Source organism: Salvia miltiorrhiza, chromosome 1 (assembly GCF_028751815.1).
Source record: "Salvia miltiorrhiza cultivar Shanhuang (shh) chromosome 1, IMPLAD_Smil_shh, whole genome shotgun sequence".
Lineage (NCBI taxonomy): Eukaryota > Viridiplantae > Streptophyta > Magnoliopsida > Lamiales > Lamiaceae > Salvia > Salvia miltiorrhiza.
Window position 1 is genome coordinate 57907812 of NC_080387.1, and position 133800 is coordinate 58041611.

Genomic DNA, 133800 nt, shown 5'->3' on the forward strand with positions numbered 1-133800 from the left:
ATATTAACAACACATCTACTTTTATTTTCAAGAGAGGACTCATGGCAAGTTCTAGAGATCAACACACATGCTCAAATGATTTACACTCAAGAACAAAATGAGATTGTAAATGTATGACAATCAAAGGCTCAATTCTCACAAGCTCATTTTCTTTTTCAAGTTCTTGGAGGTACAACATTTAGCTCACTTGTCACAAGTTCAAACTTTTCATGCATAATCCACAAGTGATACACACAATTTTTCCAAAAACAAAATTCATATCATAAGCCCAACACACATTTCATCCAACTCATGTTTTTCAACAATCAAGCTCAAACTCAAGAGACATGGAAAAGCTCAAGAAAATAGACAAAATCTCATTATTCGAAAACTAAACTAACTAAATAAATAAACAACGGAATAAATGAGATAAGTAACCCATCTTCACCCTCCCCCCAAACTTATTTCACACAAAGGAGAAATAAGTCTGGATGAAGGAGAAAATGGTCACTTGTCTCGTACTCACAAGTGAGGTGGAGGCTTAGGCGGTGGCCATTTCTCATCAAATTTGCAAGCTCCATCCGCCGCGATCCAAAAATATGGTGGCTTTGCAATTCTTGAGACATCCCGGGCGTCATGGTAATCTCGTTCACCATCTAGAGTATCACCACACTCAAACAATTCCTTATTAGGCAAATCAAAATAAAAATCAAAAGATGAACATAAATAAAAGTGAAAGAAGCAAGCCTTCGTAGAATCGCCCGTGTCGAGGTAAGGATCGACAAAATTTATGACTTTGCATTCTTTGAAGCTTGTGCAGTCTTCATCTTTTTGGAATTGTAGAGGTTGCATTGGAAAAGTTGGGCTCTCGACTTCAAGGGATTTGGAGAATTGATCCTCATCTTCTTCAACTTCTTGAGGCTCTTCACTTAGCATTGGCATTGGTTCCTCATACAAGGTTCCATTTTGTAGGCTAATGGCCATGCACACATCATCAATTCGCTTTTGATTTTCCATAGTGGTAGCCAAAGACTTTCTTTGCTCTTCTAGCATAACATCCGAGTTTGCTATACTTTTTTCTATCCAAGCTTGTGTAGCTATGAAGCATTGTAGAAGATCGTCTCTAACATTCGGTTTCTCCTCTTGATAGTACCGATTTCCCCCTTGAAAGCTTTCTTTAGTGAAATAAGAATTTTCATAATTCCAACTATTGAAATGGTCCTCATACTCCAATGGTGATTGCCACTCCATGGCATTGCACCCCATGTCATAATACTCGCCATAAGAAGGTGTGGGTTGGAAGGCTTCTTGAATAAATGGTTGCCTACAATTTCTTTTTGCTTCTAAAACTCGCAACTTAAGTTGCATCATCGCCAATTGTAGTTCGAGTTGCTCAACCAACTCATTCCTTCCATCATCCATTTAATATTTTTGGTGTTGTGTAACAATTTTCTTTTTCATCACCCTACCAACCAACAAAACAACGAGTCAAAACAAACATCTTAAGATAGAAAACAAAAATAAATCAAGTAAAATGTCTAAAGTAGTTAAGCACAATGATTCAAAATATCACAAACAATCAAACTAAACTAATCCCCGGCAACGGCGCCAAAAACTTGTTCGCTAATATTTTCACCACGCCGCAAGTATACGGGTAGTTGTAATATATGGAAGCAAGGTCGTATCCCACAAGGATTAGTAGTTCAATCTAGTGATTATCCTAATTCATTATGCTAGAGCTATTTAGACTAAACAAGGAGGTGAGTGGTTTGATTAACTAACAAATTCAAAGACAAAATAAGAACAATCAAACAAAGTGGATTAATTAAGTGATGAAGGTGGTTTAGGGATTAGGCATCAATGGATTAGCAATGGACTTCAAATTAGCTCAATATTAGTCTTGATATTCCTATTTATCTAGAGTGATCTCCCCACTAGTTCTAGCCCCCTCCCGGACGACTAAAACGGTAGATTACGGGTCATAGTTGCCGTCCCCGGTCAACTTCTAACCTATAACTCCCAAAAGCACAAAGGATCGGTAAACTCTCACCCAACTCTCAACCTCCCGGTTTATTGAGTCAATATGTTTCAAGCTCCTAATCTATTATGATTATCCTCTCCCGATTCAAATCACAAATGAGAAATGCATAGAAAGTGGCCAACAATCCATACAAGAAAGAATACTAGGGCTTGCAAAGATAATGACAAGGAAGTAATCAAGACATATATTAAGCATAATAATCAATCTATTACATCATCCATGAGCCTAATCCCCAAACTAATGGGGGATTTTATCCAAACATGTTCACAAACAACAAACCAAAATCAAAGAAATACATAAATGAAAGAGAGAGTAAGAAGTGACAAATCCTATTAATGAGCTTTCTTCAATCTTCTCTCCTCTTCAATGCCTTCAATCTTGGTAAAAAGATGTGGTAATGGAGGCTAGGGTTTGGTGTGAATGAATTGGGGAAGATGGAAATGGGTGAGTATGAGGTTGGGGAAGATGAATAATGTGAGGAAAAGGGGGAGAAAGGGGTTTAAGGGGTGAAAAACCCGACTGGGGCCCACTTGGGGAGGCTCCGCCCTTTTCCCGCGGTCCTGGCCCGCGCCCGCGGCCGGCAAACGTGGGGGAGAGTCAGGGGACCCGCGGTCCCGCCCCGCGGCCGCGGGTGGTGACCGCGGGTGTGTCCTGGAGTCGGGGGCAGCTGACCCGCGGTCCCACCCCGTGGCCGCGGGTGGTGACCGCGGGGTACTGGGCGTTTTGTGCAGCCCGCTCGTTTTGCTCCGTTCTCCCTCGTCCGGACTCGGATTTGGTCGCCGTTTGCGCCCACGGATTCCTCTCGAGACGTACTTCAATCTCATATCTTCAAAATCCTCCAATTAATCCTTGATTTTTCCTGAAATTACTCCAAAACTACACCAAGACATCAAATCTTCATAAAACTAAATATTCGGGCACAAACAAGCATTCACAAGCAAAACATGAAGGGAAATGACAAACAAAACATGTGGAATTGAGGTACGAAAACCTTGTTTGTCAAGAGCTCACAATCATTCTCTATCCTATGTGACACTCTAGAATGCTTATATTTCTAATTTTCTAAATCCTTCATATTTCATGCCTCTTAAATCCAAAAAATCCAAAAAAAAAAATATAAACAAAATATAATCATAACCGTTACTTTTTATACATTTAATATCAATAACTATTTTCTTCAAATTTTATCATAGAAAGTCAAATGTTTATATAATGCAATACGTTTTATACATTTAATATCAATAACTATTTTCTTCAAATTTATCATAGAAAGTCAAATGTTTACATAATGCAATGTAATTAATGGTTGGAATAAAAAGTAAACTACACCATATACTATTTTCAAAAATCTCTATTCTCCTTCATTCTCACTTTTTCATAAGTCATAGTATCTCTTATCCACATTAATTTTTAATCAAACTCCATCATGACTAAAGACTATATAAATACTTGTGTAATATCTCATCCTTTATATATTTGCACCATCAATTTAATTTGATCAATTAGACAAATTAGATTAAAATTTTGATTAAAAAAAAACTATTTATTTGGCCAACTAATTAATTAATTAGTCAAATTGTCTTATTGTAAAGAAGATGTTTAGTTGGCCAATAAATAGTTATATTTAAAATAGATCAAATAATTAAGTATTGTTATTTATTATACAATCAAATCAACCAACTACAATACGAATTAATTATTATTACTTTTTTTTAGATCTAAATATGTTACTTTGTTTAACTAGATTAACCAATAACCGGATTGAAAAATTCAATTATTTGAAGTAGGTTCGAGTGAAATTTAGTTTGACTTAAATGTGAAACTCTAAATGTTAGTTATCTAATTCAATTTTAAAAGAATGACAAGTTTACCACAGTACTAGCATTGAGAAACCTGAAAATTCTAATCTATTTAATATATTAAAGGATTACACGTTGAAGAGCTCACAATCATTCTCTATCCTAGGTGGCACTCTAGAATGCTTATATTTCTAATTTTCTAAATCCTTCATATTTCATGCCTCTTAAATCCAAAAAATCCAAAAAAAAATATAAACAAAATATAATCATAACCGTTACTTTTTATACATTTTTAATATCAATAACTATTTTCTTCAAATTTATCATAGAAAGTCAAATGTTTATATAATGCAATACTTTTTATACATTTAATATCAATAACTATCTTCTTCAAATTTATCATAGAAAGTCAAATGTTTATATAATGCAATGTAATTAATGGTTGGAATAAAAAGTAAACTACACCATATACTATTTTCAAAAATCTCTATTCTCCTTCATTCTCACTTTTTCATAAGTCATAGTATCTCTTATCCACATTAATTTTTAATCAAACTCCATCATGACTAAAGACTATATAAATACTTGTGTAATATCTCATCCTTTATATATTTGCACCATCAATTTAATTTGATCAATTAGTCAAATTAGATTAAAATTTTGATTAAAAAAACTATTTATTTGGCCAACTAATTAATTAATTAGTCAAATTATCTTATTGTAAAGAAGATGTTTAGTTGGCCAATAAATAGTTATATTTAAAATAGATCAAATAATTAAGTTTTGTTATTTATTATACAAATCAAATCAACCAACTACAATACGAATTAATTATTATTACTTTTTTTAGATCTAAATATGTTACTTTGTTTAACTAGATTAACCAATAACCGGATTGAAAAATTCAATTATTTGAAGTAGGTTCGAGTGAAATTTAGTTTGACTTAAATGTGAAAACTCTAGATGTTAGTTATCTAATTCAATTTTAAAAGAATGACAAGTTTACCACAGTACTAGCATTGAGAAACCTGAAAATTCTAATCTATCTATTTAATATATATAAGGATTACAAGTTGAAGAGCTCACAATCATTCTCTATCCTAGGTGGCACTTTAGAATGCTTATATTTCTAATTTTCTAAATCCTTCATATTTCATGCCTCTTAAATCCAAAAAATCCAAAAAAAATATAAACAAAATATAATCATAACCGTTACTTTTATACATTTAATATCAATAACTATTTTCTTCAAATTTATCATAGAAAGTCAAATGTTTATATAATGCAATACTTTTTATACATTTAATATCAATAACTATCTTCTTCAAATTTATCATAGAAAGTCAAATGTTTATATAATGCAATGTAATTAATGGTTGGAATAAAAAGTAAACTACACCATATACTATTTTCAAAAATCTCTATTCTCCTTCATTCTCACTTTTTCATAAGTTATAGTATCTCTTATCCACATTAATTTTTAATCAAACTCCATCATGACTAAAGACTATATAAATACTTGTGTAATATCTCATCCTTTATATATTTGCACCATCAATTTAATTTGATCAATTAGTCAAATTAGATTAAAATTTTGATTAAAAAAACTATTTATTTGGCCAACTAATTAATTAATTAGTCAAATTGTCTTATTGTAAAGAAGATGTTTAGTTGGCCAATAAATAGTTATATTTAAAATAGATCAAATAATTAAGTTTTGTTATTTATTATACAATCAAATCAACCAACTACAATACGAATTAATTATTATTACTTTTTTTAGATCTAAATATGTTACTTTGTTTAACTAGATTAACCAATAACCGGATTGAAAAATTCAATTATTTGAAGTAGGTTCGAGTGAAATTTAGTTTGAAAACTCTAAATGTTACTCCCTCCTATTCATTTTATTAGTCGTTTTAGGTTTTTTAATTGTTTACATTTTATAAGTCGTTTTGACTTTCTAAACCAAATTTGCCCCTATTTATTTAACTCTTTCATTAATTGTTCAGTGTAAATTGATTTCTATATTATCCTTTATTGTCATTAACTGAGGTTAATTTGGGTAAATTTTTTATTTATTAATATTTGTGCCCAAGCTTAGGATGACCTATAATTTGAATAGGAGGGAGTAGTTATCTAATTCAATTTTAAAAGAATGACAAGTTTACCACAGTACTAGCATTGAGAAACCTGAAAATTCTAATCTATTTAATATATTAAAGGATTACACGTTGAAGAGCTCACAATCATTCTATATCCTAGGTGGCACTTTAGAATGCTTATATTTCTAATTTTCTAAATCCTTCATATTTCATGCCTCTTAAATCCAAAAAATCCAAAAAAAATATAAACAAAATATAATCATAACCGTTACTTTTATACATTTAATATCAATAACTATTTTCTTCAAATTTATCATAGAAAGTCAAATGTTTATATAATGCAATACTTTTTATACATTTAATATCAATAACTATCTTCTTCAAATTTATCATAGAAAGTCAAATGTTTATATAATGCAATGTAATTAATGGTTGGAATAAAAAGTAAACTACACCATATACTATTTTCAAAAATCTCTATTCTCCTTCATTCTCACTTTTTCATAAGTCATAGTATCTCTTATCCACATTAATTTTTAATCAAACTCCATCATGACTAAAGACTATATAAATACTTGTGTAATATCTCATCCTTTATATATTTGCACCATCAATTTAATTTGATCAATTAGTCAAATTAGATTAAAATTTTGATTAAAAAAACTATTTATTTGGCCAACTAATTAATTAATTAGTCAAATTGTCTTATTGTAAAGAAGATGTTTAGTTGGCCAATAAATAGTTATATTTAAAATAGATCAAATAATTAAGTTTTGTTATTTATTATACAATCAAATCAACCAACTACAATACGAATTAATTATTATTACTTTTTTTAGATCTAAATATGTTACTTTGTTTAACTAGATTAACCAATAACCGGATTGAAAAATTCAATTATTTGAAGTAGGTTCGAGTGAAATTTAGTTTGAAAACTCTAAATGTTACTCCCTCCTATTCATTTTATTAGTCGTTTTAGGTTTTTTAATTGTTTACATTTTATAAGTCGTTTTGACTTTCTAAACCAAATTTGCCCCTATTTATTTAACTCTTTCATTAATTGTTCAGTGTAAATTGATTTCTATATTATCCTTTATTGTCATTAACTGAGGTTAATTTGGGTAAATTTTTTATTTATTAATATTTGTGCCCAAGCTTAGGATGACCTATAATTTGAATAGGAGGGAGTAGTTATCTAATTCAATTTTAAAAGAATGACAAGTTTACCACAGTACTAGCATTGAGAAACCTGAAAATTCTAATCTATTTAATATATTAAAGGATTACACGTTGAAGAGCTCACAATCATTCTATATCCTAGGTGGCACTTTAGAATGCTTATATTTCTAATTTTCTAAATCCTTCATATTTCATGCCTCTTAAATCCAAAAAATCCAAAAAAAATATAAACAAAATATAATCATAACCGTTACTTTTATACATTTAATATCAATAACTATTTTCTTCAAATTTATCATAGAAAGTCAAATGTTTATATAATGCAATACTTTTTATACATTTAATATCAATAACTATTTTCTTCAAATTTATCATAGAAAGTCAAATGTTTATATAATGCAATGTAATTAATGGTTGGAATAAAAAGTAAACTACACCATATACTATTTTCAAAAATCTCTATTCTCCTTCATTCTCATTTTTTCATAAGTCATAGTATCTCTTATTTACATTAATTTTTAATCAAACTCCATCATGACTAAAGACTATATAAATACTTGTGTAATATCTCATCCTTTATATATTTGCACCATCAATTTAATTTGATCAATTAATCAAATTAGATTAAAATTTTGATTAAAAAAAACTATTTATTTGGCCAACTAATTAATTAATTGGTCAAATTGTCTTATTGTAAAGAAGATGTTTAGTTGGCCAATAAATAGTTATATTTAAAATAGATCAAATAATTAAGTTTTGTTATTTATTATAAAATCAAATCAACCAACTACAATACGAATTAATTATTATTACTTTTTTTAGATCTAAATATGTTACTTTGTTTAACTAGATTAACCAATAACCAGATTGAAAAATTCAATTATTTGAAGTAGGTTCGAGTGAAATTTAGTTTGACTTAAATGTGAAAACTCTAAATGTTAGTTATCTAATTCAATTTTAAAAGAATGACAAGTTTGCCACAGTACCAGCATTGAGAAACCTAAAAATTCTAATTGTCTGTTAAACATAAGATGATTTTCTACATACTAATATTAATATATAAAATAAATTAAAATATAGTAAAATTTTTCTTAATATATTTAAAACTAATTTATCTTAATATGCCTGCATAAGTTTTTTATTTATTCAACGTTGCAAAATTATCTTTTGTATTAAATTAATGACAATATAAATTGACCAATTGATTTGTAAGCATTTCCGCTAGGTATATAATTTTTTATAGCTCTAGACGAGATGAGTCTCAAAATTAACTTTTCATCTTTCAAACTCTAGATGAGATAATCTTAAAAATTCATAGGTGATCTATCAAACTTCATACGAGATGTACTTATAAGTCGATTTTGCTCCAAACAATGTGATGCTCATAAGTTAGAAGTGGTTCGCGAAACTCCAAACGAGATAATACTTATAACTAAATTTCGATCATTTAAGCTTCAAATGAGATACACAACTACGGTCTTCAAACTCCAAATGAGTGATGCTTATAACTCAATTCCGATCTATCAAACTATAGACAAGATGATGGTTACAAGTCTGTTATAGTTTTTCAAGCTCCACACGAGATGATGCTCACAAGTCAGGTTTTATCTTTCAAGTTGAAGATGAGATGATACTCATAAGACAAATCTCATATAACAAGCTTCAGATAAGATAATAATTATAAGTTCAACGTACAAAAGTCAAATGCGATATTTCAAGTTACAGACAAGATAATGCTCAAAAGTTTTGTAAGGTTCGAATGAGACGATGTTCGTATATAAGATGGGTTTTCCTATATCCGATTAACAATAAATAGATGTGTCAATCCTTCATCATATTCTATGTTAAATTTACCTAAATATTTTCTTATTTTTCTAAAATCTCCAACCTCAATTTTTATGTTATTTCATCACATAAAAATTTATATAAAAAGACAATCTGTTTTAATTCTCAACAAAAAATTAACATATAACTGACAAAAATTGTTAAGATTATTATAGTTTAATTGAACAGTACTAACAATTTATTTTAGTTAAATAAAAATAAAATTTAAAAATAATTAATATAAAGACCATTTTATATGCTATAATGAAAAATAATGTACAAAGTTTCCCGTCGAAATTCGACGGGTTACGCACTAGTATACATAATAGTACATCTGTATATAATAAAAAAAATTAATTCAAATTTTTTAAATATGAACGATAACAAATCCTCCGCCCCTCTCATTTATGTAATATTACTTGCATGGGTTAAATTTTGATAATGGTAAATTTATGAACTGAAAAACTAATCATGAAATTACTCACTCCATTATCAGCTAAATTAAAGCTTATAAAAAATGAAAGGACGACAAAAAAAATTGAAGAGAAAAACAAGAATAATTAAAAAAATGATATTGTAACAGGCCATGACCTCGTTATGAACGTATATAAAGGAAGGCCGACCGATTCTCATTATATAGGAAAAAAAAGATATAGGTTTCCATGGATTGATTGATCACCATATTTTCACTAGGATGCCGCTGCGCCACCAACGCACACTCACCTTCATTATCTGACCTACCAAAAAGTTACAGAAAACAAAGAAGAAAATAAAATTGAGTAATTAAAAGCATGAACGCCGCCGACAAAGAATCGCAGCTCCCGTCCCCGCCGCCGTACCACGGGCACGGGCACAGCCGGCAGCGGAACCAGTTCCGTAAGCTGGCATCAGTGGCCTACAACACGCTGTCGCAGCCGCGCGCGTACATCACCCTCCTGGTGCTGTCCTTCACGGCGGGCTACCTCTCCCACTCGCAGGTGGTGCAGCCGCTCCTGTCGGAGGAAATCGGCGACCTGGCGGAGCACAACACGTTCCCGAGCCGGTGCTCGGAGGCGGTGGCGACGTCGGCGACCAGGCAGACGATCCTGGAGCACGTGCACGGGGGGGTGTCGCCGTGGGAGGGGTTCCCGCCCCCGCAGGTGCGGCCCCTGCTGTGGAAGGACTGGAACAAGGGATGGGACTCGAACGCGGGCGTGTTCGAGCACCTGATCGAGCAGGTGCAGCCGAAGGTGATCATCGAGGTGGGGACGTTCCTGGGCGCGTCGGCGACGCACATGGCGCGGCTGACGCGGCGCATGGGGCTGAAGAGCCTGATCTTGTGCATCGACGACTTCCGCGGGTGGCCCGGATACTACGATCAGGAGAAGAGCGCCAAGATGCTCAACGGCGACAGCATGCTGCTCTACCAGTTCATGTACAACGTGCAGAAGGCCAACGCCACCGACTCCATCCTCTTCCTGCCCTTCTCCACCAACACCGCCCTCAGCGGCCTCTGCAACTGGGGGGTCTACGCCGATCTCATCGAGATCGACGCCGCACACGACTTCCACTCCGCCTGGCAGGATATCAACAACGCCTATAAGCTCTTGAGGCCCGGGGGAGTGCTCTTCGGCCATGACTATGCATGGGATGGCGTGCGCAGAGCCGTCCACTCCTTCGCCAAGCTCAACGCCTTGCGGGTCAAGCTCGACGGCAAGCACTGGGTGCTCTACTGACTCCTTTTCATCATCTTTTCTTTTTTCTTTTTCTTTCACCTACCTAATGCAACTTTTACTTGTCTGCAAAATCCTTCCCGTAATTTTGTTTCCATTTATTTTTAATTAATTTGACCGCCTCTGCTATATGAACAACAATGACATATATATGATTTTATTCATTTCAAACTATTCATGATTTGATTAGGATAGGGCATCAAAATATACAAGACTGCACCAATGAATGTGAAAATGCCAATAATATACTTTCTAGATTACCAAGCCTTGCGTTATACAAAGTCTCGAGAGAATGTGTACATATAAATTTTGCTTGTGTAGCTGGAGGATTGGTAAAGTATGATTAATCAAATAATAAAACGTATATTTAATTAAATGAGTTAGGGTAATTTAATTCATAAAGTATATAAATGTAAATTACTGCGCGTTGATTAGGGTAATAAATTAGAGGATTCGCGAAACGTTCCATTAATTAATATGGGTAATTGTTGAGTAATGGGCCAGTCAATTTGAAACAACTATTTCTAACCCAATCATTTAATTTATTGGTCTAGAAAAAGGGTGATTCTATTCATAGCTAGGGCTGTAAACGAGCCGAGCCAAGCCGAATACAAGCAGGCTCGAGCTAGGCTCGTTTAAATATTCGGGTGTTCGAGCTCGGCTCATAATCCACTTACCAAGCTCGAGCTCAGTTCGAACTCGGCTCGGATGATGCTCGATAATGTCGAATTCGAGCTTGAGTTCGAGCTCGGCTCGTTAGATGTTTGTATATGTGATATTTGAGCTCGAATTTCTTATGAATTTGGGAAAAGCTTCTTAATTAATGTTACTCGAGCTCGAGTTCGATTCGTTTAAGGCTCGTACAATAGCTCGATTGAAGGCTCGACTGAAGGTTCGTGAACAGGCTCGCAAACATGTTCGCAAACAATCGAGTCCGAACATGTTCGCGAGCTCAACGAGCCGAGTACTATCAGGCTCGAACTCGGCTCGATAAAAATTTTGAGCTCGAAATCAGGCTCGAGCTCGGCTCGTTTACTATCGAATCGAGCTCCGAACGAGCTTTTTTCGAGCCGAATCTCGAATAGCTTGCGAGTAGCTAACTCTGTTCATTTACAGCCCTATTCATAGCCTCATTTTACGGGATAAGATTCAGTGTCCCACAATCTTATGTGTGCCACTGTGTTCCATGCTTATATCTATTATTTTAAAAATATTTTTTATAAAAATAAAATTTATTATAATACTATGAATTATATTTAATTTTTATTTCAAAAAATTAAATTTTTAAAAAAGTATATACCATGACTTTGAATTTATCAACCTATTATTAACTAATAAAAATGAAATTAAATGATAAAAAATAATTATATATCCTAAATTGATGGAATAAACCCTAGTTAATAATCACAAAATTAAACTAAAGCATATAAAGTTTAAATTGAAGAAAATATATATAAGAAATTAAATAAAATTGAAAATGGGACACAAAGTGGGACATAAAGTGTGGTTCACCCTATATTGTATAGCCTCCAAATTTTATTAAATTTTAAATTAATTCATCACTTTAATTTGATAGCCCCCATTTGAAATTGAATAAATTTCATAGGCCCCATTCCCCCATTTGCGTATTGTTCATAGCCCCCATAAACTTCAATTCCATAAACTTAATATTGTGTGTTAGGTCAGAGACCATAGCATTCCCTCATTTGCGTTCCTCAACCATCTGCTTATAATATTCTTCAACATTAGTTCTTTCATCATTGTCGAAACTCCTAAAACCAGAGGCATCGAGTCCAAGCCCCATGGCGAGATGTAACGTAGGGCTAGACGGCCTGCCTCATTTCTTCTGTATAATCTCCTCCAGATAAATCCACCAATAGCAGGATTCTCATCAACCTGCTGTTTCTGTTCAAACATCATGACTCATGAGTTTAAGCTCTCAAAATTTATCTAAACTTCAAACAAATACAAATGACAACAACCTGAGCATCATCATACGTAGGTTCTCTGCCCCCTCGCTTTCATCTACATCCCACAAAAAAACTTGCATATGCAGCAAGGACATTACTGTAAAGACAAACCAAAGCCTCCAACTCATGTTTGAATTCATTCACCAATGCTAGTTTTTCACAACACTATGAGACAGTTTCAGACTATAAGAAAATATAAGGAATCAGACTTGATGTTTGTATTAATTATTTCATACTATGATTCTCAGAATTTTGAATTGGGGACTGTACAATTCTTTCTAGGGTTTATATATAAGAGGCTATAAATATTTTCAGATTACGATAGAGGCTATACGTGTTTATTCTTTCAGATTTCACTACAACAAAAATTCTAATAGAAACCGCTAAATAGAAACCGGTTTTTGCTAAAAACCGGTTTCATAGCTCCAAAAACCGGTTTCTTAAATATAACCGGTTTCTATTCTAAAAAAATCCGCTGATAGAAACTGGTTTTTAACTACCGGTTTCTATCATGTGGTGTCATAGATACATTATGAAACCGGTATTAGTTTAAATATTTTAAACCGGTTCAAAACCGGTTTTAAAACATATTAAAAAATGAAAAACTTAAAAGAAAAGAAGTAAAAAATGATTCAGGAAAAGTAAGTCCAAAAACATAATGTCACAGTGCCCTAATTCTTCTCATCGCTACAGAAAGCTTCTCCGCCACCATCTCTGCACGCCACCATCTCCGCCACCTTCCCGTGGCGTCGCCTCTATCCCTCGCCGCACTCGTTACTTCCCCCGGCCGCTGCCGTGGAGTCCGATTTCAAAAAATGAATTCAGGAAAAGAAGTCAAAAAACGTAATGTAACAGTGCCCTAACTTCTTCTCACTGCACAAAGCTTCTCCGCTACCATCTCTGCGCGCCACCATCTCCGCCACCTTCTAGCGGCGTCGCCTTCATCCCTCTCCGCACTCATTACTTCCCCCGCTGCCGTGAGGTCAGATTTCGTAGGAAAGATTTCAAAGTCATATTCGTCGCCCTTTTTAGTTCCACAGGTATTTATTTGTACTTCCTGCTCTTAATGTTGTGCCTTGGATTTTCTTTCTTTAGTGAATGCCTCGCCCTGTAACTGTACTGCATTTTCCAATCTTTACTTGTCAAGTTTGAATATTTTGCCTTCCTCTAATTCGCCCTATGGTAGCATTAGGTTTGTTGAGGGAAGTTTTGAATAGTGTAAATAGGTTTTAAGATTGATGAAAACTCATAGCAGGTATCCACGAAACAGAACAATCGGCCTTGCTCTGCTGTGTTTCGCCGCTGCTCTGGGTTTTCGGTCTGCCGTGCTTTGTTTGCAGCTCTCTCAGTCTTTCTCTGGTCTGCCGTGCTTCGTCGCCTCTGAGTCTAAGGTTAGTTTTGCTACTCTTGAAGTATGTTGTTGTTGCTGCCCTTTCTATCTAAGCGAGTGGATATGATGTTGCTGCTTTGTAATTGTTCTACCATTTGATGTTTCAATTTCATATTCATGATAAGTCACCTGCTAATTGTGAAGTGTAAGTGTGACAGATTATTAGCATCATAGTTTTGGCCTCAAAAGTAGAAGTGTTATCTTTTATTTTGTTTCTGTCCTCCCAGTTAACATTATCATTGGTACAACTTTGTCACGCAATAGGATAAACACTGACCAAACTTCATTATAAAATGTGAACTACCATATGCAGGAGTGATTGACTGATAGAAAGACTCTAATAGAAATCGCTAAATAGAAACCGGTTTTTTCAAGTATAAAAAAATTAGCAAAGGAATCTAGCAGAGATGTGCTACTGCTGCTCCTATCTAACACAGAAATATACTGTTACATAAAAGAATGTTAAAAGGTACTTTAAAATCCTCTTAAAGTGAGTTATGAATATTTCGGTGAAAATTAAAATTAAATCAAGTAATGCTATATGTAGGAAGTAAGAATGCTACAGTCAATTTTTAGCTATTAATTAGTCAAATACTATATCTCTTTTCTAGCTATTAATTAGTCAAATAGTAGTAACTTGTATATGTTGTTGTTTTTTCACCAATTTTTAACTCTCTTAACACTAACTTTTATAGTTTGTTTGGCTTTATTACTTTGGTGTTAACTCTGCATGCAGCTACTGTTTTGTGCTTGCTACTATCAATGTTGCTTTAACTAAATGTGGTCGTTAGTACAATCTAAGTATGGAAAGGCAAAACAAAAATCGACTACTTATCCTTGTGCGTGTGATAAGCCAAATTGACATAATGTTGTATGTGGTTGTGTGGTTCACTTGCAAATGAAGCCTAATGGAATTAGTGATTTCTGTTTCTGATATGAAACTGGAAAATCTCATTCTATGGTAACATGTTGCATTTAATTTTCTATTTCAAAACAATTCAAGTTAAAGAGTACACATACAATAATTTATGAAACAAAAGCTCTTATTGATGGAATACGTTTTGCTTTGGAGTGTCTCTTAAGTAATTAGAAATGCTCGATATGTCCAACATTCTTGCTTCTGATACGATAATTATCTTCATTTGTATCTTGGAAGATCATCAATAGCAGCGTGGTTTCTTCAAGTAATAAAGATAGTGTATTTGTTTAGTATCTAAGGTCTACAATGGTAAATGGGAGGTCACGGTTGGTGATTTTACTCTGCTCATAATATTTTTCTGATACATATGTACATGGAGCTGAAGCATTAAATTTCTCCATCTGTAAGAACATGCTTGCTTTGTTTGTGTTTTGCAGGTAACTTGGATGCAAAGCTAACTTGGATGCAAAGAGGAAAGAAGACCATATTTAGTTATTGAAAAATTGAGGCTTCAAGAACATTTGATTTTGAAAGTTGATATTAGATTTTGTCTTCCTAGAAACTTGATATTAGACTTTCTTTTGTTATATTGATAGTTGAAACTTAGTGCGAGACATTGGAGATGATTGTAACGTACATTGGTGCTAATTGATTGTGTAATTCGATATTTGTTGTTATTAGTTATATATAATTTTATTTAAAAAACTGTTTTTATAGGGCCTACAAAATGTATTTAAAAAATATTTTTTTCCCTTTAATTTAGCTACGAAACCGGTTATAAACCGGTTTCTATCAGTTATAAATCGGTTTCTAATCTATCTACGAAACCGGTTTATAACCGGTTTCTATCAGCGCCCACTTATAGCGGTGTCTATTACCGCAAAAGACACCGCTAATTAAAAGTCATGCTAATAGAAACCGATTTTAAACCGGTGTCGTAAGTACTTACGAAACCGGTTTATAACCGGTTTCTATTAGCGCCTTTTTTAAGACACTTATAACACCGGTACCTACGAAACCGGTCAATTTAGTACATAGAAACCGGTAGTGTTTATTTAAAATTAGTTTAATTTGGGGGCTATAAAATATAGGGTAAAATAGTAAATTCTTAATTAATTATTATTAATATTTTAAAAAGGGGCTATAAGGAGTAAAATGGGGGCTATGAATAAAATCACCCCTAGAAAAAATGTGTCAACCATGACTAGATCAAGAAATACGTACTAAAGAACCAGCACTGTAAAACAATTGTCTAAATGTTTAATAGCGACATAATTTTAGTGATACGAGGTATATAATGTCATAAAATTTAAGTTTATTATATTTTGAGTGTAATAAGATTTAGTATGTAGCTATATACTTTTTTTTGAAATGATGAATCTATATACTTTAATTACACATAAAAATATAAGTAAATTTTGCTATATTAAACAATCACAAAATATTTTTGTTACATACAAGTATCGCAATGTTTATGTGTGTGTGTGCGCGCACACGTGCACACACACAAATATTATTATGTTACTTTAATTATTAATAAAATTAAAATTTTTAAAGAATTAATTATAAAATATATTGTTATAAATAATAGCTACACTTTCACATGTCACATAAATAATTACATTTTTACACATCACAAAAATAATTACACATTCAAATATCACTAAATTTAATTAGGAACATTTTGTTGTAGTGAATATGGAGGCATATAAATTAGGGTAATGAATTAGGAGAATTGTAATACTATAATTCTATCATTTGTGAATTATAAAAAAAATAAAAAATGAGTTGCATCGTGTTGTGATTCAAAGTGTTACATACACACACTTAAGTATATGGCACTACTAGAACTTGGCCCAACATACATATATTATTTGATTTGTATTGCTTTATAGTTATTCAGTTGCAGCCTAACTGCGGGACAATTTACTTCAACTTCCTTTTATCTTCAATTTTAGTTAGATTTCCAATTGTGACAATAATCAAAATTGAATAAATCAGTGACATCTATCAATGTGTGTAATTACAAATTAAAGCCCAATACCTAGGAATGGGCCAGTACCAATCATTCTGTTATCATGTGTCACTTACTGTTGTTATGGACCATTCAAGTGAAGCCCAACACCGAGGCATTGGCCACTACCAATCATTTCTCTTATTGATGATCATTCAGTTTTGATCAGTCTTTACTTTTGTGTTGCCGTAGAATTGTTACTCGTTCTTTTCTACAACACGCAATAAAAATTGTCAAGAAAATGCCAAGAAGAACTATAAAGCAATAGTGGTCCGTATATATCACTCAAGAAGAATCCTATTTAGAGAGGAAGATTTGTGAATCATAAAATAGAAAGAGTATAGGATATGAAGATAAACTTACTTTTTTTTAGCTTACATTGGAGCTTACTTTCATAACTTATAAGCTCTTTAAAAATTTATTTTACTAAAAACTTTTTAAGAGCTTAATTATAAGCTCCTAAACAATCAGCTAAACACCCTTTTAGTAGTTAGATCATATATTATCGAGCTAATTTTATAAAGATGACCTATAATTTTGTCATAGATGATAATTATTTTCTAAATCTTTTGAAAATCTACCATATACCAAGAATCTTTGACGTTACTTTCTAAGCCCACGTTTGATTGAGTATTTTTAAAGATTGGAAATGGATTCAATTAATTTAATCCATTATTTGTTGTTTGGTTTGAGTAATGAGTTAACCATTACTCTTATTTGAGGGTAACCAAATCACTCAATTTGTTACCCCTCAAAATAGAGGGGAAACAAAAGAAAGGGAATTCCTTATTAATGATTCTTTTCCATTGTTTAACCAAATACTCAATAAAAGTAATGGTTATTGTTACTATTCCACTCATTTATTTGATTTCATTCTCTTTTCATTCATCTACTTGAACCAAACGAGCACTAAATTTATGGGTATAATCGATTCCCGAAAACTAGAAATACCCTAAGCACTATTTCCATTTCCAGTGAAATACGTAAATGCCAATTGTATATAACTGTATGATCTTCTATAGCATGATGCTTAAAGTCAAAACGAAGGAAATTTGAAGAGGGGTTTCAATCTTGATGCATCTGTTGAAAATTGCTATTTTGAGATGATGGGTCAACAAATATGACCTCATTCGTAACAGAAGAAATCAAGCATTAGCATGCACGCATTATCTTCTTTCTCTATTCAATCCACACAAAAAAGCATCACATAGATGGAGTGAAATATGGGCAAACGCTTTTCAAACATACATGTATGTTTTTTTCTAATCAATCAGCAAAATTCTACCTTGTTTTTTGGTGTGCCTAAATATCTGAAATAAAGACGATGATAATATTATAAATTCCAACATTCTAGAAATTTGTTGAACAAGCTTCAGAATAGAATAAAATGAAATTGATGACTAGATTTCTTATCCAACTATATGATCAATCTTAATTGATTTGCTTAATTAAATCCAGCTCACTAATGGGGACCTGGCATCTTATAATTCATTCCTAACTTTACACCAGATTCAGCCGAATTAACCTGAAATCAAGTTCTAATCACTATTAACAGAAAAAAATGAAACTAGCAAACATTGGGTATCATTGATTTATTTTTGATGAGGTATGATTGATTGATACACGTAGCAAGTTGACAAATCAATATTTTCATAATCAATAATTTAAAATGGCAGACCCCAAACAATATCAGACACACACATTATCTTCTCTTTAATGTAAAAAATGCGAGTGAAAAAAAAAGTTAAAGTCAAAAGAAGCTTCAAAATTGGAGAACAAAACAAGAATTCATTATTTTCCAAAAAAAAAAAAAAAAGAATCCCTTTTTTCTGAAGTCTAAAAAAAAAGAATCCCTTGTGACAGGGTAACCCTTCCTTGTACCTTTCTCCCTTCAATTTGAAAACTTACAAAAAAAGATATAAAAGCAAAATAGTATCCGGTTTCCGGTAAAGCCAGAAGATCATGGGTCCCAATCCTCAACCCCTTCAGATGGACTTTTGTATTTAAAGCTGTTAAAAGGTCAACTCTACCTCACTGGCTGTAGCCGTATTCCCGATTTTGCCCTTCTCGCTAATCCAACGGCTCATTACTACCCTTTTGACTTTTGCAGCCCACTATCATCAATTCCACCACTGGTTCATCCGTTAACCCGTGCCCCACCACCATAAATTAAGGTTGGTCAATGCCTCGCTCAGTTTCTCTCTCTTGATGACTACGTGGAACGCCATGATTGGCACTTACCTTTGACGGCAAGCAGGCCACAATCGACAATACATGCACTGCATTAAAGATAGAGAAAGAGCATTATCACTTTGACTCTCTCCTCTATTTTATCCCTTTCACCTCGTTTCAACTTCTTTTCTTTTCTCAAATCTCTCCTTCTCTATCTCTCTCTCTCTCTCTCTCTAGTTTGTGGGAGATGGCAGTAGAGTTGATGCCGGGCTACAATTTCACGTCGAAGATGGAAGTGAGCGCAGCCCAGGAAGCGGCGGCGGCCGGTCTTCAGAGCGTGGAGAAGCTGATGAGATTACTCTCTCACCAACAAAATTTCCAAGAAATCCAGGCCGCCGACGATTATAAGGCTGTGGCCGATGTCGCCGTCTACAAATTCAAGAAATTCATCTCTCTACTCGACCGGACTCCGCGGACCGGCCACGCTCGGTTCCGCCGCGGACCGGTCCCAAATTCCCCTCCCCCGCCGCAGAAGACCGAACCGGCCGGCCCTTCGGCCCAAACCCCCAAAACCGAGGAGAGCGCACCCGGTTCAATAATCTACTGCCCTACGCCGATTCAGCGGCTGCCGCCGCTGCCGGTGCCGCACAACCACCAGCAGCAGGTGAAGAACGTTCCGAATCCGATCGAGCGGAAGGAGTCGTCGACCACCATTAATTTCGCGTCGCCGGCGACCTCGTTCATGTCCTCTCTGACCGGCGACACCGACAGCCTGCAGCCGTCGATGTCGATGTCGTCGGGGTTCCAGATCACGAATCTGTCCCAAGTCTCCTCCGCCGGGCGGCCGCCGCTGTCGACGTCGTCGTTTAAGAGGAAGTGCAGCTCCATGGATGACGCCACCGCCAAGTGCGGCAGCGGGTCGTCACGTTGCCACTGCCCCAAGAAAAGGTGAGCAAAAATATAAAGTCAACTGCCACGAATTAAACGTAGCGTAAAATCATATCGTACTAGGAAAAGAATTTTAAAAAAAGAATCAAATTCCGAATTCAATTAATTAATACTCCTACAGCTACTAAGTAATTATCGATTTGATTAATTTGAACAGGAAATCGAGATTGAAGAGAGTCGTGAGAGTTCCGGCAATAAGTATGAAGATGGCTGATATTCCACCAGATGACTACTCTTGGAGAAAATATGGTCAAAAGCCCATCAAGGGTTCCCCTCATCCTAGGTAACTCATTTATTCTTTTATTTTAATACTCTCACTTAAATTTCTTTGTCTTGAATTAAACTCATGACTTAGTATACGAGATGGAGTATATAATTTTCGATTAGTAAAAATGCTAGGATTTTGGACTTGTTTCTTTCATTGTTTTGGTGAATATATTTGGATGAATTGCTCTAAAAATTGTAGTAATGTTGGTGCATGATATATATTGGAATGATGAAATTTCAGGGGGTATTACAAATGTAGCAGCGTAAGAGGGTGCCCGGCCCGAAAGCATGTGGAGCGGGCCTTGGACGACCCGACGATGCTGATCGTAACGTATGAAGGAGAGCACAATCACGCCCTTTCAAATATGGAAACGCCTGCGCTAGTTCTTGAATCATCTTGATCTCCCATCATCCAACGGCCTAGGATTCGCAATCGCATAGTAGCAAAAAGGATTTCTCAATCACCGCCGTCCAACGCGTGCAAAGAGACGGTCAACGGTGGATGCGAGCTGCCTACATGGGAACAAAAAATTGGGGTCCCATTTTCTTTGATTTTTCGACTCTCTTTTTTCTTTTCATTTCTTTATCACACCCGTTGAAAAATCTCTTCATTCTGTGTAGAAAATAATTAAAAATGGAATGAAAATGAAAAAAAGTAAAAGAAAAGGAGAGCGAATTGTGGATTTGGTGGGAATTGAATCACGCAAGTTGAAGTAGTGGGTTTTCTTCTCGTTCTTGCAAATTGCCAAATATAAAATGTTTTTTTGATGATGATGATTTTTCTATCGTGTATTTGGTACTTGTTTTAATTTTTTTAATCGGTGGTGGGTTCTTTATTAGATGCCTAATTTTGCTTGTTTAGAGTAATTTTATTTTTTCACAGAAGACTAATGTTTGAAAACAATTCTTAGCATTAGTTAGTCAATGGGAGAAATGAGTAATTAGACAAGTGGTGGAATTATTAAAATGGGAACGTGTCGTGTATGGGACGGTTGACAAATTGAGCCATATATTTAAAAGCGTATGTGATAATGGTGGGTAGAGGTGGAGCCTATTGAGTTTGATTAATTATCCAACTTGGACTTTTTTGGGTGATTAAAGTTATTAAATGCAACAGTTGGTCGCGCTTCATTTTCCACTCAAGACTCAATATAATCTTATTATGATGAGATAATAACTCCAAATATCTTAAATTATTCATCTTCGATTAAAATATCTCATATTAATAATATATAGTAGTAGTAGAAGAAGAGGGAGTGGAACGACGCCGTAGCGCGGCTGGAGGTTGGCTAAGAACTAAGAAGGTTCCGTATTACACTAAATCTATTTTTATTTATTTGTTTGAATTTTAATAATTAAAACGATATTGTTTTAATTATTTTAAAATGTTAAAATAATTTTGATTTTTCATATATATTCGAGTCATTGGAATTTTATCATTTTTGGTCAGAGTGATGCCAATTCAACATTACGGTTTTATTGTTCAAATTTTAGCAGGAGGTACATAATAATAGTAATAAAAGTTTTACACAATTTTATTTGATGATGAAGCGTAATTTATTAGTAAGACGTTTCTCATCCAATCAAAACTTTGGAGACTCAAGATCACCTAGAGAACTAGAATATGAGTGTATTTGGAGACTCAAGTCACCTAGAGTTGATCAAATGAGACATTATAGACAAAACAATACTTCATCCATCCACAAAAAATAGTATCGTTTGAAGGTGGACACATATTTTAATAAAAGTGTTATAAGTAGAATAAATGTACAATTTGTATGGGTTGTGTAGTACAAAAAAGTATAATAAAAATACATTATTAGTTAAATGTGAAATAAAAGTACAATTTAAAGTTATATATGAGAGAAGGTATGATGTGATGATAATTCCAAAAGTGAAATCATACTATTTTTCGTAGAAAAAAAAATGAGAGAGGTAATAACAGTTTTTTTTCAGAGAGAGTAATTTGGATATGTAGAATATCATGCATTCGATATGCATATGATATAAATCTTATCTTTCTCTTATAAAATTTATTTTGTGGTGTGCATAATTTTCAGTTGTTTCTTATAATCCACAACCCTATGTGAAAATTAGGCTTCATCAACTCTCAATTATTTTTTATAAATTTTAATATGACATTTTAACGAAGTTTACATGCTCAAATCGAAAATATATGGATTTTGTACTCTTCAAAATATAGTACTTCATTCGTTTTTCAAATAATTTTTTTATGAGGGAGGGGTATAAATTTTAAGTTGGAAAGATAAAAAATAAGGGTAAATGAAGTATTATTAGTAGTGTCGTATAGTTCAAAAAAAAAATTAAATTAATAAAAAAAATTAAAAAATAATTTGAGGGACATGGGTTAATCAAAATTTTCGTGTGCTATTCTTCAATCACACGAGATGCCGACAAAGTGTGCAAATTTAAATATCCGATCGACTATTTCCAATGTATAAATTGTAATTGAGTCAAGATTAACTAGTAGAATATTATGTTAATTTCTGAAGAGTGATGAATGAGATTAAACTTGGACAGCATAAAATGAAGGGGCGTTGAGATGAGTTGTTAAAGCAGAAGTAGGGGTTGACCAATCAGCGCTTATGGCGCAGGTGGGATGCCAAATAAAAGTCAGAAATCACAAGTAAATGTTTTGTTTGATTCGAGTGCAAGATGACTAATTAAGCATCCTATATTCTAATTTTTCTTCTTTCTATTATTTTATTCAAGATTGTGAAAGATTTATATTCCTTGTTTGTTGTATTTTTTATAAAATTGATGTGACCTTGACCTTATTAAAATATGAACATTTTCTAGATGTTGGAGCTGCCTCACATGGGCCAACCCTCCTCAAGAAAATAACATTTATCTAATCTTGAAATTGTAGATGTGGTCAAAAGATAGGTAATGCCTCTTTTGATGGTATCCTATGCATATGTGTAAGCTTATGCAAAATCGGCCCTTTTCACTAAACAAATTGTTTGGCATCATATTTTGATCTAAAAGTTACTAGTGGGAATACATGAGAGGTTTCGCCACTCACATAGATGAGCAGATATAATGAAAGATGTAAATGCCATTTTAAATATTTGGACCTATAGAATCTCTATAAAATAAAAATCTTATTTTTATATGAGAATAATATATATATATATATATATATATATATATATATATTATATAAAATAAGCACGGAGAAGCATTTTAAGTCTTTCGATCATCAAGCTACGGTGGATGCATCATATTGGTGGATGAATGAAGAACTTGGGTTTGAGTCCTGAAATGAGCAAAAAATTTATTTTTTTCGAATGCAGTAAATTTAATAACGGATGCATTAATTTATACAGTAGGTACAATAATTTTAATGATTCTCATATTCTTACGAAAATTATGGTTCACACTAGAACAACACCCTATATATATTGTCCAGTGGACTCAACTCAACATTATAAATTGTGATTAGAGTATATTCTTGTAAAAGAGCAAATGAAAGATAACTTAGTAAGACCGTTTCACATGTGGTGTACTGTACACCACAAATGAAAGCTATCATAGTAAACAAGTATTGTACTATATTTAATTAATTTCGGGTGGGATGTTTAAATAGAACTAATAATGATTAACTGAAACACCGAAAATTTAAGAAGAAACGAAAATCTAGAAAACTGAAAAAAAAAACACACACACTCTATAAGAAACGTTTTTTTTAAGAGAGGAAAGATATATAAGAAAGTTAGTACTGAAAACTTTGGGAGTTATTAAAAAATGCTGAGATAAACACACACAGAACAAAAAATAACTGAAAATTTAAAAGAATAGCTGGAAAGAAAACTCAAATCTTAAAAGAAATGCTAAATACTTCATCCCATACAGAAGTTGTCCTCTATTTAAATATTTTGGAGCTTACAAATTATAGATACAGAAGTTCTCATAATTCAAGTGTATACTCCCTCCATTTCCTTTTTTTTAAAGTGTCCCATTGAGAAAAAAATATACATACCAAGAAATGATGAAATATTTGTACCTATATTTAATATTATATATATATATATAAGTCGATATTGCATGCGAGTATTTTTGTTGTTACAAATATAATATTGTCCACATAAATATATTAATTATTTTTTTAATAAAATTTAATTTCGAGCCCGACTAATCTGATGGTCTAGTACGAAACCAGAACGTCTAGAACTAGAGTTGAAAATTTATAATCTGAATTTGAATTTTTTAAAACTCTATTAATCCTACACGCAAATAATTCAATAGGACTGATCCAAAACCGATATGAGTAATCCCTAATATATTTTACTGATAATGAGAGTTTTTAATTTAGGGTTGCTGCTTCGTCTATAATGGCTTTTGGTAATACTAAAATATGCCACTTCATATATGACTATATGAGTCTCTAGAAAATATATGGAAGCTCTTGTTTATATATAGATGAAATGATATTTCAAAATTGTTCTTTTATTTTAATTTTATTTATTTATTTTCTTACATGAATAAGTACCTATGGCTGTAGTCTTAGTAGTAAAATGATAACACTAACTTGTAGTATTATATATTTCTGCCGTTCCTTTAAATAACTTTATAAGAGGAAGGGGCATGCGTTTTAAAATAAAGTTATTGAATGTATTAAAAATATTGAAATATAAAAGATAAAATAAATAAAATATTATTAATGATAAATATCATTTTTCAAAATGAATAGAAAATTATTTAAAAAATTATCCAAAAATAAAAGATACGTATAAAGTTACTTGGAGAGGATGTACTATAAAAAAATTGAAGTCAAATTAGGAGGCTGATGATCTGCTTTGTGCGGTATTGGGACTTGAGGTTAATTAGTATATATCATTTTTTTATTGCTATAATAAATTCATTGTTCGAAATAAAGTAAAGCACTGCAGGCCACCTTAATGTCTACGCCAATAATTTTGACACACATTTGATCATTTCTTCTGAAATTATATGGGTGTATTTTTTTATATACATAATCTTACATTTAAAAAGTCAAGTTACACGACTCCACATCTTAAGCCTCAACTTTTTATCTAACTTATCAAATAGTAATTGACTAGCATGCTGTAACTTATAATATCAACATATATGGTATCAATTTGGCAGCAGTCATATTTTATTATATCTTGTAATAAGGAATGTTTTTTTTTTTCAAGAATTAATCTCGATAAATACAAATAATAAGATTAATCTTTTATTTAGTTTGATGAATTAAAATTTTAAAATGTCATAAGATCTTTGATCATTTATATCATTTGAGTAATTAGTTTTCATTAATTACTTCATATCCCATGAAAAGGGTTAGATTGAAGAAATATTAAGGATAAAAAAAAATTATATTATATCATATAGATCAGTATACATATAAAAAATAAAAATAATTTCTTATATGTGTAGTTTGAGATGAGATAATTCATAACTAATAATTAACGGTATCAATTATCATAAGATAAATATTATTTTTATGATATAATCACTTCATTACAATAAACTAACGGTTAACGTTCGTTCATTCAACATTCAACGCGGAATTTTGTTGAACATGAACAGCCATCGAACCCCCAGCCCCCGAAAGTTCAACAAATTATTTGTACGTTCAACAACATTAACTGTCATGTTCAATGTTTCTGATTTTCCTGTAGAACGCGACCATATATATATATATGATATGTACGTGCATAAATAAGATAAATAATTAACGAAATACTGTCGAAAATTTATAAGTCTGTGTGTGAACAGTTTAATTAAAAGGTGAAGACTTACGACGTATTTGTACGTGCAAAAAGTATTTTATATACATATATTCTGAAACTATACTTGTTTTGTCTTCCTCCTAATGACTTAGTTTTATCGTTTTAAATACTTAAAGATAAAGTAAACGAGCTTTAATTTTCCGAATATGATGTTTAATACTTCTAGAAGTCAACATCCAGTAGTATGATTTTTAAGATGGAATGATATCTAATACTCCTATATACTCGTATTTAACAAGTTCAAAATGTCAATGGCCAGCTAATATCATTATTTCCACTAATCTATGATTTCTGGAATTGCGAAAAGATGAGAGCTTAATAGCATTAAACTAACGACATTTCGGTTAAACTTCAGCCACTTTTTATTCACGGGTTTAAACCGTAAATATCCAAACGGAAGCAAAAATAAAATTTAACTTTCAATAATCCACTGCGCATCAATATTAATTTTTTAATTTAGTCTAATATGGTGCTGTGTACAGATGCACTTTTAGATCTTAATTATATAGTAAACCGGTGAAATCGTATTCGAGGTAAATAGTTTGCTTTCGAGTTAATTAAATATTTTACATTCATAACTATATACACCGAATTATCCCATGTACGTAATTTGATTTTATCAATTGTCAATTTCAAGTTCGTAGATTTTGATTTTGATTTTTTTTGAATGGTTATCTAATCCTTTAAATTTATCAATCCAAGCCCTTAAAAGAATTATAAACTCATTTAAATTTAGCAAACTCCAGATTCATTTAAATAAAATATTGTTAACCATTTTCGAGTAATAAAGAGTAAATTATAAGGACAACGCGGTAAAGATAAAAGTATAAATAGAAAAAATAAACCAACTAATTAAAAAGAGTTTTTGTTGTAGGATGGTTTGATAGCTCGATTGAAAAGATATGAGTAATATTTGAATAAATGTGTGTGCACATCAACAACGACTCTACTCCAATCGAGGTTGAAATGTAAATCAACATATATGGTAAGTTTTATAAGAAATTTCCATACGTTCACAAGTCACAACTATAGTGGAGACTATGTGATTATGTAACTACTTTTCTAAAATATGTATTCGAAATTCCTCTATACTGGTCAATGGTAATGTACAGTCGCGAGCAATCAAATCATTGAAATAATGGACGAAGTATTTAAAAACATACTCCTGACAATTTTCGACCTGATAAGGACCCGATAATTTCAAGTCGAGTTCGTGTCGGGTTCGTATAACCTGATAGAATTAATATTATTATTTAAAATTTTTAATTTTTAATTTCTTTCTTCACTTTAGTTTAGGGTTCAATATTTTCAATTTCCAAGTTTCAGCCGCCGCACCCCTTCCATTCTTCCCAGTTCTCCCATGTTGACGTTGACTCCCACCGTCAACGTCGACTCTGACGGCCACGTTGGCGGCCCCTCTTTGTTCGCCACCCCTCCCAGTCGCTCCTCCGACCGACGACGTCTTCGCAAGCCTGCTCAAGGAGTCCACGCCATCGCTGCCGGTTGTCTGGAGTTGAGTCGCCGCCCTCATTCACAGCAGCAACAGCAACCTGCTCAAGGAATTCCAGTCCACGCCGCTCAATCCAATCGCCAGTCGCCGCCCCCGCCCCTTCTCTTATCCTACGCTGCCGCTCAGGTCACACTCCACACATTTCTTCAGTAATTTACTGATTTGGATTTATAGATGTGATTTCTCATTTATGTGATTTATAAATTTATAGATGTGTGGTTCTGTGATTTAATCCATATCGTGTGATTTACCTGTTGATTTACCTGTTGGTTTCAAGATTCACATTTGTGAAAGGAAGATTCACATTTGTGAAAGGCAGATCCACATTTGTGATTTACCTGTAGTTATGTGAGAGATTGACGACTCTTGGTTGATGCATTGTTATTTTCGTTTGAGCATATGTGATATATCACTACAAGAAAACATGCGTTTAACGACCGAAAATTTCGGTCGTTAATTTTGCGGCCTTAACGACCGATTTACGACCGTTTAACGACCGATTTTATTTTTTATTTCTTTTTATTTTTTAACGACCGAAAATTCGGTCGCTAATAATTTTGTTAATATTTTAATATTTAATTTTTTTTAACGATCGAATTTTCGGTCGTAAAAATTATTTTTTTATATTTTAATTATTTTTTTAATTTTAACGACCGAAAATTCGGTCGTTAATATATATTTTTTTTATTTTTTTTTATTAAAAAATTATTTTTTTTTAAATAATAAATTTTTTTTTAAAAAAATTATTTTTTTAACTACCGAATTATTCGGTCGTTAATATTATTTTTTAATTTTTTTCTAATATTTTTTAAATAAATAAAAAATTTTAATTATTTTTTTTAAGACCGAATTTTTCGGTCGTTAAAATTATTTTTATTTATTTTTTTTTATATTTTTTTATTTATTTTTATTTATTTATTTATTTATTTTATTTATTAACGTCGGTCGTTAATTTTATTTTTCCAATTTTAAAAATTTTAAATTTCATTTTTATTTTTATTTATTTTTATTTTTTGATTATATATAAATATATATATAAATATTTAATTATTTTTTATTAATTTTCTATTTAATTATTTTTTTCAAATTATAGAGAATATTTTGAAAATGATTGTTATTTTCATAATATTATTCTATAAAAATAGATAATATTGATTATTAATAAAAATGTGATATTATTTGCAAATAATAATAAATTATTAGATTTATTATAATAAATTATTAGACTTATTATAATAAATTATTAGACTTATTAGATTTTCTAAATTATTAGATTCATTATTTTCAAAATATTAATAATTTTATTATTTTAAAATAATAAAATTATTTTTCAAATATTAATTTTATTAATATTGATTATTTGATTTAATATTGATTTTGTTGTATATTTGATTGTTATTTTTCATACTCATATTTTCTTTTCTTTTTTTAATTACGATAATATTATTTTTTTTATTATTTTAAATTCGATCGTATATTTATCGTCAATGTTTCGCCGACACCACAAATCTTAGTTATTATCTCGACATATTATAAGGTTATGAATGATTAATGATATTTTATATTGAATTAGAGTTTAAATGAATTAATAGGTACTATATATATCAATAATACGAGTGTTCTCTATTGGTGACTACTCGAAAGGAACTTCAAGGTTAAGCGTGTTTGACTTAGAGCACAAGTAAGATGGGTGACCTACTGGGAAGTTCGTCAAATGGTATGCAATTAAGGTCAAAATACATTAGAAATACACTAAAAATACTTGTGGGATACAAAGATATAAAAAAAATTGAAAAAAAAATATATTTTTTTATTAATTTTTAACGACCGAAAATAAAAATAAAATTTCGTTCATTATTTAAAAAAAATAAAAAAAAATAAAAAAAAATAATTTTTTTATTTATATTTTTTTTTTCTCTTTTTAACGACCGAAATTTCGGTCGTTAAAAATAAAAAATCGGTCGTTAAATTTAACGACCGAAAAAACGGTCGTTAAAACTCGGGCGACGATGCAAACAACGACCGAAAAAAACGGTCGTTAAATCGGTCGTTGAAAATATTAACGACCGATTTTTGGGTTTTAACGACCGAAATTTCGGTCGTTAGAGCCGCATTTTCTTGTAGTGTATTGATGCTTATTGGTTTAATGCTTTATGTTGAAAAATAAAGAATTGAGAATCTAAGATTGTATTTTCAGTTTGAGCATATGTTTAATTGTTGATTTATTGGATATGTTGAGCATATGTCATATGTGACGACTCTTGTATTTTTATTACTATTATTGTGAAAACAAAATCAGATTCGTGTTGTTATCGTGTCGTATCAACATGATTCAAATCGTGTTGTTATCGGGTTTGTGTCATGTTCGGGTTTGAGTGAATTGTGTCGGGTTCGTGTTCGTGTCGAGCAATTCCTTAATAGGTCGTGTTCAGGTTTGGCCTTATCAGGTTGTGTCGATATCAGGTCGACCCGATAACGATCCGACCCGCACGATTTGCCAGCCCTACTCCGTTCCATTATAAGTGACTCAAAACTTTTTGGCACGGAAATTAAGAAGAAGGTGTAAATTGATTAAAAGTGGTAGGGTCTATATTTTTTTAAGGGTTAAATTTTTTCATTTGTGAAAATATGCCATTTATAGTGGGACGTCCCAAAATAAAATACATACTATCACTTATAACGAGACAAAGGGAATATTTATTTTATATTTTTTAGTAAGACAAATTCAATCCACCTTGAGTTGAAGTACAAAAGAAAGCGACTGAAGCAAATATGATTTCATGGCCTACAATAGGTCTATGCTGATGCACTCTCGTGAGTATGAGTTTGGAAAATTATCTCGTTTATCTATAAATGCTGTTAAAATAAAATATTGGGTATTACCAAAATCTTATCTACTATTCAAAAATCCAAAGTAAATTCAAAATCTTACCAAAATATTAGGCATTATTCAAATTTGTTACTCCGGGTCACTAAGTAGCAGGCCAAACAAGAAAAATAAAGAAATCCACTAAATAGAAAGCCCAATATTTCGGATTCAATCTCCAATGTCTTAACCTCCCTCTCCCCCACCAACACAAAACATATTTTGTAAATTTAATTGGGCTGTAGCCCAATCGTTTCCATTTAAGTGGCCTAACATTATTTTCTGATAACATGCAAATATGTTGGTGTTTCTTATCTTAAGATTCCAACAAAATGAAAAAGGCCTCACTTCTTTCTTTTCAGGGTGCATTCTCTTTGGTTGTAAATTTTTCATGAGAAAATAAGGGATAAATAAAATTTAACTCTTTAAATCATTTATTTATTTTCCCACATTTCCTACTTGACCCTTACTCATTCCTCATTTACACTACAAATGAGAGATAATATTATCCCTCTTTTGTAGTGTAAATGAGGAATGAGTAAGGGCCAAGTAGGAAATGTGAAAAAAGAAAGGAATGTTTTAAAGGGTTAAATTTTGTTTATCCTTCATTTTTCCATGATAAATTTACAACAAAAAAGAACGCACCCTCAAAGTTATAAAAATAATTCATTCAGGTTCGGGGGCATTCGATAAAGTTACCAAAATACTTGAAATCATATTATACCTATTATTAGGGCTGTAAACGAGCCGAGCCGAGCCGAGCCGAATACAAGCAGGCTCGAGCTCGGCTCGTTTAAATATTCGGGTGTTCGAGCTCGGCTCGAGCTCGATTCGAGCTTTTATCTTGTTGATCGAGCTCGGCTCGTAATCCACTTACCAAGCTCGAGCTCGGTTCGAACTCGACTCGGGTGATGCTCGATAATGTCGAATTCGAGCTTGAGTTCGAGCTCGGCTCGTTAGATGTTTGTATATGTGATATTCGAGCTCGAATTTCTTATAAATTTGGGAAAAGCTTCTTAATTAATGTTATTCGAGCTCGAGTTCGATTCGTTTAAGGCTCGTACAATAGCTCGATTGAAGGCTCGACTGAAGGTTCGTGAACAGGCTCGCAAACATGTTCGCGAACAATCGAGTCCGAACATGTTCGCGAGCTCAACGAGCCGAGTACTATCAGGCTCGAGCTCGGCTCGTTTACTATCGAATCGAGCTTTTTTCGAGCTGAATCTCGAATAGCTTGCGAGTAGCTGTGTCCATTTACAGCCCTACCTATTATGAGTTCACACATGTAGAAGGAATTTCATTACAAAATACTCCAATTCGACTCTTGGCAAACAAGTGTGTTGTTCAGATCCATTCCTATTCCCAGGCGAGAAGTGCAATCGCCACTTCATAGTTTCGTTATTTGGAACTATTAATTTTTTATTTTAAAAAAATAATGTTCGTAGATTTTAATTATAATATAAGTTGATATATAGTTCAAATGTACACAGCTTAAGTAAATAGAGATAAAATCTAGACACTCCATTTCACAATTTAAACTAACCGTCATTTGAAAAGTGACTGTTCGGTTCCAAATTGCGAATTTCATTTGAAAAATAAGGGTCTCATATAGTCATATATATATATATATATATATATATATATATATATATATATAGGGAAGGGTTACCATGAAAATACTTTTTAAAATAAAAATAAAAATATTTTTTAATGTACGAATTTTATGTAGAACACGTATGAATTCATCCAACAAGATTACGAATAGTGAAAAATAATTTTTTGCAACTTTTGGGATTCGAACTTAAGATCACGAATTCATCCAACAAGATTACGAATCAATCGTAAATCTTGATAATCTAAGGGTTGAAAATTATTTATATTTTATATTTTAGGAAGTGTTTTTATTTGAGCCCTCTCCTATATAACAAAATATATATATATATATATATATATATATATATATATATATATAGGGTTGCACTCTATAGAAAAGGACTCTTAGATTAAGAATAAGGAACTAATCTGGTCCCTCAATTTCATTGAATCTAACGGTTGAGATTTTCTAATCAAAATCATTTAACTAATTAATATAAGTGCTGAAAATTAGTTGTAAATTCGTTTGGGTTATATTGGTCAATTGTAGTTCGTCGGATTTATGGAAAATCAAATCAAATCCCGTGATATTCTCATCTACCTTCTTAATCCCAATGGTATGGGGTTTTCGAATTTGTATCATTCAGTTGTTCAGATTTGTTTTTTCAGTCATTTTGCTTTTCATCTTCTTTGATTTCACGTGGTGGCAGCTGGCCTTGGCGCGCCGGTTTTATGGCTGTGGTGGCGACGATGCCGCTGCCACCCCCTCCCCCATCGCCGTTGCTTCTCCCCGACCCACTCGGCTCCCACCGATCTGCTCGTCGACGACGAAAACCCCTCATTCCTTTAATCCCCCTTATAAATCCCCTCGTCACCCCAATTTCCACGTCGTGCCGCTTGCTCTTGCGCTAAAGATTCAATTTTTTCGAAATCTTGGGTTGTAGAATTCATCACTTGCTTTGTAAGTCATTTTGCTTTTCTTCCCGATTTTCTTCTTTTGCTTTTTGTAATTTTCGGAACTGCATTAGCTTGTAGGTGTGGTTAATCATGATTAGAGAGCGGGATTCTCTAGAAGCATATGTGTGGCAAGAGACGTGGAAAAATCTGAATTCAAGAATTTTTGCTGTTGGAAACACTATATAATCTCTGGTGGATTTCTCTATAATTTAGTTTGTAATTAACTAGTGGATGATTTCGACATGTCTATGTAGTTATATCTTTTTCATTGTTTTTGTTGGGTTTTTTAAGTTTGTTAATGGAATGTTCCTTAAAGTTTTGATTTATATTGTTCTGTTGCATTGGTTTTTTGTTTTTGTTTTTGAAGAGTGATTTATGTTCGAACAATTTATAATTGAACTATCTTCCAGGTAACACATCAAATTTTTTTATAATTTCGTCAATCCAATAAACTCTAGCAAAGTTCAAATGATATAACTATTTGTTCAACAAATTACGTTCAAATTATTAAATATGTTCATCGAATCAGTAAAATATGTTCATCGTAATTAATAAACTATTCATTGAAAAAATCAAGTTATGTTCATTTAGAAAATAAGATTTGTTCATAAAAGTTTAAATGATATAACTATTTGTTCATACAAAACGTATTAAAAATTCATTATACTAAACGAAAATATAATTTCATCAAGTCGGGTAAATCTAGCAAAGTTACGTTCATCTAGAAAATGAGATTTGTTCATTAAAGTTCAAAGGATATAACTATTTGTTCAAAGTTCAAAGGATATTAAAAAAAGTTGAGTTTAAAAGGAGGGATTTGACTTTGTATTGTTTATGCATAACAATTTGACTGTAAGTTCATTAAAATATGTAATAAGTTCATACAAATTATGAAATTCCAATGCAGGGAAATGTTATGTTCAGAAACTTATCTATTATATTTGAAACAATATGTGACGACCAAAGGTTATTAAACACATTGAAATGAATTAAGAAATTTGTAGACATACCACGTCAGTGAAAATGTCAATACATATATAGCTAATGAAATGATTAAAGACTGAACTTAAATGGAATGATTAATTATATGTGATGACCAAAGGTTATTAAACACATTGTATATAAATTCGACAATTTTGAACAATATAATATTTGTAATGAACATGCATGCATATTTGATGAATATAATGTTTAGTCCAGAATTCCAAACACGAAAACTTAAACAGAAAAAAGGATAAATTTCGAAAATGAATCAATGGTCTTTCTGAGTGAGATATGGCGCCATAGATATTAAAATATTCGTGTTGCATTAATAGAAAATTGAGTGGAGAATAGATTTAATTAAATTTGGGCACCTAAGTAGAAGAAGAAGAATAATAGGAAGCTGCTTTCAAAGCAGGAGAAGGAAATTGGCATGTACATTAAAGAATTATATATTGTTAATTGAAATATAGTGTTATGTGCATTAAACAATTGTGTTATTATTTGATGTGAGTTTTTATAACTTGTATTTTTTTTCTTATGTTTATAAAAGATACGAAGCTGCGACATGGCTGAGGAACCTGATCGGAGTAGTGGCGACAAAAGATTTTCCAGCCGAGCCTTCCGAGAAGGTGTTGAAGCTCGATTATGTTCAGAGAATTGTGGAATTGTCTGTGTATTCTGATTGGATTTTTGATACGAGTTTTTTGACTCCAAATATTCTAATAAATTGTACTCTCCATTTTTGTTGTTTTTTTATAAATAACAACTTGAAAACTTACAGTATAAATATCCATTAGGTTATAAGTTCATTAGAAATAACTAATAAGTTCATTCAAATTGTGAAATTCCAATGCACGAAAATGTTATGGAGATTGATAAGTTCAATAAGTTCATTAGAAATAACTAATAAGTTCAATCAAATTGTGAAATTCAAATGCACGAAAGTGTTATGGAGATTGATAAGTTCAATAAGTTCATCCCAAATTGTGAAATTCCAATGCAGGAAAATATTATGGAGATTGGTAAGTTCCAATAAGTTCATTAGAAATATATAATAAGTTCATTCAAATTGTGAAATTCCAATGCGGAAAAATGTTATGGAGATTGATAAGTTTCAATAAGTTCATTAGAAATATATAATAAGTTCATCTGAATCGTAAAATTTCAATACTTTGGTTCCACTGAATTTTTTCCTACCTTATAATACTTGATGAGCGGCTGGATAGTTCATGAAATTTCAATACTTAAGGTAACTTACTAGAAAATTTTAGTTGTTTTAAATTTGAAAAATCTATAATAACATGAAGAGATACATTCTATCAAATTTAATATGATAATAAATGAATAATAACGGATATCACTTGTTTAGAGAATATCTACTAAGATTACCATGATTTGATTAGCGCTAACTATGGAAACGCACATATATCATATTTAAGTAAATTACACTCATGTCCTTCAATGCAATATAATCTGTCGAATTTGATTATGAATATGGACGGCCGGATTTAAGCATATGGAGGGCCATGATTTCTTCTTTCTTCTTTGCCACATTTAGGCCTTCTTCATTGAACCTTGGCCTATATAGATATATATATATGGGGAGGGCTACAGTGAAACACTTCTTAAAATATAAATATAAACATTTTTTAATGTACGAATTTTATCCAACAGGGTTACGAATTCATCCAGCATGGTTACGAATTGTGAAAAATAATTTTTTTGCTACCTTTAGGATTCGAACTCAGGACCACGAATTCATTCAATAAGGTTACGAATCAACCGTAGATCTTGATGATCTAAGGGCTGAAAATTGTTTATATTTTATATTTTAAGAAGTGTTTTTATTTTAGTCCTCCCCTATATATATATATATATATATATATATATATATATATATATATATATATATATATTATAGGGTAGGGTTAATATAAAGATCCCTCTTAAGATGAAAACTAGGAACCAATTTAAAGCCATTGATTTAAATAAAATAGAGGACTGAGATTAAACTACAGATTCACAATTTCGATTGCATAGATGCACGGTTTCAATTGCATAGATGCACAATTTCGATTTGCTTGAGTATTTTGCATTGTTGGTTTCAATTGCATAAATTGCATATTTTTTAAGTGCACAGTAAAATATAATAGATGCACAGTTTCTTTTGTTGACTAAATCATAACCATTAGATCTAATATTTAAAAGGTCAAGATTAGGTTCCTAGTTCTCATTTTAACAGAGGTTTTTATTAGAACCTCTTCCTATATATATATATGCGACTAAACAAAATTATTATCCAATATAATTATACCATTTAGTTTCGTCTGACAACTTTTCCCTGCATATAACCCGACATTATGCACTTATGCTCAGTATCGATCCATAGTAGTATAGTACATGGTAATATTGGCTAAAATTTAGAATACAATATTGTGAGAGCATCTGTTAATTACCGACACGATAATCGATCGATATGTTAATGTACTAATTGGTGATTGATCTTTTGGTTAAAGTAGTTAGGCAAAGCCCAACCCTAGAATTTACGTTTTAGCCGCAGTTCCTGGCGCCACATTTATAATTCATGCTGGCAAACATTTGTATTCGATCTCATTAATCTAAACAGCACTAGGCGTCGACCACTAACAAAAGCAAATGTTAATCACAATCATTCGCACAAGGACCCATTCAACACACTCCAATCCTTACTTTCTCCGCACCCAATCATACAATTGTACACAATTTCAACTACTCACGGAAACATGAAACAACAACCTCATCGCACATGCATCCTTTTTTCATTACTATATTCTTTTTAAGGTTAATTGCACATTTAATCCCAATTTTTCTCAAATCAAATCCAAATTTTAAAATATCGTCCCAGTCTTTTGATTTGTAATAAACTTGCCACTCTAATTTTTTGCAGGCTTTTAGACTTTAAATTTACACATCTATCTAACTAGTGTAATATGAAAACTCAAAACTGATTGAGGACTTTTGAAGCTCATTGTTTGGTTTGTACTCTTGTGCTGTCAATTTCATTATCAAACAGTTGAGTAATTGAATTGAGAATTAACATGATCGAATTAGATTTTTTCAATGATTTGAGTTGCAATCTTGAACGTCTAATAATAAAATTAATTCAGATTATAGAGTCAAAAGTCCTCAATTAATTTTGAGTTTCAATGTAAGATAAATGTCTAAATCTCACTTTCAAATTCACATTGATAAATTTAGGAAGCACAAATATTCAACAAGATTGGCACATTGAGCTTAATTATTTAAAAATCCCGAAAGATTGAGATTTAATTTGCAATTTAATCATATATTTTTGATTAATCAAGAAGTTAATTGATCGATCATGAGGAGAAGGAGATCAAGAAGAAGGAGAAGGAGCCAAAGCATAGTAAGGAATCCAACAAGGAATCTTAGAATACGTATCCGAATAGGGACAATACTTGGGGCGGGCCATGAAGGCGGCGCACTCCGCCATGGACCTCTGCAACGGCTGCCCAGGAATGCAGTTCTTCCTCACATCAGCCACCCCACTCTGGATCAACCTCATGCAGCTCGGCCCCGCCCCCATGAAATAATTGTCCGACAACGACAGATTCCTCAGACTCCCCAGCAAACACAGCGGCTCCGGCACTTGTCCGTACAAAATGTTCCCGGCCAAATTCAGCACCTCCAGCTTCTGCAAACACCCCAGCGAGAAGGGCAGCGGCCCGGTCAGGTTGTTGCCTCCGGCGTCGAACACCACCGCATCTTTGAGTAACCCTAGTTCATAGGGCAGGCAGCCGCTGAGGAGGTTGTTGAGCAGCAGGATCTCCGACAAACCGGCTAAAGACGTGGCAATGCTGCGGGGGATGGGGCCGAAGAATTTGTTGTTGGCTAGGCTGAGGTAGGCCACGTGGGCGGCGGCGTCGGCGTTGTCGGGGAAAGGCGTCGTGAAGTCGTTGTTGTTGAGGAAGAGCAGGTCGAGCTCGTCCTTGGCGAAGAGCTCCGGCGGGACGGCGCCGGAGAAGGAGTTGAAGCGGATGTCGAGGAAGGAGAGGCCGTCCATGGCGAGGATGGCGGGCGGGAAGGGCCCCGAGAATCTGTTGTTGCTGAGGTCCAGCTCGTAGAGGTAAGGGAGTCCGGCGACGGCGGGAGGGATGGGGCCGGAGAAGTAGTTGGAGTTGGCGTGGAAGAGGGCGAGGTCCGGGAGCTGGTCGAGGAAGCCGGCCAGCGTGGAGGAGGAGAGGCGGAAGCCGTTGAAGTCGATGGAGGCGACGGCGGTGGCGGAGCGGTTGTCGGGAGGGCTCTCGCAGAAGAAGCCTTTGTATCTGCAGATGTTGCCGCCGCTCCACGTGGCGGTGACGTTGAAGGGGTCGGAGGTGATGCTGGCTTTGAATCTTTGAATCACTGGGTATACTATGGCAAGCCTTTGATCGGCGAATACTAGTAAATCGTGTACAAGGGGGATTTCTGGCACAGTGATTGGGAGTTTTTTGGGGATTAATTGGGCAAGAACGTGATGATGGTGCGTGGGAAATACTAGGATGGTGGTGATGAAGAAGAGAGTTTGTAGTGTCATAAAAAAACTAGTTACTCTCATTTTGATCGCCTTGTTAATTAGAATGAGCGAAGATGAAGAAACAAAGCATTAATGCATATGTTTTAAACTAGTGTGAAGGAAGCCTGAGAATGTGGAGCGCACTGCAATAGGTATCCCCTGTTTCTGGAGTGGCTTGGTCGGTACAACTTGGGAATTTTCATAATTAAGTATGAATAAAATGCAATCCCATATACAATATTAACTGCTTGAAATTTTGAATTCAACAATTTTTCAATTTAGAATTATAGTACTCATTTTTAATGAGGAGGAGAACATCCCTATATATATAAATATATATATATATATATATATATATATATATACACTGCTAAACTCATTTTAAAATAGAACCTCGAATTATGGTAACATTATGACTTCTTTATAAAAATTAATGAATTCACCGTGAAAAGTGATGAATTAAAAAAAAAAAAAAAAAGAATCGTCCTTACGAGATTCTAACCCAGTATCACAAATTCATTGAAAATTTTGTAGGAACTAAAAATAGTTTCTAATCTATATATATTTTAAAACGAAAATTTATTTTATTTGATCTATATATGTAAATATTTTTGGTAGTTTGAGTTCAGTGAAGCACCAATTTTAATGGATGTGCAAATTCCGGTATAGTGGAGGACTTTAGAAAAGAAGAGAGTGGTATGAGAACAATTTCGATTTTGGTCCCTACATTTAATTTATTGGTTTGTGTGTACACACTCTGTGGTATATAGTGACAGTGTGACACGGTGAATTTTCTGTTGTGGGCTTAAAGTTCATGATTAATTGATAATCTCATATTTGGACATAATTAATCTATGAAGATGAACACAGTCATGAGTTCAATGAGCGCTCATTATTACGAGTATGATTTATGATTTTTCCAAGTATTCTACCAATAAGATATTAATATTATGTGGTTAGATGAATTACATTATTTGCAATATATATATAAATTATTGTGAGTGTGAAATGCTGGAAGCTCCGCAATAAGAGATGGCTTGCGCCTATCTTATTGGGGTAGAGATTTTTGGGCCGACGAGTTTTGGTCATCGAGGCATCGTGCCTGCCCTTCTGGGCTCTGGTTATATTCGGATAGCTGGGTGGCTAGCTCTGAGCTGGATTCGTTTCATACTCATTATTATTTAGCTTGCTGCTGTTGTTTTTTATTTACTCGGCTTGAGAAATTCCGTGAATACTTGGAGGCGATGGTTAGGTCGGAGCTCCTGAAGTATTCACACTTTCCCATGGTCATGGATTTTTTACCCTTTGGTTTGTTAGACGAACACTCTTTTTTCTTGTTAAGGGTTTTCTTTTTGGGTATACATTAATAAAGTTTTAACGAGGTTCGACTCTTAGTCTGCTTTTCTGTGCTTTCAAGTGTGTATGTTTTTTTTTAATAAAATTTTATTTAATACTGTGAGTGTAAAATTATAGTAATTTTATTCAATATTAAATTAATATATAATATTATTAATTTATTATCTTATGTACTATGTATCCCATTTTGGATTTGGGATAAAATATGACATTTAGTTTGTGTTGTTGCATACAGTATTTTGGATGGGCCGATATCTGCAGCTTTGACTCTTCTCCTCTTCATTTGACAATTGCGTTTTCCAATTTAGGGTGGTTGTGTTGCACATTATGGTTGCACATGGGCTTAGTTTCTAGGGGTTGTTTTTTCTTTCCTTTATTCAGCGGCTCCATTTCTTTATTGCATCTTTAGGTGGACTATTGGACTATTTTTTTATTAGCCCATCTTATTCTTTTCTATGCGGGCTTGGGCCATCAGGTAAGAAAGAGAAGAAGAATAAATAAATAAACTAGAAACGCAGATAAAAAAACTTCTTTTTTCAGCAATATAAATGAGTTAATGTCGTTTTCATTTCGGCGACAACTCAGACTCTTTTTTTTGAGGAACAACTCAGATTTTTTAAACCTGAATTTTTGAATGATCATGTGCCATATTTGATACGTTGCACCAAGGTCACGATTTTTCTATAAGTCTAGGTCATTTTTAAAAGTTTGTCCAAAAATCAGGCCATAATGTATAATTAGTTTTAATCTTAAACTATAATATTTAGTTATTATGTTGAATACCTTTTAAATATTGAACATACATTAGTAATAATGTTACAATGTGAGATACAAATAAATTAATATAGTTAAAGCTTTTACGTATTTGCAACTACTTTTCTACATTTTTTTTGGATTTGGAGGAGGGAGAGCGGTGAATTGAACCCTAAACCTCACTGTACATAGATAGAAGTTCGCAGGGACACTACTTTTCTGCAGCTAACAATCTCAAATAATTGTAGTCGAATCATTACAATTATTTATGAGTTATAATGAGTAATAAGAAGAATAATAAAAAATAGTAGTAGTAATTTTACAGAGAACTAAAAAAATTAGTACAATACTCTTAAAAACATATGTATGAACCCATTTAAAGCAGCTATGAGCTCTGATGAGGACTGAAATATGCATCAGCGCTGTGCTAAACATAACAGAAATATTTCTAGTTATGATCATTATTATTATTATTATTGTTATTGTGGTTATTTCTGTTCAACCGTAAGCCGTGAAAGTTGGTTGCACCCCCCGGGTCCTCCATGCTTCGCGCAGAGGGTTACTACTTAATCGTAAGCCGCGAAAGTTGGTTGCGCCATCCGGGCCCTCCATGCTCCGCGCAGAGGGTTACTATTTAATCGTAAGCCGCGAAAGTTGGTTGCACCCCCCGGGTCCTCCATGCTCCGCGCAGAGGGTTACTATTTAATCATAAGCCGCGAAAGTTGGTTGCACCCCCCGGGTCCTCCATGCTCCGCGCAGAGGGTTACTATTTAATCATAAGCCGCGAAAGTTGGTTGCACCCCCCGGGTCCTCCATGCTCCGCGCAGAGGGTTACTATTTAATCGTAAGCCGCGAAAGTTGGTTGCACCCCCCGGGTCCTCCATGCTCCGCGCAGAGTGTTCAAGCTTGGATGGGAAGCAGCAAAGGAATGCTTGGAAGGGAAGCAGCAGAGGAATGCTTGGATGAGAAGCAGCAAATGACTGCATACAAAGGAGGGAAGCAGCAGAGGAATGCTCTGCCATCGTCCGTGATCCCAATGCTCTGCCACCGTCCGTGACCCCAATGCTCTGCCACCGTTCGTGATACCCAATGCTCTGCCGCCGTCCGTGATCCCAATGCTCTGCCGCTGTCCGTGATTTCTATGCTCTGCCGCCGTCCGTGATTTCAATGCTCTGCCGGGATTTCAATCCCCTGCCGGGATTTCAATGCTCTGTCGGGATTTCAATGTTCTGCCGGGATTTCAATCCCCTGCCGGGATTTAAATCCTCTGCCGGGATTTCAATGCCCTGCCGGGATTTCAATCCTCTGCCGGGATTTCAATGCCCTGCCGGGATTTCAATCCTCTGCCGGGATTTCAATGCTCTGCCGGGATTTCAATGCCCTACCGGGGTTTCAATCCCCTGCCGGGATTTCAATGCTCTGCCGGGATTTCAATCCCCTGCCGGGATTTCAATCCTCTGTCGGGATTTCAATGCTCTGCCGGGATTTCAATCCTCTGCCGCTGGTTTTCTTACACGCGGATTATCTATTGGTCTTCTCACGCGCTGGATTTCTTACGCGCTCAACAACAGGGTATATTGTTCAGACTCGACAAATATTTATGATGGGTTTTCTCACATGATCAGAGTATCATATTTCTCAACTTCGACATGGGTCCTCTTATGTTATTCGGGTATTCTTGCAATGGTCTTCTGATTCATCCAACATAAAGCATTTATATTGCTTATCTATGCAAAATATTCAATATGGGGTATTCTCAGCGCTGGTCTTCTTATGCGCCCAAAGAAATGGAAATTATTTATCTTTGTCAACATTCAACAAACAAGAAAGAAATCTAACTTGGAACTACAAATTCCAAAGTCAATGGGAAAATGCTTATCTTTGCTTTCTTACAGTATTAAAACTCTTATGTCTTCATGATTTGCAGGGATTAAGGAAAACAGCACAGCGCTAGCTTTAACAATACTTCGCTGGCTGAACACGAAGAATACCCGGTTCAACCAGACTAGGGGGGAGTAGCTGATGAGGACTGAAATATGCACCAGCGCTGTGCTAAACATAACGGGAATATTTCTAGTTATGATCATTATTATTATTATTGTTATTGTGGTTATTTCTGATATTTGATACAGGATTGCCCTGACTCTCGACTTGGCTCAGCTCGGCTCCGCTTTCCAGCTCTGATGGCTCAATGTCAGGATGTAGATTAGAATAACGGGGCTTGGGCCTGATTCTTTGGGCTAATGGGCTTTAGGGGTCTAATGGGCCCAAGGGCCTTAAGTTTATGTTAATGCTTATAAATAGGGCCTTGGGGCATAGATTAGAGAGGAGTGATTATTGATTCATCTCTTGTAAAATGTAATTCTCTCGAAGTATAGTGGAAAAATCCTCAACACCCCGTGGACGTAGGTCTTCTCGACCGAACCACGTAAATCCGGTGTCGTTTATTGCTTTCTAGTTTAGGTGTTGGTTTCTCGTTTCACCAAGCTCTACTAAATATGGCACTATTTTTGCAATGTACTACGGAGTACAAAATACTAAGTCATACATGACAGTAAAAGATGAGTTATACTTGTATATTGAAGTACATAATATTATGTTATCATCTACATAGATGTATTTGAGGATTTTAATTTGCAAATATTTATCTTTACATAATGACGACTTCCATAACATATCATACTGCTCTACTGGTTTGTTTCTTTTGTTCTTTTTTTTTTGGTTTGGGGCAGGGACGACTCCCAAATTTTGAGTTTTTTTTTTATAAAATATATATAGATATATGTTTATATCTATTACAAAAAAAATTATTATACAAAAGAGTATTGGTTGTTATATTCCCTCATATGTACATAATTTAATGATAATTGTGTTATTTAAAATTATATAATCTATGAAATATTGTTTGTTATTATTACTCCCTCCGTCCCATAAATAATGGCACGTTTCTTTTGGGCACCGAGATTAAGAAGTGTTGAATTAAGGTGTTAAATGGTGGTTCATTTATTTAGCATTCAATTAGTAAAAGTAATTCTAACCATTAACAAAACATTGAATTCAAATTTGCCAACAATTAAAAAAAACACCCAAATCAAATCTGCCAACAATTAAAAAAGAACCGAATTTTTTATTTTGCCCAAATTTTTGGTTCCCTGACTGAATTCAGCTCCAAAATCAGATTGCAACACAAAAAAATTCCAACACCAAATTGTTCATGGAATTTAATTCTCCCTGACTGAATTCAGCTCCAACATCAGATTGCAAAACAAAAAAATTCCAACACCAAATTGTTCATGGAATTTAATTCTCCCTGACTGAATTCAGCTCCAACATCAGATTACAACACAAAAAAATTCCAACACCAAATTGTTCATAGAATTTAATTCAAAGTTAAGAACATGAATCGAAGTTAGAGAAAACAGAAATCGAATAAGGGGGAGCAACCCTAGAATTTTCATAAATCCTAACATGGATTTTGCACCGGTGAAGTCGCAGCCAAGGGTGAGGCCGGAGCAAATCCGTCTCCACGCGTCGATTCGACCACCACCCGGTCCGATATCGGTCCGGCCCGAGCCGCGCCCGACCTTCCTGACAGATCCGCGGCGGCGATTGGTGCTCCAGGGCCCCCGTCGTCGGCCATGGCCGCGGAAAGGGAGCCGACGAAGAGGAAGATGAGGAGAGCAAAGAGAAGGGGAACGACGCCGGATTGTTCGCTTCCCCAGAGGTGGTGAAGGCGGTGGGAGACGATGGAGGCGGTGGATGGCGGAGGCGGTGGGAGATGATGGAAGCGGTGGGAGACTGTGGATAGAGAGAGAGAGAGAGAGAAGCAGATTTGACGAGAGAGAGAGAGAGAGAGAAGCACATTTGGTGGAAGTGGGAAATGATTAGGGTTTTGTTTGCCTTAATTAAAAGTTTTAATTCGTCTCAAAAAAAAATTAAAAGTTTTAATTATGTGTTAATTATAGCCCAAAAAGGAAACAGACCATTATATGTGGGACAACCCAAAAAAGAAAACATGCCATTATTTATGGGACGGAGAGAGTACTATTATGTTTGCCTTTTAATAGAAAAGGCCTAAAATGTATGGAATGCCCATTTTTTTTTTTATGTTAGTATACTATTATACTTGTCTTTTATTATTATTGATTCTAGCTTGTAATGTATTGAAACTATATTATCTATGAAAATGTTGTTCGTTATTATTATTATTATTATGCTTGTTTTTTAATAAAAAAAATGCCTAAATGTACGAAATGTCCAAAAAAAAAATTGTAATGTATTGAAACTAATTTGTAATATATTGATCAATGAACATGTTGTTTGTTATTATTACTATTATGCTTGTCTTTTAATAAAAAAATGTATAATTTATGAAAATATTGGTAGTTATTATTACTATTATGCTCGTATTTCAATAAAAAATATTTTAAATATATGAAATGCCCAAAAAAAATTTTCCGGGGGACCCGAACTTTAATTCTTGGCTCCGTTCTTGTGTGGCAGTAAAATGCTCCACCATTGATCCTGTGACACGATGCTACCAAGCGATCTAATTGTCTCTGCGAAATTTAGTTGGGCTTGTGTAGCATTATTATTATTATTTTGAAAATGACAAGATATGTAGTTGGGCTTGTGTAGCATTATAGCATAAATTCACTATACTATAGCATCCAACTTGAGTAAATATACATATTCTAGTTACAAAAGGATGGAGCAGTAGTGCTTATTGATGTTGCAATAGGTGTAAAATGTAAATGATTTGTCTACTCGCAACACATCCCATACCATGCAAATGGCAATTACACACACTGCTGATGTGTGTGTGTGTGTGGGATTATTCAAATTTCCCCACCTCTCTTCTCGCTTCTTTTTGTTCACGTGATTCCTCTGTTCCCGCAGTTCCATTCCGACAACTGCCTTTTTTCATACCTTACATGCTTTTGTCACCGTCTCCTTTTGATTTTCGCTGTATTTAGTCGCAAATTATTCTTTTGTGAATTTTATTTATATCCTTCATCATAACTCAAATTAGTAGTATGTACAATAAAAAAGAAAGAGTAAATGGGCTCACTTAGCCCTTCCAACTTAATAAAAGAAAAAAATGTCCACTCAAATTAAAACATGGAAATAGTAGCCTTTAAGACTTTTTTACCCTTATTTGAATTTTTAATAATTTATAAAAACTGAAAAATTAAATCCTATTTTGTTCAATTAAAAATATAATTAAATCAAATAAAATTACATCACAAAATTACCATATCAAATTTACCACACCCAAAATTCACACTCAAACCCTAACATCTCCCCATCGCCTTTGAGTTCTCACGCCGCCGCCGTGACGTCGACGTCCGACGCCGGCCGCCCGCTCTGCCGCCGTTCCGTCATTGTCCAGCAGCCGTAAAACCCCACGGCTGCCGCCTCTCCTCTCCTCTCCCGCTGGGACGTCCGAACCGGCGCCGTCTCTCAACGGCTGCTGCCTCTCCTCTCCTCTCCCACTGCGTCTCCTTTCCTCTCCCGCTGCGACGTCTGAACCGGCCTTGTGTTCATGGTTACACAGAAATTTACTTGTTTACACACAAAAAACGATAGTTACACACTTTATTCGAGTGTTACACACAATTTCGGAAGATAATGTGTGTAATAGTGCAAATTTTGCATTGTTACACACATTATCAGCCGAAATTGTGTGTAAACGTGAAGTTTGAACCATTACACACATTTGTGGTCGATAATGTGTGTAATGAAACATTTTGAACGGTTACACACAATTTGGGAAGATAATGTGTGTAACAGTACTGTTACACACATTATCTTCCCAAATTGCGTGTAACACTCGAATAAAGTGTGTAACTATTGATAATGTGTGTAACTATCGTTTTTTGTGTATAAACAAGTATATTTACGTGTAACCATGAACACAATGCGAAAATCACAAATCAAGAACCAACAACAACAAGAATATTTACTAATACTAAACCAAATCAACCAAATCTCGTTGTTTGAACATCATTACAAAGGGGGTTAACACATCCCTCTATTATCAAGATTAACCCAACAAAATTTCAAAACACCATTTTTTCAAAAACCTCTCGACAAATTCTGTGTTATGAGAGATTAGGAGGATGTGACTTACCGGAAACGAGAGGAACAGAAGCAACACGGCCTTGGAGACCGCCTCACGAGACTGCCGGAAAGAGGTCGCCGGAAAAAAAAGCCGCCGGAGACGGTGGTAACTTGGGGAAGAAGACGGTAACTTTTTTTTTTACCCAAATATGATTTAACCCAAAATCTAGGTTTTGTTTTTTGTTTTAACTTTATTTGATTTTACTATTTTGTGAAATTTTCGAAAATTAGTAAAAAAACTAATTAATCAATATATATTATTAAGGGTAACTTTGTCAATTCAACACTAAAAAGGCTACATTTTCCATATATTTATCTTCATGGACATATTTTCCTACAACTAAAAGGTTTTGGCTAGAGCAGGGGTTTCACTCAAAAAGAAATATGGCAAGTCCACGTATTAAATGATCGACGACGGTACGGCCATATTATTTGTTGGGAACGAAGAATGTGAGCTGTCAACATAACACTGTACAACGCCAAAATATAAGATTATACAAATCTACTTGAAACACAACCCCATTCAAGCTTGGCTTGCTCCACTGCGTTGTTCAAGACGATGATGAGGCCGCAACCGCTTCTTCTCATCTTACTCCTCCACCATTTCCTCATTCTCGCATTCTCTTCTTCTCCCCACACAAATGCTTTGCCTCTGCTTCCTACCGATGCTTCCGCAATACTCCATTTCAAGTCCAAAGCCGATTTGCGGAATAAATTGGATTTTTCCCCCAAAACGGGCTTCGCATTCTGCAAGTGGCAAGGACTTGCGTGTTCCCATTCCAGAGCGATTCGACTCATCGTCGAGAACGCCAATCTCGGCGGCGTTTTCGCTCCCAACTCGCTCACTCAGCTCGCCGAGCTCCGAGTCCTCAGCCTGCAGAACAACTCGCTCACCGGTCCAATCCCCGATCTCTCCGGTCTGGTCAATCTCAAAGCGCTTTTTCTCTCCCGCAACTACTTCTCCGGCGCCATTCCGCCCTCTATTTCCACCCTCCACCGCCTCAAAACCGTCGATCTCTCCTACAACATGCTTGCCGGCTCGATACCGCTGTCTCTCAACGGTCTGGACCGTCTGTACTACCTCCGGCTCGACTTCAACCGGTTCAACGGCTCAGTCCCGCCGCTGAACCAGTCATCTCTACAAATCTTCAACGTCTCTCACAACGACCTCACCGGCGCGATCCCGGTTACGCCGGCTCTCTCCCGCTTCAACACGTCTTCTTTTTCGTTGAACTCCGGGCTCTGCGGCGAGATCATCCACAAGGAATGCCGCTCCGATCGGCCATTCTTCGGCCAGCCGGCGACCACCGCGCCGACGCCGCGTGCGCACGCGGCGGCGCTAGGCCAGAGCGCGGAGTTGGACGGCGGCGGCGGGGTGATGCGGCGGCACAAGAGGGCCGCGTTGGTGATCGGGTTCTCGCTGGGGGCGTGCATTTTCGTGGTTTCGTTGATATGCGTGGGCCTCGCGGCGAGGAGGTGGAGGAGGTCGCCGGAGAAGGGCGAGAGCAGGAAAATCGGGCTGGAGCCGAGTGTGACGGGGAACGCGGAAGCCGTGATGAGAATCGAGGAGGAGAACCACGAGCTGGCAGAAAAGGTGAAGAGAGTGCAGGAGGTGAAGCAGCAGCTGATGGTGGGGAAGAGCGGGAGCTTGGTGTTCTGCGCCGGCGAGGCGGCGGTGTACTCGCTGGACCAGCTGATGCGGGCGTCGGCGGAGCTGCTGGGGAGGGGGACAATGGGGACCACCTACAAGGCGGTGCTCGACAGCCGTCTGATCGTGACGGTGAAGAGGCTGGACGCGGCGAGATTCGCCACCGCGAAGCAGGAGGTCTTTGAGGGGCACATGGGATCCGCCGGCGGACTCCGCCACCCCAATTTGGTGGCGCTGAGGGCTTATTTCCAGGCTAAGGAAGAACGCCTGTTGATCTATGATTATCACCCTAATGGCAGTCTCTCGTCTCTAATTCACGGTTAGTACTCTGCATGATTGAGTTAATTAGTTAATCCAATAATTCAAATTATTTTTGGGGTGTTGCTGTTTTGGATATGGGCAGCCATTAATTATTGGTAATGTCAAATTGGAGGGGACAGTAGTAAAGTGGCGTAACGTACGACAACTGAGAAAATGTTGAAGAGCATTTAATAAATTGGGTATGGCAACTGTTACAACTGTAGCCTTTGCTTTGTTAGTATGTGCGTTTTCTTCTTTCTTATACAATATAGATTATGGTATGGAATAAGACATAATTATGTGTAAATCAAGGTTTCAAGAGTATCTCTCTAGGCTTAATCACCACGCTACAGAATCTAGCTGACCAATCTAGGGAACTCATATTCATTAATTTATTGTTTTGGAACCTAGTTCTAGGTATTTCAGATTCTATAATATACACTAATTTGTTATTCTTCCACCGCTTACATGTCCTAATAGATATTTTCTCTTTCAAAATTGTTTTTTCAGTCATTAGACTCCTTCCGTTATCTTCAGAATGTAAGCCGAATCCTGTATTGCATTGTCGTGCAGCATCTCCTATTTCATCTACATATAATTGTCACGTTTCAATTTGATCTAATCTTGCTTACAGGAATTCTTAATTATCTTTTTTACTAGCAAATGACTTGCAAAACATCTGGGTCTCATGCTATACTCGGTAGCATTAACTTCTTTATGGCTGTAGTATAATAGTCTTTATACTATAAAACGGTACATGAGTTATTCCTCTCATTCAAGAAACAAAAAGTGTAAGAATTGATATAATTTAATTATTGACGCATGGGACAGGATCGAAGTCAGCAAAGGCGAAACCACTTCACTGGACATCATGCCTGAAAATAGCAGAGGATGCAGCTCAAGGTCTCTGCTACATCCACCAAGCGTGGAGGCTTGTCCACGGCAACCTCAAGTCATCCAATGTGCTCCTCGGCTCTGACTTTGAGGCCTGCCTGACCGACTACTGCCTCATGGCCGTGGCAAGCCCTGCCCCGGACGAGGACGCGGACTCCCTGGCCTACAAGGCCCCAGAGATCCTCAGGTCCAACCAAGGGGAAGCGACGTCCAAGTCGGATGTGTACTCGTTCGGGGTTCTCCTGCTGGAGCTCCTGTCGGGGAAGCATCCGTCGCAGCATCCGAATCTGGTCCCGAGTGAGATGATGAGGTGGCTGAGGTCGGTCAGGGGCGAGGAGGGCGGGGAGAATAGGCTGGAGATGCTGCTTGAGGTGGCGCTGGCGTGCAGCGTCGCGCCTCCGGAGCAGAGGCCCACAATGTGGCAAGTGCTGAAGATGATACAAGAGATTAAAGAGGTGATCTTGATGGAAGATAGTGACTTCAACCCTAACCCTAATGTATAAATGTGAGTACAGCTTAGATTGTGATATCCATGTTCCAATTCTCCTTAGTTATTGGTGTTGCTTTTGCATTTTTGTGAGTGGTGTAATTGAGTTAGGGGTGGTAGGTGTTTCCCTATTCATGACCCACACTTTATGCCACCTACAATATTATAAATGAAATTTAACTGCAAAAATAACTAAGAGGTAGCTAGTCATTACATGTCTCAACTTAATTCTAAGAAAGAAAAGCCTTTGTCAAGATTCATCCACAGATTGAGTATGGTTGAATGATGTTGTTTATAACACCTTAGACACTTTATCTTTGATAGCTTAACTTTTGAGTTTTGAAAATAAGTTATATCTAGGATGTTGTAAGAGTCTTTTCTCCTTTACTCTTATTTATGTCATGTCGCTAAATCTAGCAAGACCAAACATTCAAAACTCCATGATGATTTTGATACTCTCTCCATTCCATAAGAGAGTATTACTTGGGGATGACACGAGTTTTAAGAAAAAAAAAAATAGTAGATAACGTGTTGAATGAAAATGAGCGGTTGTAGTTAAATTGATCGTAGAATTATGTAGAAATGAATGATTGTGATTAAAAAAAAAAGTGGGATCATGTCTCAAAATGAAAGTGATATTTTTCTTATAGGACAGATAAAAATGAAAAGCGTGATACTTTTTTTATGGGAGTATTAATAAACATATATAGTTTTCTATAATTTTGATATTAGTTTTGCTCCCACACAAAATGACATGGTGTTCTATATTGGTCAAAGTAGATAATTAATGGTAAAACTGAAAAATAAGTGTCAGTTTGAAATATACCACTCTCTCTATTATCATAAAAATTATCCAATTTGTCATTTTCGTTCATTCTCATAATATATATTCAATCTATTTTTGGTAAGTTTTCCACTCACAATAAAATGGACCCTTACTCCACTTACAACACATTCAACTATTTTATTAAATTTCGTGTCATTTACAAATAGTTACTTTTCATAAGGGCGGATGAAATATTTGCTAAACTGAGTTTACATGCTTTAGAGGAAATAACTAATTATACTTAAGAAGCAAATGCAGATTTGATGAAGATGCTCAATTTGAAATAAAAACTGAGTTTCTTCCTTTAAAAATGTGGACAATACACAAGATAAATAGTACTCCGTCGAAGATGGGGCGTTTCTTTTGAGCACGAGATTTAGGGAACTACTAGTGTTTAATGCAAATGTGAAATGAAAAAGTGAATGAAAAAGTAAAATGAAAGAGAGTGAATGAAAAGTAGCTTTAATTTATTCCAAAAAGAGAAACGAATCAACTTCGTTGGAACGGCCCGAAAAGGAATACGACTCAACTTCGTTGGGATGGAGGGAGTAGAAATCAATGAATGAATAATACTTGTGACTTGTGAGAATTGAACTTATTATGCCTCCTTGACAAAATGAATACAATATCCACAAAGGCAACAGCCCTCTATATACAACAATGGGGATTTGACATGCCACTATCAGATATGAAATCCTTGAAGGTGAGATGTATATTCAACAATGGCATCACCTTATGAGAGTAACTAGAGCTGCAAGATTTATACACCTGCATTTTTTCAATGGAGAAAGAGGTTGAAGACAAATAGGGAAGACGAAGTTGAAGGGAGAATGAATGAATTCTACCTCTACTTATTCCATTGCACAGCCTGCACCGTGTGTTGTAGCTGGAGAATATACGTCGTTGAGATATACAAAGCTAGCGACCATTTCTATACATAGCATCGGAGAGAGCCGGATGAGGTCTGCCCCTCGTGATCGTTTCATCGTTGCGTTTAATCCACTCTGAAAGTCTCCACGGTTTCTGCCACTTCCACTTGAATTGTAAGAGCCACTGATGATGACTCCTTTTCCATCTCCATAGTTTCCCACCGTGTCCCACGAGTGCTAATTTCTTCATAGACAACTGACCCTTCTGCACTTGCAACAACATTCAGTTGTATTAGAAAAGTGGACGCTGTAAGCAACATCGACTCAGACGAGTAGGATTCAACCTTTTGTGTTCGATCCATGAATGCTGCTAATTCCCTCACCGGCCCATTAGGAATTCCTGCCGAGTACTTGAGTTGTTTCTGTGCTGGCACTGGAATTGGGGACAGAGGAGCACTCATTTCATCAGCCGTGTGTTTGTGAGAGTTCGCCTGAACCAACAGAATAGTCAAGACACGTGTAGAAACGCGAGTGGAAAGTAGGACATAGAGGAGATCATTTAAAGACAAAGAAAGGAAACCATACTGAGGGAGGTTTCGCCATTGCAACAGAAGCAGTTTGATCTCTACTTTTCAGTTCCTTTTCAACTTCCTTTCGTCTGAGTTCACTTTGTCGTAATAAGACTATGAGTTCTTTAATCTTCTCTTTCATCTCTTTGATCTCTGTATCCTTTTCCCACAGTTGGCACCTGTCAATGACATGAAAATCCATAAAGCTGATTAAGAGCAACCAAGTTGCAATCATTTAACAATCTGCAGAGCACCAGATTCTGGTCACTGTTCCCGTCTCTGAACGATTTTCATTTCTTAAAACCTATTCTATTCTTCTACTTACGAGTAAAAAGAGATCGACGGACCTTTGAGCTATCATCCAAGTAAGTTTCATGCTCTTTTCTAGATCATTGTAGCTACTTAAGATTTAATAACTTAGAACTCAGAGATCAAACCTCTTAAATGATTCAACTGCAAAATTGACTTGTTCTGTAATTTAGGGAATCTAACCACAAGTGAAAATTGAATTATCAATCCACAAGTGAAAATTGAATTATCAATAAATTTTTCTCAAGACAATTTTATATGCTTCAATTTATAAGTAAAATATCCATTTTCTCTCAATTTGAATCTCCTGACTCCTATCGTTGTGTTTCTCAGGTTTCATAAGTGGGAACTAAATAAGACTACAGATTTTGAAAAGGTTTCCTGGAAGAGCTTTGTGTGCTTACTGCAGGCTGTGAACAGTTTAGGCAAAAAAAAAGAAGCATAAAGCGGAACAAAATCAGAAATTCTCAATGCGACGAGGAAACATGAGTTTACCCACCTTGCATCACCAAGATGACTGAACATATATTGGAGTAGGTTTTTGGCAAACCCCATCGAACGGAGTTGGTTCCAGCGTCCGCGGCTACTAATGCTACGCTCACGTTCTTCAGCTTCTGAAAGTTGTGAAGCCATTGCAACAAGTGAATTTGATGAAATACTCAGCATGCTTTCAAGAGATGCAATTCTTGACATTCTTGCAGTTGGTGACATCAAAGATACCCTGATTTAAGAAGATTAAAAAGAATAAGAAAAAAAAACACAAAATTAACAGCAGTTGAGAAAAATATAATAATAATAGAATTCCATTTTTTTCTATACAGCTGGGTCTTTTTCTATGATTTCTCAATTCAGTTAACTATATAATGCAGATGCACAAAGAAGAACTAGCCATTTATAACGCACCGAGAAGCACCATTTTTTTGTCTAGAAGGGCTGACACCCTTGGCAACAATTTCGTCAACTTGTTTCAAAACAGCCAACTCTTCTGCCAATGCAGCTCGTCTGGACATGAGACAAGTAAGACTTAACAAAATAGTAGCATGGATGTCAAGGACACTCCAGAGGTGTGCAAACACCATGCAAGCATATCCTAAAACTCAAGTGATAAGGTCAAGTTGAGTATGACATACACTTGACTTTGCTTCTCATATTCATAACGAACTTCATGAACATTGACCATTACTTCTAGTTCATGATCAAGCCAACGCTGTGAGGATTTTTCATTGCACTGAAAATAGAAATTTACATTAATATGGTCTGTTAAAATAGTAGAAAAGATAAGATGTGTAATGCGATAGAATTAGTAAGGGTAATACCTGCCCATTCATTCCATTTCCATTACCATTCACTGCAAAAAAATGCCAAATTGGTACGAGGGAAAAAACCCAAAAAGAACTAACACAGACAAAAGTACCGGGAAAGAAATAAAAAGACTCTTTTCAAGACATTTTTGAGTTTTTAATCAAATTTATAAAAATGGTTGATTCTACGAATTTAACCTGAAATATCACCTTCTTCGGCGGAATTCTCTCTCTCTCTCTCTCTTTTTTTGAAGGTGTATAACTTAGATGAAAACATAACTTATATATCCAAGAAAAATACCTACCAGAGTGTTCCCGAGTTGAAGATTTCCGTAGTTCTAGTAATTCTTTTAACCTCTTGGTAGCCATTGCAGCTTCCTCAGTTTTTCTTTGGAGAACCTAAATTAAAATGAATTAGCTAGCATCAATAATAGACACAATCCGCCCCCTATTTCAAAAGTTCCTCATAGAATTATCCTTCAGATTTACGGCTAGAAATTGATCTTACGGGGACAATGCATTACTTGGATTCAAAAAATAACCTTCTTTGCAAGATAACAGAAATAGATGGATAAATCTATGCATATATGTAACTATTGAAATTCAAAAGACTTGAAAAATTCTCTTAAAAGAGGTCTGATGCTAACAGTATGGGTCCAGGACACACAAGTCAGACAAATACGCTCACCATTTTCTGGCGCTGATTCAGAGCTTGCAATTTATGTCTCTCATACTCATTTCTTCTCCCCACCTTCTTTAACTGCATGTAAACCATTTCCATGCCTAATTAATAACTAAAAAGATGGAAAGAAGTAGTTCAGAAGGAAAAATTGTGTGTAGTGGGAAATGTATTCTGGAAATTCCAAGCAAGCTGATTATTTTTTACTTAAGTTTATTCAGGTCAATCACCTGTAGTAATTCCTTTTCTCGAGTTGCCTTCCAATGTCGAAATTGCTCTGATTCTTGCTTTATCTTATGCTGCAATTGAACCTACAACAGTCGAAATATCAGGAACATGAATGGCAGAATCATAATAAACAAAATAACTCAGAACTTTATCTTGAAGACCAAAATGTGACCTTTTGTGCCTTAATGCATTGTATTTCCTCCTGTAACCTTTTAGCCGCATCATCACTCTTCTGTTTCTGTTTTAAAAGTTGAACCTGATTCTCTTGTTTCTTCTTAAGATCCTGTATCTGGTATGTAGAAAATGTGAAATATATGGGAATTAAGAACACAATGTGACAAAGTGAGGGTTTATATCGGTTTATATTGAAAGAAAGAAAATTGGAAAAAACCTGGGCTTCAAGCACTTTTAGCTTCTGGGCATGTGCGTCTCGCAGTTTTTGTGCATGTCCATCAGAATTAGCAGAAAGATTTTCAACTTCTGCCAACAGGTGATCCCTCTCTCGCTGCAGCCGCTACATTTGTTGAAATCATCAAGGACTTAAAACAGAAAACATAAAGGTCGAGAACATATTTTATATGATAACTTGTTTCTAATTGCGAGACCTGCACAGTCCTTTTCTCTTCCTCAAGTTCCAAAATTTTCTTTCCGAAGTGTTGTTTTAGAGCTATGGTTCCGTAACCTCCAAAATGTCTCATCTGTGACTGCAACATTTGTTATAGGGTAACAGCAGTCAGTTACATTCAATCCCAACTCAGGAAAAATCATTTCAGCAGAAAGTTTTGTCCATATAGAAATGCAGGAAGCAGCATAGTATCATGTGAAATATGATTATTGAATGTACATTTCACCAAGAACTTATTTTCTGTTTGAAGTACAGTTCTTTTTCAAGTAGACCATCCTAGAAACTTAAGAGGAATACACAGATTCATAGAGTTAGATATTGATGGGATTTGAGTTCAGTATTTGAATTTATATCTTCAGTTTTCTACGAAAAGAGAAGTTAGGTTTTTTGCATTAACGTGACCACAAATATAAACTCAAATGGAACAATTGATACAACAAGAAATGAATTAAATTGTCAGTAGTAGACATTTACAATGTAAGATGTTGAGAATAGAATGCCACCTTAACTCCTCTAAACTCAGGTGCAGCTAATGTGTATTTTCTAGAGAATGAGAAAAGAAACAAGATAGTTTCGATAGAGGTTACAATTTGAATTGGGAATTGAGAGCACCTCTTTCTGCTCCAGTTGTCGATTTAACTCATTCAATTCTTTATCCATATTATTCTGGAAGTAGGTATGGTCCAATTCTTTTGCTGTGTCTTCGTCAATATCTCCAGGATCACCTGCAAATATTGCAAGTTAAGTCTCAAAAGTATGCTATAATCCCCAAGCAATTTAATTTTTTCAAGGGACACTGAATTTGACTAATAATATTCACTTTCTCAATCAATAGTTTGAGCTTACTATGTTTCACTGATACGAAAAGAAATAACATCAAATTGGAAGCTACTTCTAACAAAGAGAAACATACTGCTTTCACTCATTTGATAATCACAGGACTCCATAGTTTGCAATCCTCTCTTGAGACCTTCATTTTTTGTGGCACCACTTTCGTGGACCTGAGAATTTGAGTTAGGTTTATTTATTTGCTGTTTCTATGTGCACACAAACATTTTGACATTAACATCAACTCACTTTAGTTTTTGCTTCACATTGCTTAATGTGACCACCTCCATTACGAAACTGACTAAGTTCTTGAGACAACTCCTCATTAGTGGACTCAAGCCAAGCAATCCTATCCTTAAGAACCTGCATGTTTTAGCATAATTAAAGCTATACTGTAGTCTATAGTTTCTCAAACAGATAGATCATTTTAGGTGGAAAATTCCAATCAAGATTAATCATATTAGGGATAAAATTACTCTGATTCCGAAAATTACTGGGATGATACACAGATATTGACTAAAGATAGCTATCTATGGAGCAATTTTAATGATAAATAAATTTAAATGGAACTACAGCTCCTTTAGTGCAGGCAAAACCTATCATATACAACTAAATGTGGACTTTGGTTGAATGACTGAATCCAGAAGTAGATGGAAACAGAATATCTTAAATTCAAAGTTCTTGCAGTAAACTAAAATACCAGCCAGATAAAATGTATGTACCTTTCAGTCATTTGAGAAAATGAGTGGGAGGAAAATAAAGAACAATCTTCTGATTATTAAGGAATACAAGAAAATGGTAGAAAAGCAACAAGTATAAACTTTTGATTGGTGGGTTATCTAGTTAAAGGTATTTACTTCTGCTAGACGTTCAAACAAAAAAAGAAAAGGAAAAAGTCGATGATGCACTAACCCGTAATTCATCAAATGAAACTCCGCCATGATGGCGTGCACTGAGTTCTGCTTGCAGATATTCTAACTGTTGACGCATCTTCAGCATTTCGCTGGATACTGGATCTCTGTTAATCTGGTCATCACGAACCAAAGGATCACTGGACACAGCAAACTTCTTCCTAAAAGTACCCATCTATATATAGTGGAAATGCAAACTAAAATATGAGGACCTTCAAGCAAGAGGACATCAACTTACAACAGGTTTATTCCGGATATTACGAGCACGATTAGCATACTTGAGAGTGTTGAGAGTTTCTTCTGCGTTTATATCAGCAGGACTAATACATGCTGTAAAAATGAGCAAACACTTGAGTGGGAAAAAATTGTATACCAGTTTCACCAGAATATAATAAAGTATTTTGAAGACAATCAAGCAAATATGTATAAGCAAGCCTTAACTCTACAAAATGTCATGGATAACTATCACAAACATAATCCCTGGGAACAAACTTATAAAAATGTCATATTACCTAGCATTATTGTTCTGCTGTTCCCACCAAGAGAATCCTGCAGATAACCAAAGAGGTAAGTAATTTAAGCTTAAGAATTTGAGTACAAACACTTGCTAAGAATTAAGAGAAACTTAAATAAAAAAGGAATATGGAGAATATATAAAGCTAAAATCTTCATAAATCTTGGAATTTATATAAGTAACCAATAATAGCTCTGTACAAGAGTGCATTATTTAAGAATTCAATACCCAAAATGATTTATCAGCCGATACAGGGGGTATATAGTCGTCTTTTCTTGATGAAGCTGGTAACAGAAAATATTAAAATTAACTTATTCACTGATTCCCAAGTCATATGAAGAAATACTGAGACCTACATTGTAGGCATCAAGTATCTAGCAAATATAATAAACTTGTTGTACAGAAGAATGTAAGATTACAGACTTCAAAGAAAGAAGGTGGGGTGTTTACTTTGCATGATTGAGTAATTTTATCCTCAAGAGTAGGATTTCTCCAATCACAGCCTTTCAATGGTATAAGAATCAAGCAAAACTAGCTTGAATGATAAAAATAATCAAGGGCCTTGGGATATCCTAAGGTTTCAATCCATCTAAGTAAACAAGGGATTAGTCTTACTATTTTTATCTATCAAGGATTCAAGGCTAATCCTTCAAAGTAAACGCCCCCTAATTGTACAGTTATAGTTTTGAGCTTTCCATTGATAAGAAGGTAGATCAGACCTGCAGAAGCCGAGTAAGTTTGCTGTCTCGATACGGTACATGAACACCTTCTTTCCGTTTTTTATCATCGCCAAGTGCACTTATAACGTTACCGAGCGCAAGAAGACCTTTGTTAATGTGAACTCCTGTATAAACAGTACATGTCAAAATAAAAATAATTATATTTAAATGGAATATTTCAAGGGATAGTTACCTTCCTTAAAACGTAGACCGTCAGAACCTGTTCTCTTGGCACGCTCTGAGCCAGCTAGATCTACCAAATGCAACTTGGCACATAGATATTCTTCTGTCATACAGTCACTTAGATTGCTGTCACTAGAATCACCTGGATGAAGCCTATGCATCTGCTCCATTGTAATGGTGAAGATGGCATGAGAGCGGCTGTGTACATGTGTGTGTGAGGGAGAGAGGGAGAAAGGGCAAAGAAACCATTACTCTCAGCAGCAGCTTAAAACAAATCTAGGTTAATGGATCCAGCATCAGTTTTGCAAACATATATTGCTAACTAGGATCAGTTAAGGTTTCTTGAACAGAACGAGAATCACCCAAAATTATGAGATGAAGTTCAGGTATGCTAAAGTAAACTTAAAAGACATGATAAAGTGGCTTGAAATTTTATGACTTTGTTTACATGGACTAATCATTAGGTTCAAAAATTCTGATTTCTGACTATGATTTTCATTTAGATTTTCCATTGTACCAACTCAAGAAAAACATTATTAATTTATTATGAGGTTATAGAATAAGAAATTAGTGGTGATGCCTTATCTCTCCATTGCCAGGAAAAAGCTGACGTGTAAAAGGCTCAACTGTCTCTAGTTACATGAGAAAACCAAATAAATGTATAGTACCTTGACTGGTTATTCATGTTTGTACTCCCTGTTGCCCTGCTTAGTGATCCTTGCTCCAGACAATCAGCCATTTCTTTGAGAGTTTTCACACTGCACTCAGTTGATCCGGCTAGTGTAATCACACCATTTGATGTTTCACGAATTTGAATTGGCGGTTTCCCCGGGATGGTTACTTTTGCAGCATTTCCATTTGCTGTCTCTTGCTTGCTGGAAGAACTGAGATCTAACAGATCTCTTACTTCCTCATTGTGAATCTTGACATGTAAATAATGATAGTGTCCATCAGAACTATGATGATCCTAACATTGTGTATATCCAAGTGCCATATATAGATGGGGTGTCCATATACACCAGAAACAAAACAACATAAAACATATAGATGGGGTGCCCCTATTTTCATTATTGGCAAAAATTTGACAAAAATGGATAGTGCCAAAAATAATAATCTGAGAAACAATTACATTCTAGTAGGCTTGAATATGCCTACATTCTAGAAATACTCTACTAAAAAAAATCTTTTAGTACGTTGTCACAAAAATTGCTGTGAAAAGTGAAAACTGATCTCAAGCACGTACGGGATGACTGACCTGATTGTACCAAATTAACTATAGTAAGATCTGGAAAGGATTATTGGACAAACCTCAATAAAGGAAACATGCAGCTGAAATTCAATATCACCCTTCTGGCTTTCAATCTTGCTGAACAATGCATTCATAACTTTGGGAATTAATCCTGTTTGACATCCGTCTTTGAGACTAGTACCCATGGTATAAGTTTTCCCAGACCCTGTCTGCAATGCATAGCATTTCAGGAAACTAATTGCAGCCACAGAGCATCGTAAGTTGATTTCTCATTCATAAATAATTTTACGCCAGATTGTGAAATACCTGTCCATAGGCAAGAACAGTAGCATTATAACCTTGAAATAAGCCATCAACAAGAGGAGCTACACATTCTTCGTACATTGCCGTTGAGGGAGAGCCAGTACTTGCATAAACATGATCAAATGTAAATGAATGGGAGCCAATTTGGACCTACAATGACCACAAATAATAAGATAATAGAAAATTGATGATGGGGAAAAACCATGGATTCTCACCAGACAGAAATATCACATGCATTGTATAGGGTCAGCAAAGTGAATAAGCCACAAAAGTAAAACTAAGAATAAGCCAAAACCCAAAGAAATAAATAAACGGGAAAACAGAGACAGATACATTACTAAACAAGTCCGAGAATGAACTGATATAACTCAAAAGTACCAAGAATAGTTAAGAGGATTTTATAATACAAGCTATAGGAAGGCTGTCTCTAAGATATTATTGCCATGCCCTTTTTTCTCAATTGCTTATTTCACAAAAAATTAGTAACACTTATTTCTATGGGTGAATATGACAAACCCCACTCCCACATACATGCATCCAGATTCCTTCCCACATAAGCATTGTAAAATTTTACCCCAACGAAATGATCGTAAGTATGGCTTCCTTCCAGGAAGGGTATGCTTCAGAAACAAGAAACAAAATGTAAATGCATATAACAGAAAGAATTATTGTTTATCAGTAACATGATATAGTGACATTAATCTCATACTAATAAAAGATTAATTTATTTTTTTTGGTAGATAAGTTCATATTCTTGCAGCTTAAGTGAAGCATCATATACTAGGATTTCATAGCAAAAATAAAAGCAAGATTTCAAGAATAAACTGAAGGTTTATTGTTCCATTATAAAATGGATGTTGTGAGCATAAAGGAACACCAACATAGACTACCTCCTCGGACCCCCCCCCCCCCCCAACACACACACACACAAAAAGCCCACCTAAAAAAACAGACAAAGAGAAACCCGCAAATGAAATAAAAAGGGAAAAGAGAAATTAATAATAAGCCGAGAGAGAGCAAAAAAAAAACGAAAAAGAAAAAGAACCGAAAATAGAGAACCGAAAGGGAAGTGTTAGTCATCAAATTTTAGCAGAGACCTCAATCGGCAGTCGACACTCTTCATCATGCTAATTGATTGCGCGAGTCAATATAATCATGAATACTACTAAATGTGTCGACCCCAAAAGAGAAAAGAGAGAACTCTACACCAAAAGCATACCCACCAAAAACCAAGAGTCTATGCAATTTAGAACAAAATTTCGTGCGAAAATCCTAAATTTAAAGATATAGCAAGCAGAATTTTGTCAAAAACATTGCTAATTGCAAGCAACAAAATTATTTCCAGGAGTCAAGAAAAGTCATCATGTTACAATGGTGAAACAAAATGCATCAAAAAGATTATTCCCCCCTAAAACTCGAATCTAACTCTACACTGCTGACCATCGCCAGAACTAAAGAGCAACATGCATGGCCCCTCAAAGACTCCCAAAATCAATGAAAAGATAATATCTTGGAAAACTAGAACATCAAATAAAAACCATATCTTCAATAAATCATCAGCTCCAACAGCAAAAAGCTGGCCCAGAAAGCAACCATTGAACAATCAAAGCATCAAAAACACATTTTTTTCCGCTGAAACTGTTGCAAAATCCAGTGTACCACATAAAAATCCCCCATTGCATTGGGAGTGAATTGTAGTACCTGAGGCTCCCCAGGTAGTACGGAGACGCAATCTTTACAGCCCTGAAGCTTTTCGAGTCCGATCAGCGGCCTGATGTGAACTGCCACTTTCACAGAACAATCTTCGCCAGAAGAATTAGCTTCCATTGATAGAGGAAACTGAATATATGAATTCAGTTAGCACCCTCTCAAAAAAGAATTCAGTTAGCAGAATCGCGGCAGGGAAGAGACGGGAAGAGTGTTTCTTGGAGCAGAAAATGATGCAGCAGAGAGAGAGGTGTCGAAGACTGCGAAATAGACTGTATATTGTGTGTGTGTGAGAGAGAGAGAGAGAGAGAGCAAGTAATGTATGCGTTTGCGCGTGTAAATTCTTTTTAATGAAAATAACTGGCGATATATTATAACAATAAAGTTTGTCGAATTGATCGGTAAGTGAAACTAGCTTTTCAACGAACGTCAAATCGACTTCGACTCCCTTAATTTCATTATTTAGGGATTAATTACGCCAAATTCTTCGTTTTTGTGCAATTTTGGTCTCCAAATCTTTGTTACAACATTTTTGGCTCAATTGTGGATTTATTAAGATACAATTTTGTTAAAGAAAAATATATGTTATTTTAATTACTCATGGTTAAATAGTTTTTATTACTTATTTTAGGTAATTGCAAAATAAAATACGAATTCATACCCATTTTTCATAATTTTTACTATATTTTTAAATATTTGTAAATAAATACACATATCAATTTTTTTTAGGGAATTTGGGACAACTCCAATAAAGACGACGTGAATACTACTGTTGACTAAAATTCAGTGTATATGAGTAAATGACATAGTTTAATGTTCAGTTATAAGCAAAATTGAAAAAAATTCAAATGATATCAAATTTGTGCTTAATTGCACACTAAAAGATGTCATCTAATTCACACTGACATCCATATTACTCTTTCTGTTCCATTTATCTCGGCACATTTACTATAAATACAAAAATTAAAAATAAAATATTAAGAGTGTAAAATAAGTAAGAATCATTTATTTTATGTGTATAGAAATAATAAGGGCCACGTGCTATTTTTAAAAAATATTATAAATGAGATAAATTAGAAATGAAAGTATGTCAATATAATTAGAATGGAGAGGGTATCTTTTCGATCCACGTCAACGTCCGTCATCTCATCCGCGTCATCAATTGGATAGTCGGTAAAAATAGGGAAGCCCCAACTGTATAATTTATAAACGTTTTGTATTTATTTGCAATATTTGAAAATAAGGTCAAATAGGTACTACTATAAGTTTGTAAGTAATTTTGCAATTAGATTTTCTTCTTTTTTAATCTAAAGTCTAAATTACCGTTAGTTTTGATTTTGGTTCATTATCTAAAAATCACTTATTTCACCTGATTGCAATTTGAAAACTGTTTTTAAACCTCCTTTAAAAAAAATGCTTTCGAACCAAATCAATTACTATAACATTATCATTTAATCTTATTATTTTTTATCTATAAAAGACTAATTCTTCAAAATAAACACTTATTAAGTGACTAACCCTCTCTAATTTGTTGATCAGAATGAAAACTCTGATCAACTGACTTGCAATATATAAATTGAAAAGAGCAATCAACATCTTTGTTATCTAAAATCATCATTTAGAGATTAGTTAGTATAAATGACTTAGCTTACAAAATATTGTAAAAATGAGTTAGCTTTGTTTTAAAAGCAACAAATAGGGGCAGCAACAGCAAGCATGTCAAACGGTTAGTAGTCACGGTACCGCTAGCTAAGGAGGCTAGTGTCCACTTATAAAGACGTCAATTATACTTCACATCTAACCTAATTAATGCATCCATCCTTTTATTAAATAAATTCAATCCAATATGGGTAAAACTTTATTTTGCATTAACGATTTTGGAAACAAAATTCATGCATATCTATGGAATACTTCAATTTGCAACGTAATAAATGCTGATGATACAAACTCGCTCAAAATCTATTCCAGTTTGAAAGCTAACAGTGAAAGAAATTAATTATTGACTCTTCTGATGAAATTTCAAAAAAAAAGAAAAAAAAAAAGAGGAGTTAATGGTTATGGTTTACTCATTTATGAAGGAAATTGTTGCTTCTGAATGTGCCGATTTTAAAATAGTAAGCTACCGACCTGTTTATGAGAGCCCACTCTATACTATATTTTTTTTTATTTTTTTTTTATTTTTTTTTTGATAAACTAACAATATTAAATAAAAGAATTTTATACATTATATTAAAATTTAAGATTTCAATTTAAAATCAAATTCAAATTGATTTGAGTGGTAGTGTAGTTATAATAAAATTGAATATTTTTTGTAAATTATATATTTTTTTAATTTTTTTTCTTGATACAAATCAATAATCATACAATACGATATATGTTCAAAAGAACACTAAAAAGTGAAAAGTATTAAAAACAAATAGACAATCGACACTATTATTGAACTTGAATATGATATCAATAGCTAATACAAATATTATATTTTCGCATTTCAACTTATAATCTATTATTCACAAAAGCTCGACAATCTTTTCAGTTGCTATTGTGTGTGTTTTTAGGTTTGAGTAAGTTTATTTCAAATTTGTTTGTCTGTTTGAATCATAACAATATTAATTAAAACTACTGCCTTATGCATGATTCATAAATAGCATATGCATCGCATAAAATATTCATTATATTATTATATTATATTATATTATATTATTGGTGGGTCGTTTTACACCAAAAATATCCGGCAGTCAGCCGGTATGCCCACACTGCGCAGACAGCAGTAAGCAAAATCGTCTCCCAAGGGACTGGCGAGAATTTCTCCAATTAAAGTCTGCAAAGTAACCACGAAATTTTGAGAAGAAAATATAGAAAATACTAAACTTAAAATTAAATAAATAAAATCCGAATAAACCAATTTTTCCAATTAACTAAAAGATGAATAAAAATTCCAACAATTAATAAAAGAATTCCAGCAATCAATTAAGTCCACCCTAGCTCAATTATTCCGATCATCGATGCAAAAATAACTTTAAATCATGCAAACAAACCAGTTATAACCACCGAAGACGCTTCTGACGTGATCTTATTTCTCCTTAATTATTCGATAATCAGGAAGACGCTTCACTAATTACTACCCTAATCGACTGACAACCGTAAGAGACGCTCTATAGGTTTAATGAGCCGATAGCATTAATATCTAGAGAAACCCGATTCAAAACCAATAAACTCTGACGCAGGATTATTGAATTGAGATTGCTTTTCTCTTGACCCTGATGTGTCAATTTACCACTAATCAAACCTAAACCACAATTACGGATGGCCGGTTCAATTGGCTATATAATTAATTCTAATGTAATGACCCGACTTTTAATTGAGGATTTAAAATCTTCTAATTACTGATTTAAGGATTGATTATGGTAATTAGGGTTCAGCATCCATTAATAAAATACGAACTTATATGAATTTGATGATTTATATACATGATGATTTATTTTATTTTATCTTCAGTGGACGATGCACTCAAAATATATTTTGAGTCCATTAATTTATTAATGATGATTTAACATTTAAGTGTTAAATATGAATTTTTATTAATTACTAAAGTTGATCCATGTGGTTAGTTAAATTATTAAATTGACAAGCCCAAATGGATTTTTATACTTCAAATAAGAATTTGTCTTGTATGTGTTAATGTATTTAATTGAGTTTGGAACCATATGATTAATGTATTAATCCATTAGATATTTTAATGATTAAATTCGAATAATTCCTAAGCATGCTGAAGAATTATTTTAGTCATAGCGCATGCTGAAGAATTTATTTCAGTCATACGCATGCTGAAGAATTTATTTCAGTCGTACGCATGCTGAAGAATTATTTTAGTCATAGCGCATGCTGAAGAATTTATTTCAGTCATACGCATGCTGAAATAGAATTTTACTTCTATTAAACCAACCCCACGCCTTCACCATCTTCACCATTTCTCACCTATGCAGCCCCAATTTCGCACAGCCACTGAAGAGACAACAATTTACACTATCAATTAAGGTGTTCTTCCTAAACTAAGCTCCTGTATTTCGTTCAAGTTTTGCTGAGAAACACCAAAGCAAACAATTACTTATATCTCAGCACCACCACACCATCATACGTTCATCAACAAAGGATTACAAATGCTTTGATATATGTAGAAAATGAGTAACAAATTCACAAATTTACAGTTACAAGATAGGTTACATATGAACTGAAATTTACAGTATTTGAAATTGTGATAAATCCCATATGCTATGTGTGACTGTTTTGAGGCTTGAACCCCTGCTGTGTGTATGAGTCGAGGTCAGGGGATGGCAGCCGTGGTGGCTGCCGATGGTCGACGGAAGGCGGCGGAGCCGTGGTTTCGTTCTGCCACAGGGGAAAAGGAGAGAGAGGGATTTCAGTTTTTAATTTAAAAAAAAAGGGGAAAAGATGAGGGAAGAAAAAGGAGAATAGGGAGATGGGGTATACCTGGTTGTCGGGGTCGACGGCTCCTGGCCGTGAGCCACCGGCGAGGACGACGGAGGCAGCAGCGGCGGCGCACCGTTTTGACGGCGGCGTGCGTCCTGTTCCGGCAGATCGAGGAAAGAGAGGGAGAGGGTCAGGGCGTGTAGAGAGATAAATAGAAGAGAAGGAAATGGAGATGGCGAGATGAGCGACGACGCCGTGGTCTTCAGGCCGCGGCGGATCTGCCGCGAGAACGAGGGAGCAGGCGGCGGCCGGCGACGGCGGCGCACCGCTTTGACAGCGGCGTGCGTCTGCCGCCTTGTTCCGTCATTCTTGAGAGAGAAAGATGAACGATAGCGGCCGATAGAGGCGAGAGAGATAGAGGAGAAGAGAGGGGGAATGAGTTCAGGGAGAGAGGAGAGGGGCCGACGCCGGCCTCCGTCCGGCGAGCATCCCGGCGAGGCGCGGCGGAGAGGGCAGAGGCGAGAGAGAGAATTGAGGCGCAGCTTAGTGTGTGTGTTTGAATGTGAAATAGTGTGTGTGGAGATAGGTTAAAGGATGAAGGATGGGCTTTGGGCCATAGTTAATTGTTGGGCTTGTTGTTGGGCCAAGACTTGGGCCATTTTATTAATTGTTGTTGGGCCGATTTTATTAAGTATTTGGGTCCTTCTTTAATTAATTGATGAGCTTAGATTTAAATATTTGGGCTTCTTTAATTTAATTGTTTGGGCCTTATTCAAAGAAAAACATGATAGACTTAATTTATCTAATTAATTTGGGTTTATATCTATTTAAATTATTTGAGCTCTTAATTATTAATTTAAATTGAGCTTGATTAATTTAATTATATATTGACCTTTAAATTAATTATTTAAATGGAGTTCTTTATTTCAAGTATTTATAAATGGATTATAAAATAAAATAATTTGAGTTAAACTCTCATTTAAATTAATTCTTTTCAAATGACTTATTAATATGGATTATTTGAAAATGATTAAATGATTTTAAATATAAGAAAGCATGATCTATGATGATATAATTTGTCTATGTGATATCCTATGATTTATTTTTAAATGACGGAATATTTAACTTGATGGCGTGAGTAGAACGAGTTATGATTGATGCGCATGATGATGTTCAAATAAACGGTTTCGAACCTAAATGTTAGTTATGTGATAGATGTTTTGAGTTTAAGGTTTTGAACGAGACAAGATTAATATGGATGTTAGAACCCTAAAATCATTAAAAAGGAGATAGTTTAGTTTAGAGACCTATCTTCCTTTCTTACACGACTTTCTTCTCGAACTTATCGACTCTTCGTCAATAAAGGTCCAGACGGGAAGTGAAAGCTAAAGAAGGAGGTAACTCTACGCCCCTAGTGGGAACGGAATGAGGTAGGCATTACTTTTACTATACGTATATAGAGATCCCCTGCGTGTCGTAGGCCTCTTATACGAATGAATGCATGAGATGATTTAACTGTTAATTTCAGTTTTATATATCAATCAAATGAGTTTAATGTTACATTTGAGCAAGTTATTTCGTTACAAAATATTTGAGTTAAAGTTATTTCAAGTATTGTCTTGCCATAAAATGTTTAAAATTTAGTATGATATCTATCTGCTTTGGCTTTGCCAATGATGCAATCGAATTCGAGTCCTGAGCAGTTGATAGCTATCCTGCCAAGGCTAGTGTACACCAGTGACCGTGAGTCATCTAGCGGGTTGGCCGGTCAAGTGACCGTGAGAGGTGGCCACCTCTCCGGCACACAATTCCAGATATGATAGATTACAAGAGAACTTAGACTGATCAGTTTAAGAATCACAAATGAATTTAGTAAGCTTGGGCCTTTTTAGCGAAAAAACTCCCTTGCTGTACTGTTTATGATGGCATGACAATTTACAGTTTTGAAGCATGTATTTTTATACCTAGGCATACGTGCCCACTGAGTGCTTTTGTACTCAGCCCTGCATATGTTTTCTAAATGTGCAGGTTGAGCTGATGTGATGATGGTGCTGCAATGAGCGGAGTCTCCAGGGTTGTTAATAAATAGTTAACCTGTCTAGAATATGTCTTCATACATATGTCTAGCTACTTTCCGCTGCAAGATGTTGTTGATGTTATAGTATGTTATGTCATACTTTGAGTCTTAAGAGAATGGTTTCATATGATGTATAACTTGATTAATGATATTAATTAAGTTTTATGTTGTCTTTCATAGACTGTTCAAAAGAGTATTAATGAGTAAATACGATGATTTTTCTTAAGTTAAGTAAGATTTACGGTTTCAAAAGATGCCCCTTTTTTTCCCCGCTTCTAAATCCCCTTCCCGAGTCATAACCCCGGTTAAGCCATCCTTAGGGATTGCGGGCTGTGACAGAGTGGTATCAGAGCGAAGGTTAAGCTCTGAATTAGAAGTCTTGAGTTTAGTCTAGAATGAGTCACTAGACTAATAGTTATTAACAACCGTGAGCTCAGCGCACCATCACACCAGGCTCAACGAGGTATGTAAAATTTCAAAGTTTATTTGACGTTAAATTTTGAAGAGCACGATGTTGAGGTTATATGATGAATTATGATGTTATGCTTTAAAGATGCATAGTTTGAGTTTGAGGATGACAACATGATTAATAATGAGTTATTATGTTATAAGAGCATATGTTGACGTTACATGATGAATCATGATAGCGTTTATATCATATGATGTTATATAATTGAAGATGCATAATTATGAGTTATGATGTGATGTATTTGAGATGTTTTGTGATGAGAATTGTTCGAGCAGTTGTGATAAGTCACGATGATCTAGATGAAGGAATCTAATGTCATTGTTAAGAGAGATTTTCTACTAAGTAGAAGGATGAAATGAGAACTTAGAGCTAAAGCTTGAGAGAATTAGCAATTGCTTTAAGTACTTGTTGGTTTGAGTTATGAGTTTGAGTTATGAGCTTGAGTATAATAGCATGATTAATGATGAGTTATTAGCATGCTGCAATGAGATATTGTACGATATGTTGAGTTGTTTGGTGACGCGAGTTTTGCTCACTCAACCTTAATGGTACTTGAGGAGGTATCATGAGCCATAGTCTTTGGAGATGGCTTTGAGAGAGAATTGTTGAGTTGTCTTACTGAGTCACGATGATTTAGATTAAGGGATCTAATATCATTGTTTAGAGAGATTCCCTACTAAGTAAAGATGGGACGAGATGAGAATTTAGATATTTTGAGCTTGAGTTTTAAGATAATAGTACTACTTAGTAGGAGTTTTGCTAAGTTATGTTTTGTTTATTTCTGTTGCTGGAGCCAAGTAGAGTTAGTTCCTAGAGTCACCTTTAAGTTCTCCTTATAGGTTGGCCAGGACTGTTGTGAGATCGAACTCAGGGAAGATCAGATACGAGGACGAGGCGTACAGTATGTGGTACAGAGATACCCTAGCAGATTATCAAACACATGTTCATAAACTATGAAAGGATGAGAAAGAGCCAAGGAAGGCTAGGGTTGAAAGGATGAGAAGTAGCCGAGGAGGGCTAGAGTTGATGAGGATGAGAAAAGAATCCGATGTAGGCTAGAGCTAAGGATGATCTTGAGAGTATGAGCAGTACACCTTTGTTTTTGATTAATTTCAATTACATTGCGATGTATATAACTTACTTAGGAGATACTGATACTTGAGCTTTTGACATGCTGATAGATAAGCATGCGAATATAGTACCCTACTGATGTTAAATAGATGGATGTTCCTAGTGTGCTAAAATAGCAACTAGATGAGTTAACTGGTAGCAATTACTGTAAGAGGTCCAGACCGAGACATAGTACTATTAATGGTGTCGGTTTAGAAGGGACATTACGATAGATACTATGGTTTTTGTAGGGTTTATATAACCCCTTTATGTAAGTCCTCTAAAAAGAGGCATTCTACTGATGGATATATTAGGTTGACCAGAGTGGTCTTTTTGTTAGCATTTCGTGAGTGCTTATTGCCTTACAGATGAATGTTAAGGTGACCGTGAGGGTTTCCTTAAAGTTGAGTTAGTAAATTGAACTTGAGTTTTGAGGATGCTTAGAGCGTTGGTCGAGTTGAGTCTTCCTTTTGTGATTTCAAAAATGCCTCAAAGATGTCATCAAGAGTGTGATGTGAAGGATAGGCGGGATAATTCTCCGCCACCACCACCGCAACATGAGAGGAGAGTCGAAAAATATTGAACTTTCGAAACAAGAGTCTAGAACATAGGACCCTGAGTTTAAGCTTTTAGCTTGCTGGTGTGAACTTAAGTTTTGTTATGTATAGTATGATGAGAATTTAGAAGACCTAGAATTACCAAGTTCGGGATGATGTTTCCCGTGTAACTGGGAAGTGATTATGTTGGACCTGGCCAGTCCACATGATCCAAATCTCAGTAGACGTCTTTAGGGTTTATAAACCCCTGTATTTCAACTTCAGTTTAAAAATCAGATGGGTTCTCACTCTAGGTCATTTTGTTCGACCTGGTAGTTACTCCATTCTACCCTCTGGTTATTTATTTGAGTCTCTTGAACAAATTTTCTGCAACACTTTATATCATTCGAGATTTGAGCCTTTGCAACTTTTGAGTTGTCCTAGTAGATTCTTTTGAGGTATACGACTAAGAAGTGTTAGTATATTGACTTAGTAAGTCACCCAAACTATAGCTTGGTTAACTGTCCATCAGTTTGTGTCTAAAATTAGTTGACATTAGTTTTTCTCCTCTAATTATTATCGACCACTCCTTTTGTTAACAATTTATAGTACAAACCGTAAGGTTTGAGAATAAGGACTTGAGTTATTTTGTCTATGCTGATTTCACGATGGAATCATGGAAAAGTGTTACGCATGTGATATGAGAAAAGGGATGTATTGATGATCGTCTTTCTTTGAAAAATAGAATGTCTGGTAGATGAGAAGCTAGAAACGAGATGGGGACAAAAATGAACCATTACGAAAGATGGATGAACTTTTTCTCGAGTAAAGCTTGTTATAGCTATGAAACCAAGAATCCAGTTGAGGGTAAACTCTAGATTAAGACGATGAAGAGAACCTTTGATTTTTTTTTGTACCGCACAAAAAAAAAAAAAAAAAAAAAAAACGACTTCATGTGTTGCGTTCCAGTTGACTAGATCTACAGATTTTGGTGGGAGGCCAAAAGAAAAGCAATGACTCAAGAATGTTAGCAAACTTGTCTTAGTAAGACTATAAGACGGACACTTATTACATATTTTTTTTTTAATATCTGCGATAGGAGGAGAGAAACGAAAATGTTCAATCTAAAGCAAAACAGGATGTCTATGACCAAGTACGACCAGATTTGCTGCGACATATCCGTTATGCCCCACAATAGGTGGACATCGATGAATAGATGCCGAAGAAGTTTCGACCTGGCCTAAAGTATGAGATAAGAATGGCATTCGCCAACCATGGTGAGTTTACGTACTTTGAATTGCTCAGCAAAACTCTAGACGCTAAGGTAGTTATGCCCGGGGATCACCCGTCACAAATACAAACTGAACAAAGCGATCAAGACATGAAAAACTTTTCACCCATAGAAGGAACGACGATAGTGACACGTAGTTATATGAACCTGTAATTGAATGTAGAATCACTTAAGGTGGTAGCGAATAACTTGATGTTATACCAATATGGAACGTAGATGTAACCCTAATAATGGACTGGTTAGCTGAGAACTATATGCTATGATTTATGCAATGAATGGGAAATCTCCTTCAAACTTCCAGGAATAGACGCTTTAAGTTTTCACGAGATTAGTATAAGGAGCGGATACCAGTTATTTCATACATACAAGCCATAAAGGTGATAAATAAGAAACATTACCAAGCTTTCCTTGTATACCTAAACGGAGGAGCTAGAACCGAAAGGACAGTTGAGGACATAGAAGTTATACGTGAGTTCCATTAAGATTATCCAGAAAACTTACCAAGACTGCCACCCAACAGACAAGTAGAATTTACCATCGACCTAGTACCAAGATCGACATGTGGATCAAAAGCATCGAACAAGATGACTCCAAAGGAATCGGAGAACCTAAAGATCCAGTTGCAGAAACTACTAGACCTAAGTTAGATCATATCTAGTGCATTCCCATCAGGAGCGCATATTTGTATGTTATGAAGAAATATGGCACTTTAAAAAGGCGCACAGACAATAGAGCGTGGAACAAATTAATACTCAAGAATGAATATCCTTTACTGAGGGTAGATGAATTGTTTGACCAACTCAAAGGTGCAAATGTGTTTTCCAAGATCGATTGAGGATCGGATGTCATCACCCAAGACAACTTTTAGAACGGGTTATGACCACCACAAGTTTGTAGTTGTGCCATTCAGGCTAACAAATGCCCAGATATATTTATGGGCATCGTTGATAGAGTATTCTACCTTCACCTGGATAAGTTCGTCTTAGTGACTCCAAGAATGAAGATGAACATAAGGAACATTTAGGGACCATGTACACAAGTACTATTGGGTGAACGAATTTATGCCAAATCAATAGGTGTGAGTTTTGCTCAAGGAAGTGGCATTTTCTAGAACATATTGAATGATTTGAGTTTATATATGTGTGTTTATATTTATTAAATATTGCACGTATAATTTACTTAGATTAATTTGAACACCAAGGTTCAAATTTGATGAAGGCCGTGAGTCATAAGGCCAGAGACGAGCGATGCTCGATTTTAATTGAGTTATTTTGAGCATGCCAATGTGTTTAGAATAATTAAAAATATTTGTATTTAAATTTTTGGAATTTATTTCCATTAAATACGAATTTTCTAACTATTCGATGATTTATTAAATTGAGATATGTGGAGTATGCGAAGTCATGTAAGTGAACTAGCAGTGCATATGAGTTAATGCTATGTTAGTAAGACTATATGAATTATTTGAGTATTTATGAGATGAGCATGATTAGTAAGTTATTGAGTTTTTTTTGAATTGCATGAGAAATGCATATAAAATGGCTAAGTATGAGAAATTAGCATGGATTAGATTTATTAGTTTAAATGAGGTGAATAAATTAGAGAAGCACGTTAATTAATTATAGTTGGAATTTAGTATTTAATTACAAAGTCCGAGATTTAATCGAGAACTATGAGCATGATAAATTGTTAAAATATAATTTATTATTTGAGTTTGATATCGATTATGTGTCTAAATGGAGTGAGTGTGAGAGTTATGAATAACGCACATAAATGTTGGTCTCTGACACTCGAACAATTGGTGTCGAGTATAAATGATAGTTTAATGATAAAGAGTTTTGATGATTTTGAATTGTAGTGCTAGAGATTCTAAAACCTGATAAGGAATTTGTAGTAGCTGATGAGACAAAGAGGATGGGTTGAACCCGTAAAGGATTATGATTTTGGTATTAACCATCGCACGGACAAGACCAATGTAGTAGATGATGCAGTGAGCCTGAAGGTCTCGTCTAAGATATGATAAAATGATGATAGAAGTGATTAAACCACCCAGCTTGAGGAAAATTGTGGTAGGAGCACGAAGGAAGGATGAGAAGTTAAGAGTAAGAATAAGGATAAGAAATTTCAAGAATTACCACGAGGAATCAAATAATACTATCTTCTTTGAAGGGAAGATATGCATCTCCATGACAATGAACTTAAGAATAAGATAAAGCCATGGCACCCATATACTGTCACCAGGAAGTACTAAGATATATTAAGATCTAGAAAAATTCTAGTTAGGAGAAATGAAACGAGATGTAACCTCATTTGTTGAAATATGTCTTGCGTGCTAGCAAGTGAAGGTTTTACAACATATCATATCGTTACTTTGAGTCTTCAAGCTCATAAAGACAAGCTTAATGTCATGTTTGGGACAAACCGAGCCCTTAACGAACCAATGAATTTCGTTGTCGAGATGGATTTTTCGAATCCATCAGACTTAAGCAAAGGTTGTCACGAAAGGGGGCAGTCAATGCCCACATGACTCGAGATTCCTACGATGAATGAATAAAAGTTTATAACGACGTTTATGCTGACTGCCTACATGCTCGAAATGGTGGGTCTCCTTACAAACTGTTTAAGTTGCTTTAGGAATGCTTTAGAGATATTAGTTGTTATAGTTCTGCTTAAACGACATAGAAATTACTAATGAGGTATGTTGAAGACGACCGAGCTAAACCGGGGTGAAAGCCGAGAACATGTTTTTGCCACTCATTGTGAGACATATAATATCAGTTATCAATTGACTATCGATAGGTTGGCAAATGAGGCGTTACACGTGAGGAAATATAGATCACCACTTTGTTGAGATGAAATGACTAGATGATTGAAATCATTCGTCAAAATTTGATAGTGAATAAAAGAGGGCCATGATTGACAGAGTCACATGTTGACAAATGACAAATTGACCTATGATGTGAAAGTGGAGAGATAATTTCCATAAAAGTTTCTCCATCAAGAGAAATCATTGGACTCAATGTGAAGGGTAAACCTAAACCCGTTTTATAGGCTCATACGAGATTGTAGAAAGGATAGGCCCAATAACTTACTGTTTGGCGTTAGCGCTAAGCTTTGAGAATGTGCGTAATGTATCCCATGTGTCGCAATTGAAGAAGAATGTTTACGATTCAAAGCATATGATCCATAAAAACAACATTGTTATTAGTCAATATTTGAGTTACGAAGGAAGATCCAAATCTATCTTAGATCGGGAAGTTCAGGTACTAAGGACTAAGTCGATACCGATAGTAAGGGACCTATGAATATATCATGGTCAAGAATAGACTACGGTCTAACAGGAAAGTGAAGTACTCAGAGTTATTTTCTGAGGTACAAATTTCGGGACGAAATTTCTTTTAAGGGGGATAGTATGTAATGACCCGACTTTTAATTGAGGATTTAAAATCTTCTAATTACTGATTTAAGGATTGATTATGGTAATTAGGGTTCAGCATCCATTAATAAAATACGAACTTATATGAATTTGATGATTTATATACATGATGATTTATTTTATTTTATCTTCAGTGGACGATGCACTCAAAATATATTTTGAGTCCATTAATTTATTAATGATGATTTAACATTTAAGTGTTAAATATGAATTTTTATTAATTACTAAAGTTGATCCATGTGGTTAGTTAAATTATTAAATTGACAAGCCCAAATGGATTTTTATACTTCAAATAAGAATTTGTCTTGTATGTGTTAATGTATTTAATTGAGTTTGGAACCATATGATTAATGTATTAATCCATTAGATATTTTAATGATTAAATTCGAATAATTCCTAAGCATGCTGAAGAATTATTTTAGTCATAGCGCATGCTGAAGAATTTATTTCAGTCATACGCATGCTGAAGAATTTATTTCAGTCGTACGCATGCTGAAGAATTATTTTAGTCATAGCGCATGCTGAAGAATTTATTTCAGTCATACGCATGCTGAAATAGAATTTTACTTCTATTAAACCAACCCCACGCCTTCACCATCTTCACCATTTCTCACCTATGCAGCCCCAATTTCGCACAGCCACTGAAGAGACAACAATTTACACTATCAATTAAGGTGTTCTTCCTAAACTAAGCTCCTGTATTTCGTTCAAGTTTTGCTGAGAAACACCAAAGCAAACAATTACTTATATCTCAGCACCACCACACCATCATACGTTCATCAACAAAGGATTACAAATGCTTTGATATATGTAGAAAATGAGTAACAAATTCACAAATTTACAGTTACAAGATAGGTTACATATGAACTGAAATTTACAGTATTTGAAATTGTGATAAATCCTATATGCTATGTGTGACTGTTTTGAGGCTTGAACCCCTGCTGTGTGTATGAGTCGAGGTCAGGGGACGGCAGCCGTGGTGGCTGCCGATGGTCGACGGAAGGCGGCGGAGCCGTGGTTTCGTTCTGCCACAGGGGAAAAGGAGAGAGAGGGATTTCAGTTTTTAATTTAAAAAAAAAGGGGAAAAGATGAGGGAAGAAAAAGGAGAATAGGGAGATGGGGTATACCTGGTTGTCGGGGTCGACGGCTCCTGGCCGTGAGCCACCGGCGAGGACGACGGAGGCAGCAGCGGCGGCGCACCGTTTTGACGGCGGCGTGCGTCCTGTTCCGGCAGATCGAGGAAAGAGAGGGAGAGGGTCAGGGCGTGTAGAGAGATAAATAGAAGAGAAGGAAATGGAGATGGCGAGATGAGCGACGACGCCGTGGTCTTCAGGCCGCGGCGGATCTGCCGCGAGAACGAGGGAGCAGGCGGCGGCCGGCGACGGCGGCGCACCGCTTTGACAGCGGCGTGCGTCTGCCGCCTTGTTCCGTCATTCTTGAGAGAGAAAGATGAACGATAGCGGCCGATAGAGGCGAGAGAGATAGAGGAGAAGAGAGGGGGAATGAGTTCAGGGAGAGAGGAGAGGGGCCGACGCCGGCCTCCGTCCGGCGAGCATCCCGGCGAGGCGCGGCGGAGAGGGCAGAGGCGAGAGAGAGAATTGAGGCGCAGCTTAGTGTGTGTGTTTGAATGTGAAATAGTGTGTGTGGAGATAGGTTAAAGGATGAAGGATGGGCTTTGGGCCATAGTTAATTGTTGGGCTTGTTGTTGGGCCAAGACTTGGGCCATTTTATTAATTGTTGTTGGGCCGATTTTATTAAGTATTTGGGTCCTTCTTTAATTAATTGATGAGCTTAGATTTAAATATTTGGGCTTCTTTAATTTAATTGTTTGGGCCTTATTCAAAGAAAAACATGATAGACTTAATTTATCTAATTAATTTGGGTTTATATCTATTTAAATTATTTGAGCTCTTAATTATTAATTTAAATTGAGCTTGATTAATTTAATTATATATTGACCTTTAAATTAATTATTTAAATGGAGTTCTTTATTTCAAGTATTTATAAATGGATTATAAAATAAAATAATTTGAGTTAAACTCTCATTTAAATTAATTCTTTTCAAATGACTTATTAATATGGATTATTTGAAAATGATTAAATGATTTTAAATATAAGAAAGCATGATCTATGATGATATAATTTGTCTATGTGATATCCTATGATTTATTTTTAAATGACGGAATATTTAACTTGATGGCGTGAGTAGAACGAGTTATGATTGATGCGCATGATGATGTTCAAATAAACGGTTTCGAACCTAAATGTTAGTTATGTGATAGATGTTTTGAGTTTAAGGTTTTGAACGAGACAAGATTAATATGGATGTTAGAACCCTAAAATCATTAAAAAGGAGATAGTTTAGTTTAGAGACCTATCTTCCTTTCTTACACGACTTTCTTCTCGAACTTATCGACTCTTCGTCAATAAAGGTCCAGACGGGAAGTGAAAGCTAAAGAAGGAGGTAACTCTACGCCCCTAGTGGGAACGGAATGAGGTAGGCATTACTTTTACTATACGTATATAGAGATCCCCTGCGTGTCGTAGGCCTCTTATACGAATGAATGCATGAGATGATTTAACTGTTAATTTCAGTTTTATATATCAATCAAATGAGTTTAATGTTACATTTGAGCAAGTTATTTCGTTACAAAATATTTGAGTTAAAGTTATTTCAAGTATTGTCTTGCCATAAAATGTTTAAATTTTAGTATGATATCTATCTGCTTTGGCTTTGCCAATGATGCAATCGAATTCGAGTCCTGAGCAGTTGATAGCTATCCTGCCAAGGCTAGTGTACACCAGTGACCGTGAGTCATCTAGCGGGTTGGCCGGTCAAGTGACCGTGAGAGGTGGCCACCTCTCCGGCACACAATTCCAGATATGATAGATTACAAGAGAACTTAGACTGATCAGTCGAACTTTAAGAATCACAAATGAATTTAGTAAGCTTGGGCCTTTTTAGCGAAAAAACTCCCTTGCTGTACTGTTTATGATGGCATGACAATTTACAGTTTTGAAGCATGTATTTTTATACCTAGGCATACGTGCCCACTGAGTGCTTTTGTACTCAGCCCTGCATATGTTTTCTAAATGTGCAGGTTGAGCTGATGTGATGATGGTGCTGCAATGAGCGGAGTCTCCAGGGTTGTTAATAAATAGTTAACCTGTCTAGAATATGTCTTCATACATATGTCTAGCTACTTTCCGCTGCAAGATGTTGTTGATGTTATAGTATGTTATGTCATACTTTGAGTCTTAAGAGAATGGTTTCATATGATGTATAACTTGATTAATGATATTAATTAAGTTTTATGTTGTCTTTCATAGACTGTTCAAAAGAGTATTAATGAGTAAATACGATGATTTTTCTTAAGTTAAGTAAGATTTACGGTTTCAAAAGATGCCCCTTTCTTTCCCCGCTTCTAAATCCCCTTCCCGAGTCATAACCCCGGTTAAGCCATCCTTAGGGATTGCGGGCTGTGACATCTAACCCAATAAATATTTGCAACTATCTAATGGATTAAAACAATTAATATCATTAAACATGGAGAATCGCAGATGCAAACATAAAATAACGTATAAGAACAATTAGATCTCACAGAATAATTTCGCTAGTGCTTCCCTAATCAATGCCGGAATAAAGAAATTTAGCTAGAACTCATAATAAAAATAAATCAAACAAAATAAATAATTAATTGCAAAGGAAAGATGAAGGAATAAAACTTGAATTGAGAACTCCAAATTTGCTTCCACAATTTTGCTTCAAAGTTGCCGTCTGGAATATTGTGATATCTCCAAAAACAAAGTCCCCCTCAAATTGATCTCTAGCTAATATATATATAACTAAGGAAAAATCAAAACCTACTAACCTAGTCTAAATAGGCAACTAAAAAAAGTAACGTAAAGTCCACAAAAACAAACTAGTGGACTACTAGCTAATTAACTAACTTAAAATCAGTCCTCTTCAAACATGGTGGCCCAGCATGTCTTTCTTTTCGGCACTTTAGCCTTCAATCCATGCAATCAATTCACGCCCAGGCAGAATGGGCACACCGCACGGCAGACGTGCACAACTTCCTCTTCATACAGCTTCACGACTTCAAAACTCTTCTCAAAATCAATACTTTTCTCCAAAACCTATCAAATACCATAAACATTTATATAAGACCATAATTCATATCCAAAGACGATATTTAACACGAATTAAACATAGAAACCACACCAAAATCCCCCAAATAAATGCGTATAAATACGCCCAATCAAATCCCCCCACACTTAAACAAAGCTCGCCCTCGAGCACCAAAAAGAACAAAACGACAGGGAAGGAACAAAAGAAGACTCAAAACAGCAAAAACAAAGCTTTGGCAACAATATGATAGATAATACTCAAAGTCTTGATCAAGATACAATCATTCACAAACCACTAATCATACTCTTGCTCAGAAAATTATGACATGATCTTCATTCAAGTCAAAATTGTGCAAATTCAATCATGTCTCACCAAGTTCACTCAATTTCTCTCAAAAGACAAATATGGACAGAATAGATTCACACAATTCACAACTTTATGCCTTCAAACATAGCTTGCCGTTATGTCACTATCTCCACCAAAATATGGAACCAATGCACAAATCAAAAGGTCTTGCACTTTGGTTGTAATGGGGCTATGGTACGTACAGGTGGGATAAAACAAGAAAAAGGGGATCAAAGAGGCTCAATATATGATTGAAAACATGCAATACACCAGACCTTCCATCAATAAAACTCTAGAGTAACTCCTCAACATATCCACAATCCTCTAAACGTATGCATTTTATTATAGAACTCTATTTTTCTTTTCTTTTTTTTTTATTTTTTATTTTTTTTTTTGTTTTCAATTTTTTTTGTTTTTTTTTTTTTGGTATTTTTTTTTAACAGCATATATATCCCATAGAATCAATGAACTATCTCTCAACACACTAAAATTATAGGAGTACTCATCTTCTCATCTCGTCATAATCTAGTGCATTCACATGTTTTCAAGGGACAAAAGCAGGCTAAAACAGGCTAAGGCTCAATATATGTGAGTTTTCATCAAACAAAAAGGAGCAAATTAGGCACAAACGGGCTCACTAAGGGAATAGTGAAGTTTCGGATAATATGTTCAGGCCAAACAATGGTTATTCCTAAATGCCTTAATCATTTTCATGCATTAAATTCTCAAACTCAGTCTTGACTATGGCAACAAGGCAAACCAGAAATTCGGCATTGAAGTTCGAATCAATCACTCATCAAAGAAACAATTAGAGCTAGTCATGTGTGCTCATTAGGGCTCAATCCTCACAATTTAGTAGGTTTCAAGTAATTTTGATCAAATTTTGCACGTTTTTCTCATACAAGAACACCTACAAACATATGCATAATTCCATCACAAGAGCAACAGCCTATCATACCAAATCCAATATCCTAATCTTAACTCTTCACATCATCCATCATAAAAATTGCCAAAGGACTCGAAACTGACAAGAAAACCAACATAGCAACAAAGCAAAGACACACAAAATAAAGACACCCCCCCACACTTGGACAACACAATGTCCTCATTGTGTGAGAGTATGACAGACCAAAACAGAAACAACAGCAGACAACTAAAAGAAATAGAAGTTTCAAAAATGAAAAGCAAAAAAAGAGAGAAACTTCCCTGAACTGGTAGTACGAAACCGAAAATGGCGGCTGTTGTGGTGGAACGACTCCGGTGGTGCGGAGTGGCGCGCCGGCGCCGGAAGAGGAGTGGACGGACGGAGCAGCGGTGGAATGGAGGAGGTGGTGTTTGGGGAAACCAAATTGAGGGAATTTTGACTTTAGTCAAAAATCCTAGTTCCAGAATTTGCACCTTGGCCCCCAACTTTTCAGAAACTGGAGGGCAACCCCCAAACCTGCGAAATTGACCAAAACACATCCCAAGTTTTTTTTTTTTTTTAATAGAAAAAAAAAACGAAAATAAACAAAACTACATTTTTCTTCTTTTTTTTATTTTTTTTTATTATTTTTTTATTTTTTTATTTTTATTTTTTTATTTTTTATTTTTTATTTTTTTTTAAAAGAGAAAAAAAAAACGAAAATAAACAAAACAAGGGCAAGAAAAATCGGGTTGCCTCCCGATGAGCGCCTTTATTTAACGTCCCTGGTTGGACAGAAAAGAAGTTCAAAAATCCTTAGACAATGGTTGGAGACGTCAGGCTGAGCGCATTGAACGACTCCATCTCGACTCCAGCATAGTATGGCTTGAGTAATTGTCCATTAACCTTAAAACACTTTCGTGTTTCGAGGCTTTGGATTTCCACAGCTCCATGAGGACTCACACTAACAACTTCAAACGGGCCCAACCAACGAGATTTCAATTTTCCTGGCATAATCCTTAAGCGTGCGTTAAACAAGAGAACCTTCTGCCCAACTTCAAAGGATTTCCTTCGAATGTATTTGTCATGTAGAAATTTAGTTCGTTCCTTGTAACGACTTGCATGATCATACGCCTCCAATCGAATCTCCTCTAATTCTTGCAGTTGAAATTTCCGCTCTTTGCCAACAACTTTCTCATCTAAACAGAATTCCTTCACGGCCCAAAAAGCTTTATGCTCCATCTCAACAGGTAGATGACATTGCTTCCCAAAAATCAGCCTGTACGGAGACATACCAATCGGTGACTTGAATGCAGTGCGGTATGCCCATACCGCATCGTCCAGTCTCAAACTCCAATCCTTTCGTCTCGGGTTGACTGTTTTCTCAAGGATGCTCTTGATTTCTCGGTTAGAAACTTCAGCCTGACCGTTGGATTGTGGATGATATGCTGTGGCAACTCGATGATGGACTCCATATTTCTTGAAAAGTGCTTCCAAAGTGCGGTTGCAAAAATGAGTTCCTTGATCGCTAATGATGGCACGGGGCACTCCAAATCTGTTAAAAATATTAGCTTTAAGGAACCCTGCAACAACTTTAGAGTCATTAGTGCGGGTGGCCTTCACTTCCACCCACTTCGAAACATAATCAACAGCCAAAAGAATGTAAGAATTTCCAAAAGAACTAGGAAACGGTCCCATAAAATCCATTCCCCAAACGTCAAAGATTTCACAAACCAAAATAGGGACTTGAGGCATTTCATTGCGAGAAGAGATATTACATGTTCTTTGGCACTTGTCACAATTTTTGCAGAAATTGTAAGAATCCTTAAAAATAGTTTCCCAATAAAAACCACAATCAAGAATCTTACGTGCTGTTCGTTTGGGACCAAAGTGACCTCCACAAGCATGAGCATGGCAAAAATTCAAAATGGAATGAATCTCCTCATCAGGGATGCAACGTCGTATCACTTGATCCGCACAGGTCTTCCACAAATAAGGATCATCCCATATGAAGTATTTGGCTTGGCTCCTCAACTTATTCTTACGGGCTGTCTCCATTCCCTTAGGAAAAACTCCAGCAGTTAGAAAATTAACCAAATCAGCATACCAAGGAGTGTTACCGTCGATGTGTAGCAGCTGTTCGTCTGGAAAGTCGTCTGGTATGGGCATACCGTCCGACACAGTCTGCAGTCTGCTCAAATGGTCAGCTACCAAGTTCTCGGCTCCCTTTTTATCTTTAATCTCCAAGTCAAATTCCTGCAAAAGCAGAATCCAACGGATCAAGCGAGGCTTAGATTCTTTTTTAGAGAGCAAATACTTAAGAGCTGCATGGTCAGAATAAACAACAACTTTAGAGCCAATCAAATAAGATCTAAATTTTTCACAAGCAAAAACGATGGCTAAAAGCTCCTTCTCCGTGGTTGTGTAATTGCATTGAGCCGGGTTGAGAGTTTTGGAAGCATAGTAAATCACATGGCTCTCTTTCCCAACTTTCTGCCCTAGCACTGCTCCAACGGCGTAGTCGCTTGCATCGCACATGATTTCAAAAGGATCTCCCCAAATTGGTGGTTGAATGATGGGGGCAGAAGTGAGTCTACTCTTCAACAAATCAAAGGCCTCCTTGCACTTGTCATCGAACACAAAAGACACATCTTGATGAAGCAACCTAGTGAGAGGTTGAGCAGTCTTTGCGAAGTCCTTGATGAAGCGCCTATAAAAACCTGCATGGCCTAAGAAAGCACGAATCTCTTTCACATTAGAAGGATAAGGTAACTTAACAATCAAATCAATTTTCGCCTTATCAACTTCTACTCCTCTTGCAGAAATCACATGCCCAAGAACAATCCCCTCTCTCACCATGAAATGACATTTCTCAAAGTTCAACACCAAATTAGTGTCGACACATCTTTGCAAAACTTGTTCAAGATTAGTCAAACAATGGTCAAAAGAGTCTCCATGCACAGTAAAATCATCCATGAAAATTTCTATGCAACTCTCAATCATGTCAGAAAATAGACTCATCATACAACGCTGAAAAGTACCAGGAGCATTACATAATCCAAACGGCATACGACGCCATGCAAAAGTGCCAAAAGGACAAGTAAAAGTGGTTTTCTCTTGATCTTCCTGAGCTACAAAAATTTGAAAATATCCAGAGTAGCCATCAAGAAAACAAAAGAATTCCTTACCAGCCAATCGCTCAAGCATCTCATCAATGAAAGGTAATGGAAAATGATCTTTCCTAGTAGCATTATTCAACTTCCTAAAATCAATGCACATACGCCAACCAGTTTGCAACCTCATGGGAATCAACTCATTCTTCTCATTCTTAACCAATTGAAAACCAGACTTCTTAGGAACCACATGAACAGGACTGACCCATGTACTATCAGAAATCGGATAAATAATCCCTAGATCAAGCAATTTAAGAATTTCTTTAAGCACAACTTCTTTCATGACAGGGTTCAATTTTCTTTGAGGATCCCTAGACGGCTTACTATTAGGCTCAAGTAAGATTCTATGCATGCAAGTAGAGGGACTAATACCTTTGATATCGGCTATAGTCCATCCAATGGCAGATTTATGCATCTTAAGAAGACTTACCAACCTTACCTCTTGTTCTGCACTGAGTTCATTGCTGATGATCACTGGCAGCGTGTCATCCTCTCCTAAAAACACATATTTCAGATGCTGGGGCAGTACCTTCAAGTCCAGCTTCGGTGGCTTCACAACAGAGGGCAAAATTGGTTCTGTGCTGGTCGGTATGGGCATCCTGCTCGACAGGTGCCGAACTGGAATTTCCTCCGTTGAGTACAGCTGCATGATAATCTCTCTAATGGCTTCATTCTCCTCAGTTTTGGAGTTCTCTTCAGTTAGGGAACTGAAAATAACATGCTCAAGCTCATCCTCCCTGAAATTCTCAACAAATTCCTCAACCAAATGGTCAATAACATCAATCATGAACACAGATTCAGGATCCTCAACATGCTTCATAGCCTCAAAAATATTAAATGTGACAACATCTCCATCAAATTCAAGGCTAAGCATTCCACTATCCACATCAATTTTTGCTTTAGCAGTTTTCATGAATGGTCTCCCTAAAAGAATCAAGGATTGCTTAGCAGAATCATCCATATCAACAATATAAAAATCCACAGGAAAAATCAAATCATTGACCTTGACAAGGACATCCTCAACAACACCTTCGGGATATGCAGTAGACCTATCAGCTAACTGAATGATAACACGAGTGTCTTTCAAAGGTCTTAATTGCAAATCCTTATACACAGAATAAGGCATGACATTTATGGATGCTCCTAAATCTAGCATGGCTCTCTCAACAGTCTTATTACCTATAATGCATGGAATAGTGAACATACCAGGATCTCGACACTTTTGGGGTAATTTTCTTTGCAGAACAGCAGAAACATTCTCACTCACTCGAATTCTCGCATCATTCCCAAACTTCATTTTCTTAGAGCATAACTCTTTTAAAAACTTTGCGTACCTGGGAACTTGCTTAATTGCATCAAGCAAGGGCAAGTTTATTTCTACCTTCTTGAAGATTTCTAGAATATCCTTCTCTTCTTCAATTCTCTTGTTCTGAGCCAACCTAGAAGGAAAAGGTGGTGCAATCAGTGATTGAGGAATTGAAACCTTAGGTTTTCCACTTACCTTAGAAGAGCTAGGCTCGGTGGATTCTGGTGACTTCTCACAAATTGCATCGTCCTTGGCTTCATCGGGCTTTTCTTCTTTGTCCTGCTGCTTAAGTTGTGGCTCAACTAGAATTCTCCCACTTCTTGTAGTTACAGCACTTGCATTTTCCTTGGGATTCATCTCCGTGACAGAAGGAAGTCGGCCTTGATTCGCCTGCAGCTTGTTCACCTGAGTGGCTAACTGCGTGATTTGTGTGCCCATATTACTCAACGCTGCCTGAGTTTCATGCTGGAATGCCTGCTGACTTTGCACCAAATTCTTCACAATTTCACTGCTCTGGGCGAGGCTCTTCATGATATCGCTCATATTGGGTGCAGAACTCGGTGCAGGACGTGCGGTATGGGCATACTGTCCAGCCTGCGGCGGATTCGGCGCGTACATCCCTGGTTCCTGCTGTCTCCACCTAAAATTTGGGTGATTTCTCCACCCTGGATTGTAGGTGTTGGAAAAAGGGTCGTTTCGCCTTTGCCTTTGTGCGTTCATCTCTTGCTCATCAGCGGATCCCATGCACGCTTGCTCAGTATTATTATCCTGCAGAGATGGACATGCATCAGTAGGATGATTATTTTCAAAGCAAATTCCACATTGAACGTGTTGAGTTTTAGAGACAGCAAGTCCTCTAACTAAAGAGGTGAGAGCATCAATTCTCTCGTTCATGTTGGAATCTTCTACTTTCTGCACTGGCCTATAACGATCATCATCCTCATCCTCATATTGTTGGCCATTTGAAACCATGTCAACGATGAGTTACTTTGCTTCGTCCAAAGTTTTATTGGTCAAGCTTCCACCACAAGCAGCGTCAACAATTTTCCTATCAAAAGAAGACATACCACGATAAAAATAGTTAGTAAGCAATTGGTAGTCAGAAAATCCATGATCAGGACACTTGCGACACAGCTGTTGGAATCTCTCCCAATAATCGGCTAAACTCTCCGCCTTCTTCTGTTTAATGCTGCTAATGGCCATTCTCAAATTTGCAGCTCTGGACTCAGGAAAGAATTTTCGCAAGAATTGTTCTTCTAAATCTCCCCAAGTTCTAATCGAACCAGGAGGAAGATCAAAAAGCCAATCTCTCGCTCTACCCTGCAAAGTATGAGAAAAAGTCAATAGCCTCAAATTATTTTCAGTAAAACCATGAGGGCGTAGAGTTGAGCAAACTAGATCAAATTCAGCCAGATGCTTGTGTGCACTCTCTCCAGGTAAATCTCCGTATTTCAGCGTTGCCATTAATGGCAGGAAGGACAATGCACAAAGGGCGATTGCTTCTATGACGGCCTAACTCTCTGATCAGTTGAGGTGGTTCTTGTCGAGGATCAACGATCTCTCTATCGTTCTCCTCATCCCTATTGTTACGGTCACCCATTGGATCTTTAATTTCTTCTTGATCCTCAAGACTCGGTGGAGCAGAATTGGATCTCTTTTTCCACTCCTTAGCTTGCTTCTTCAACTTTCGTGCAGTCTTCTCGATTTCTGGATCAAAAACTAATACGCCTGTACGAGAAGAACGGGGCATAAACTAAAAATAAAATAACTAAAAATAAAAGACAGACTGAAATCAGTAAAATCCTGCTTAAAACCAATCCCCGGCAACGGCGCCAAAATTTGGTGGGTCGTTTTACACCAAAAATATCCGGCAGTCAGCCGGTATGCCCACACTGCGCAGACAGCAGTAAGCAAAATCGTCTCCCAAGGGACTGGCGAGAATTTCTCCAATTAAAGTCTGCAAAGTAACCACGAAATTTTGAGAAGAAAATATAGAAAATACTAAACTTAAAATTAAATAAATAAAATCCGAATAAACCAATTTTTCCAATTAACTAAAAGATGAATAAAAATTCCAACAATTAATAAAAGAATTCCAGCAATCAATTAAGTCCACCCTAGCTCAATTATTCCGATCATCGATGCAAAAATAACTTTAAATCATGCAAACAAACCAGTTATAACCACCGAAGACGCTTCTGACGTGATCTTATTTCTCCTTAATTATTCGATAATCAGGAAGACGCTTCACTAATTACTACCCTAATCGACTGACAACCGTAAGAGACGCTCTATAGGTTTAATGAGCCGATAGCATTAATATCTAGAGAAACCCGATTCAAAACCAATAAACTCTGACGCAGGATTATTGAATTGAGATTGCTTTTCTCTTGACCCTGATGTGTCAATTTACCACTAATCAAACCTAAACCACAATTACGGATGGCCGGTTCAATTGGCTATATAATTAATTCTAACCCAATAAATATTTGCAACTATCTAATGGATTAAAACAATTAATATCATTAAACATGGAGAATCGCAGATGCAAACATAAAATAACGTATAAGAACAATTAGATCTCACAGAATAATTTCGCTAGTGCTTCCCTAATCAATGCCGGAATAAAGAAATTTAGCTAGAACTCATAATAAAAATAAATCAAACAAAATAAATAATTAATTGCAAAGGAAAGATGAAGGAATAAAACTTGAATTGAGAACTCCAAATTTGCTTCCACAATTTTGCTTCAAAGTTGCCGTCTGGAATATTGTGATATCTCCAAAAACAAAGTCCCCCTCAAATTGATCTCTAGCTAATATATATATAACTAAGGAAAAATCAAAACCTACTAACCTAGTCTAAATAGGCAACTAAAAAAGTAACGTAAAGTCCACAAAAACAAACTAGTGGACTACTAGCTAATTAACTAACTTAAAATCAGTCCTCTTCAAACATGGTGGCCCAGCATGTCTTTCTTTTCGGCACTTTAGCCTTCAATCCATGCAATCAATTCACGCCCAGGCAGAATGGGCACACCGCACGGCAGACGTGCACAACTTCCTCTTCATACAGCTTCACGACTTCAAAACTCTTCTCAAAATCAATACTTTTCTCCAAAACCTATCAAATACCATAAACATTTATATAAGACCATAATTCATATCCAAAGACGATATTTAACACGAATTAAACATAGAAACCACACCAAAATCCCCCAAATAAATGCGTATAAATACTCCCAATCAATTATATTATATTATATTATATTATATTATATTATATTATATATACATATTCAAATTTCAAATTCACGTCGTTAAATGCATGATATTCTGAAAATCAAAAGGTAAATTATTATTAATGCTACACATGACAAACCAAAATTGAAAATTCTATTAATTTCTTCCCCAACATTTGAGAATAAATATACTTCATCACCATATTGATCAATGATTCACTTTTCTTTTTTTATATGTCACATTAATAATGATATGTTTCAAAAAAGAAACTTTTCAAAAAAGAAACTATCTTTTCGCAAAAGTTATGGACTTCACCACTGTGTATTACTTTTATCATTTCTCTTTTTTTCTTAATAACTTAGCCGAACATTATTGAGCCACTATCGATGGGACAGAGAGAGCATTAGTTATTCGTTTCGGTGGTCATTAAAAGTTTTGTCGACTTACTTTGAGAAGCGGAAGTAGAGTATATTTGATAAATGGAGAATGAGTCTCACAAAAAATGAAGATTGTAAAAATAATTGTTAATGAAATTATTTTCAAAAATAGGTTAGGAAGGAGTATTGGAGATGAACCAAAATAGAAAGAAATGTAGATGTTTGAGGAACGAAGAGATTACTATATATCAAGAAAAAAGAGAAGATTCGTGGAATCATAATACCAAATATGTAGAGAAAATAAATCATTATGAAAAACATATTAGTGGGTGGAGTAAGGGTGTTTGTAGTCAAATTCTACTATACTTTAGGAATTAATGTTTATTTTGCATGATTAGATATTTTTATTATTAAAATTAGGATTTGTTCAATTTAATTCTTTTAATAAGATATAAATTAAATAAAATTAATTAAAATAATCAATAACTTTGAAATATCTCAAAGTTCCAATTTACCTAAAATATTTGTTACATCTAAATCATCCTTGTGCATAGTTTTTACCAGTACAGTCATGTGCTGAATTTATACAAGTACTGCTCATTTGCTATCATGTACTCCCTCCGTCCCACTAGACTTGGCACTTTTGAGTTGGCACGGAGATTAAGAATAAAGAGAGGAGAGTGTAAAGTTGGTAGGGTCCACTTATTTTATGTGAGTAGAGAAAGTAGGGACCACATGCTATTTTAGGAAAGTGCCAATTCTAGTGGGACAAACAAAAAAGACAAGTGTGCCAAGTCTAGTGGGACGGAGGGAGTATATATTGCAACATACTAATATTTACTCATCATTCACATTGTTTGTTTTAATCATCTAAAAGGCAGCCACTACGAATCACAAATGGCACATTAAAAACGATAAATTATAATTAAATAATTAATTAACAATAGCAGTCGAAATCAAGTCCATCGAGTGGGTAGCATGTACATGAGGAGGTACTGCTAAACTTGAAAGACTTCACAAAAAAAATTTAATTTAGACTTGATCTATATAGTAGGAAATGGTTCATCTCCATCACAATTAAGATCCCTCAAGAATATAAATTTAAATCTTTATTGACTAATACCAAACTGATGCAGCATGAAACCAACACCTAATCTAAAAAGCAATAATCGAAATAGGATTTACGTGGTTTGGCCATTAAGACCTACATCCACGGGTGTTTTCGAGTTCTTTCACTATACTTCGAGATAATTACATTTTACAAGTGTTGCTCAGGAATAATTCATGCTCCCCTCTTTTCATGTACAAGAGCCCTATTTATAGATAACTAATTGAGCCTAACCCTAAAGCTCATGAAGTCCAACTTGGTGGTAAAGCTGACTCTTGGCAAGACTGGCTCTGAAAGCGCTTCACTCTGGTAGGGCTCTCGGCAGAGCTGTCTCTGGTTAAACTCTGTCTCTGACTGTCTCTAGTAGCTCTGCTCTGTCAGATTGTCTCTGGTTGAACTCTGTCTCTAATAGCTTTGCTCTGTCAGGTTGTATCTGGTAGCTCTGCTCTGGCATGTTGTATCTGGTAGCTCTGTACTCTGGCAAGGCTAGTAGTTATGCGCTCTGGCAAAGCGGGTATCTCTGGCTCTGGCAAGGCGGGTAGCTCTGGCTCTGGCAGGGCGGGTAGCTCTGGCTCTGGCAATGCCAGCTTTGGTTCTGACAGATTGGCTCTGCCATGCCGCACTCTGATGAGGCAATCTCTGCTAACCTGCATTTAAGCACAACGCTGATGAGTATTACAATTCTCATAAGAAACTACACTGCAAATTGATATGATACCCCCACAATGCCATCGCTTTTCAATATTTGACTCGAAATTATTCGGAATATCTATCTACACCGAGTGCTTAATTACTGCAGTATGGCTAGATGCATGTCATGTATTTCTAATTTTCTGTTATACATGCATATGTAATGTCATTTTCTTTTCCAATACGTACTAAAAAATTGCATTTAATATGTACCTAAAAAGTAAATTAATGACATGCTTTTATTTTATCCAAATAAACGGAGTACTATTAATTTCCAAGGACATCAAGTATAATTTTATTACGAGGATAAAGTGATCGTACTTAGGATAAAGTGATCGATTTAAGTACCGTTCATGAAAAAAATTTCTACTTTTCATTTTGGAAATTCCACAAAAACCTGTGTGTCTTCTCTCAATACATTCAACAACTTTTTCTTCATTCTTAATATACATTCAATAAACTCGTGTTACTTCATCTTAAAATGTTCTTTTATAGACGAAGGGAAAGGAGTATCTTAATTCTTCTCCCTATTCTAACTAGGGCTGTAAACAAATCAAGACGCTCGCGAATTATTCAGAGTTCGACTCGAAAAAAATTCGTTCAAGTTTGTTTAGAGAAGTTCGATAAATAAATAAATCAAACTTGAGCTTGGTAGTATTCGGCTCGTTAGCTCGTGAACACGTTCGTTAAGTTATTTAGGTTGAAAAATATAAATTATTAGTAGGTACAACTTATATTTATCCATTAAAATTAATAATAATTGTATTAATTATCTCTGTTTGTTATAAAAAAAAATTAATATATTTATTATTTTGAATGAAATTATTTATTTTCAAAAGAAAATAATCAATATTTTGAATATAAATATAATTTTAGAAAGTTCGTATATATTCAATTAAGTTCGCGAGCATCAAAATATTCGATAAACAAAGTTTAGAATTCGACTCGATATTGAATAAATCAAACTTAAATATACCACTATTCGATTCGGTTCGATTACACTCATAATTCTAACGTTACTATCTATCTCAAATAAGTGGAGAAAAGGAAAATGATAAAAACTTTAGTTTGCTATGGCGCACCATGCATGCGCTCCTAGTTAGGATATTAATTAGGGTGATTATAGGATGATTAAAAATTATTAATTTCAATTAAAATTTATTTAAAATCAATACTAGTTGTTTATATTCACGGACGCACACGATCGAGACCTGCTGAACTCAAGGAAAATTAGAAGTAACAGCTCAATTAGCTGCTATCTGAAAAAGACAAAAAGAAAAAAATCATAATTTTGGATGAATTTGTTGGACGGACCTTTGTTAATGATCATATACATCTTGCTTAATCTTGGATGGTTGGACGGAAGTCAATTCTTAAGAGCATGTCGGCACATAATATAAATTAATGAATGAAGATAATTAAGTAATGTTTTTATTTATCTGAGCGACCTGCAGTTACAATATTTATCTTTGGTGAAAGACTAATTAATTGCGTACAACCTAAGACTAATTTGTTGAAAAACCTATCCCGCTCAGACTTCATTTGACTTACATGCACTGAAAAGACTAACAAACAGAATAAGTTATGATTGATGACTAATATAATTAGTTTTATTTCAAGTTATAATTAAGAATGGGATGATATGATATACCTCAATAAATTGTACATACCTTATACCTTATATTTACCTTTGGTATGAAAAAATTTCATACATTTACTTACAATATACCTTAATCCGGTATACCTTAAATTGCGGTATGAAAAAATCTCATACATTTACCGTACCTTATTTTGGCATATCGTACCGTATTTCGGTATACCGCGATTTCAGTATATCGTATCATGTTTCAGTATACCGCACTTACATAATATATTGAAATTGATAAATTTCGATATAACACTGTCTTAGAGCTTTCAATCAACCATGTGGTTTGCATCACATGCTCTTTCATCAACTTTCTCCACAAATATTACTATGATATTTATTTCTCCTTTCACCTATCAACCCCACAAGCAATTCCATCTTTTTGTATATTAGCAAAATAATTTTATTTATTTATTTCATAGTTATATATTTGGTTGGTCGTCCATTTTGTGAAAGTTGTATTGCATTACTAATTATATTCAGTGTCAACATAATAAAGATATATATATATATATATATATATATATATATATATATATATATGGTTGAGTTCAATAGAGAATTATCTTTTTATTCATTATGAACAAATTTATTCATTTTACGAACAGATCAACATAAGTAATGAACAGTCGTATTTAGTAAAAATAAAGAAAAATTCGCCACCAACAGGATTCGAACCCTTGGCAAATTGTTGTTCATGTGGTACATTGATCTGTTCATTAAAATTATAGATCTGTTCATTTTTATTTTACGAATTCTCTATTCTCCACAATATTTAGCTTCTCTGTTGAACCCTTCTCTGTGTGTGTGTGAGAGTTCACAGACAATTAAAACAAAACGAAATGATGATTTAAGATCGATATTATTCCCTCTCCAGTTGTCATTTAGCGCTTTTAAAGCAATAGCACTGAATTTTGAATATGATCTCTTCAGTGTGTTATTGTTAGAGAAGCACTTGAGACTTGCCAATTTAGATTTATAGACTTATTTATATTAGTCCCTCTCCAGTTGTCATTTAGCTCTTTTTAAAGCAATAGTACTGAATTTTGATTATGATCTCTACTGTGTTATTATTGTTAGAGAAGCACTTGACTTACCAATTTAGGTTTACAGACTTGTTAATTTAACTATTTATCTTGTACTATATATATATATATATATGGAAATAAAATGTGGAAATAGTAGCAAATTTTAACTAATTTATATGAATTTTGTATAGAATTAGAATTCGTGTAACTGTGTAAAAAATATTGTTATATAAATTTACACAAAAAAATTCATGAAATCATCGAATTTTTTTGTGTCAAGATATTAAAGTAAAAAATAGCTACTATTTTCATAATATTTTTATTATATAGCTATAACTTTTTATTACCATATGCCATTGACTACTATAGAGTGCCTGCCTCAATGTAATATATCTCGTTGAAATTTATATTATTACAAATACATTAGTTTTTTTTGCCTAATAAATAATAATGTCTGGTTTATATATTTATTTATATACACATTTAGGTAAAGTCTCTAAGAGCACTTCCAGCAGAAATCTCAAAATTATGCTCCTATATTTCTCCCTAAAGCTTCTCTATTTAATTTTAGAATCTCGATTTTATAAATGCATACACCAGATCTCCTATTTTCTACATAAAAACAATAATTATGTGTGGGTCTTATTAATTATAAGCTTAAAATAAATTTAGGATGAGTGTAAATTTAAGATTAAATTTAGATAGGTGTAAAATTTTTTGTGAACCATATCCAATTTAGGGGATTTGCTAGATGCATTTTTTATCTCATTAAGTTTTGAAGCTTGCATGGCACACATATGATGGCGATTATAGTGGACCCAAAATTAACTTCGATATTTAGAGAGACTGATGATTAAATTGTCAAAGAAGACTTGCACATGCCATACATACCCATAATTAAGACGCGAACATGATATTCCATCAAATATAGTAACATAGAAATGTAAGTGCATACTTGAGTCGTAGATTGTTAAAAAATAAAATGCATTGCATTAACAATTTATAGTTCTTAATTGAAATATATATGGATTATTGAAAAAATAAATTTTAAATTACAACTATACACAGTCGGTCCTTAGACTTGAGGCCCTTGTCCTCATTGTTATATTTAATCTCCATATTTTGTAGATGACCTTCTCGATGTTCCTTTTTTTTATACTCCTATATAACAATGCAAAACCAAAACGGCAAAACCTTCCATTCCATGAAAATGCTATACTTGCATGTAAAAAAGGAAAGAGTGCAACAAGAATAAAATAACTCAAACTATTATGAATAATCGGTAAGCCCATAAACTAAAATAGCCCATTAATTCTTTTCTCTTTTTCACTAATAAATTTAAAACGAAGCTCAAGACTAATGATTTGTATTAAAGCCCAATTCTCATTCCATCTATCAATTATATAAAGGAACATATTTTTGAGAGCCCACAGCAATTCTCTATCCTACGTGGCGCTCTCAATGACATCCATTTTGTTCTCTTTGAATTCTACTAAACAAAGAGTAATCCTCAAAATCCATCTTTTTTACAATTCTGAATTCTCCTTTCTCATTTCAGTTTTCCATTCTCATTCGCTAATCTGTCGTCAATAATCAGCGCACAATCAGCTCCAATTACAAGCGTAGTCAGCCCACACTTCCATTCTCATCCCTGTTAAATGATATTAACCTGCGTGACTATCAGTCTATAATCTATTCCTGGCGGAGCTAGGGCAGAAAATTCGGGTGCGCGTCGATATTGACCGGCGTGGCTATTACTCAGCCGTCTCCTCCGGCGTGGATATTTTAGAATAATCAATTTACGCAACAACTGTTGTTTACTATGAATAAAATAAAGAATTCTGTTTATTATAGTTGCAAATGCAAACAAGTTAAAGAATATAATATTTTTTTACAGCAATTGCGTTGAATTGATGGTGAGTTGTGTGATCCATCCATGGCTGTGCAAAAATCGAATACTATATGTTGCCCTCCATGTGTTGGACGAATTGTCTTAGAGATAATTTTATCATCCTCAAGCTATTTCTTCGACTTTCTCTTTCGTTCTTGCTCAAGCTTTATTTCTTGCAGAGAATAAATGCAGATTATGTGGAGGAAACCACTTTGCAAATTGTAATATCTTTTAGGAATGTCGAAGCTTAAAGTTTCTATTGTCTCATAGTGCAAATCAAGACTATCTTTAATCATTAAAAGTTTTGGATGTGGAAAAGAGTTTGATTAGTTTAGCATGCCAATTTTGCTAATCTTGTGAGACTAATGCACTATTGAATGCTCATATATATATATATATATATATATATATATATATATATATATATATATATATATATATATATTTGATTTATTTCTTTGCAGCTCTTACTTTGCAGCTAAAATTAAGTTTTTTAGTTATTGAGTCCCCTCTTATATGTGCAATCAAGGCTCGCTCATTTGAATGCATGGATGCGCTACTTAAGGTATGTTTTGTGAAATGGAGATACCTATATTATGTGATGTATTATTTGAATTTGTATGTCTATTTTTCAGATTGCGGGTTATTAGCCCCATTCACGCATGTATATGGACACCTTGAATGGACATCTTCTTTATAATAGGAATACCAACTTAGCCTACGTAGCTATCCTCAAATCCCAGCGTTCTCAAAATCCTCGATTCTCCTTCATCCTCAAAATTCCTTAATATCTTCTTCAACATTTCCATTCTAATCCCCTCACTCAAATCTCAACTGTGTTTCACCACAATCAATGGAAAGTGTTTCACCGTAATCAATGGAATTCAATAATCAGCTCCTTACCATCTACAATTTCAATGTTTCTATTATGATGGTGGTTGGCTTCTCGCAAGATCTCTGTCATTTGCCTCTCGATTCTCCATTCTCCATTCTCCATTCTCCTTAATCATTTCCATGAACTCTACCTCTATCACCTCTTGATTCTCATTGATTAATGCCCCCAGTGAAGGTAAAAAGCCTAACATAAGCTTCTCAATCATTAATTGTACCCTATCTTTTCAACTATAAATATTTGGGAAATGGTTTCCACACAAACCATCCGAAATTCTTTTTTGTTTTACATGTCATCTTTGGTTAATTGGATCTCAATTTTTTAGGTTTGTTCTTTCAGATTTTGTTGATTAATATGATATTTTCATCATTATTCGTGTGAGGTGTTTTGTGTTTTTGATTTTGTATTAGCGCCGAGAAATATATATTGTTGGAGGTGAGTGACAAGCACTGGCTGATATATATATAGTGGGAAAAAACTGCAAAATTCGAGGTGATAGTTGAGTGGAATCGCATAAAAAAACTAACATTCAAAGAGAAAAGGAGACTGTTGTTGCAGCCTTGATTAATTATGTTAATGATTTATTTTTTCCATTATGTTAGTACGCATATAGTACATATACTTCCATCTAATTTAGTATAGTATAATATAATGTAATAGGACGAATTGAAATTCACAAACATGGTACTCTGTTATTTTTTGCGTTCCGTAATTGGATTAGATCTGTGCTTTTCTGATATTAGTTTTGGTTTTCTGCGGTTTCTTATAAATATTATTTTCTTTTATATAGTAATTGGAATAGATCTGTGCTTTTTCTTGATATTATTGCAGCGTTTAGATCTGTGCTTTATTTTTTATGTAACAAATATAATCTCAATATTCGATTGCGTATCGTTTGGAATGAAAGAGTATTGGTGTTACATGAGGTAAGGCAGTGGAGTTAATGTGTGGCACTCATTTCTTCATGAGTTGATGTTTAACAATCGGTAATGTGAAGAAGATATAGTGGTGCTTGGTTAGTTATTTTTTACAATATTCAAATGGTGTCACTGATTTACAGGAGTATAACATAAATGAGTGGTGGAGATCTGGGAGTATCTGCCTTCCCTGACGGGGAGAGCATATTTACGTGGACCGGCACAATTTAAGGCGGCAAAGGAACCATGACGGTCTGTCTTATAAACTTTGGCTGCGGTTTCCACTAGAATCTAGATTATCCTTTCTCAAGTCACATTTGAGACTACATGCTTCCATCCAAATGTCGACCAATTTGGGAATATTTGTTTGGGCATTCTTCAAGTAAATAGCCTTGTATTATCATTCTCACCTTCTCATTTGCTTTTCTGAATCCATGTCAAAATATTTCAGATTCTTTTGTTTCATCCCAACTTTTTTGACTTGAATTTTGTTGTTGCAGGATAAGTGGTGTTCAGCATATGATTGCAGAATGATTCTCTTGTCCATCCAGAGCCTACTAGGAGGTCAGACGACATTGTTGTCTCACTTTTCTGTTGGCTCTTTTGTATGTATTTATGTAATAATTTTTCTTATTGTAATAAGCAAAACCCAATACTCCCATTTCAATGCGTCTACTGCTTTGCTTTGGAAAAACCAGGAAGGTTCGTAGAATTTGCATTTTGTTCTTGAACTCAATCCAATGGTGCGTAGTATTGGGAAATGTGGTTTTTACAAATTTTGTTTGCAGAGTACAGAAAAGTAATGCGCAAATATTACATGGCTACTGAAGATTCATTAGATAACCGATCAAAACAGCAGTAATAAATTTTAAGAAGGAAGAACATCTGATCTATGATCTATCTCTATGGAAATATTAGGCTTGGACAGTTATTTCTTTCACTAAAAAAATTAAGGCATGTTATGTTCATCAAAATGTAATCAAACCATGATTATGTTTGTGGTATCTGTATAACTTAATGATTCTTGTCATGTTTGAATTTGTTTAAAAAATTAAGTAGCACCTGGCTTTATAACTTCATTTGTTTAAAAAGTTAAGTAGCATTTGGCTTTATAAAAAGTTAAGTAGCATCTGGCTTTATAACTTCATGATTATGTTTGTGGTATCTGTAGCACTTTTATTATATACCTTATATTTTTATTATATTGAATTTTCTAACACTTTTTGTTTTGAATTTTTTTAATTTTAATATCCTTCAAATTGATTTTCTACGTCCCCTATTTTTCAATTTGTGAGCAAAGATTAGCGTAAGCAAAAGGCATGACAAGTCGTTATTTACAACGGAACGAAATAAAGATAATAGTTTGGATTAATTTTGTTGTTAGAGTAGATAATTTGAAAATTTGGCAAGGGGAAATAATCCATGTAATATATTAAAAATGAGTTTTTTCCTTACATCTTTTGCATCCTTTTTTCTTCTCTCTTCTTCAATCAATTTTTTCATTATTTTCTTTTCTTTTTTAAATACCGTCAAATTTGATTCATGAAAAAATATTTAATATGCATCTTAAATTTAATATGGTATATAAAAATCATCAAAAATGAATTTAAAACGAATAAGTTATGAAAAAAAATTAAATCTAAAATATTTTATTTTCTCTCTTCATTCAAATTTTACAACTTTTTGTTTATAACGTGTATGAAAATATTTATTTATTTAATATGATGTGTAGTACTCTATAATAATAATAATAATAATAATAATAATAATAATAATAATAATAATAATAATAATAATAATAATAATGTGTAATGCTAATTTGATTCGTATGTTAATCAAAATAAGATCACGTCATTTGTATTTAAATATTTATAAAGAAACCATTATTAATATCGATTTATAATTATTGAATACTACAATTTACAAGGAAGAATTCATTTAATTATTATTGAAATATTGATAGCTACTAAAAATATAGTTGAATCATCTTATATATAATCTTATATATAATAGGAAAACAAGGTTGCCTACGTGGCATTCTACAATTCAAGCATTTACTGTTATTTTTTCAATCGTGTTTCACTGAATTTTGCTACTTTAAAGAAGAAAATTTTAATTTTTTTCATTAATTTATTTGTACATGCAGTTGATTAATATGAATGCTAACAATTTTAGTAGTTGATATTTTCAAGATTCATTTATTTTATTTTGTAGATTCAATCCTGGATTATAAAATGTTTTGCTTATACAATTAATGGCTGCCAGTAAGAATATAATCTCTCAATCGAAACTTTAAGAACTAGGGATCTCATGAGCATTTTGCTTTTCGATCTTATTCATCAATTGGCAGTTTATATCCGTAAAGTGGGATCCATTTAAAAAATAGAAAGAAAAAAAAATTGGACAAAATTAGGTGTCCGTTAGAAATAAAAGGAATTTTGCACTCCTTATGAGATGTTGAGGAGCTGACAACTAAAATCAAATGATAGAGAGATAAATATGTTAGGTTATATGATAGGGGTTTATTTGCTACTTATCCCTTTTGAATCTATAATTTGTATGTATAGTTTAAATTAAATTGTAAGCATTTTTCGCTAGGTATATGCTTCTTCATAGCTCTAGACGAGATGATTCTCAAAATTCACTTTTGGTCTTTCAAACTACAGACGGGATAATGTTAAAAAAAGTCCAAACTGATTTGTCAAGCTTCATACGAGATGTACTAAGAACTCAATTTTTACTCCAAACAATATAATGTTCACAAGGTAGAAGTGGTTTGTCAAGTTCCAAACGAGATGATGCTCACAACTTAGAGTTAACCTTTTTAAACTCGAAATGAGATAATGCTTAGCACACAACGCCAGTCTTTAAATCTCCAAATGAGTGATTGTTAAAACTCAACTCGGATATATCAAAGTATGGACGAGATGATGCTTACAAGTCATTTATGGTCTTTCAAACTCCACATGAGATGATGTTCTCAAGTCAATTATGGTCTTACGAGCTCTAGATGAGATGTTGCTCATAAATCAGTTCTTATCTTTCAAGTTGCAGATGGGATGATACTACAAAAGTTAAATCTGATATTTCGAGTTACAGACAAGATGATGCTCAAAAATCTTGTAAGGTTCGGATGAGATGATGTTCACGTATAAGATGCGGTCTTAAATTTACCTATCAACTTTTTAAAAAATTATTCCTATAACATTAATAAATCTTTCCTATATACGATTAACAAGAAATACGATGTATCAATCCTTCATTATATTATATGTCGAATATATATCTAAATCTCTTTTCTTCTTATTTTTCTAAAACCTCCAACCTCACATCAACTTTATATGAAATTTCATCAAATAAAATAATATATAAAAAAGCGATCTATTTTAGCTCTCAATAAATAATTAATATATAATTAACAAAAAATGTTGAGATTATTACAAATTTTAACTGTATCATCAATTTATTTTGACAAATAAAAATAATTTAAAAATAATGTATATAAAAAAACATCTCATATACTATGATTGTAAACCATAATAATTAATTAATTACGATGTAAAGTAGTTTCCCGTCGAATTTCGACGGGTTACACACTAGTACCCTTAATGTGTTTTAAATAAATGTAGTGTAGACATAATTAAAAGGGATTATGGCCAAAATATACACTAAATTTGGAAAAAAGTTGTAATTTTCACCAGAATTTTAAATTAAGCTAAAAAAATACATTTATAATTTTTATGTAATTTTCACCTGAGTTTGACTTTCGGCTAAATTAGAGCTTAGTTGACAGTCGGAAGTTCACCTGATGTTTGTCTAACTTCAGATGATGTGGAGTATTTAGAAGCTCGGAGGTCTAAGAAGGAAAAAATTAATATATTTTACTTAATTTTGACTATCAAAGTAAGCTCTAATTTCGTTGAAAGTTAAACTTAGGTGAAAATTGTAACAAAAATATAAATTCAGGTATTTTTTAGCTTAACTAAAATTTCAAGTGAAAATAGCAATTTTTTTTCAAAGTTTGTGTATTTTTTTTTTTTGCCATAATCCCTAATTAAAAATATGTGCAAAAAATTTATGGGCTTTTCCATCATTTGCCTCCCAAAAAATTTCACTTGAATTTCTTCCATCCAAATTTTAAATTTTGGTGAGCAACTATCAATTTGTTTTTTTCCTTCTTCAATTTCAATGTATTGTAATATAATTTAGTTTTACAATTTTTAACTAGTCACTAATCTAATTGGAGTTTATAATTATTTTCCTATATTTAATTGCATGTCTTTTAGTTGAAAAATACTCCCTCCGTCCACGAAATGAGTACCCATTTGTGGACGGCACGAGTTTTAAGAAATGTATGAAGTGTAGTGTGAATAGTTTAAGGGTCCCACTTTTTGAGTGTATTAATTAAAGAGATGTGTGTGGTACACTTGCCAAAAAGGGAAATGGGTACTCATTTCGTGGACGGACGAAAAAGAAAATATGGGTACTCATTTCGTGGACGGAGGGAGTATTTATTTGGATTGATTATTCCAAATTTTGAATATATATTTATATATATATATATATATATATATATATATATATATAGGAATGTTATGCTACATACCTTATGTAAGCACCTTACGTAAGCACCACTCACGTTTAGCCATCGTTAGCATTATCTTTTTTGTTTTAGATATTTATTTTTTTTCTAATACTTCATAAATCGTTATTAGGAGCATTAATTTTATAAATAACATAAAAACCAAAGTCTAATTTGTTCTTTTTATTAATTCTTTGAAGTTAAAGGGAATATGAACAAATCGGATGTAAAGTTCGGAGGGTCTCGAATAGGTGTATGGGGGGGAATACACTTATAGGCTATTTTTTTCTTAAAATCAGAGGGATCTCAAGATAGAGATCAAAATGAAACTTTACACACAAACTTAGACGCCTGTTAACTGAAATGAGTTTTGACCAAACAGGGTTGACAACTGATACTGAAATACTCTTCAGTAAAGAGTTATCAGTTAAGTTACTGGAACTTAACTGATGCACATTAAGGCTTCAGTTGAGTTTGCTAAAACAGAGATGTTACAAGTCTTCATGACTATCAGATGATAGATCAGTCAGACTGATAACATACGCAGCGGAAATAACTTTGTTTCGTAATAGCCCGTTGTTAGTCTTAGGTTTCTCTTTGCATTTAGTCAATGTTCAGTTTATCAATGGAAAGAGCACAAGTAAGAATGTAAAACTGAAAGCTGTAAATAACACAGAGATTTTTACGTGGTTCGGAAAAACACTTCCTACATCCACGGTCGGTTGATCAGACCAACAACTTTACTCCGCAAGTGCTTAACTGGTGCACTGCAAACCTATCTGTGTGCTTAGCCGGGTGCACACAACCGAATCAACTGAAGATCCAATCTTCAGTACCAACACTTCACTCGCGCTGGATTTCTCACTCCTAGCACGAACATGCACTAGGATATCACGGAGTCAGAGTACCTTCCTGAACTTCTTTTCAACTCAAACACTAGATTCTATTTCTTAAAGGGAGGTTTGAAATCTTGCCAACTAAACTTCAAAGAACAAGTTCTTTGGAGTTAGTTTTGACCTAGGCTTTGGGTAAACAGAGGTTTGCCTAAGCTCTAAGAGAATGTATGTAATCAGCAGTGACTGATTTTTAGCTTTGGTATTCTCTTCTTTGATTCAAGCTTTGGAGAGGTTAAGCTTTAGCTGAGAAATAGTTTTGGCAGAGTTTCAGCTTATGTCGTTGAATCGGTGAAGATTGAAGTGATCCTCGAGCGCTATTTATAGGAGAGGTCTTGAATAGATCCGTTGGCGGAGAACGTCTTCAACATTTCTTCTGTTGGAGAGCTTTTCGAATTTGAGCTGAGGCTTCAATCTTCGAGGTTCCTTGTTTGGTGAGAACGGCAATGTTGAAGAGCAGGAGATGTGACGTCTCTGATAAAGTAGCCACCAAATAGGAATGACCTCTGCAGATAGGGATGATCCTGAGATCTCTGCATTTAATGCGGCTGTACTTTTGGAGTACGTGGCTTCCTTTGAACGTTGGAGGTTCAGTCCGAGGAAGAATGTTTAACTGATACTTGATTTTAGTATCAGTTCGCTGAATCCACGTGGCACGCATTAAGTAATCAGTTCCGGACTGATTCTTCAACTGATACTTCAGTTGGTAACTTCAGTCTTCAGTCCTTCGTCCTTCAGTCTTCAGTCTTCAGAACATCAAACTAAACTAGAAAAGAACTCTAACACTTGAGTTCAAATAGTTCTAGTTTGTTACAATTAAGGCCTATGAATTTTGGTATCATCAAAACAAGGATTAGGATATTTCAATAAGTACCAACATCGGACTTTGATTTTTTGTTATTTATAAAATTAATGATCCTAATAACAACTTATGAAGTATTAGAATATAAAAAATAAATGTCTAAAATAAAAAAAGATAATGCTAATAAGGGCTAAACGTGAGTGGTACTCACATAAGGTATGTAGCATAACATTCCTATATATATATATATATATATATATATATATATATAGGGAGAGGTTCAAATAAGAACCACTAAATAAAATTAGAACAGAGAACCATTTTAAACCATTCGATCATCAAGATCTACGGTGGATGCATCATCTTGGTGGATGAATGCAGATCCTGGGTTCGAATCCTGAAGGGAGCAAAAAATTTATTATTTTCGGATGCATTAAATTTAATAGCGAATGCATTAATTTATATAGTAGATGCATTGATTTTAATGGTTCTTATGTTCTCACGATAAGTGTGGTTCTCACTATAACCGCACCCTATATATATATATATATATATATATATATATATGTGTGTGTGTGTGTGGGGCGGTTATTCAATAAACCACCCTTATTTTAAGAATTACGAACCAACAAAAATGCATGAATTTTATGTATAACACGCATGAATAAACTATATAAAGGCATGAATTGCGAAAAATAATTTTTTGCTACCTTTGGGATTCGAACTCAGGACCATGAATTTATCCAACAAGGTGATGAATCAACCGTAGATCTTGATGATTTAAGGGCTGAAAATGGTTCCTAATTTATATTTTTAGAAGCGTTTTTATTTTAGCCTTCCCCTCTATATATATATAATCCCCTATTTTTCGTGTAACATGAGTACAATGAATAAGACATATAATACTAATGAACAAAACGTATATCTAATGAACAAGATGTATATACTGATGAAAAATAAAATTTTAAAAATTCGTAATGAATAAGACATATAAACTGATGAACATGACCGTATATACTGATGAACAATGCAGTATATACTGATGAATAGCAAAATTTAAAATATTTTTCTCCCTCCAGGATTCGAACCCCGCGAAAAAAAATCACCCTCCAGATACAATATCAGCTATAGGATTGATAAAATAAACGCACCAGATCGTGCCCTAGATCTCACTAAAATTAGGGGGTCTCATTGGAGCGGCCCCCTATATATATATATATATATATATATATATAGGGGAAGGCTAAAATAAGAACGCTTCTTAAAATATAAATTAGGAACCATTTTCAGCCCTTAGATCATCAAGATCTACGGTTGATTCATTACCTTGTTGGATAAATTCATGGTCCTGAGTTCGAATCCCAAAGGTAGCAAAAAATTATTTTTCGCAATTCATGCCTTTATACAGTTTATTCATGCGTGTTATACATAAAATTCATGCATTTTTGCTGGTTCGTAAATCTTAAAATAAGGGTGGTTTATTGAATAACCGCCCCCTATATATATATATATATATATATATATATATATATATATAGAGAGAGAGAGAGAGAGAGAGAAGGGAGAGAAGTTAAATATTGTGGAGAATAGAGAATTCGTAAAATAAAAACGAACAGATTTATAATTTTAATGAACAGATCAATGTACCACATGAACAACAATTTGTCAAGGGTTCGAATCCTGTTGGTTGCGAATTTTTCTTTATTTTTACTAAATACGACTGTTCATTACTTATGTTTATCCGTTCGTAAAATGAATAGATTTGTTCATAATGATTAAAAAGATAATTCTCTATTGAACTCAACCATATATATATATTTGAATAAATCTTAATTAAGATTCATTATATACTAATAATTTTTTATTTTAAAATAAATATAATTAAAATAGAAAAATTAATAGGGAGATACGAATTTCCATCAAAAAAAAAGATAATGAGATAGAATGATAAGACACAATTGGAACAAAGGATCTAGTCTGCGAATGTTCAGCTCAACCCCTTCGAGCAAGAATCCCTCTCATTTATATCATCCTTCCAAAATCAAATCCTCCAAAATTGCATTAATTCACAAAAGCTGTTGATTGATAAGACAAAACCCTTGTGAAGTTTGATGAGTAACTATCTAGCAACAATTTCAAAGAGATCAGCTTCAGACAATTGATCAGAAAATTCCGTTGCAGTAAGATTCTCAGTGCAATGCCTCCATTTCCCGTCGATTCTTCCCATGGAAAACAGCTCCTTGCTATCCAATTCATACAAGGGCGCAGCGCAGCTTGCATTTTTGGTTATGAAACACGGATTCTGAGTTCTCTGCGAATTCGCGGCCTCAAATCTAAAAGGACTTTGTCCGAGATTCACCACCACTGTCACATCACCCTTTGCAGCGAGCGTCGGATACAGCGGCTGCCCGAATTCCTCCGTTTTGCACCGAATCTCGTATACCAGCTGCGAGTTCACAGTGAAGAAAACCTTTTTCTGCCCTGGATTGTACCCACAACCCACCACGTTTCCTTCTCTTCCCCATTCTTCCTTTTCCGACAGCTTCTTTCCTTTGGAAATCATTGCATCAGAATTCATTAATCTGCTTCTTTACGTTTTAATTGATTGGGATTTCATGTTACACAAAAAGATAGGGCTTTTTTCACCAAGTCAAGCCGAGTTTTCATTTTTGTAATTTATTCATCATTAAGTTTGATCTACTTCTCTAACAGAAGTTGAATTAACCTATTAAAAGACATGAAAATTTTAATCTGGTTAAGCACATATACATATATATATATATTTCTGATTGTGGAAACATGTGGTGAAAGATGATGGTTCTGCAAATGCTGAAGAGCCCAATATAAATTAAATGCTTTTTCCTAGCAAAATCAGGGCCTAAGATATCATTAATTAAGCCCTCTTTTAACGCGCGCAGAGAAATCAAATAAAACAATCATAAAAATAAGAGAATGCAAAACATAAAATTACCGCAAGAAATAAGTTAAATTACCATCAAGATAGACAGAACCAGTGGAATTGAAGGCAACAGATCCAAGAAAGCTGCCTGGAATCTTCAATGGAAGATAGGAACTTCCTCCTGTCAAACCTATAGCCACCAAAACCATCTCATCTTCAACCTCTTCTTTTCCTCCCAATTTCACTTGTGCAATCTTGTTTCTCTTACTATCAACATTTGTCCCTTCATTCAAACAATCAAGATCATTTTTCGCATTATGATCGCTGACGAAATCACGATGACAATCAGACAAAATTGTTATCTCAAAATATGCTTCCCGTGGGAAAGATGTATGCGCAAATTGTGGGCCTGGCAAAGGCAAAGCTGCTCGGATCACACATAACGATGTCGTTGATTCATTATTCAGTCTGATTTTCTGCATATAATCTACGGATTCATCAAAAACTTCCCAACTCATCTCCACGTTGACGTGGGCTTCCTTTACATGATCACTATCCGTAGACGCGAAAGCGAAACTTGGCCATCCATTTTCGACGGCGTGGGCTGCAAGACAAGGATGATCGGACCAACTGAAGAATGGTTTCCTTTGTCGGAAAACAAGGTGACTTTGTCGGTGATGGCGGAAACTGGGCTCTCTAGTTTGTATGTGGCTGCTTTGTGTATCTGTGATTACCACTTGTGCAGGCGTAATAGGCCGTGACCATTTCTTGCGCATTAGAATCAAAATGAGCACGATGATTACTACTGTAAAACCAGAGATCAGGGTGATATGTATCCAAGTTATCATCTCTCTAAATTCTTCACACACACACTCAAGAGAAGATGATGTTTGTGTTTATTACTTTATTAAACAAGTCAAATCATATTTGTATGGTACTGGTATGGAAGCATTTTCAATAAGAGAAAATGATGCAGTAGCAGAGATGAGAAGGAGGGGATTTCATGAGACATAAATCATACATATACATTTATGATTTATGTATATGTAATAGGATGGTCAGTCATAATTAAGGATTACAAAAATTGGCAAATTTCCTTGGATCTCTTTTAATAAGCTGCCAATTCATTTCTATCTGAATTTATCATATTTGATTTTCCAAGTGTGATTTACTGTTAAATGGTGACTGAACATATATAATCAAAACATTAAAATTATGTATCCGGGATTCCAGATAATCTTTTATACTGATTCACTTTAAGAGAGGTTTTTTTACAAAGGGAATTTATTCAATTTGCATAACCCTTACAGTGAAATTTTGATGATTTCTTGTCAAAAGTTGGCTTAAAACCGGATGCTGGTTAAATCTCCACCACTGAATTCAGTAGATTTATCATAAATAAATGTAATCTAGTTAATATATGAGTTAACCGAATAGGTCATATAAGTATATCAAAGATTAAAAATAAAATAAAAGTTCGAGTAGTGAAACTATATATATATTATCCTTTATATAAAACCATACCAAGATCAAGTATTCCCCAAAATATGAAAATGACTTATGACTTATCAAGTATTATCCGTCTAGAAAGATTGAGGAGCTCCGGAAGAAGAGGGTGAAGGTTCTAAATTCGATGCATGAGAAAACGGATTTCAGGGTTTTGGAGCAGCTTGATAATGATTTTGAAAAACTTTTGGAGATGGAAGAGGTCCATTGGAAGCAGCGGTCTAGGGTGAACTGGTTAGGGCTGGGAGACAGGAATTCAAAATATTTTCAGAATGTTGCCTCTCAGAGGAAGAAGAAGAATACTATCAATATGCTCTATGACCTGTTTGGAGTGCCGAAGTTTGATGACAAAGATAAGGCAGATATTATACAGGCCTATTTTAAGGACTTGTTTTCCTCGGCGGAACTGACAAATGGAGATTTTATGCAGGTTACTAAACACATTTCGAGTGTTTTCGATGATTCAGATAGGAAGTTTTTGGAAGCCCCTTTCACGGCGGAGGAAGTCAGGAAGGCTACTTTTCAAATGAAGCCGCATAAAGCACCGGGACCTGATGGTTTTCCACCGCTGTTCTTCCAGAAGTTGTGGGGAGAAGTTGGGGAGGCGGTGACTCGGGATGTTCTTCGAATCCTAAATGAGGGGGCCGGTATCAGGGAATGGAACAAAACTTTTATTGTGCTTATTCCGAAGACGACTAATCCTACTAGAGTAACGGAGTTCAGGCCAATTAGTCTTTGTAACACTATTTATAAAATTGTGACGAAGACTTTGGCAAATAGACTTCGGGGTGTTCTGGATAGAGTTATTGATGATTTTCAAAGTGCTTTTGTTCCGGGGAGGCTCATCTCGGATAATATCTTAGTTGCTTATGAATGTATGCACTGGTTGAGAGGTAGGAAAAAGGGAAGTACGGGTTTTGCAGCCGCGAAATTGGACATGCGCAAAGCTTATGACCGGGTGGAGTGGGGTTTCTTAAAAGCTTTGATGGAAGCGATGGGATTCCCTCCGAACTGGATTAATCTTATTATGGAGTGTGTCTCCACTGTGGAATTCTCGTTTATTGTTAATTCAAGAGTTTTTGGTTCGGTTGTTCCATCGCGGGGGTTGAGACAGGGGTGCCCGCTGTCCCCTTTCTTGTTTGTGCTTTGTGCTCAAGGACTCTCGTCATCCTTGCATAATTTGGAGCGAAATGGAGCGCTTAGAGGCCTGAAAGTGGCGAGAGACTGCCCCTCGGTGTCTCACCTTTTTTTTGCTGATGATAGTTTGTTCTTTTTTCAAGCAGATGGGCGAGGGTCCAGGGCTATAAGGACCGCGTTGGAGTCTTACTCGAGAGCTTCGGGACAGGATGTTAACTTGGATAAGTCTGCGGTCAGCTTTAGTCCCAACACGCCCAGTTCAGCGAGGGAAGAGGTGGTCGGAAATTTGGGTTTAAAAGAAACTGAAGGCCACACTGTTTATCTGGGGCTCCCCACGTTTATTGTTAGGCAAAAGAAACTCCAGTTTGATTTTTTGCGTGAAAGGGTATGCAAGCGGTTGGGGTCGTGGAAGAATAAACATTTCTCGGCTGGCGGGAAGGAGGTGCTGATTAAATCCATTATACAGGCTATACCTACTTATACCATGGGATGCTTTAAAATTCCAGATGGCGTACGAAGAGATATTGAACGGGCCTGCGCTAATTTTTGGTGGGGATCGTCGAAGAGTGGAAACAAAATGCATTGGGCTACCTGGTCTGCTCTTTGCGAGCAAAAGTCGAGAGGGGGTCTGGGGTTTAAGAACCTTGCGGTTTTCAACCAAGCCCTTCTTGCGAAGCAAGTTTGGCGTATTATCAAACATCCGGATTCCCTTGTGGCGCGAATCCTAAAGGCTAAGTATTTCCGAGAGGGGGATATTATGGAAGCAACTCCGCCTGCCTATGCTTCATATTCCTGGCGTTCGATATGTTGGGGAAAGGAGCTGCTTGCTCATGGTTTAAAGTGGGATGTTGGGGATGGACGTAGAGTGCGAGCGTTTGTGGATCCTTGGATCCCGGGAGATGGGGCTGGTAAGGCTGCGGAGAAGAAAGTCATCGACACAACTGCCCTCGTGTCGGATTTCTTAATGCCGTCGGGCACTTGGAATGAACCGATGGTGAGAGATTCGTTTATGGTTCATGAGGCGAACGCCATCCTGTCGCTTAAGTTTAACAGTGGTTTACGTGGTGACACCAGATTTTGGAGGTTCGATGAAAAGGGAAAGTATAGTGTTAAATCTGGATACTTGGCGGGCGTGGGTTACTATAGTCCTCATCCGCACTCGACCTCTACTTCTTCGAGGGAGTGTTGGCAGCAGGTGTGGGGACGAAGTATCCCTCCGAAAATAAAGATTTTTATATGGAAGCTCTTGCATGACTGGATTGCAGCAGATTGTAATCTCCGACGACACCATATTCCTACTTTGGGGCTCTGTTCTTGGTGTAAAGAAAATTGGGGGAGCACCTCCCATTGTCTGTTTTTCTGTAAGGGGGTTCGACAGGGATGGAAGGCGAGCCCTTGGTGGCCAACGTTGATAGCGAGCCGGGATCTCTCAACTTGGGACATTTTCTTCAGAGTGGCTGCGCAAGGAGATGAGGAGGATGTCGATCTCTTCTGTGTTTGTCTATGGTGGATGTGGCATCGGCTATGTGAGGTGAAACATGGCGAGGTGGTCAAACCCAGGGAGATACGCAGTGGTTCGGAAAATATGTTGGCTGATTGCTCTAGGTACCTTGCGTATTTTAAAGAGGCGAGAAGCTTGTGTGCTGTGGAGGGGCGCATCTTACCCCGGGAAGGAGATAAGCGATGGGTTCCCCCAAAGAATTCGTTCTTGAGGGTGGATGTTGATGCGGCGAGACATGACGGAGGAGGGGGCGGAGGTGTCGGTATTGTTGCTAGGAACTGGAAGGGTGAGCCAATTCTTGCAGCTGCACAGAAGATTGGCCACACCGCCACCTCTCTTATGAGCGAGCTTCAAGCCTTGCTTTTGGGGGTTGGACTTTGCTTGCAACGAGACTTGGGTCCGATTATGATGTACTCAGATTCACTTCTTGCTATTCACGTTGCTCATGATGACAGGAGCAGTTCGGAGTCCCTTTGTGAAGACTTGCAGATGGCGTTTTCTCATGCGCGGAAATATTGTGTGATAGAGTTCTGTCATGTCAAGAGAGAGGCTAACGTAGTTGCCCATTCTTTGGCTAAGTTTGCTATTTCTTGTAATAAGGACATGCTCTGGGATTCAACCTTTCCGGGTTGGCTTCTTGACTTGGTCCGCAAAGATTTATGTTAATAAGATCTTTGGCTTTCAAAAAAAAAAAATTAGTAGGCTAAACATGAAAACAATGAAGAAAATCCTTTCTTAAGGGGCCCAAAATAGCAGGCTTTCCAGCCCAAGAAGTATTTGATGATTTCATCTTGAAATTTGTATGGAATAGGCCCAATATACCCAAGCAAATACATCCGACGAAACGAATTTAGACTACTCAAAAGCGGAGTTTGTATGCTCATTCAGTTTTATTTTATTTTCTTTTATTTTAGGGTAAAATATCATATTAAACTTTGAACTATACCAACTTTATCAAAAATATCCTGAAATTTTCGAAATGCTCTCTAAACCCTCAAAGTATCAGCGTTTTATCAAATATATCCCGTATTTATTTCCTGCCACCAGAAACGTGACGTGGCTCGTCGGATGCCACAGTGTAATTTAAAATATATTTTTTTTAATCCATGTCATTTTTTATTCTTTTTTTTAAACCATGTCATTTTTTTATTTTTTTAATCCATGTCATGCTCCATCTGGAAATTAAACTTACTACACTCTAATAAATAAAATGAAAGAATAAATAAACTCGTTCCCAAGCCTCAAGGGTTCCGCGGCTTCCGCCGCCACCTCCTACCCGATATGGACAGTCACTTCTCGACCTGTGGGTTTGAAGAGATCAAGACGATGGGGTTGCTTCGCGTTGCAACGCAGGATGCTATCCACGAACTCTCCTCCCAATCTAGTGTTCAAATCGATATTGTCTTGGGGAACGGGAGAAAGATATGCAAGGTTCTTGATAGGGAAGAATTCCAGCAAGTGAATAGAGAAATCTTTGAGAAATGGGAGTGCCTAATCAATCGGTGCTTGTTGGATGCAAAGGTGAAAACAGGGGATATAAGTGATGTTATCCTTGTTGGTGGCTGCTCCAACATCCCGAAGCTGCAAGGGTTCCGCTGCCATCACCAAATTCCCATCCCTGTGCAACCCCCACACCCATTCCGGGCGCCGTCAGGAGCGCGTCGCCGACGCTGGCGGTGAAGCGGCGTATAGGTGATGGCGCAGTCCATAAGCAGTTATAGCGATTAAGGTTTATTCTTAATTCAAGTTATTAGCGTGATAATTGTAATTTTTTGGGGAAGAATATATATTAATTTCCAGATGGATTTGACATGGATTAAAAAAAGAGAATAAAAAAATGATATATATTAAAAAAAATAGATTTTAAATTACACTGTGGCATCCGGCGAGCCACGTCACATTTCTAGTGGCCAGAAAAGAGATGCGGGATATATTTGATAAAACTCTGATACTTTGAAGGTTTAGAGAGCATTTCAAAAGTTTCAGGGTATTTTTGATAAAACGATTATAGTTCAAGGTTTAATATGATATTTACCCTTTATTTTATATCAAATTTGAAAACCAAAATGTACGACATTTTTCAGCTTATTATATTGGAAGTCTTTCTAATATCTAAATTGTATTCTAAGGGTGTGACGCGGACTCGTAACAATTCATAAAATTTTAAATTTGCATATTTGTGTAATGAAAAGGAAAATATTATAAACATATATGTGAGTTATCACACCATCTCTTGAATCAAATTATGACAACTCTATAGTATATAACAGGATCATATATATGTTACTATAATAAAACTACATTTTATTATAACTTTATAATATATTATGCTAGTATATTATTTTGACAGTGTAAACATAATCACTCAGGTACTGTTGTGGTATATATCCAATTGAAGCATATAAATTGGTTTTTCCGATGGTATGAATAAATTAAATTTGTGCTTCTTAATATATAGACACCACTTGAAGCCAAATACAATAAAGGGTTTAACCGATATTAAATTTGTGCTGGTCGACAATAAATCCAATTGACTCAAAATCAGTTTGAGTTAGTCATTTAGCAAATTCCTCAAATTAATTAAACAGACTAGCTAGTACCTAAGACAACCTAACCTCTACTTCGTCTTTATTTTTATAACTTTGAAATGTCCGAAGCCATCTCAAAATTGGCAAAGTCGGCGAACCCAAAATAGCCTTCGCTTTTCCCACTTTTGTATTTATTCAATACAATTTTGTATTTATTCAATATATTTTACTTTTTTTGTCATTCCTCAAAAAAAAAAAGTAATGTTAAATAGTCACATTGTGGCCACCCACAATTCACTTAAATAGAAAAAATTAATTTATTTAACTAAGATTTAGTTATTTTATTGTATTCTCTACATTATAGTTATTTTTTTATTAATTATAAAAAAATAACTATAATATAGAGAATACAATAAAATAACTAAATCCTATTTTTACTTTAAAAAATAAATTAAACAAATTGAAAATTTTCCTATTAAACTAAATTGTGGGTGACCACAATGTGGCTGCATAGATCTATTGAAGAAAAAAAATACTTGTCAGCTTTTGCCGGTTTTGATCTCTTTTTTCTTTTTTTTAATAATAAAAAAAATCCACTTTCTAAGGAAAAGCACCAAAGATGTCAACGTGTTAATTTTTTTTTTCGTATTGTCACCCTCAATTTTATTTTCTTATTAAATTGACACACAATATTAATTTAGATATTTTTAAAAAGAGGCAAATATTAATATAACCATTTTGCTTAAGTAAAAGTTGATTATAGCCATAAAAATAATAATATGTTAATCATAAATACTCTTACCAAAATACCCTTTTATTATTTTAATTAAAATTTACCAATACTTTAAAATTTTGAAAATTTGAATTTTAAATTACAAAACTAAAAAAAAAAAAAATGAAAATCAACCCCACCCATCGTCTTCCCCACCAAGTCGTCAAACTCCTTTGCTAGCACCTCCCGCCGCTGTTGCCGGAAATGTTGTCACTGTTTGCATCGCCATTATCGATACCCACCCACATGTGTTATGGACACTGATATCAACCATGTTTATAATCAATTTGACACTAATCACAAAAAAGCTTCACAGAGCCAAGATGATCTTAAGGCGGCGGAATGAAAAATATTATCCCCTCTACTTCTAGAGACGCAGAAAATAGGCAGGGGAAATTGGGGGGAGGGGTTTGCGGGGTGAGAAATTGGGGGTTGGGATAGGGGAAATGGGCGGCGGATTAACACCGTCTCTGAAGGAAAATTGTTGAGGGAAAGGGTGGGGGTTGGGGGAATCTATATATCTATATATTATATGAAAACACAGTTCGTGGCAATTTAGTAAATAAAACAACATATAAAAGGCAAATCTATATCTATCTGTCTATATCTATATTATTATTGTACTATAAAACATCAGTTTAACAGTAAAATTTTAGCGTCAGATTTTATCTCTCACATGTTCTCTAACTATTATTATCCACGATTGGATTCTTCTCCCACGACTCAACATCTGAAACTCTTTTCATCAACTCTCTTCTCTCTAACATTGGATTCTTTTCTCACGACTCAACATCTGAAACTCTTTTCATCAACTTTCTTCTCTTCCAGATTCCATAACCTCTCATCGTCGATCCATCGCTCACCAAACCCAATCGAAGATTCGGCAGCCATTTCTCGGTCGTCAACTGCCACATCGCCACCGCCTTAGACCAATGTTGTCCATAATGGTAAAAGCAAAACCAATCAGTTTCTTCCTCTTTCTCTCTGTGTTTCTATATTTTATTATTTGATTCGTCTCTCATGATTTTAAAGAAAAAAATCCCAATATCTGAAATCCCTTTCGTCAACTCTTTTCCAGATTACGTAAATGCTCCTTGTTGTTCAATCGCTCACCAAACTCAATCGAAGACTCGGCCGCCATTTCTCGGTCGTCAATCGCCGCCCTAACACCGCCGCCTCAGACCAACGTCGCCCAAAACGGTAAAAGCAAAACCAATCAGTTTATTCCTCTCTTTCTCTCTGTTTCTATTCTTATGCTCTTATTCAACATATTTGAATTCACATGTGAGTGTGTGTCTGTGCAGACATCGGAAATTAGAGAAGTGTTTCTAAAAGTGTTGGTACTAATTTCGATTTCAATATTTTGGTGGGTTAATTAAATTTTAAATTGAAAATTTTAAATTGGGTTTCTAAAATCAAGATCGGATTTTGGTTATAAAACAACCAACATCAAACATGGTGGTTCAATGTTTATCAACTTGAAATACTGCAACGTAGAACTTCGGCTGATGCAACCCTCCACGTGCAGCGGGTTCACCGATTGGAAGGGTGCCGCGTTGGTGTATTTCTCTGGTGCAGCGGCAACTATGGTTCAAGGATTATATTATCTCTTTTATTTTAGTGCTCTTTTTAGAGGTGTTTCACTCTTCACACATAACTGTTGGACTTATGTTTTAATAATTTTAGAACATAAAGTTGAAAGAATAGTGTTTTATGTATGTATTCTGCTCCTTGAAGTGTCCATATGTACCTCTAATGATTGATTCTTATGTGCTTATAATTTGTAATTTTTGGAGATGGATTCTGGACACATGTATTTACTTGATGGTTTATTGTGACGTCTATTTCTATTGCCAATTTTGCTTGATTTCTTGTCCGTAGTAATGTTATTGATGATAGTTACTTGCTGCAATCAATCTTAACATAGTTGTTGCTTTCTTGAGATGTGGTTTATGAATTAAGGTCGTATGCATGGCTCTATCTATACACACTGCTTGAAATTTGTGAAATTGTGTCCTTTTAGGATTATGGATGGATTAAACTAAGATGGCAACAGTGCAGATTCTTTCTTACGGTACTACAAACTTGGGAAGACTCTTGGGATTGGTTCATTTGACAAAGTTAAAATTGCTGAACATGCACTGACATGGCACAAAGTTGCTGTCAAGATTCTAAATCGTAAGAAGATAAAGAATATGGATATGGAAGAAAAAAGGTTAGGCAAATCATATTCACTATATGTTTATTATAGTGTGCGGCTCCTGTTTTTGTGATGTTGTTCCTCCCCTTTGTAAACCATATTCTTTTCCAATTTCATTATGTGAGGAACTGTGGTTCTGTCATCCATCATACTTTCAATATTTAATCAAAATAGAATTCTTCCAACAATATAAAACTGTAGTTATCTTCTGTTCTCTTTTATTTATAGTAAATCATAAGCAGCAGTCGTTTCCTTTTTGAATTTGGATATATTAGTTGTTGTATGTATTATGATTTAATGTGAATCCTTGGCATCATATCAGGCGTGTAAGGTCCATGCAACATTTCTCAGAGTGAAGATGGTAATTGTTAATGTAACAGTACTATAAATTTTTTCTTTAAAATATGAGACTCCAATGGTGTCTAGCTATATTTGATGTATTCTATTCCCATACTTGGTATTTATGTTCATGTTATTATGTACCTTTTTAGGATTATGATGCTCTCGAAAAAACTAACGACCATGAATGAAGTTATGCCATGTGACCCTTCTTACCTTGGAAAGGTACATATTCAGTTCTTTTTATGTTTCACAAGACTCATATGTAACAGCTGCAACAAAATAGATTCATTTGTTTACTCAAAACCAAATTGCATTTGTTTATTCTGCCTTTTTTGTTTATTCAGGTTGGGACGGAGCGGCATAGAATTGATTTTGATGATTTTGACACTGTTCCTTCTAAATTCAACATATGAGGAATGAGAGATTGAAAACATGGCTCTTGACGCTTGATGGAGAGAAGTATTTCATGTCGTTGGGTAATGCCAGAGACAGTGGAGGGGGTTTGGAGTTTGGGCTTTTGTTGCCTAAGAAAAGAATGGAAGCGTTTGTTGTTATATTTGGAAACCGGAAGAATAAAATAATGAGCTGAATGTGTTTATTGTATAATTTTAGGGAAGAAAACAAAGTTTTCATTAAATAGGTGGAAGATTAAAAATGATACTTTTGAAAATTATAAAATAAAATTAAGGATCTTTACTGAGTAATTGATGTAGATTATTTTATTTTTTAAGAAAAAATAATTTATATTCTAACTATATTTAATATTTTTTATTTATTTATTTGATACATCATTTATTTTTTTTGATAAATTAACATGATTAAATAAAGAAATTTAAATACTGTGCCACAGAGGGCTCGAACTCAAGACCTTCGGTTTTAGACATTAACTCTTAATCGCTTAGCCGATACACACACTACATCGTTTAATTTTGATGCAAAGCTATGTTCGCCGTGCATCGCACGGGCGAGTGTACTAGTTGGGGGAGAAAGGGCAGTGATCGGGGTAAGAAAAATTAATTGGGGTGGGTTCTTTTATAATTTTTCTAATTTTAATAATTTTAAAATTTATTTTTATTATAATTTAATTAAGGATAAAGTAGTTTATTTATATAAAAATTGATTATAATTAATATATTTTTATTTTCATGGTTAATATTAATTTTTTATTAAGCAAAATGGTTATTTAGAAGTATTAACACATTAAAAAATGTTATGAGGCCAGATTTATAATATCAGAGCGTTTGCTTGGCAGTCTGGTGCGATGTAGATCATATGTCATGTGACGAAAATAGATATTCCATCACATGACTTTAGACGGTTAAGTAAACATTTATATAATGAAAAATTAATTAGCTTAATTTGTGATGTGATTGTAATCCTACTAAAAATCATGATAATATTATAACATTTTCTGGGTTTTTTTTTATAATAGTTTATATGCGCTGATCATCTTACTATATGTACGCGAATCCAATTTGCTCGAACTCGACGATGCAAATCAGACTTAAATCTAATCCAAACCTAAATTATGGCTCACAATTCGAATTTGATTTAGACCCGAACCAAATTCTGAATCATGACCTTTTCAGTCGGTTCATCTCGACCCGATTCGAACCTTAGAAATATCCTGATTCAAATTTATGTTGGAATCAAATTTTGAATTGGGTCCAATTCATGCGTACTGTGCACCGACATGCACAATAATGCAACTCATTTCCTACTATTTTACACAAAAGTAATAAAATCTAATAAGAACTCTCATACCTAGACAGGATCACCGTATTTCCTTAAAATATTTAGTAGCTGATGCAAGTTGTTGAAATTTACGTTTTCAAAATGGCCATGACTTTATCCAACTGTACGTTTCTCCACCTCAGAACTGCCTAACTTCAGTTGGCTTTTATCATATGCAGGAATTGATTAAAAAATAAGCAGCAAATAGCTAGGCAACTCTATTGGCTTATTTTGAATTATTTAGGTTGACTATATACCTAGCTTTGCGGCTCTCTAGCTTAAATTTGTTGTTTCCTGTTGTTTGGTTAAACTTATTTTGAGAAACATTTTTATGCGACAAGTCGCATGTGGCTTCGCGTTTTATTCAAATTAATTCAGTTAAAAATCTCATTTACTTTTATAAAAGTTTCATATATATTATATATATATAGGGGAGAGTTATCGTGAGAGTACCTCTTAAAATAAAAAATAAGAACTAAAAAACATATATAAATTTTATGTAAAATTACAACACGTATAAATTCACTGTATAAAGGTATCGATTGCGAAAAATAAATTTTTGCTACCTTTGGGATTCGAACTCAGGACCATGAATACATCCAACGGGATGATGAATCAACCGTAGATCTTGATGATCTAAGAACTGAAAATGATCCTTATTTTATAACTTAAGAAGTGTACTTATTTTAGCCCTCCTCTATTTATTTAGATAGATATACGGAAAAGTTCTATTGAGAAAGACAAATATTTAAAGAAGTGAGAAACAATCTCATCCATTGATCATGATCCATCAAACGGTCCAGAATTAAGAATAAATCTCGTGTCCAGATTTTGATGAACATATCAATAATTGTGATGAACATGTCAGTAATTTTTTATGAACATTTGTATTTGTTGAAAAGATGTACTCCCTTCGTCCCACTATAAGTGGCTCAAAAATTTTTGGCACGGGAATTAATGAGAAAGTATAAATTGATTAAAAGTAATAAGACCTACACTTTTTGAAGGGTTAAATTTTTTCATTTATGAAAATAGGCACTTATAGTGGGACGTCTCAAAATAGAATACAAGCCACTTATAGCGGGACAGAAGAAGTATTTGTTTAAAATTTCGCACTCCAGGATTCGATCCTCAAACGTCCAATAAAATTATTGCTATTTTCATAAAAAACTGTTAACATGTTCAACGTTCCTAACTTTCAGAAAAAAATTAATTTATCCATAGAACCTAACCCAATATATATATATATATATATATATATATATATATATATATAGATCAACATAACTAATGAACAGACGTATTTAGTAAAAATAGTGAAAAACTCGTCACCATCAAGATTCGAACCCAGACCAAAATGTTGTTCATGCGGTACATTGATTTGTTCAACAAAATTATAGATCTGTTCGTTTTTTTTTCTTCACGAATTCTCTATTCTCTAAATATTTAGCATTCTCTGTTGAACCTCTCTCTCTCTCTCTCTCTCTCTCTCTCTCTCTCTCTATATATATATATATATATATATATATATATATATATATATATATGGAATTTTATAGATCTCACTCCCCTTATAATACATAAGTCCAAATTTGGACAACACAATGTGGCACTAGGAGCGCGACACGTGGCAGATGCCTCCAAAGACCTTTCAAAACCTTCCAAGGCAAAAATCACCAATAGGTAAAATAGTAATTTTTGAAAAAAAAATGTATTTTTACTTTTTTTGCCGATTTTTTTTCGCGGCCATCGTAAAAATTATTCATATAAATGAACACAAATATGTATAAACATAAATTAATTCAAATATGCACAACGTTGGATAGAAATATGCATGGAAAAATATCACTATGCAAACCCTCCGGTGTCTCTAGATGATGCTCGTCGCTGTTATAGTTATGCATATAGTCGAATAATGCTATGCACACTACAAGAAAATGCGGCTCTAACGACAGAAATTTCGGTTGTTAAAACCCAAAAATTGATCGTTAATGTTGTTAACGACCGTTTTCGGTTGTCGTTGTTTGCATCGTCGTTCCGAGTCTTAACGACCGTTTTTTCAACCGAATTTTTATTTTTAACGACCGAAATTTCAGTCGTTAAAAATAGAAAAAAAAATAAAAAAATTATTTAGTTTTTATTTTTTCAAATAACGACCGAAATTTTATTTTTAACGACCGAAAATAAAAATATATATTTTTTTTTCAAAAAAATTATATATATTTTTTATTATCTTTGTATCCCACAAGTATTTTTAGTGTAATTCTAATGTATTTTGACCTTAATTGCATACCATTTGACGAACTTCCCAATGGGTCACCCATCTTAGTTGTGCTCTAAGTCAAGCACGCTTAACCTTGAAGTTCCTTTCGAGTGGTCACCAGTACAGAACATTCATATTATTGATATATATATATATATATATATATATATATATATATAGTACCTATTAATTAATTTAAACTCTATTTCAATATAAAATATCATTAATCATTCATAACCTTATAATATGTCGAGATGATATCTAAGACTTGTGGTGCCGGCGAAACATTGACGGTAAATATAAGATCGAATTTAAAATAATAAAAAATTAATATTATCGTAATTAAAAAAAGAAAAGAAAATATGAGTATGAAAAAAAACAATCAAATATACAACAAAATCAATATTAAATCAAATAATCAATATTAATAAAATTAATATTTGAAAATTAATTTTATTATTTTAAAATAATAAAATTATTAATATTTTGAAAATAATGAATCTAATAATTTATTATAATAAATCTAATAAATCTAATAATTTATTATTATTTGCAAATAATATCACATTTTTATTAATAATCAGTATTATCTATTTTTTTAGAATAATATTATGAAAATAACAATCATTTTTAAAATATTCCCTATAATATAAAAATAAGAATTAAATAGAAAATTAATTAAAAATAATTAAATATTTATATAATAAATATATATAATAAAAAAAATGAAATTTAAAAATTGAAAAAAATAATATTAACGACCGATTATTCGGTCGTTAATAAATAAAATAAAATAAATAAAAAATATAAATAATAAAAATAATTTTAACGACCAAAAAATTCGGTATTTAAAAAATATAATTTTAAAAAATTATTTAAAAATATTAAAAAAATAATATTAACGACCAAATAATTCGGTCACTAAAAAAAATTAAAAAAATTATAATTTTTTTAAAAATATATATATTATCGACCGAATTTTCGGTTGTTAAAATAATAAAAAAAAAATTAGGACTGAAAATTCGGTCGTTAAAAAAAATAATTTGCGACCGAATTTTCGGCCGTTAAAAAGTTGAAAAAAAATCGGTCGTTAATGCCGCAAAATTAACGATCGAAATTTTCGGTCGTTAAACGCGTGTTTTCTTGTAGTGATATTTGTATGTAACGTTGTGCATGTTTATGTTTTCATTTATGCATATTCGTGTTTAGTTATATGCATAGTAATATGCAACACCGTCAGGTAGCTCTCGTCGCTGGTCACTGCACGGATCATACTTTTTCAGATAGGTCACATATTGATACTTTCTCATGCATATTTGTGTTACCTTTATACATATTTTGTGTTCAATTATATGCATAATTTTGACGAAGACTACGAGGGGAAAAATGAAATTTTGGTATTTAAAAAAATAATTTTCTTTTTCTTAGTTTTCAAAATTTTTATTCTTATTTTTTACCCATGTGTGTATTTTGTCTTGGAAGCCCTTGAAAGACATCTGTCACGTGTCACTCTCCTAGCACGCCATATACACATATCATGTGATCCATAATTTGGATCTAGATTCTATTATAAGGGGGATGATATACATTATCCACTCCCTATTTTATATATATATATAAATGATTAATTGAGAATCTATAAGTAGTGTCAGAATTGAGAATTCATTTGAATATAGTGATGAACAAGTCATTTCATATATGTAAACAAAGTACATCAGTTACGTAATTAATATAACTCATGCTTTGTGTGCATAAGTTATTTCTTTAAAAAAAATTATCATTTGCTTTAAATGAAAATTAAAGTCTCATTTAAATAATTTTATTTCATTTTTTTTAAAAGGCTTATTTACTTTTAATAGAAGGCCTCATTTATTTTTAAATAAAGTCTCATTTTAATAATTAAAAGTTATATTAAAATTTACTAAAAAAAATTGCAATGTGAAGAAAATAAGAAAACTAACTAAATCTTTTTTCATTTTGAATCAAAAATTTAAATAAATTAAATTTTAAAAATATTTAATCATTTTTTATCCGAATACATTCCGTCCAAATAGCATTATTAAAATTTTATAGCACTTGGTGCTCAAGTAGATGTCTACGCAAGATGTGTAGAATCTCAAGAAAAAAATAAAATCTTGCTACGCTAGTAAGATTTCATTAATCCATGCATTAATCTTTGAAAATGTGAATATGAGTTCAATTCGCTCTTCTAGCTTTCTTATAAATGTTTTCCATAAAGGGAGTAACGTTTGTGGATTTGAAGTAGCTTTAGAAGTTGGGAAGAGATAAAAGTGGGAATTAGGATTTGCAACTGAAGCAGACAGAGAGTATCGTTTGGTCTCCACTACTTCCATTGGTTCTTGCGTGGACGGAACATCTGTTTTTTATTCCTCTAATCTCATCAATGTAGTACCGACATGCCTTTAAATAAATAACTAAACCTCATCTAAATATTTTCTATATTAATTCCCTTAACTTGTGACAATTGAAGATGATCAGTATGTGCGTGTATATATTTATTAAAATAAATAAATATGAAAAAGTCTGATTGATCACATGATTAGATATGTTTGTGTGAAATGAAAAGCAGTACATATGCCAAATAGTACAAAATAATATTTTGAAAAATTTAGTTTCTACAAAAATAAAATATACGTTGTCCATAAGAAATAAGTTAATTATTAATATATATATATATATATATATATATACACACACACATATAGGGGAAAGCTACGGTATAAACACTTGTTAATATATAAAATACGAACTACCTAAAATGTATGAATTCTATGTAGAATACGTATGAGTTCGATGTGTAAATGTATGAATTGCGAATTTTTTTTTTTGCTATATTTGAAATTCAATTCAAACTCGAAACCATTAATTCATCCAACAAGGTGATGAATCAATTGTAGATCTTGATGATCTAACGGTTAAAAATAGTTCATATATTATATTTTAAAATGTATTTTTATTTTATCTCACCCATATTCATCAGTATATACTGTCTTGTTCATCAGTATATATGTCTTATTCATTAAAAAATAAAGGTCTCAATGTCTCACTAAAAATAGGGGGTCTTATATACTCCCTCCGTCCCATTGGGCTTGTCCCATTTGGTTTCGGCACGGTTATTGATGAGAGTAGGAGAGAGATGTAATAAAGTGATAAAATAAGAAAGAAAATGTGATAAAGTAGGAAAGAGAAGGTGATAAAGTGATAAAGTAGGAGAGAGAATGTAATTAAGAATTCTTATTGTTTAGTTAATTGTTACTATTTATAGAAATGAAACAAGATCAGTGGGACAAACAAAAAATGAATACGGGACAAGATCAATGGGACAAAGAGAGTATTACTTAATCAGATCCAGCATATACATTTTCAATCCTTAAGAATAAATTAATATTTGCGCTCTGACGATTTATGGAAACACTTTTTTATTTGTGGCTAAGTTAAAAATGACACTTAAACAACTACTACTTGAAATATTATTGAAGCCTCTGGTTTATTTGGAGATCTTTCCGCTAGCGCCATGCTGCTTGAGGAGAGCAGTTGAAAGAGATGATCGGTGAATCTATACTATATTAAAAAGGGAGTTTACAATTTCAAATTGATTTCAAATCAATTTTAAAATTAAGTGATAATTTTGTAGTTAAAATAAAATTGTAGGTTTATTCATAAGATACACATCTTTTTTTGTTTTATTTTTCTTTAACTTCTTATTTTTTTTTATTTTATTTCTTTTTTAAAATTGTGAAATTCGACTAATTATAAAATATTTGATATGCATATCAAATTAAAGACCATGACAAGAGCTTTAATTTGATATATGTTATGTAAATATTGGATTTAAAATATAAAAATTATATTTATTTAAAGATTAAAACTTAAGAAAAATCTCTCTCCTCTCTCCTCTTTTTTTGAATAAATCTATTTTTTTTCAATTATCTTTTAACTTATATTGTTTTCTTTTTTCACAATATCATTTTTATTAATATGAATTATTCTTTATTATTTTTAGATTAAATTAAAATATATTTATCTTAAATTGTAGTATTTTTAATTATATTTAGAATTTTTATATAATAATCAAATGATAATCAATTTTTATTCGAGATATATAATAAAATATAAAAATATTTTTCCTGCGTTGCACGAGTGCAAATGCTAGTTATATGATTAAAAGAAGGATTAATGGCTACAAAATATGATCACTAAAATACAAATTTTAGTGAAATTTGCATTTTACATATGATCTTTCGATTAAGCCGTAGAATATATATATTTTTAATTGAATTAAAATGTGCACACAACGTTGACCATCACCCAAATCAAAAGTGACGTGTATCCCGGAGATGTTAGCATGGACACATCGACGGTGAAGTAAAACAATGTCATTTTTTTCACGCGTTTTTTATAGTAAAACATTGTCATTTCGTTTTTGAAGGTTATTCTCTTTAAATTAGATTTCAAATAGGGCAGGTACGGAGAGACGAACCGCACATCGTACAAAGGCAAAGATGCTGGCACGACAGAACCAACACGCACGATTCCTCGCCGCGGTTAGGTTTTTCTCTAATGTAGGGATATGGATGTGTCTATTATCAATGACGGCGGAAGTATTGCAGCGGTCGAAAATTAGGGATTTTGAAATCGATTTCGAACTGCGGGAGTCTCTGACCAGGAACTGAGGAAATGCCCAAAGGAAGCGTTGTCCACGATGACGTGGTTGGTGACGCAACCAATGAAGAGGCTGTTGGTGAGCTCCATGACTTGCACCGCCAACAAAGGCTTTGAAATTCCTTCGTAATTATTGATGCTGATGTTGATCAGAAACAAGGAAGACACAATTTTCGGTATATACCTCGGCTCGATGAATTAGGGTAGAGGAATTAGGGGTGAGTTAGTATAAAAACGTCATTTTTAATTAAGAGTCTATGCATAGTGCTAAAGTGTTAAAAATGTCACGCGTAGTATCACCGGTATTAAATAATAATCCATGTCATATGTCGATCAAAATTAATTTAATTAGAGTTGTGGCCGTATGCATATTTCAATTAAATTAAAAGTTGATGTGTTTTGAGGCTTAATCGAAAACTCATGTTCAAAATGCACATTTCGCTAAAATTCATGTATTTTACGGCCACTAAGAGCATCCACAACATATCTCTCAAAAATAATCCTAACTTTAAATTTGAGCTAAAATAATAAAAAATGAGATAAAATGATCATTCAACAGATCACCTTTATTAAGTTGGGCCCACAAAAAAATTTACACCCCCTCAAATTTAATCCTAAATTTACACCCCCTTAAATCTAATCCTAAATTTATAAAATAGATAATGAAAAATAGGAGAGCTGCTGTATGCAATTGTAAAATAGGGGTTAAAAATAATTTAGGGAAGACTTTAGGAGTATTTTTAAGAGTAAAATTTTGAGAGATCTGTTGTGGATATTCTAAGTACCCTTAAAATATAAATTCAATTACACGATTTTTATCCCTTTTCAAATTAATCAACATTTGAGGAGGAAAAGTATCAGAACTAAAGTTTGATCCTTAAAAGTTCTTCTGGAAAACCATATAAAATTGTGATCTTAAATTCAAAGATGTACTAATAAGTTAGGCGCCTGTTAAGGTGACGCGTGTCTGAAGTATACAACAACCACATTCTAGCAGTGTTTTAATTACATGTATTATCATAGTTGGTAAATTAAAGCTATGGTTCATTGATATATGCACTATTTCAAATGACAGCAGAATTTAGTCTAATCAACTTTTTTCTTATTCTTCTCATAAAGCAGTCAAATTACAGAGTGATTAATTGGGATAATAACATTTCGATTACTACTTTTATAGGTACATAATGTGTTGCAGAATATATAGATCTTTCATGTTGTATTTTACGTGTTGCATATTTAAAGAAAAATATGCCAATAAATTACATGTCAAAGTTGGGACATATTTCCTTAAATCTACAACTAGCTAGGCTTGTTACCTTTTGCAGAAGAACAAATAGAGGTTTCACAAAAAATATACACGATAACTTAATTTCATTAATTAATGCTAATTTATTGATAAAATTTATAAATATTTGGATTAATTTATGGTTCAGTCACAACTCAGAATTCTTAATGTTAATTTAAGCAACCTGTAATTATAAACCTTAAATCTTGAATATAATTACGATTCGCCACAATATTTAAAAAAAGGAAAAGAAAACAAATAAACAAACTCGATGGAAAAAAAGAAACATAGATCCATACAAGTAACTTATTTTTTCTTTCTGAATTGCGCTATACAACGATTCATGCAATGTTTCATTTTTGGGTAAAATCTGTATTTTAATTTGATCGTCCGAGTTATTTTAAAAAATAACCCGGCTTTTATTAAATAACAATTTAATAGCTAACTTATTTGATATAGTACAAATCTGACATCGGATCATGAACATGAAAAATAAGACATCGAATCAAATTTCTCGGCACACCACAACAATTTTTAGGGATCGAGAATTCGATCCAATGTTAAATGTGTTATGTATCATGTATTTTTTTTTTTTTTTTGGAAGCCTTAAATGTGTCATGTATTAAGTTAATATGTTTCAAAAGCTGGACATTTTTCAAAATTATCCTAAAAGATAGCCAGTTAGAATATGGAGTTTAAACTAGATTTGATTCATATGCTCTTATTTATAATGAAATATTGAGATTGTTCACAATGGGACATTTAAGCGGTGCAGACTTGCATGATTTATCATGAAAGATTAAATATTAATAAATATAGTAAACTAAAATGGTAATTAATTAATACAAGATTACGATATTTTTTTAAAAAGAGAACAATAAGATTACGATACTTGCTTGATCTTGATTTTATTTTAACTTTAGGATTTCCTATTTGGTTTATTAACGTTTTATTCATGGATTGACATTATTATTTCTTTTTTTAATACATGGTTAGAACATACAGCTATTATTTGCGATGTGCAGATCAAATGAGTGGTGCTTGAATTTGAATTTGTTTTAAAAAAAGGAATATAAAATTGTACTTATTTATTAAGATGGCAATGGTCCAAATCCAATCATGCAATTGAGGTACCGATCCAAAAGATTAAAGCGGGTATTCGAGGGTCTACTGTAATCTTTATATTGGACCTTTCTATTGATTAAAGCGGATTTTCGAAGGGTCCACAGTAATTTTCATATTGGACCTACCTGTTTTTTTAATATTTATTTTATGCAATCAAATTATCAGTATATTGAGAAAGTATTTGATTAGAGTGATAATAAATGATATGATAAAATAATTTAATTCAATGTTTAGTTTGAATGATTTGGTCTGTGATGAATTATTCAATCGGATCTAATTGCATAATTATTTATCATTTCAAAGTTGATTGATTATTTAATCATCTCTCAATCCTAATCAAATCCGCCAAATCAAACGTCTTCTAAAAGCATTTACATTCTATAAATCAAATCCACAAAATCATGCCCACGAAGGTAGTGCTTCAGATGTAGTCTTGTAGAGATCAATTGGATAACCAATTCTCGTATGTTTTTCTCGTTTTTCGTAATTGTTATGCATATTATTTCCTGACAAGTGATATAAAGAGCCATATGTACGATGAGAGCACATACGAGCTAAAATACTCCCTCTAACCCAGTAATAACGTCTCAAAAAAATAGTGCACGTAAATTAAGAAAATGTAGATAAAGTAAGAGAAAGATAAAGTAAATGAGGAGTGAGATAAAGTAAATAATGAAAGAGATAAATAGAGTAGATAAAGTAAATTATTTCCTCTTTTAGATTGGAACATTATAAATGGGATGCTCAAAAAGAAAATTTGAGACATTATTATTATAATACAATTTAAGAAATTCAATGGAATAGATTACTAGTTTTGAAATGTGTAGATAATATCAAGAATTATCAGTATGGTAAAGATCTATCAATCCCTTGGCACCAGACTAAAAGACATGAAGAAGGATGAATGAAAGTTGTTAGACAGGAAGATGATGTGCAAGGTGCGTTTATCTTTAGGGGTGAGCAAAAAATTTGAAATCGAACCGATCCAAATCGAAATTTTAAAATATGGTTCGGTTTTTTTGATTTTTTGATTCAAATCGAATTTTTTTTCATAAAATTTTGATTTTTCGATTCGGTTTGGTTCGTTTCAGATTTTTTAAAACCAAACAAAACCAAAAAACCGAATTATATTTATAATAAATATATCGCAGATAATAGGGTGCGACCGTCCCATGCGACGGGTCGACCCGCGCCCCAAACCCGCCCTACTGACCCAGAACCCTGACCCGCGTGGGTTTGACCCATGCTCCTAATTATTACATTTGTTTTTAATAAACATAATATATACATTTGTTCATATAAATGTATATTTATGTTAATATAAGTAGTTAACATCAATATTGTGAAGAAATATAATATTTTAAAAACATTACCTTTCTTTATAATAATAATAATAATTTTTATAATAATAATAATAATAATAATAATAATAATAATAATAATAATTAATTTTTATTACAATAATAATTACAATTAATATAAACATTACATTTCTCCATATCAAATATTACTTTTTATATAATAATGATTACTTTTAATAAGCATAAATAATTACATTATTATTTGATCAAATAATTATTATGGCAAGAAAAAGTAATTATTGATATGTATAATGTTTTATATTGAAAGAAGGTAAATATTTATACTAACATAAGTATACATTTGTGCGACCAAATGTAAGTAAATATTCTTAATTATTAGGGTTTAGTGTTCATATTTAGGGTTTAGCTTACAGGGTTTAGGGTTTAGTTTACAGAATTTAGGGTTTAGAAATTATAATACTTTATATTAAATGAAGGTAAATAGTTATATTTATATAAGTATAGATTTGTGCGAACAAATGTATATCTCATGCTTATTAAAAGTAACAATTATTATAAACAAATGTAATAATTTAGGATTCATGGTTTCGGGTCTGGGGCGCGGGTCAAAGCGGACTCGTCGCACTGGAGAGTGACCGTAGCACCAGAGACCGACCCTAAATATATACATATATATAATATAATACTTTAATTATAATTTTTTTGGAATTTTTTTATTTTTTTTCAAAATTTTCTATTTTTTTTATTTTTTTTGGATTAATTCAGTTTTTTCGGTTCGGTTCGGTTCGATTTTAATTATAAATTTTTTTTATTAATTCGGTTCGGTTCGGTTTTAGCAAAAATCGAACCATATAACCGAATGCACACCCCTCTTTATCTTTGTCCACAAACATCGTGTTCCACAAGATCAAAGCCAAGATCATGAAAGATACTTATGTTGGGGATACTGTTAAAGAGCATGGATCAGAAGTAGAGATCAACAAACACATCGATCGATCGATCGATGAGATCTCGAATGTATTAATCCTGAGCTTGAGCGATCAAAACCTACTTTGTGTATTTTTTCTCCTTTAATTTCAAATATAGGGGAAAAATAATAGCGTAAGCTTTGATCCTCATATAATTTATAAATGGGTTAAGTACCAATTTCCCCCCGAATGTTGACATCCTTATCGCCTTTAACACTCTAACATCAAGGTTGGCGCTGTTTACTATCTCAACATGTCAAAACTGAAGCAAATCGTCCCTCCACGTTGTAACGGTGCTTAACTCCGTTAGAGTTGTGCCTTGGGGGACGTTAAAATGCGGGGGCGATTTGCTTCAATTTTGACACGTTGAGGTACTTATAAACAACGCCAACCTTGACGTTAGGGTGTTAAAGGCGATAGGGGTGTCAACGTTGGGGGGGAAATTGGTAATTAACCATTCATAAATTTGATGGGCAAAATCATAATTTATGAAATATTAGAGAACAAAATGAAAAAAAAAAAAATCACTAATGCAAGACTCTCCTTTTTGAGAGGTAGTTTTTCCACTTTTGCGTGGGTAGTGGTTCCGTCTGCGTGCAGTTATATTTTCATATTTGTGTAGTGTAAAGGTTCCGACTGCGTATGAGTTGCTTATTTGATTATATATACCTCTTGTAATTCTCAATATATATAAGGGCTAAATTAAAAACGCTTCTTAAAATATAAAATATAAAATATAAACAATTTTCAGCCTTTAGATCATCAAGATCTACGGTTGATTCGTAACCTTGTTGGATGAATTCATACGTGTTCTACATAAAATTCGTACATTGAAAAATTCTATATATATATAAGGTTAGGTTCAATGAAAAAGGCCTAAATGTAAAAAAGAAAATAGAAGTAATCTCATCCGTTGATCTTATCTAATCTAACAGACATGATTTATTCACGAATTGTTCAAAAGATTTTTTCGTTGAACATCGTGAACATATACAATATTTTTGGGGGTTCTGGGTTTCGACCCTCCATATGTTCAACGAAAAAATTCATTGAACATGACGTGAATAAGAGCAACCGCATTGGGGTTACATGATAACTTACTTTATGAGGGGAGACCACATGGTGTAAAGAGGCTGCATTGGGGTTACATGATAGCCTACATGATTTTTTAAGTTTTGATTTTTATGCCTTTCACTTAAATTTAATTGCTCAAATTTAAATAACACATTTTACTAATAATTTAAATTTCATTAAAATAAAAAACCTAAAAATTACATAAAAAAATTAAAAACATAATTAAAATTACATAAATTAAAATCCTAGTCTAAATAACGACGCTTGAGCATTTCTTGGACCATATGCTCGTGGGCCATCCTTTGTGCATCGCTCATATGCGATGTATACAGACTGATGAGTTACATATCGAGCTCACTCTCCTTGAGCTCGTTCTTTTTGGCATACTCGGCGGTGATTTTTTTCAAGTTATGGTCGGACCGCTCCAATGCCTCTTTGTACTCCGATGATTGCTCGAAGCTTGCTGCCTTCCCCTTCGCTTTCGCTGCCCTCGCCGCCGCCTTTGCCGCCTTGTTCCCAATCGGTTGGGTAGACGAGATCTCCTCGCCCGACGCCGAGGTGGTGAAGGCGCCCTCCTCTGTAGTCTTTGTCCTCTTGGAGTAATGCACGTCTCCCTCGAGGTACACCGACTTGAACTTGTGGTTGTTCCGGAGAATTTTTCACGCGTTCCAGTAGTTGAAGGAGGCCTTATTTGCTGTCCGACTTTTAAAGAGGATTTGAGCCTTGTCCCGGAGCATATCGTCAAATGGCCGGATGGCCACCGGGTGCGCGTCTCCACCCAAATACTCTCCCAGAGCCGCACATCTTCGGCCACTCGCGTCCAGTGCCCTTAAATCTGGCGGTGCTTGAGGTTGGCGCCGATGAGGGGGTTGACACGGGCGACAATCCTCTTCCAATATTCGTGCCCCTTCTGATTTGTCTCACGGATGGTGTCGTTTGTCTCCTCCATCCAAATTTGGACGATGAGGTCCGTCTCCTCCGGGGTGTAGGTGTGACGGACAGTCTTTCCTCGGTCATCCTCCTCCTCCTCCGCCACCGGCGCCTGCCTGTCATGCCGGATCTTGTGGGCGACTTCCTTCCTCCGGCTGCCTTTCTTCGGATTGGCGGCACTATGGGCTGCCGAAGGCATCTCCTCGCCGGATGGAGGAGCATCCCCCAAGTTACATCCCGATAAATCGGGATGATAGCCGTCGGATAAATCGGGGCACCAATTTAGGTCATAGTAATTTGGGTTGTGTGGATACATGAAGGGTGTAGAGAGAGGAAGAAGTGAGGAAGATGAAGAAGGTGAAGGAAAAAAAATGAGGAAGAAGAAGAAGAAAAAGAGAAGAAAAAGAAGAGGAAATAAGAAGAAAAAAAAAAAGAAGAAGCGGTCAAAAAATCGCGCAAATCAAGGCAGTCAAATTCAAAATTCGATTTTTTTTAAAGGCGCGTGTATAACACGCACCTATTTTCAACGGTCGATCGGGCTACACGATAGAACGTGTAGCCCTCGTGTAAGTGAGGGCTGCATCGGCTTACACGATAGCAGCCTTACATGAGTAAGCCGCTATTATGTAAGCGATGCGGATGCTCTAAATCATGTCAGTTAGATTAGATAAGATCAACGGATGAGATTACTTCTCTCTTCTTTCTTACATTTAGGCCTTCTTCATTGAACCTTGGCCTATATACATATATAGGGGTGCACTCTAATGAGACCCCCTATTTTTCGTAAGACACTGAGTACGATTAATAAGACATATATACTAATGAGTAACGAAATTTAAAATGTTTCGCTCCCTCCAGGATTCGAACCCTGAGAAAAAAATTCGCTTTCTAAGTAAAATATCAGTCATATGATTGATAAAATAAACGCACGGGATCGTATCTAAGATCTCACTAAAGATATGAGGTCTCATTGGAGCGCTCCCCTATACATATATATATGGTGTGGTTCTAGAGAGAATTACATTATTTGTGAGAACGTGAACGTGAGAACCATCAAATCTAATGCATTGCTGTTAAAATTAATGCACACTAAAAAAATAATAAAAAATTGCTCCCTTCATGATTCGAACCCAGGATCTGCATTCATTCAACAAGATGATATATCCACCGTAGATCTTGATGATCGAATAGTTGAAAATAATTTTTCGTTCTTCTTTTATTTAGTGATTCTTTCTTGAACCTCTCCCTATATATATATGTCAGTAACGCTCAAAATAAATATATATGTCAGATCACTTATGTTCGTATATACATATCACGTCTCTTATAAACAACTGGACTTAATTATCTAACAGGTTTTAAAAAAGAAATTACTATAAATAATACAGTATTTTACCCTATAATAATATAAATGAAGGGGAACTAAGAGCCTTTTTATATATCCTAGGAAATTAATAGATTGTGCATTATTATTTTCACCATATTAGAGCCGGCCGGTGATTGCACCAAATGAAAATTTAATTCGATGATTTAATTGAGAAGCAATAGGAGGAGCATTAATACACACACACACACGTATCTGAAAATAAAATAATCAATAATTTAAAATTAGATATTTAAATTCAAATTCATCGGCATATGATCTCTAACAAATAAAGTTTCCTCAATAAATAAATAAAAAAAGAAAAGAAAAAAAGAACTAGCAATTCCGGGATGTCGGTTCTCATCCGTTCGTGTAAAGTGATCAATTTAATGTTACTCGTGCACGTGGGCTTATTATTATGCTATTAATATTTTTTCTAAATAATGTCTCTAAGGGACACCAAATGATGCGAACTCCTGTGTACGAACAATGAGATCTAGGGATCAAATTTCATCCCCCTCCCCTAAAGTAAAAAAAATTATTTTTTCTAAATAATACTCCCTCCGTCCCACTGAGTAATATTTTAAGTAGTTAGTGTTTAGTGTGTTAAGTGTAATAAATAAAAATGTGAAACAATAAATAAAATAATAAAAGTGATCAAGTTAGTTGAGAAGGAGGGAGTACTATAAATATATCACAGCTATTATTACTCCTTTTTCTTTTTGTAAGACAAAAAGACACATATAATATCATTAAATTGTATAGTATATTGATTAATTAATTAAATAATACTATTACAAAATAATAATCAAATAAATACAATTCAATAAATTAAATAAAATACAATTCACACATTATTGGTGGGACTTGAACCAATAACCTCTTAAAAATAAGAGTTTTTTGATATCTTAATTTTATCAATTGAACTGGCCTCCTCAACAACTGTTATTAC

General features: G+C 34.5%; 6 protein-coding genes and 4 long non-coding RNA genes across 15 annotated transcripts; 6 read left to right on the forward strand and 4 right to left on the reverse strand.

Annotated features, from left to right (window-relative positions):
• The first annotated feature begins 9549 nt into the window (after positions 1 to 9549).
• On the forward strand, positions 9550 to 10813 carry LOC130998260 (uncharacterized). Its single transcript, XM_057923693.1, has one exon. The coding sequence runs from the start codon at positions 9719 to 9721 to the stop codon at positions 10640 to 10642; it is 924 nt and encodes a 307-aa protein (XP_057779676.1). The 5' UTR covers positions 9550 to 9718; the 3' UTR covers positions 10643 to 10813.
• A 2400-nt stretch (positions 10814 to 13213) lies between these two features.
• On the forward strand, positions 13214 to 68624 carry LOC130998300 (uncharacterized). Of its 3 annotated transcripts, none has more exons than XR_009093274.1 (3): positions 13214 to 13649; positions 13865 to 14000; positions 68399 to 68624. It is a non-coding gene; the product is annotated as an uncharacterized LOC130998300 (long non-coding RNA). The 3 variants fall into 3 exon arrangements; XR_009093272.1 differs by lacking the exon at positions 68399 to 68624 and adding an exon at positions 15356 to 15602; XR_009093273.1 differs by lacking the exon at positions 68399 to 68624 and adding an exon at positions 15373 to 15602 and having other exon boundaries at positions 13215 to 13649.
• LOC130998295 (probable WRKY transcription factor 7) lies at positions 18701 to 21093 on the forward strand. Its single transcript, XM_057923729.1, has 3 exons — positions 18701 to 20052; positions 20210 to 20335; positions 20561 to 21093. Exons 1-3 carry the CDS (start codon positions 19352 to 19354, stop codon positions 20718 to 20720), a joined length of 987 nt encoding a protein of 328 aa, XP_057779712.1. The 5' UTR covers positions 18701 to 19351; the 3' UTR covers positions 20721 to 21093.
• LOC130998304 (uncharacterized) lies at positions 32602 to 33342 on the forward strand. The gene is made up of 2 exons (XR_009093275.1): positions 32602 to 33026; positions 33094 to 33342. It is a non-coding gene; the product is annotated as an uncharacterized LOC130998304 (long non-coding RNA).
• LOC130998289 (uncharacterized protein At4g06744-like) lies at positions 37284 to 38850 on the reverse strand. Its single transcript, XM_057923723.1, has one exon. It carries the CDS (start codon positions 38601 to 38603, stop codon positions 37383 to 37385), a length of 1221 nt encoding a protein of 406 aa, XP_057779706.1. The 5' UTR covers positions 38604 to 38850; the 3' UTR covers positions 37284 to 37382.
• LOC130998283 (probable inactive receptor kinase At5g67200) lies at positions 47184 to 50318 on the forward strand. Its single transcript, XM_057923718.1, has 2 exons — positions 47184 to 48760; positions 49573 to 50318. Exons 1-2 carry the CDS (start codon positions 47353 to 47355, stop codon positions 50136 to 50138), a joined length of 1974 nt encoding a protein of 657 aa, XP_057779701.1. The 5' UTR covers positions 47184 to 47352; the 3' UTR covers positions 50139 to 50318.
• On the reverse strand, positions 51508 to 62269 carry LOC130998267 (kinesin-like protein KIN-4A). 3 transcript variants are annotated; one of them, XM_057923705.1, is made up of 26 exons: positions 61937 to 62269; positions 60239 to 60385; positions 59992 to 60141; positions 59352 to 59605; positions 58694 to 58881; positions 58501 to 58625; positions 57780 to 57816; positions 57506 to 57597; positions 57269 to 57382; positions 56606 to 56719; positions 56442 to 56529; positions 56141 to 56253; positions 55509 to 55607; positions 55295 to 55408; positions 55076 to 55192; positions 54906 to 54986; positions 54685 to 54756; positions 54302 to 54395; positions 54012 to 54043; positions 53826 to 53923; positions 53599 to 53697; positions 53195 to 53416; positions 52403 to 52565; positions 52162 to 52308; positions 51794 to 52082; positions 51508 to 51716 (listed from the first exon to the last, which is right to left on the reverse strand). In XM_057923705.1, the coding sequence occupies exons 1-25, from the start codon at positions 62060 to 62062 to the stop codon at positions 51867 to 51869; spliced, it is 3102 nt and encodes a 1033-aa protein (XP_057779688.1). In that variant the 5' UTR covers positions 62063 to 62269; the 3' UTR covers positions 51508 to 51716; positions 51794 to 51866. The 3 variants fall into 3 exon arrangements, with proteins under 3 accessions (XP_057779688.1, XP_057779684.1, XP_057779692.1); XM_057923701.1 differs by having other exon boundaries at positions 55295 to 55417; XM_057923709.1 differs by lacking the exons at positions 59992 to 60141; positions 60239 to 60385; positions 61937 to 62269 and having other exon boundaries at positions 55295 to 55417; positions 58694 to 58844; positions 59352 to 59491.
• Positions 68625 to 76070: 7446 nt separating the features above from the next.
• Positions 76071 to 77081, reverse strand: LOC130998309 (uncharacterized). The gene is made up of 2 exons (XR_009093276.1): positions 76417 to 77081; positions 76071 to 76314 (listed from the first exon to the last, which is right to left on the reverse strand). It is a non-coding gene; the product is annotated as an uncharacterized LOC130998309 (long non-coding RNA).
• An 18080-nt stretch (positions 77082 to 95161) lies between these two features.
• On the forward strand, positions 95162 to 97675 carry LOC130998314 (uncharacterized). Of its 2 annotated transcripts, XR_009093278.1 has the most exons (3): positions 95162 to 95695; positions 95766 to 97321; positions 97440 to 97675. It is a non-coding gene; the product is annotated as an uncharacterized LOC130998314 (long non-coding RNA). The 2 variants fall into 2 exon arrangements; XR_009093277.1 differs by lacking the exon at positions 95162 to 95695 and having other exon boundaries at positions 95702 to 97321.
• A 7526-nt stretch (positions 97676 to 105201) lies between these two features.
• On the reverse strand, positions 105202 to 107060 carry LOC130998321 (uncharacterized). The gene is made up of 2 exons (XM_057923752.1): positions 106210 to 107060; positions 105202 to 105766 (listed from the first exon to the last, which is right to left on the reverse strand). Exons 1-2 carry the CDS (start codon positions 106961 to 106963, stop codon positions 105336 to 105338), a joined length of 1185 nt encoding a protein of 394 aa, XP_057779735.1. The 5' UTR covers positions 106964 to 107060; the 3' UTR covers positions 105202 to 105335.
• Between the last annotated feature and the right edge of the window lie 26740 nt (positions 107061 to 133800).

Bases quoted from the DNA above. Each gene is read 5' to 3' on its own strand.
- LOC130998260 (XM_057923693.1), top strand. From the start codon at position 9,719: ATGAACGCCGCCGACAAAGAATCGCAGCTCCCGTCCCCGCCGCCGTAC.
- LOC130998295 (XM_057923729.1), top strand. From the start codon at position 19,352: ATGGCAGTAGAGTTGATGCCGGGCTACAATTTCACGTCGAAGATGGAA. The intron at 20,053-20,209 runs GTGAGCAAAAAT...TAATTTGAACAG, and splicing joins TGCCACTGCCCCAAGAAAAG to GAAATCGAGATTGAAGAGAG. The intron at 20,336-20,560 runs GTAACTCATTTA...ATGAAATTTCAG, and splicing joins AAGGGTTCCCCTCATCCTAG to GGGGTATTACAAATGTAGCA.
- LOC130998289 (XM_057923723.1), bottom strand. From the start codon at position 38,603: ATGAGAGTAACTAGTTTTTTTATGACACTACAAACTCTCTTCTTCATC.
- LOC130998283 (XM_057923718.1), top strand. From the start codon at position 47,353: ATGATGAGGCCGCAACCGCTTCTTCTCATCTTACTCCTCCACCATTTC. The intron at 48,761-49,572 runs GTTAGTACTCTG...CGCATGGGACAG, and splicing joins TCTCTCGTCTCTAATTCACG to GATCGAAGTCAGCAAAGGCG.
- LOC130998267 (XM_057923701.1), bottom strand. From the start codon at position 62,062: ATGGAAGCTAATTCTTCTGGCGAAGATTGTTCTGTGAAAGTGGCAGTT. The intron at 60,142-60,238 runs GTATTTCACAAT...TATGCATTGCAG, and splicing joins CTGTTCTTGCCTATGGACAG to ACAGGGTCTGGGAAAACTTA. The intron at 54,044-54,301 runs GTAGGTATTTTT...ATTTTTTTGCAG, and splicing joins TTCAACTCGGGAACACTCTG to TGAATGGTAATGGAAATGGA.
- LOC130998321 (XM_057923752.1), bottom strand. From the start codon at position 106,963: ATGATAACTTGGATACATATCACCCTGATCTCTGGTTTTACAGTAGTA. The intron at 105,767-106,209 runs GTAATTTAACTT...TGATTTCCAAAG, and splicing joins TGGTTCTGTCTATCTTGATG to GAAAGAAGCTGTCGGAAAAG.